We start from the raw sequence: 144,179 nt of genomic DNA, 5'->3' as shown, positions 1-144,179 counted from the left end.
GAAGTCTGGCATTGTGCAGCAGAGGGGACATGGAGCATTTTGGACTGGTATGTGGCAGATGTCTGAATGTGCCCGTGCAGCTGCGAGCGTGGAGCCAGTGTGGGCACTGAGATGACATGTTGCTGAAGTTGGAGCAGAATGATTGCCAGCCCAGAAGACCGTATGTAAAATGGGAGGTATGAACCACATCTGAACTGCTAACACCTATAGTGGCCATTCCCCTTGGGAGAGGACAGGGAGTGCCGAGAGTACTGCTGAAGCCGGAACAAGTAGTACAGACCTTCACAACCATCTGCCAAACCAGGGAGACCCACATTTCAGAGGTGCAATGCACATAAGTTGTGAGGGCCAAGCATCGGTCACAAGTTACATTGGTTGTGGTCGCAGCAACGAACAGTCCAGCTCTGTGGGGTTGCCCAGCTTTGAGTATCGTTATGGATCCCTGGAAGAGGGAATCGATGACTGGGAATCCAAAGTGGAAGCTGGGGAACTGAAGGAATAAGAAGTCCTGCAAGTTCCAGTTCACTTAGCGAAGAGACAGAGGCAACTGTCGTTCGGATAAAGTGTGCATGGAATCTGGGGTTCTGCGAGTCCTACGCCACTAGGGTCCCAGACCTATTCCCACCCCACACCTATGCCCGAGCTCAGGCACAGAATGACGCCTACTCCAAACTGATCGCAAAAGTGGAGACCCCTTACACCCCACCTGAGAGAGGAGAAAGGCAGAAACTTCCCAGGTTCTCTAGTTTTTACGACTTGTGCAAAGGAAGGTGGCCATGGAGTACGGATATGATTATCCATATGCTCCCTGGGAGATAATGGAAGAAATAGGGGGGCTTGGTGTGAAGAGACTGTTTGGGACTTCCTATACGTCCCCAAGCTGCATTGGAACCTGTCCAGGCCTCAGCTATGGGACACCTTCCTGTCCATCAATGAAAACTAGAATTTGGGGCAATCAATATACACTGATCGAGGTCAACCGCCCAGATGGAAAAGGCCAAGCCTGGATCATTATTATCCTGAGACCTGAAGGCAAAATCGTCCACAAACCTCATCCTGATCACTACTATTGAGCCATGCTGAGTTCTTGGTTCAACAGAAAGAGTTTGAGTTACAAAGGGGCTAGTGAGCCAGAAGAGTTCTAATGTTCCAATGTTGCTGTTAAGGCTAGGAGCCCAGTTTCCAAATCCCCTTTACCTTTTATTCTTGCAAAAGAGGATTAGGATCATCAAAACTGCTATAGTTTCATCACCTGGAGGAAAGAACTTCAGCCACAGAGGTCTTCTCCTGTTAAAGCCAGGGACTGCTACCGGGAGGGAGTAAACCCCTAGTTCACAGAGACACCTTGCTAAAGGACACTTTGTGAAAATATTTTGGGCCATGGCCATTACTGTTGCCAAAAGAAGTAATGAGAAAGGCCACTTTGGGAAGATACTTTATTTGAAGGACACTTTGCGAAGATTCCTTTGGGCCAGTGGGCCCGAGTAATGTTGGAAGAAACTTTGTGCAAGTTGCTACCTTGTGAGAGAAGGGTAGTGGCTCATTGTCTCTTCAGGGAAAGGGGTGCAAGAGTGAATGATCCCTTTAAAGAGAGTTCTTATGAACACTCACAAGTATGTAAGTTTTGCTACGGCACCAGCAATAATAGGCTGCCACCAGGAGAAGATTTATTGCCTCGCTGTTTCAGAGAGAAGGACAATGCGAACACCAGTCGGGTGGACCCCGCACTTCTTCATCCTAACTTGTGGGTCTGACTAGGATAGGAAAGAGTCAGTGCCCTGGTAATTGAGAGGGACTGCGCCTATTGCTAGTCATATGGTTCCCCATTTAAAAAAAAAGTACAGAAAGGTTTAGTTAGTTAGACTGGCAGGTTTTTTTTGTCTATTACAGGAACACAACAAGACGACAAGTCAAACGTGCCCTTAGGGGGCTGATGCATCAGAAGTCTCTACAGGAAAGCTAGTTAGAATTTCTTTAGGTGAGAAGGTCACCTCTGCGGAGAGGACAGCCTTACTGTGAGTCTATAGGATGTAGAGTTACTAAATGCTCACCCCTTTTCCTTTGCAGGCTTGCAGGGGATCATCATGCCTTTGAGAGGTTGCCTATTGTCTATTTTATGTATATACTGTATGTAGAAATGTTATTTGTAGCATTGTTAGTCAGGGTGTTTGACCTTTTCCTGTCAAACTGATTTTTGTTTGGCGGGAGGTGCATTCGTATAATGCACCTGGGGGAAACCCTGTGTAAATTTTGTACAGCAGATGTCTATATTTTTTCATGTAACTTATTGTAGCTACTGGCCACACATGGCTCTGTACATATGTTTTTTTCCCTTTTCCCCCTTTCCAAGTTTGTGGGATACTCCTTGTAAATTTTTGTAGAGGTATTTTGTATTTTGATGCCCAGAGCCAGTGAGGACATGGCTCAATTTGGCGGGGGGTGGATGTAGCACCCTCCTAGGTAGGTGCTAGAAGATATATAAAATATCGTTTTTGGATCTTTTCTGCTTACCAGAGAGATTGCCAGGTAAATTTATATTACTCTCTGCCTACCAGAGAGCAGGATCTGCTAGTGAGGTCTGCTCATGGTGCTCCTGACAAATGAGTGCACAGGCATTTAGTAAATGCCTGGTGCAGGTTGGGATACTGTATAAATGCCAAGGGCACATGTGCTGGGGGTTTTTAACTGGAGAGTGGAGTCCAGGAGGGAGGGGGCGGACTACTGTATTAGTGTCACTGGTCCCCTCAAAAGTGTCAGTTAGATGTGCAATCTGTCTGCCACAGTGTCGCAGTCCTGCTAAAGATCGCTGATCGCCACCATTACTAGTAAAAAAAATAAATAAATAAAAATGGCATAAATATATCCTCTAGTTTTTAGACGTGATCATTTTGCACAAACCAATCAATATACATTTATTGGGATTTTTTTTACCAAAAATATGGCCAGATTACATATTGACCTAAATTGATGAAACATTTTATTTTTTTTTATTAAGAATGTTTTATAGCAGAATGTAATATTTTTTTCAGAATTGATGCTCTTTTTTTGTTTATAGTGCCAAAAATAAAAAAAGCACAGGTGATCAAATACCACCAAAAGAAAGCTCTATTTGTGGGGAAAAAAAGGACATTCATTTTATTTTGGTACAGCGTCGCACAATTGTCAAAGTAACGCAGTACCGTATCGCAAAAAATGGCCTGGTCATTAAGGGGGTAAAACCTTCTGGTCCTTAAGTAGTTAAAGACTGCGAAAGTGAAGATATTTATCCAGTTTCCGCTATCTGCTATTTCTGTGTATGACCCGGACTGTTTATCGACTATGCCTCTGCCAACCATGCTTCTGCCTTCCACGTAAATTGATGGCCTGTTACATGACCATGCTTTTTGCCTGCCTCCTGAACTGATTTTTTTCCCTGCCACTGTATTAGTGGGATTCAATACAGCACAGGGGTCTCACATAGGTGAGGGGCTCCAGAACTGATTTTCCGGGTGGAGAAACCTTTTTTTGGCTTTGGAGTCTTGGAGGCTTCGAAAAGATTTGGGTGGGAAGGAGCCTCTACCCTTCCTCAGGTCTTACCTGAACGAGGCCCTAGGCCTTATAATATGGCCTGCTGCCACCTGAACTGCCTGCTTATGGACCATGTTCTTGCCTACGGCCAGGACCAATATTTTGGCATATCTCTGCCTGCTGCCTGGACAATTCCTTTGGCTGTCTGGACCAATGCTTTGCCTGTGCTGGGACAGTATCCCTGCCTGTTTAAACCACAGGTAATGCTTTTTTTTTTTACCCTTTGTTCAGCAGAATGTATATTGGGGTGTAATTCTTGGTATGTACATGCTATGTTAGAAGCCTGAAGGTACTACTTGAATGTTGGGCCTCTGTATGTGGCCAGGCTTTGAAAAAGTCTCACACATGTGGTATCGCCATACTCAGGAGTAGCAGAATGTATTTTAGGGTGTCATTTTTGGGGTATGTACATGCTATGTGTTAGAAATATTTGAAAAAAATTGACAACTTTGTGTAAAAGAAAAAAGTTTTAATTATTTTCCCCACACTTTCCAAAAACTTGTGAAAAAAAATGACATGTTCAAAAGTCTCATTATGCCTCACAGAATATACATTAGGGTCTTTGCTTTCCAAAATGTGGTCATTTTGTGGTTGTTTACACTGTCCTGGTGCTCCAGAGCCTTCAAAAATGTAATAGATAGTCAGAAAATTAAATGTGTAATTTATGCCTTTAGAACGCCTGACGGTGCTACTTGGATGTTGGGCCTCTGTATGTGGCCAGGCTGTGGAAAAGTTTTACACAGGTGGTATCGCCATACTCAGCAGGAGTAGCAGAATGTATTTTGGTGTAATTGCAAGTATGCCTATGCCATGTGTGAGAAATAACTTGGTAATATGACAATTTTGTGGGGAAAAAAAATTATACATTTTTCCAACAATTGTGGACAAAAAATATCAAATTCATAAAACTCACTATGCCTCCTACTAAATACCTTGGACTAGCATCTTTACAAAAAGGGGTAATTTGGATGGGGGGGGGGGGGTTGTACTGTCCAGACATTTTAGGGCCTCAAGAAATGAGACAGGTAGTTAATACATCAGGATTGATCAATTTTTAGTGATACGTAATATAGCTTGTAGACACTTTAACTTTCGCACAAACCAATTATTAGGATTTTTATTAGGATTTATTTTTACCAAAGACATGTAGCAGAATACATTCTGGCCTAAATTTATGACAAATTTGATTTTATTGGATTATTTTAAAACAATAATTGTCATTCAAAGTGTGGGAGCAATGAAAGCTGAACATTGGTCTGAGTAGGGAGGGGTTAAAAGTGACCAGTATTTAGGTGGTTAAATACACGATGACAACTTTGCCATTTATTCACTTTCAGCAGGATCTGGCTATAATGTCATGTCTATGGAAGACTTCCTACCCCAGCGAATCACTAGAGGGAAGTGGAGTTGTCAAGCACTTTCTATTACTGCTAATCTTCTTCCTCCCACCCTTCAGGGGAGTCTATTTTTTACAAAAGATTCTTCACTTTGGAAATTATGATCTGTGCAAGTATGGCCTATTAAAATGTGCACTGTCTGTGGTCCAGTGGCAAACCTTATTCTACTGGGGTGATGGGGACTAGGGGTCTGATGAAGATGTGAAATCCTCCCAATCAGACATAGACAGCAATAAAACCATCTTTTTTTAGTGGAGTGTGAAAAGGTAACAACCGAGTACATATTCTAGTTTTTTATTTATTTTTTGCTGTTTACACTTAAAATAGCACATGAAAGACAATTGGAAAAGTTTTTCCAATATGTTGGCATGTTTTACTGCCTTTGACAGCCTATGGGCACATCCTGCATGGCTTTAGTTTACATATATTTTAGCCATTTACATATAATATATTGATTGGTTTCTCCAATTAAAAAATTGTATCTTACTAACAGCTGGCTGTCCTGCTACAAACCAGTGCAATGCGACGGAGCCATTTTATTTTCAGTCCTAGGGTGACATCTAGTGGTATCTTTTTGTATATGCCACTTGCACATAATTCCATGAAAGGGTATATCAAAGCACTGTATTTATTTGGCTTGACATGTTGATAAATTCTATATAGCACAATTTATGCAGAGTTTTACATACTGTACATTGACATTTGTCCCTAACCTAGAGCTTATAATCTAAGGTCCCTATCCTACATGCATATATGCATTTACTAGGTCAACTTTAGACAAGACCCTGTTAACCAGTATGTCTTTGGAGAGTGGGAAGCAACTGAAGTACCCAGAGGAAAACCACACAAGCACAGGGCGTTCATGCAAACTAATAGTAAGTATTGATAATGTGCAATACACCAATCTCAATATTGTTATTGTGAATAACAAAAAATGCAAATACCGGTACACCTGAAATACCCATGATGCATCAAATGATAAGTGAAAAACAACAAAAATACTAATAGAATTAGGATGGACGCTACTTGTGACCACTAGATTTTACAAAGCATAAAAGTAAATAGATGTGAATGAATAAATATATACATGTATGAATAAATATAAAATTAGTCCATAAGTGAATAAGACATGTAATAAAGTCCCTAAGATGAAAAATCCAAAATAAGGAAGTAGGTGAAGTGAATGAAGTTATGTAGCCAGTACCTGTTGTCACCACGGTGCTCCCACAAAAGTGACATACATATCTCCTTACCAGATTCTGGTATATACACAGCCTTTATGTATGGTTCCTCACAGCGCCACTCTAAAGAAAATCCTTACTTCAGCAAACCCCCAAGGATGAGGCCAGAGAAGGATAGGACTGTTCCTGATATTGTTCACAGGATGGAACTCCAGTGCACCATACAAAAAAAGAGTGGGCTCGATAGTGTGATAACGGTACACCATTTATTAAAAGATTAAAAATAACATTCACGTGATTAGGATAAAAAATGCTCAAGAATCCAAAGAAGCCGGCCGACTCTGTAAGAATTTTGGAACTTCCTGTTCCGGACTTCCTGTTGCGTTCCACCTCTCTGTCAGGTGGAACGCATGTGACGTATGACGCTGACGTCGCCTGTGACGTCATTCTCAGGCGCCTATTTCAACCAGCGGTTTGCACAAACAAACTATTCGTGCAACCGCTCATACTGGAAGCCTCACCAGAGACACGCCCCATCGATTACCGAGACCCTGCACCGCTGAAGTACCCATCAGACCTGAGCATCTCCTGCAACACTTCTCCTATACCATGCTTGCTGCTGCTGTCTCAGTGACTACTAATACTGATAAGTACCCCACAGGGGACCCCCATGTTTATACCACTATTACTCTGCTTGCTGCTGCTGTCTCAGTGACTACTAATACTGATAAGTACCCCACAGGGGACCCCCATCTCAATACCGCTCTTATTCCACTATTACTCTGCTTTCTACTGCTGCCTCAGAGATTACTACTACTGAAGTACCCCACTGGGGACCCCCATCTCTATACCAGTGCTACTACCATTACTATGCTTTAAACCTGCTCACATATACGTTGCATCAAGAAGGATATATTCTCCTGTATGTCCGCTTGCTAATTTATGTGCCTAGTTCTGTGTATCCAGTCTTTGCCACCTGCTACTCACTCTGCTGCATAATTGTTTAAGCTGTGCTTCTGCTAGCAATTGTGTCTTGTATCAAATATCCAACCACTGTGATGAGTAAAGAGAGTTAGGTCGGGTGACTTAACAGATTCTCTGCAATACTACTGAGTGGTTTTCTGCAGCTGAAGATCCAAACCTAAATTAGAAAAACCAGAGCGTTACAGACTCTCGTGTAGCCCGTTCTCTGGGCAGCGCGGGGACGCCAGCACGCCGTACCCTTACCAGACAGAAAATGATAGAAAATTTGCAATGAGGACAACTTTTTTCTACTCTACTAAAGAACATTATTTATTTTTGTTTGAGAGTTCCCCTCACCTGTCAGGTAAAATGTCAGCAGCACAGGAAGTTAACATAAATATCTCAAATATTTCAGCTTACTCCACAAATTTTCTAAAGGATAAGGGTCTGAAGGCTGGCTAGGCCACTCCTTAATTGCCTCGGCAGTATGTTTTGGGTCTGGTCTTGCTGGAAGACCCATCCACGACCCATCTTCAGTGTTCTGGCTGAGGGAACAAGATTTTACAATACATGGCCCTGTCCATTGACCCCTCAATGTGGCAAAGTCAGCCTGTACCCTTAGCAGAGAAACACTCCCAAAGCATCATGTTTCCACCTCCGTGCTTCACTGTGGGGATAGTGTTCTTAGAGTAATAGTCAGCATTTTTCTTCCCCAAACACGGCGAATTGAGTTAATGGCAAAGAGCTGAATTTTGGTCTCATCTGACCACAGCACTTTATCCCAATCTTTCTCTGAATCATTTAAATGTTCAGTGGCAAACTTCAGACAGGCCTGTACATGTGCCTTCTTGAGGAGGACCTTGTGGCAGCATATTGTGTTACCAATGGTTTGTTTAATTACTGTGGTCTCAACTGCCTCGAGATTCTCCCGTGTAGTTCTGGGCTGATCCCTCACCTTTCTCATGATCATCCTTACCCCATGAGGCAAAACCTTGCATGGAGCTTTAGACCATGGGCAATTGATAGTTATTTTGTATTTTTTCTATTTGTGAATAATCGCTTCAACAGTTGCCTCCTCACAAAGCTTCTTGCTGATGGTCTTGTAGCTCATTGCAGTCTTGTGCAGGTCTACAATCTTGTCCCTGACGTCCTTTGACAGCTCTTTGGTCTTGCCCATGATGTTGAGGTCTGAATGGAAGAAAGATTCTGGGGACAGGTGACTTTTATACACATAACGAGTTTTCATTTGGAGCACCTTCCTAAATTGACAGGAATAATCTGTGTACCACATGAGCACATACTGTTGCCAGTCTGTGGGAGCCAGAATTATTGATTGGTAGGGATTTAAATACTTAAGCCTCGTACACACGCAACGATTATCGGCCGACCGATCGGCCGTCTTTTGTCCAGTGTTGTTGTGTTGGTTGAAATGTGCTCTAGACTGCACACGAATTTTCTTGGCCAACAAAAAACAACTTCAGAAGTGATGTCATGTGCTGTTTTACTTTCCGTGTGTTTTTTCTTCTCTGAGCATGCCCAGTCTTGCTCATCAGATTTTTGTCTGCCGAAATCTGTACTGACTGACGGAAAATTGGCCGTTCTGTTGACGGCCAACAAAAATTTTATAGCCTGCACACCAGATTTTGTTCGGCCGAAAAGTCGGAGTCGGTTATCGAAAGCATCATACTAACAAGCCGAAAATCGGCCGATTGGACATTGGCCGAAAATTCACGGCCAACTTTCGATGCGTGTGTACAAGGCTTTATTTTGCTCACTGAACTGCAACTCAATTTTTAACATTTGTATCATGTTTTTGTTCTGAATTTTTGGTTGATATTCTGTCTCAGTCATTTAAAATACACCTATGATAACAATTATAGACCCTTTATTCATTTGTAAGTGGGCAAACTTTTAAAATCTGCAGGTATCAAATAATTATTTTTGCCACTGTATAGCACTATATATGCTATCCAAACTGTTATGAATTCCACTGTTCTATACAGATGTTTGCCAAATTCTCTATTATGCCACTGTACTTTACCATCTTTGAAAAAAAAAAAAACGGATATGGGATTTATCCCCACATGGGAAGCAGGGGACAACACGATTGTACATTTAAAGTTATCTCTCTGGAAAAGCACACATCTGGCTCTTTACTTTTACTGTTAACAGAACCTGAAAAGGCCTTTGACAAGGTGGATTGGATGTTTGAGAGCCATCCTTACACAGATAGGACTTCTCGTTTCTATGTGTCTATGGATACAGGCATTTTATGCCATACCATCGGCCACAGTTCAGGTTACTAAAACTGATTTGTCTCCTTTCCTAATTCGTACAGTGTTGTTCTTTGTCTCCTTTGATTTTTATACTTGCCCTTGAACCATTTTTGCAACACATCCACAAACACCCCAACATTAGTGGCCTCAAAGCCCGTGGTTACCAACACAAAGTTGCTGCTTACGCAGATGACTACCTCTTTTATATATCAAATCCAATTGTTTGACTCCCATTACTTTTATGAGAACTAAGGACATTTGGAAACTTATCAAACTTCAAAGAAAATCAGAGACCTTGGATGTCAACTTGTCAGAGGATACAGTAAGAGCCTTGCGTCCTACCTTTCCCTTCAGGTTGGACCCTTAGGCATAAAAATATCTGGACACCTACATTCCTGCTGACTTGTATAAGACTTTTAGGCTAAATTTTCTTCATATTTTAAAGATGTAGCACCCTCCTAGGTAGGTGCTAGGAAAAAGCATCTTATGCTCCTTCTGCTTATCAGGGGAGCCTGATCTGTTAGGTTGCCTGTTGCATGTTTCCAGGTGGGATTCACTGGGTCTGAGGGAGTGTCCCCACTGCATCCAATGGGGGCGCTTGTTGGATAGTGGAGGAAACCCAGCCAGTGACACATTGGCTTTTGTGGGAGTCCCAGTGGGAGGGCATTCTTGCAATTCATCCTGGGATTGCTCATAAAAGCCAGGGGGACTTTTGAAGGGCGTCTTTGGCGGGAAGCAGTGTCCCAGGAGGAGGCTGATGGCTGTCTCTCCTTCTGTTGTGTGAGGAAAGTGGTGATAGGCAGTCCGCCTAGTGAACCAGATGTGGGGCTGAGCTGCGGAGGATCCAGTGAAGCTGACGGTGGAGCTGCTGGCAGAATCTTTTGGAAAAACAGTGTCCGTGACTACCAGGGGATTTGCCAAAGGGTCAGCCCAAGAAGGGGGACCTCTCCACTGAGGTCAGAGGATCAAGGGGTCAGCCCACACAGAGTGTTACAGTAAAGGGGGTGCTGTGTTAGAGAACCCTGAATAATAGGGACAAAGGGGGTACCAAGTAGGGCCCTGAAGAGTGATCTGCAATACAGTACAGCTCATCTAAATCTTCTTCACTGCATTGTCGAGGTGAAGCAGCGGTCTTGCCGCATTCAGTTATATTCAGCAGTCCCAGCAATTGTGCATAGTTTTTTCAGATGGAGTGTCCCACTCATCCCTTCTCCTATCCAAGTTCTCAAATGAAACCACAAAAACCAAAACCCCTAGACTATTTTCTGACTGAGCCAAGCACTCTGAAAATGCTATATTGTCAAGTTGTTGCTATGGGTAACCCAGGGGAATCCGTAACCAGCAGCTCCCATGGGAGTAGTGCTACACAAATATCTATAAAGATTTGCTTTCTTGGAAAATGCTACCGTTATCCTGGTTCAGATACTGCAATGTGTTAAAAACGAATGTGATCCCCAGGATCTTGTATTTGTTTCATACCCTGCCTGTTCATATTTGTCAGCTGTATTTCCGTTCACTTAGGACTAATTTTACCCACTTTGTTTGGCAGGGTAAATTACCTCACATTGGTAAAGACATGCTGATAAGATCGAAAGACAGTGGTGGGGTGGGCTTGCCAGACCCTGCCGGGTATTGTACAGCCTTAAATATGACACAAGTTATCGACTGGGATAAACATGGGGCGTTCAAACTATAGGTCAGTCTCACTTGAACAATATGCCGGTTCTCTTGACAGGACTTCTATGGTCTGGTCAGCTCACCACTCTCTCCCTTCACAAACATCTACTTATAGGATGTACATTGCACGAGCTGTCTAGATATTTTACCATAGTAGATAGCAGCGGCATTCCTTCCCCACTGACCCCAGTATTGACTCTCCCAAACGTTTCTCCCTGGACAGACTGATAGGTTTTTCAGACTTGGGTTGCTAACAGCCTCACAAATGCAAGGTATGGAGTGGGGTGATTTCTCTCACTTATCAGCTGCTTGTGAGATCGCGACCACTGGAAATAGCTACAACTGTCACATTTTTTCCACTCCATCCCTGCGCCGCAACAGTCTTCAGGGACTTAACCCCTCTTGAGAAGACTTGCATGACTGGAGGTCCAGTGTGACAGGCGTTATCAATTTCTTACAAAGAGCTTTTGCTTACTTATTCTCAAGGTAGCCCTGGGTTCCTTCGGAAATGGGAGAATGATTTAGGGGTTACTTTTCAAAACAGCAAAAAGAGAGAATATTGGCCTTTGCCCATTTTTAATAAATACCAAGACATTTCTTATAAGATCGTCACCAGGTGGTATAGAAGACTAGCTAAACTGGCAAAACTCTTCCCTCACTATCCTATGCTTAGCTGGGGAAGTGGAACTCAGGTTGGCACATTCTTACATGTCTTTTGAGATTTCCCGGCCCTACAAACTTTCTGGTGATCAGTTTTAGAGATTATACATCACACGACCGGCTTCTCTCTGGCAGATGATCCAGCGGTCATCTTTCCTCATCGAACCCCTGTCACGTAAACGTTACAAGAAATCTTTGCTTCTGCAGCTATTAAATGAGGATAAGGCCTGCATCCCCAATGTTTGGAAAAGTAGCTCTCCTCCGACTGTAGGACAGTGGTTTGCCAGAATAAATGATATCCAGGAAATAGTGGACCTTACGGCAGCCCTTGGGGACAGGACCTCTGAAATAAACCAGATATGGCTTTACTGGAATGATGTTAGGTACTCTCCCAGATACATTCAATGGTTGTGAGTCCTTGATTACAGTTTGCTTGGACAATAGTCCTCTTACATTTGTATCCCTCATGTGTACGAGCTGTGATGGGGAGCCAAATGGAACGGTATCTTGACCTGTAATTTTCTCTAATTATAGGTGATGCTTATAAATGGACCCATTGTTATTGTTATTTCATCACTTAAGCCCCGTACACACGTCCCGAATGTCGGCCGTCTTTTGTATGGTGCTGTCATGTCGGCTGAAAACTGAAAAAGACTGCACATGAATTTTGTCGGCCAACAACAGCCGACTGCAGAAGTGATGTCATGTGATGGTTAACTTTCCGTGTGTTTTTTCTTTTCTGAGCATGCCCAGTCTTGCTAATCGGCTGTTTGTCGGCCGAATTCTGTACTGACTGGCAAACAAGCGGCCGTTCTGGTGTTGGCCAACAAAGATTTTAATGCCTGCACAACAGATTCTGATCAGCCGAAAAGTCGCTGTCGGTTGTCGGAAGCATCATACTAACAGGCCGACAAGCGGCCGATCGTTCGGCGGCCGAATATTTACGGCCGACAATCGCTACGTGTGTACGGGGCTTAACTCTTCCCCACCCTTTTTTTTTTCTCTCCTCCCCTCTTCCTTGTAGAACTGAGCGCCCCAGGCTGTGCTCCGTAGCATCTATTCCTTCTACGCTGGGGTATAATCCCAGCTACGGGTTTTCTTGTTTCTCAAATAAAAACCGAAAAACACCTACACACTGAAAATATATATTTGTCTTATTATGTGTACTTTATAATGTATGTGGAAGCTCAGATTGCATTGAGCTGTGTAAGCCAAAAGATTCCTTCATCGTGCAATTTGGTACTGCATGACTTTAACTAACAATTGCATGTTCATGCAATGCTGTATCCAAACTAAATTTACATCCCTTTTTTTCCCCCATAAAAATAGCTTTCTTTTGGTGGTATTTGTTCGCCTCTGCGGTTTATTTTTGGCGATATAAACATAAAAAGCTAAAGTTTTGAGAAATAATTAAATTTTCTACTTTCTTATAAAAAATATTCAATAAACTCAATTGTCATACATTTAGGCCAAAATGTATTTAGCTACATGCATTTGATTAAAAAAAAAATCTCAATAAGTGTATATTTATTGGTTTGTGCAAAAGTTATAGCGTCTACAAACTATGGTGTAAATACTGGAATTTTACTCAGCTTTTAGTTTTTGACTGCCTATCTGCCTATCTCATTTCTTGAAGTGCTAAAATGGCAGGGCAGTACAACTCCCTAACCCCCAAATTACCCCTTTTTGGAAAGTAGACACCCTAAGGAATTTTCTGAGAGGCATTGAATATCAAATGTTTTTGTCAAAGGGGTTTGAAAAATGACAAAATATAAATACATTTTACACACAGTAGTCATTGAAATTATATATTGTGCACAAGTGCCATGGGTAGATGTGGAATTACACCCCAAAATGCATTCTGCTGCTTCTCCTGAGTACGAGGATACCCCATGTTTGAGACTTTTGGCAGTCTAGCTGCGTACAGGACCCCCAAAACCATTCACTAGCTTCAGGCTTTTTCTTAGAGCATAAATTGTGGATGTCACTCCTCACTACCTATCACAGTTTCAGAGACCATGAAATGCCAAGATAGCACAACCCCCACCCCAAAAAGGGCCCCTTTTCGAAAAGTAGACACCCTAAGCTATTTGCCAAGAGGCATGTTAAGTCCATGGAATATTTTATAATTTTGCACAAGTATTGGGAATATGACAATTTTTTTTTTTTTACCAAAGTTGTCACTAAATGATATATTCCTCAAACATGCCATGGGTATATGTGAAATGACACCCCAAAATACATTTCGCTGCTTCTCCTGAGTTCAGGGATACCACATGTGTGAGACTTCAGGCTAAGGGTGAAAATTGTTGATTTCATTCTTCATTACCTATCACAATTTCGGAGGGCATAAAATGCTAAGATAGCACAAACCCCCCCCCCCCCCCCCTCCAAATGACCCCTTTTCGGAAAGTAGACACCCTAAGCTTTTTGCTGAGAAGCATTTTGAATATTTTGCAGATCTCGCTATTAGTAACAAAAAATTGAAAATTTAAAAAATAAAAATACATTTCCTTTTCTTTCTTGAGAGCTGCAAAATACTCACCATGCCTCTTAGCAAATACCTTGGGTGTTTTGTGCCATCTTGGCATTTCATGGCCTCCGAAACTGTGATAGGTAGTGAGGAGTGGAAATAAACAATTTATGCCCTTAGAAAGCCTGAAAGCGATGATTGGCTTTCAGGAGTCCTGTACATGGCTAGACTGCCAAAAGTCTCACACTTGGGTGTCCCCGTACTCAGGAGAAGCAGCAGGAAGTATTTTGAAGTGTCATTTCACAAATAGCCATGGCATGTTTGAGCAAAATATCATTTAAAGAAACAACTTTGTGTACAAAAAAAAAATAAAACATTTTCGGTATTTTCCGGATACTTGTAGCAAAATATTTCATGGACTCAACATGCCTCTCAGCAAATAGCTTGAAGTGTCTACTTTTCAAAATGGGGTGATCTGTTGGGGGGGGGGGGGGTTATTGTGCTATCTTGACATTTCAGGGCCTCCAAAACTGTGACAGGTAGTGAGGAAGTAAAATAAGCAATTTATGCCCTTAGAAAAGCTGAAGGCCGTGATTGGTTTTCAGGGTTGCCTAAACAGTTAAGCTCCCAGAAAGTCTCACACATGTGGTATTCCTGTACTCAGGAGAAGCAGCAGAATATATTTTGGGGAGTCATTCCACATATACCCATGGCATGTGTGAGCAATATATCATTTAGTGACAACTTTGTGTAAAGGGAAAAAAAAAAAACATTTGCAATTTTCCAAAAACATGTGGCTGAAATATTCCAAGGACTCACCATGCCTCTCAGCAAAGAGCTTGGGGTGTCTACTTTCCAAAAAGGGGTCATTTGGGGGGTGTTTTAACTGTCCTGGCATTTTATGCCCAATATTAGAAGCTTATGCCACACATCACCCACTCTTCTAACCACTTGAAGACCAAGCCTTTTCTGGCACTTTTTGTTTCCATGAACTAATGTTTCTTTTCTTTTTTCTAGAAAATTACTTTGAACCCCCAAACATTATATATGACGTTCTCAAAGGGTATGAGAACAGATGCGACGAAACGCGTCAGGACGTGGACCGCACAACGTGATAACGTGACACCACTCTGCATGGTTATTTTTGATTGTCACGGACACTACCATAGTGGGATTCTTGCGGGATCTGACTAAACCGGTAGCTTGCATACTTTTTATGGGAATAAATTGTTTAAAAAACAATATTATACTATCTGGAGCCTTATCTTTTTCCAAATCTAACATCATGAGCTGCCCTATGGAATGGTAAGGAAGAAAACCACCATCGGCACAGGAGGATCTTAAAGGGGACTTGCCAACAAGTGAGATTGGTCTCAATACTGTAAGGTATATGAGACCCACTATATTCGGTAAGTCACCCATTTTATAAATTGCTGCATGGGAAGAAGGCACCCAGCACCTGCACTTTATCAGTCACTCATTGAATTCTTTGTGAGCACTTGCACAGTTCCTAGGATAAGGAACAATCACTCAACATTGTTTTTATGATCTTTTAGGTTTATGATTTTGCACTTTTTTGAGATGGACCTTTACTGATATATTTAAGATTTTGCACTTTTTTGAGATGGACCGTTACTGATATATTTATGAATTGATTAATTTTGACAATTTGATTGGCACAATATTTTGCACATTTGCACTTATATTGGTGGATGGTATATAGTTTATGCAAAAATATTGCATATAATTTTTTTTATACTATTTTAGCAAGCGCTGTAGATAGTCCTATTAGGACTATTTTTCTTTTCACAATATTTCTCACACTACTGCTGCTGCTGTATTTTATGATTTGTCACTAAATTATAGATATTATTCAATTTTTTTTACACATTTAAATACACAAAATCCTAGGTGCGGGGAGTACGCTTTTTTCTAAGTGGTACTTTTTTTACAACATAGAGATGATTGGAGCCATTCTGGTCTCCAATCAGCTCTATGGTCAGCTGACAGAACCACCGGCTTTAGTCTTGGGTTAACCGGTGGGACAGGAGAGCCAGAGAAAACCGTGGAAGGTGGCGGGAGGGGGAAGGGGGTGCATCTGTAAAAGCAGTCTAGCAGCTATCTATCTGCTAGGATTGCTTTTACATGAAAGCTGACCACTGGCTGTTATATAATGATACCAGAAAGTGTGCGGTATGTCCACCATTAGACCTTCCAGCATCCAACCACTTCTAATGATGGGCATACATGCAATGTTCTTTTCCTTCAGCCCGTGGCAGATAGCACATAGAACATAGCAGATTCCTCTATTCGCATCGATCAACGTGGATGAAATCTCTGCCAAGAAAAGAGTTAAAAAAAAAAAAATGTCAAAGTATAGGGGAGACCTGCCCTCTGTCTACCTCACCCCCTATGCTTCACCATATATGCTCTTTTTAACTGCGGTAGTGAAATCACCTCCTACAGCTTTATAATCATGGATTACGTATATGATGAAAGCAAATGCTGTTGCTGTCAGAATAAACAAATCAGTGCTGCAGCTCTGCAGCTGATGGGCATACCTCCAAAGCAAACAATGGTCAACAATAAAACACAGTATCAATAAAACATTACAGTATAACAGTATATTATATACAAGTACAGTTAAAGTAGAAAGCAGTCAAGTAGAATAAAAACAGAAAATTAACTCAAAACAACATGCTTTTGGCTTTATTTTTTGTAACTGTAAAAAAACTGTTCCAGGCCAGGGTCTCAAAATGTGATAGCCAAAATCTTTTGAGACCCTGTGTGAAAAATGTGCCCTAGACTGTGCCGTGCTTTACCCCAATACCAATACTCTACTAGTGTGTGGGAGCGATGGAAACAGTCCTCGATGCAGAGACCAGGACCGGAGGGACAAAAAATAACAGGTGTCACACGCCAAAATCCGCGTTTCCTACAGATACGACATCTTCTTTGAGGTGTTTTGGGTAGGGGTACTAGGGAGGACATCCAGAAAATGCCTCTCATGCAGCCGGCTCACTGCATCTGGATTGTGAATTTGGGCCACAGCACCTTCTGGATACAGAAGGGCTGTGATGATCTCTTCCTGGAATTTTAGGAAGAATCCACTTCATTCTGACACTTTGTATAGCGCACACGCATTCAGAGCCAATTGAAATAAGTATACAGACACTTTTTTGTACCAGCAGCTGGCCGTAGGGGCAACTAAGTACGGCGCCATCATCTGGTCATTGAAGTCCACCCCTCCCATGTTATGGTTTTATTTGTGGACACAAAGAGGCTTCTACACACCACCAATTTGCAATAGCGACTAGACTGTCGTATCTGCGTGAATGCAGGACAGAACGAAAAAATTCCGTGTGTCCCTCCACTTCAAGCAATTGATTAGACTTCAAGTAGGCTCCCTCCCCCCGTCTAAGTCGGGTTTCTACAATCCGTTGGGGGAAGCCCTGGCAATTAGGTCACACGGTGCTACATGTGCCAATTTCAAAATCAAAAAGGTGTCTAAAAAGTGGCACGCTTGTACAGAAGTTGTCCATGTATAAATGGTACCCATTTCCAAATAAGGGTGACACCAGGTCCTAAACAATCTTGCCACTGCTCCCCATGTAGTCTGGGCAGTTGGGGGGGCTCCACATTACTATCTTTTCCCCCGTAAACCCGGACACTACATATATTGCTTGTTGCCCTGTCACAGAGATTATACATCTTGATCCCATATATGGCACACTTGCTGGGGAGAAACTGTTTGAAAGCAAGGTGGCCAGAAAATGTAATCAGGGACTCATCAACACAGACAGCTTGTTCAGGCGTATACAAGGCTGCAAACTTCTGGTTGAAGTGGTTTACGAGGGGCCGAATTTTGTGGAGGCGGTCATATCCAGGGTCACCCCGAGGACAACAGAGTTAATGGTCACTGAAGTGCAGGAACCACAAGATATGCTCGTATCTAGTCCTGGCCACATGGTGAATTGGGTCAGTGGACCAATATGACCGCAACTCACTCTTTTAGTAATGCCCATGAAGAGGGATAGGCCCAGAAAAGTTTTTAAAATTCGGAAACCGTGACACATTTCCATGGAAATTCTTTGGCAAGGGACAAATTTGGATTTGTTGCGATAACTTGATCAGCATATAAATTGCTTTGGTACACAATAGATCTGTAAAGATGTTCCGTGAAAAACAGCTCATAAAAAAAATCAAGGCAAGTAAAATTGCCTGTTTCCACATGAATTCCGAGTTGGCCAGTGAATGGGGGAAATACGAGCGCTGCAGAAGTGGTGGGCTCCCAATCAGGAAGGACACTATGGGTCGGTCTTCGAATTCTTGGTGGCTGCGGGCCACTACTTCTGCTAGCCACTGCACCAGCTTGAACTGCACTTATGGGACTTGCCACGTCACCAACTGTTACTGCAGTGCTGGTTTGACTATGACCAGGATGTACTAGGCCGCTGCTGCTTGCCAGTTCACCAGAAGGTTGAGCGGCACTAGCACTGACACTCTGCTGCATAAGAGAACCCTGCAGTTGTTGCACCTCAGCAACAGAAGAACGGGGTCAGGTGCACCTGACCTTAGCAGGGACCACTACTCCATCGTCAGAGCTATCTGTCAGGGTGCCGCTGCTGTCTACAGGTTAGAATACCAAGCCTGATTCTGACAGTGAGGCTTCCCCATCGCTCTCATCTGTCATGCTCAGCATTGTGTAGGCCTCTTTACTAGTGTACCTCTGTTTGGACATTTTGACCAATAAATTTATAGGTGCCTAGTGGGACTTACAGGTTCAAAAAAAAAAAAAAAAAAAGCACCTGGTTGTCAAGGACTGTTTGAACAGCTACCAAAAAATGTAACAGCTAATGCCACAGTTTAGTGTGCGGTTTATTGGAAGGGACAGTAATCTGCTGATTCTGCACTTCTGGGGGGGGGCGCGAGTGGCTAAACGCAGGTGCTGGCAGGTGTCGAGTATGATCCTGCTCACACTGTTTTGGGAACAATTAACTATTGGGGATGCTAGTATAGTTCTGATCAGATCAAAGATATTGATCTGTTCAGACACTATACTAGTAATGGAGGTGTTTAGTGTGTGCGTCAATCACTGGCAATCAAAGGATTAAAATGTATTACTGAATATGTGGCGGGCAATCTGACGCTGTCCTGAATTGAGGGTAACTGATGTCACCTGACACAGGGCAATTAAGGGGTTAACTGGGGGTGATCAGGGGGTTTAATCTCTATTAGGGGATATATGGCGGGGACCCTAAACCTATCTGGGACTGCCTCTTAACTGCCGCTAACTGCCTCTCAAACTAACTGAAGCCACAAGTGACACTAATACAGTTATCAGTAAATTGAATGTATACTGTAATTAGTGTACACTGTGAAAGGGTTAATGGGGGGGGGGGTATATATTTTGGGGGATATATGGCGGGGACCCTAAACCTATTTGAGACTACCACTAACTGCCTCTCACATTAATACAGTGATCAGTAAATTTTATCTGTATACTGTAGTGTGCACTGACAGGGAGTGAAAGGATTATTAGGGGGTTTAAAGTGTGCCTATGTGTACTGGCGTCAGTGTGCTGATTGTGTACTCATGGCAGAGGTTATCTCCTCTCATGCTGGAACCGAAAAGAACTCCAGGAGAGGAGATTCATCACACACTGTGCCTGTGTTTACATTACACGGACACAGGATGTTTTGCCATTAGTCAGTACCGATCAACCGGTCCAGGCAAAAAATCATTGACCTGATGACTGATTGGTTCTGAACCTGAACCGAATCAGAACATTGTGGGGATAGCGGGGGGGGGGGGGGGGGCGCGCGACTGATGTACCCATATGGCAATTCGCTCAGCCGAGCCACCCTGCCTCGGTATATCTGAGGCGGGCTGTCGGCAACTGGTTAAATAAAAAATGTCAAAAAAAAAAAAAGCATCTCCAAGCACATCAACTCAACATGTAATGAAAGAAACAGAATCTAACATTTTAAAAATGGAAAAACAAACAATAGTGGATGAAAGGCAAATTTATTGAAATTGGCACAATTTTTTTTAGTCATCCTTAATTAAAAAATAAAAACACAACTTTTCAAAAAAAAAAAAAAATGAAAATAATCAGCACAGTTTATCAGCTGCCGTATTCCTGGAGTGCAGTGCAGATATACAATTGATAATAGAAGCAATAGTGTAAATCCCAAAAGCCCACCTGTACTCTATCTCTGACATTGTTTTAAAGCAGCCATTGCTAGTAAAAGGCAGTTGGTAGAGATGCTTGTGTGTACATTCCATACAATCAGAGATTAAAATCTGATAGATTAACGTATACTCCCCCAGGTGATTGGAATTTTCTAATTATTTTGAATATGTGAGCAGCAAAAGTATTAAGCATACCTGAATTCTAGCAATCAAGACTGACGAACTGCATGAAAGCAGGCACTCTGGTATTTAGGAGACTTGCAAAAGCGCAACTACCCTAGAAAGGATTAGACTTCACCTAAAACAATTGTTTTCTATAGGTCCTTTTCCCACCATAACACTGCATTGAGGAGAACATAATACATTGAATAAAAATGCAAAATTTTCATGCAGTGCAATTCGCCTCACAGCATTTCACCACCACAAGCTGTGGTGGTGCAAAAAATTGAATGAAGTGTCATTTTTTTTTTTTTTTACACTTCAAAAAAGTAAAAAATATGTAAACAGTGTGATGTGTGCATCACACTGCCCCTACACAATGAACACCTGCCTGCATGGTCAATGTGCAGGCCGGTGTGAACATGTCCCAAGACTTTATACACAGAACTATACAGTATGTCGGCACACTTTCCACACCAAAATAACATAACACTCTGAATGTGCCCTCATTCTTTATTGCCCAAAAAAGAACCTGTTCAGCAGGGACCGACCGAGATGATGGAAGGAAAGAAAATTGCATAATCTATGGACTGCTTAAAGTGTTTGTTTCCCAAAAAATAAATGGATACTGTTCCTTTAAAGCATGTTATACAGCACAGTGCTTGTGCTGTCATTTGGCCCCCCCCCCATATCACCTGCAATACCTGGCTGATCCTGCCTCCCCCCTGTAAACTGACCACAGTTTATTATGGCTGCTGAGCCCTGACACTGTGGTCAGATTACATGTCTCCCATCATCTGCTAATATCTGCAGCTCTCCTCTGTCTCCCTCTGTCCTCCTCCCTGCCTGTCAGCTCTCACTAGTGGCGCCGCACTACTCTCCTCCCTCCCTCTCCCCCCCCCCCCCCCCGTTTTACTTTTTTTTTGCAAAATGTGGAGTTGGCCTTTAAGGTGAACGGTTTATTTAAAGTGGACCAAAACCTAAGTTTTGTAAAAGTGTGAGAAGGCAGCCTTTTTTGCAGAAGAGACAGGATATGTCTCTTCTGTAAAGATACATCTCTCTACCGAATGTACACTTAGCTGTACAGGCATGCACAGCTAAATGTACATTCCTGGCATACTTAGCCTGTCCTGGAATAACCCCTACTGACCAATCAAGACAGACTCTGCAGAAGATGACCGCAGCCCACAAAGGATGTAACTGCCATATGGCAGGATGATGGAGGCAAGAATACTGGGGGGGTTGTCCTGCTGCCCGTTATCTTCACTCTGTTCAAGAGCCATGGGCACTTGAATAATCTCCATATTCAAAACTTTAGGAGTGTTAGATGCCTGTGTCCCCTGCCACAAGCAGTTTCCTTCTGCTGTCCCCTACGTTAAAGTGTCTGGTAGTGACATAGGGGCAGGAGGGAGGAGCCACAGCACAAAGCAGGGGACCGGGCAGATGTGAGAAGGCCATTGCGCTGCAAGAGAGGATCAGAGGAATAATGAGTTAGACAGGCAAGCATGAAACTTTTTTTTTAGCTTTGCAACAACGTCCCTTTAAATCAATGCCAAGTGTTACTGACTACCATGGACCACTACCTGGAAACAGCTGCCTTTTGCGTTTGGGCCCAACTGGCATAACACTTCATTCCCATAATCTAATATAGCCAATCACAAAATAAGGTTCTGTTCACATACTGGCGTATCAGATCGCTGGCAGAATCGCCGCAAATTATTGCAAATCTTGGGACACTCGTGCGATCCCGCGACTTGCAATGGCACCCCAAATGCGGCACGATTTTGCCGCGATTCGTCAGGCAACAAAATCTCGCAAAGAGAATCCCATGATGCCTGTCGCCCAAAATAAGTTCTTGTACTTTTTTTTAGGGGACAAGCTCCCACAATTCTGTTTACGTGATTTGTCGGGCGATAATCGTGGCAAAAATCGTGCCACGTTTGGGGTGCCATTGCAAGCCACGGGAATCGCATGGGCGACCCGAAATTTGCAGTGACTCGGGATTGCAGGCAGAATCGCTGCATTTCTACCCGAAATCCGATACGCCAGTATGTGAACAAAGCCTAAAGAAAAGAATTACAATGACAGTTATGGAAAAACATGCACCTGTCTACAGAAAAAAACATAGGGAGAATGGAAAAACTTCAGTTGGTTAAAAGGAGGCTCCTTATGTTTGCCTGAAATAGGCATATTCAATCATGAAAAGATCAATGATATGATCTCAATGTACATAAATAAAAGCTGGTGACTTGTTCTCTCTTTTTTTTTTTCGCTTTACAACATGGTTCTTTCTGGTATTCTCTACAAGTTTAAAGGATTCAAATATGGGAGCTGCTGTTTCTGTATTTTTAGGACTCATTCACACGAGTACTATGGTCCATTCAGCATAAAAGAGCCCCTTTGTTTATGAAGTCAGTGCTGCCTGCAACTGAATGCAGGCCAGCTTATATTTCTCTATAGGGATGCAGCGATTGTACGGACACAGCCACCTATCCTACTGTGACTGGCATTCGGGGGCAGGTGAGCAGTCCTTAACACAAACTGCATGCATTCAGGGCTGCTCACCCACCCCTGTATGCATGCCGCATTAACAAGGTGCTTGTCCATGCTGTGAAGGCTACCGTGCCAACGTGAATTAACCCCTAAGTGGCAGGTTTCAGACTGTCATCCTTATCCTTTGGTTAACAAGCCACACACTTGCAAACTAGTAGGCAGACCAGGTGTCCTAGGCACTTTAGCAACTGCACTGGGCATGATAGTTCAGACTGCCAGTGATCAGTTAGGACAGTCTGTGTTTGGGGCCATGCACCCACATAGATTTCAAAGTGGGGAGCAGCAACTATGTTCCTATTGACATATAGGGACTGCCTGCATGGGGGATGCATGAAACACCTATGCATCCCGTGCAGGTAAACATTGCCCTCACGGGTGTATGCTGTAGTAGACTCAAGTAAGCAGGTCCTTAAAAGGGAGGGAGGCTAGGGGGGTATGCAGAATCCAGTAGGTGCATTTGACAAACCTTAAAAGACATTTGCTGGTTTGGGCTACAAAATACATTGTAGCTTCACTTAAACAGAACATACAGTACTGTAATGTTAGGATCCCATTACGATTTCCCAATACTGTACACCAGCATTGAGCGGAAGTTAAACACCACCTTTTGTTACTGCTTCCCAGTCATTGGCATTCGAATCTCAATGCTCCTTAGGGTCCTTTCACACAACTGCTCCAATCAGATCTGCCTGTCAGTTTTTTAGGCAGATCTGATCAAATGCCCCATGCATGCCTATGGGGCAGTGGATGTCAGCAGTGACATGTCCGATGACACCCGCTGCCATCCGCATCCGATCCGTGAAATCCGGACGGATGGAAACCTTATATTCCATCCGTCCAGCGGATCAGATGGGATCGGATGAGAGCAGACAGGCGGTCCGCTCTCATCCGACTCCCCCATAGAGATGCATGGGGCTCTGGCATCTCCCTCTCCGCACACAGAGCGGAGAGGGAGATGTCACCTTCCTGCTCAGCGGGGATCTGTGTTTACGATCCCCTGCTGAGCAGCACGGATCCACCTACGGAGGCGGACCGTGTGAAAGGACCCTAAAGGTCTACATTCTGGACTGCCAACATAGTGCTCATATATATGAAAAAAAAAAAAAAAAACCCTTTTAGCAGATAACATGCCCCATATCTCTATTCCTAGAAATTTGTAGCATTCCTTTTATCATTTTACCTACATTCTAGGCAGACACGGCTCCAAACAGCACTAAAGCTCACGTGTCCCACCATGATTCTGGAAGTTATTTAAAATAAAGCTGGAGGTACTGAACCTGGACATTAACATTGCCCAAGTTATGTTTACAGACATTTTTATTATTAATCAGCAAACAGAATTTGCAATTTTAGATCACAAAAAATTCAGTCTCATAAATAAATTTGTACTTACATACTTGTCAAAATGCCAAATACATTACATTTGTCCAATTTTTACATTCAGAAAAAGCAGCTGAATAGTGGGGAAGGTGCGCCTCATGTAATGAAGGCTTGGACCCACGACGGTCTATGAATGAGTCAAGCACTACTGTATTAAAATGCATAGAAATAAAATACATTCCCGATGTTTAATTATGCAAAGCACCACAGGACTGTTTCTCAGATAAATAGGTAATTTCCTACACTAGGTAAGAAGGCAATCTCACAAAAGCATAAACCACAGTAATACATTCTCTGCCTGCAAGGCAGCTTTGTGAAATTAAATTAAGCATCAAATATTAAAAAAAAAAAAAAAAAGCGAAAATACAACACAAAACAGCAAAGCTGTTAAAATTAAGGGTTCTCCACTCTAAATATAAAGCGAACCACTGCTTCCAACCCCTCTGGAGCAATAAGGAGGGTCTATTATCCTACATCTCCCCCTGTTTGAAATTGTAGATCCTAGACCAGGTAAGAGTTACTCAAGCAGCACCACTGCAGGCAGAATCTAGTCTCTGTAGTGGTTGTGCTGCATTACCAATGTTCTAGCAGGTATAAAGGCTAAAGGGGTTGTTGGGAGTAGGCAATACGGTCACCCACCTTTTAAACATTGTCCTCCCACTTCTCTTCTAGTCACATCTTTCTTTGTTTCAAACTATTTTCAGGTGGTCACGTGGCTCCAGTGGGTGTGCCTGACCGTACATATGGTGGACGTCAACTCTTTCAGGACTGGCAATGCCTTAGAGCTGCAATAGCAGTAACATGACCTCACAGCTCTAAGAATCCAGTACTGTTGTCACCCCTTCACAGGCAGAACACTCACCAGAGCTTTGCGCTCTCAAGACCACTTAAAGCCTAAGTAGCTAATATTAACAGAAAAATCAGCACAAGGGAGATAACTTACAGTCCAGTAGGATGTGTCCCTTTTGTCAACTCTGTTTCTTTTCATTGAAATCTTCCTCCGACTATCCCCTGACAACTAAGGGGCTGTTATCAAGACAGCCTGACTATGCCCACCCTTTCCGGTCAACTAATTCATTCATTGAATATGTACTACAGCTTCTATTAATGAAACAGGCTCTCTGAATGGAGGGGGAAGCGCTATCATCCATACATCCTCCATTCAAAGATCCGGTTTAATTTAAAAAGCAGTAGAATAGTGGTGCTATGCGGGCATAGTCAGGCTCTCTTGATGACAGCTCCTTAATTGTATTACCCCACCGCACCGGAAGAGCATGGCGGCAAAGATGTCAACTAAAAGAAGAAGAATGAGCACAAGTGACACATCCTACTGACTGACGTCCCCTTGTGCTGATTTTAGCTACACTGAGGCGAGTGACTGTATTGCCCCTCCTTCTACAAGGGGGACCATAATTACAGAAGAGAATAGGTGAATGCAGGTGCAAAATATAGATTATATATTTTTTTACTTTGTTAAAAATAAAACTAAGTTTTCTGAAGGATTGATGCACAGAATGAACAGGGTATATGTAACCAGATCCTAGGAGTTAGTGCAACACATTGTTTTCAATTACTACAATGGTCTTACTAAAGCCTCCTAGTTTCATTTGTTTAAATTATGGTACAGAGTTTAATGGCTGTTAATAAGGATAACAAGTCCCGTAATGTAGTTAGATGAAGCAAAAACGATGGCTTCTTTTTTAAAATAAGCTATTCTTATTTTTCAGCATATCAGCTCTGCTGATCTCCTGAAGACTTTGTGGAAACTTCCAGTTTTAAGCAGGCACTCCAGTGATGGCTACATAGAATTTCTCAAGGTGGGTTTCCTGACAGTGGAAACTAGGAAGGTGTGTGACATCGCAGGAGAGCAATTGGAAGTTAATGGCCGAGCACACACTTAAAAAAAAAAAAAGGGCCTACGTAAGGACCTTCAGATCAGGACCATCAAATATTTAATGGAATTATTGATATTTAGGTGTTACGATGATCCAAAAACCACAGTGCACGGTGGTGCCATGTACTTTGAGTGGCACCCTAATGCACTTTTACAGTAGCAGGCAATGCTTTACTGCAGCACACCACAATGAACATGCCATGTGCTGCGTTAATAGAAGAAAAAAATAGTCCAGTGGGTGTGCCTGACCGTAAAAATAGTCACATTCAATTTTTTGAGTGTCAATATGCTCTGCCAGCCTATTTAAAAATGATGCAACACATTGTGAATGGGGCGTTAAAAATATGTAAAATTTCTTTTAAATAATATTAACAAGTTGAAGATTATTTGAGAATGTACTGATGGTACTTTAACCCACTTCTGGACAGGAAGGTTTTACCCCCTTAATGACTAGGACATTTTTTGTGGTTCGGCACTGTTATTTTAACTGACAATTGCGCGGTCATGCAACCTTGTACCCAAATGAAATTGATGTCCTTTTTTTCCCCACAAATAGAGCAAAATGTTATCACGTCTACAAACTAGGGGAAAGATTGTCATTTTTATTATTTTTTTTTTTACTAGTAAAATCAGCGATTTTTAGCGGAACTGCGACATTGCGGCGGACAGATCGGACACCTGACATTTTTGACACTTTTGGGGGGACCGGTGACATTACTACAGTAATCAGTGCTAAAAATATGCACTGTTACTGTACTAATGACACTGGCAGGGAAGGGGTTAACACCAGCGGCGATCAAAGGGTTAAATGTGTCCCTAGGGTGTACTTTTTAACTGAGGGGGATGGGCTTGCTGGATGAACACAGAGACCTGTGTTCCTAAATAAGAGGAAAACAGGATCTCTGTGTTCACTGACAGAACAGCGGTCTGCTGTGTCTACGACAGTAGACCACTGTTCTGTCTCCATGGGGAGCGATCGCATGACATTGTGGCCGCTGGACCTGCAGATTGGCTCCCCCTGTGGCCAATCGGTGCGTGCCGCACTAGCGGTCCAGCGAAACGACATACAGGTAACGTAGTTTCGCAGGACAGAGCCAACCTGCCGCAGTACAAGTACAGCAGCTGTTCGGCAAGAGGTTAAAGTGTATGTAAAACAAATTATTAGGGTTATCCATCAGGTAGAGGGTTATTGTAGAACGTTTTCTGGCTGTCAGACCCCTTAATACAGACCAAGAAAGGAACATACACACCATGGGTCCATAACATAGACCAAATGTTTATTGAAGCAATCACAAGTGCAACATTGAGGGCACATGGGACCCCGTGCCTGATGAAGTTATTGTGAAGGGATCTCTTCAATAAATGTTTGAAATATTTGTTATGGACCTATAGCGTGCTGGCAACATATGTTCTATTCTGTGCTACCAATTAACCAGCTGGCTGTTCATAAAGTGCCCTCCTACCCACTTCTGGGTTTTCCCAGGATGGAGTATGAAGGAAATATAAAAAGTGCTTTAAGCTAAACCAAATCACGGTACACCCTTTAAAAAGTATGCACTGCTTGTGAAGATCACTTTGTTTAATCCACAAGAGAATAGTCCTGACAAGCCTTACAAGGGGAGCCCCATCCATGTCACTATGTATTGCCCTGAAGCATTAGTCTACTCTACATTTAGAATGAAAAACCCTTAAATAAAAAAAAAAAAAAAAAAGTTTAAAATCCAAAATGTTTGCAGAATTAGCAGTAAATTACTCTGCCAACACTCTGAATCTAAACCAAAATGGAGGGATCAAAGTATAAAAATAAAAATATTGTGCTATATTGATTTTACAATTCATCTTCAGGTTTTCATTCAAACAAGATATCTTTAAAAATAACATGTAGCCTGATGCTGATGGAATGATGGCAGATGACTTAAATTGAGCTTTTATTTCACCATGTACAAACGGTAGTCGTGAATATGTAGCTCAACAAGGGCATCCCCTCATAAGCAAAAGAACCTTAGAACATGGTAGCAGTGTTATAAAGGTTACGAGGAGAAAGGTTTCTGGGGTGTTTAATTCTGTACGTCGGCCATCTGCTCCTTCTCCGCCTTCTCTTTGGCTTTCTCCTTCTCCATCAGCTTCTCCTCCTTCTGTAGGAGCTCCATGATCTCTGCTACCTGTTTGGTGGAAATGTTGATATCTTCCTTGTCAATAAGTTCCACAACCTGAGGGAGCAAAAGAGAAAAACTTAGGCAAATTTTTAAAAAAGAACTAGAGACATAAATAAAAGACAAGTTAATGTCTTAGTCATTAATACATCATTATAGGTTTAAAGGGGAAATTTAGACAGAAAATGAAGTCCTGCTAGATCACTTCAGGCTGGCCCTTGCAGGTATAGCTATGTAAAACATTAAATAGAAGTGCCTATACTATTTAAAATCTAGTAATACATTGTCTCATCCAGCTCTGCACCCTCAGTTTTTCTATAGTCTGGGCCGAAAATCAGAGCCACTAGAGGCCGATCTGCTGACAGTCTTTCACTGCTACTCTGCGGGCTCTGGACTTCAGCAAAATGGCAGAAGTTGGCAAGAAGAAACAGGAGCAATGCTGGAGGCAATTTACATTACACACTAATTTTGGTACTATAATTACTAACCAATTCAATACTGGGCACTTTAACCCCTTTCCCGCTCAGGCCAATTCTGCGGTCATGCAACACTGTATGCATTTGAAAGCTATCTTTTTTTGAGACAGTGTTTTCTTTTGGTGGCATTTAATCACAACTGGGTTTTTATAGGTTTATTTTGTGCTAAAAAAAAAAAAAAAAAAATGTAAAACAAAAAAAAAAAAAAACAAACACTCTTCTTTTTTTCGGTTATACACCGTTTTGCAAATGATTTTTCTTCTGCACTGGTGGACACTGATGATCAGTGTCCTGATTATCAGTGTAAATGTCCCCTGTAACTGGAAAGCCAGTTATCAGCTTTCCTTTCCTTAGACAGCGTTGAGGAAAGAAAATGCAGATAACCAGCATTTGTTTACATGTGATCAGCTATGATTGGACACAGCGGATCACATAGTAAAGAGCCTACATCATCAGCTCTTTACCCTGATCGGTGACACACTGTGTCACAGCCCCCCCAGCACCCCTAATACTTGTGTGTGTCCCCTCTGTCCAGCGATGTCCACGAGTCCCTCGGGCATCTTGGGACTCTCCCTCCTCATTGGCTGAGATACAGCCACGGCACCATTGGCACCCGCGGCTGTTAATCAAAGTCAGTTGGCCAATCGAGGGAGAGAGACGGCGGAGCCGAACGGCAGCTCGTGTCTGCATGGACACACAGCTGCAGGTCGGCTCGGGTGCCCCCATAGCCAGCTACTTGCTGTGTGGGCACTCAATAGGAGGCCAGGAGCAGGAACATGCGACCCGAGGAGGAGGATATGGGCTGCTCTGTGCAAAACCATGTGCACAGGAGGTATGTATAACATGATGTTTTAAAAAACAAAACAATGAGACTTTACATTCACCTTAAAGCATTAAAAAATGGGGGGGGGGGGGGGTAATCGGGTTGCGGCTGTGTCTGAATGAACACAGGGAGCTGTGACTCGGCTCAGGTAGAAAAACCGGAAAAAATATTCCCATTTCAAAGCTATAGAAGTGAGGTTTAAGTCTTTCCTGCTTATTCTCCGAGAGAGAAGGAAGCCATCTTGTCTGACTTGTTACTAATGCCAAGGTGTGTGCTGTATAGGGAATGCCTATGTACATATCACAAATATTTGATACAGCCTTTCCAAGTTCAATTCTGTGGTGTAAACTAGACTAAAGCTGGGTACACACGGGCCGAATGTCGGGAGACATTAGCCAGTTGACATTTGCCTCTGTCAGAAAACTATAGCTCAGCAGGGGAGATTGCAATACTAACTTCATAGTTAGTATAGCGGCTCAGACCGGAGATGAGTTTTTTTTTTTTAATTCATCCCAAAGCCAATAGTGTGTACCAGGCTTTTGAGAATTAAATGCCCATTGCTTATTTTTTTACTATATAGTACAGATCAACTCTTATTTTCCTAGAAATACCTTTGCCACATCATCCAGATCGATCTTTCCATCCTTGTTCTCATCCAGGGCGGCGGCAATCCTCAGGAGCTTCTGTTCAGGGATCTTTTGAATGTGCCTCATAAGGTTGACAAGTTCGGTAATGCTGACAAGATTTTCCCTAAAGGCGAAATATAATCTGTATACAGCAAACAGTTACCATCATTAAAATGAGAAAGAGCAAGCAGAAAAGGGTGAGGGGGTGCGTAGAGGCAATTACGCCAGGGATCTCTGATGATTGCTGGTCACATTAGATCTGAAAATGATTACAAAGACACAACCAAACACATACACACCAAAAAGCCAGACAACATTCCGCACAATGGACATGATGAGCTAAGGATGAAATGTTAGTTATACACACACCAAGAAGCGAGCAGGGCAAACTTCAGGGGCCAGTGTGTGATAAAGGTTGCTGTCCCCCACGTTGTTTAGTGAGGATAGGGGAATTGATTAATTTCTCCTCTTTAGCACTGCAGGCTGCCTAAACCCTGGCAAGTTGGTTTGAGGTGTGTAGGGCTTTATCTCCTCCCTCTAGGAAGTGAATGGAGTGTCAGGGGAGCAAAGAAAGGTATGCTAGGGAGGGTGGGAAGGTAAAGTGGAAGTTCACCCCAATACTAAAATCTCTAAATCTCCTGGCATCAACAATTTAAGACAAAGCAATCTAACCTTGTAAAGAAGAAATCGCTATACATACCTTTTCTGAAGCTGCCCTGGTCTGGTCTCCAGTGGCGGAAGCTCTGCAGAATAGACCGCCCACAACGGCTGTGAAATGCATGGGAAGTGATGCCATCCATAGACTTACTTACTATGGGGCTTCTGTTGTCGGCTGCCTATCCTTCACACGCCTACACAAACAAGCCGCCGCTGACAGCTCACAAACACTTATTAAAAAGGATTAAAAATGACTTAAAAGTAAAGCACTTCAACCACGTGCAAGCATACTGGCATCGGTGTACAAGCAAACAAACCATAAAGAAGCCTGCGGGTGACATCATACGTTACTACTCCCACGGTATGCGCTACGTCTGTAGGCGGCAGTTGGTTTAAGTGCTTTACTTGTAAGTCGTTTTTAATCCTTTTCAATAAAAGAGTTTATACGGAGAGCACTATATTCTTTCATTCTCCTTTATCTATATATGCCCTGTGGAGAGTGCCTACCTGCACTGTGTTCCGATCTTTGGCGGATTATAACCCATGGTGTGGGAAAGTACTTGAAGACCTTTTTTTTGGGTTGAATGAAGGAGATGAAAGACTTGTGCTATCTGTGGTGGATGGGCTGTACTCACCTTTAACACTTTTTTGTCCATCATCAAGCACCTTTCCCACAGTGGCTGAGATCTTCACAACTTATGGACATTTTATATTGCTGTTATTACTGATTGGCTTGTTTGCACTGCACTGATTTGTTATTTAGAAATGGTATGCATGCATAGCGATTTCTTCTCTACAGGGCTAGATAGATTAGTTTTTGATTGAGAATGCCAGTAGATTTAGAGATTTTAGTATTAGGATGAACTTCTACTTTAAGTGACTGCCTTACTTTAACCTGTATAGGAAATTTAAAGCAGCAAAAAAGGAGAGGATTCCTCGCATATTTTACATTTCCTACGATAATCTTCAACATAGAGCCCATGCGTAAGCAGGTCTGACACTTGCCACTGCCCCCAGCCAAGTCAGAGTTAAAAATGTATTTTTGTAAAATCTTACCGTAAAATCCTTTTCTCTTAGCTCATTGACAGACGTAGTCCTCGGTGATTCAACACCCTCGGGTTATGCTGCCCTCTACAGGAGTAGGACTAGACAGGAAAGAAAACGTTCTGGCCACACCCTAGGGGCAGTCCCAGAGGGTATATCCTCTCACTTCCTGCTCTAGCAAATCAGTTATGTCACAAAGCAGTGTTTAGAGAATTTAACCCAACCCAACTCAAAAACAGAGGGGCGGGTACTACGTCTGTCAATGAGCTAAGAGAAAAGGATTTTACGGTAAGATTTTACAAAAATCCATTTTCTCTATCGCTCATTGACAGACGTAGTCCTCGGTGATTCAACACCCTCGGGACGTCCCAAAGCAGTACCACAAATGAGGGGTGGGAAAATGGAAATCAAATCCAATCTAGAAGGCCCAACCGGTGCCAACTAGAAGTTTACAATGCTCATCCTCAATGATGAGACTCAACAGAAATTTTTCAACAGAAAAAAACCCCCGAGGTAGACCACCGGTCTCCTCAAATTGCGGCCTGCAAAACCTTGCGGCCAAATGAGGCATCCGCCGATGCCATCACATCAATCTTATAAAATTTTGTAAAGGTATGTACCGACGACCAGGTGGCCGCCTTACATACCTGGACCACTGACGCCTGATGGCGATAGGCCCAGGAAGTACTGAGCGCTCGAGTGAAGTGCGCCCTAACAGGGAACGGAGGATTCCGACCCTTAATAGAATAAGCCTGTACCACCGTCTGACTGATCCATGTAGATATGGTCGCGGCAGACACAGGCAACCCCCTTCAAGGGCTATCCGTGATCACAAAAAGTGATTCGTCTTACGAAAACAAGTTCGTAGTAGTCAAGTGTATCCTTCTGAACCCCATCCAAGGAGTGTAATGCAAACTCCCAAGGATGGCTAGTCTTAGGACACGGGGAAGGTAACACAATACTTTTATTCAGATGAAAAACTCTGAAAACCACTTTAGGAAGGAAGGATGGATTCGGAAGAAGAACCACCTTATCCCTATGAACCACCAGATATGGGGAACGACAAGATAATGCGGCCAGTTCTGACACCCTGCGTGCAGAAGTAATGGCCACCAAGAAGGCCACCTTCTGGGATAATGTAAGCAAGGGAATCTCCCTAATATCTTCAAAGAGAAGTTTCTGAAGAACCGACCACACTAAATTAAGATCCCAGGCGGTAAGGGTGCGCGCACTGGCGGAGACAGATGTCGCACCCCCTGGATGAAATTCCGCACCAAGGAATGATTAGCCAAAGGTTTCAAAGAAGATTGCTAACGCCGAAAACCTGACCCTTGATCGTGCTCAAGGATAGTTTCTGCTCAACCCCTTGTTGCAGACAGACCAAAATTCGGGTCACCGAATAGGTATGTGGGGGAAATCCAATAGATTCACACCATGCAATATAAGACTTGCATGTGCTGGAAGTCGCTTTCCTTGCTTTAACTGGAGGTAGGAATAACTGAAGCTGACACTCCCTTGTCCTTCAGTACCTGGGTCTCAATGGCCAGGCCATTAAGCCAGCGACTGTAAAGCAAGATGGAAGACCGGTCCCTGAGACCGCAAATCCTCCCTGAGAGGAAGTCTCCAAGGAGCGTCCGCGACTAGCCTCACCAAGTCGGCGTACCAGGCTCGACGAGGTCAGTCCGGAATTTCCAGAATAACTGGAATTCCCTTCACCTCTATCCTGCAAAGAAGTTCCCGCAGCAACTTGAGAGGATGGAAGGCATGCCGTAGCTGATACTGCCCCCACGGGGCGATCAGCGTTTCTGCTGCGTCCGCTAGAGGATCGCGGCGCGAGCTACAAACCTCTGCACCTTCCTGTTAAGCCAAGGTGCCAACAGATCCACATCCGGGATGTCCCAATGAAGGGACAGCTAGTGAAAAACCTCTGGATGAAGAGGCCATATGCGATTGGATCCGAATCGGGCTGCTCTAGAGCTGCTCGATCCAGTAAATCAGACAAAATCTGATCGCTCTCAGTTCCGATACCCTTATTGGTAATCTGGATACTATCGGAAGAAAGGACTTCCCCTGGTTGAGCATCGGAAGACTTCCTGGTCCGCTCGCTCAACCGGATCCGATTGTCCAGGGAATCGGAATTCTGATTCCATTAAAAAAGAATCTCCTTCAGGAGAATTCGGGTATGAGACTGGGTATACGGTACTGCCTCTAAGAAGGCCACCATCAGTCCCAGCCAATTGACGGACAGCAAAATCCGAATCGTTGACTGAACCTTCTGGAGTTTCTCCGCAAGGAGAAACTCTCTTGCCCAGGATGTATCCAACCTTAGGCCCAGATAGTTCAGTCTCCTGGTGGGAACCAGGGATGATCTTTGGGAAAGCGAAAAAACGCTGATTTCCTGCGATGATGGGGATATAAAGATAGGCCTCCTAAATGTCTATGGACGCCAGGAAATCCCCCTGATGCAGGGAGGCCACCACTGTACGGATGGACTCTATTTCTTCCCAAGTCCAGATTTGGACGCACCTTGCCCTCTTTCCTGGGCATTGTGAATAGGTTCGAATAGAACCCCTGAAACCGTTCAATGTTAGAAGGGAAGAATCGCACCGGTGGAAGTGATCGAAACTCGATCCTGTGTCCTCCAGAAACCGGTGAAGACATCCCCCCCACCCCAGAGATAGGTAGGGGCGCATCAGGCTGTATCTTCAGGCTTGGCTGAGCCGGACTTTTTGTTTAGCCGACCAGCGCCCTTTGAAACCCCTCTAAAGCGGCTTTGGAGGGTTTCGCCTTATCGCCCGCCCTCGCGGAACGAACAACTCTTTATGAGCAGAAAAGGAAGGTCCTCGTTAGTTACAAGGTCCTTTTATCCTAACAGTCTGTGGCAAGACAGCAGGTGGTACCGTCTATCCTATAAAGAGGAATTCCTTAAACGGATAGCACCTAGCCATGCGTTTGGAAATAACAGGGGTTCGTTTCAAAACGACCCCATTTGGGTAAAGGAAAATCCTTCGCCCTTTTGGTAGGCTAACAAGTACCAAAAAGGAATCTCAGTCTCAGCTACCTCTGCCGGTGTAACCTCAAGACTAAAGGTTTCCCGGACGGACACAACTAGTGCATCCGCCACTCTTGTGCTATGGCGGAGGCAGAAACGTGCTCCTCACTGCTGAGGAGATATTACCTGAGACAACAGCCCCTGAAGTATCTGATAAACAATAGGGGTAGGCGGGGGTCGCTTCTTGACCCCCGTCCCTGACAGGCCACCTCCACCCGGGATACCAAAGACTCCAAAACTGCCGATAATGCATTAAAAACAAGTGGGGTACTGGAGGGTCCTGCGGCCACCTTGAGGGGATCAGGTGGGGATACCTATGCGGCAGAGTCAATGATTATACAAGACACTTGCCAGCGAAAAAAAATTACAAAGTAAAAAACTTTTTTTTTTTTTTTTGTGTCCCCCAGTCGCAACAGCACCCCTCAGTGTTACCTGCCTTTTTGGACCCGAGAGAGAGAGAGAGAGAGAGAGAGAGAGAGAGAGACCCCAAGGCTCAACCCTGATGCACAGAAGTTTTCATCAGCTTGCTCAGTGCTTGTCTTGTTACAGACAGGAAGTCTTTGGCCCTATTTCCTGGGTAAAGGAGGCGGCTCCGCCCCTTAACACGCCTGCCAGCGCCTACCCCTGGCTCCATGAGGTGTTTGAGTCACCTCAAACATGGCCGCCCCCATGCTGGAGACATGAGGCTACACCAAAATGGCGGCCTCGTGCGATCTACCAGACAATGGCGGCGGCCTGCACAGATAGCGGCATGTCTGCAGAAGGATCTCGGCCTCACAACCCTTCACCCTCATGGTGGTCAGCGTGGTCGGCGGTACCGGACCCTGTCGGGCCGTATGCGGTCCGCGGGAGGCATCTGCTTAGCTGGAGGAATGATCTGGAATGCAGTATACATGTATAGACATCGCCCTGTGGCTTTTGACAGGTAGGATACCTTATACTATCACAGTAAAGTTCTAGTACTGCCACTGACTACAATCATTTTCACATTTTTACAATTAGATTGTCAGCTCCCAAACCAAGCCTCCTGGCTTCTTGTACACAAAAATCACACTCAATTAGGGGGATCTGTGACATGTTTTAGGATAGAGGGGAACCCATCCTTACCATTACAGAGAGGGGCCCGCGTTCACCACAAGAACCGTCAGGGGGAACATACTACTCACCATACCAGAACCAGGCGGGTGCCAACTCCTGACAGTACCCCTCTCCACCGAGGTAGGAGGGCTGTCGACCAATACGGACGCCGTGACTCATGGTCTTTGGCGTTTCAGCGAGACGTTTAACTCGCAGGGTCAGTCCCCGTCCAGTGGGACTATGTCACGGCCGACCCAGCGCGGAGCTATGGCCTGCACGCGCTCGTAGGCTGAACTGGGGTGACCACTGGATCTCAACATCCAGCCCGTCGCCCAGTTCAGCTTTCTTGCTTGAAGATCTCACTGTCAGCTGTCTAAAAAATCTTTTCTAAGAAAAAAAATACTGCCAGGACCGAAGATCCCAGCAAGGTATCTAGGTCCTTACTCCTAACTAGACAGAAAAAAATGGATTTTTGTAAAATCTTACCGTAAAATCCTTTTCTCTTAGCTCATTGACAGACGTAGTCCTCGGTGATACACCACCTTCGGGTTATGTTGCCTCCACAGGAGCAGGACTAGACAGGAAATTAAAAAGCTCTGGCCACACCCTAGGGGCAGTCCCAGAGGGTATATCCTCTCTCTCTCTGCCTCAGCAAATCAGTTATGTGAAAAAGCAGTCTTTAGAGATTTTAACCCAACTCAAAAAAACAGAGGGGCGGGGACTACGTCTGTCAATGAGCTAAGAGAAAAGGATTTTACGGTAAGATTTTACAAAAATCCATTTTTCTCTAGCGCTCATTGACAGACGTAGTCCTCGGTGATACACCACCTTCGGGACGTCCCAGAGCAGTATCACAACTGAGGGGTGGGAAAATGAAATCAAATCCCAATCTAGAAGGCCCAACCGGTGCCAACTAGAAGTTTACAATGCTCATCCTTAATGATGAGACTCAACAAAAAAGAGAAAAATTTTTTTTTTTTTTTTCAAACAGAAAAAAACCCTCGAGGTAGACCACCGGTCTCCTCAAATTGCGGCCTGCAAAACCTTGCGGCCAAATGAGGCATCCGCCGATGCCGTCACATCAATTTTATAGAATTTTGTAAAGGTATGTACCGACGACCAGGTGGCCGCCTTACATACCTGGACCACTGACGCCTGATGGCGAAAGGCCCAGGAAGTACTGAGCGCTCGAGTGGAGTGCGCCCTAACAGGGAACGGAGGACTCTGACCCTTAATAGAATAAGCCTGGACCACCGTTTGTCTAATCCATTTGGCAATGGTCGCGGCAGATGCAGGCAAACCCTTTCTGGGGCCATCCGTGATCACATAAAGTGAATCCGTCTTACGGAAAGATTCCGTAGCTTTCAGGTATACTCTGATTGCCCGAACCACATCCAAGGAATGCAACGCATGTTCCCGATGATGCTTGGGCTGAGGACACAAGGAAGGTAGTACAATATCTTCATTCAGATGAAAATCTGAAACCACTTTAGGAAGAAAAGATGGCTTAGGATGAAGTACTACCTTATCCCTATGAATCACTAGGTAAGGGGACTGGCATGATAATGCAGCCAGTTCTGACACCCTGCGAGCAGAAGTAATAGCCACCAAGAAGGCCACCTTCTTTGATAAAGTAAGCAAGGGAATCTCCCTGATGTTTTCAAAGGGAGGTTTCTGTAGAACCGACAAAACCAAATTAAGATCCCAGGGCGGTAAGGGCTCGCGGACTGGAGGAGCCAGGTGCCGCACCCCCTGGATGAAATTCCGCACCAAGGATTTGGTAGCTAAAGGCTTCTGAAAGAAGATTGCTAATGCTGAAACTTGACCCTTGATGGTGCTCAAGGCTAGCTTCTGCTCAACCCCTTGTTGCAAAAAGGCCAATATTCGAGTCACCGAATAGGTACGTGGAGGAAATCCTAAAGATTCGCACCACGCAATATAAGTCTTCCATGTGTGATAATAGACTTTGCTGGAAGTCGCTTTCCTTGCTTTAATAAGGGTAGGAATGACTGAAGTAGACAAATCTCTGTCCTTCAGTACTTGGGTCTCAATGGCCAGGCCATTAAACCCAGCGACTGTAAAGCATGATGGTAAATTGGTCCTTGAGACCACAGACACTCCCTGAGACGAAGTTCCCACGGAACGTCTACGACTAACATGTCCAAGTCGGCCAGGCCGGCTTGAGGAGGCCAGCCTAGAATTTCTAGGACCACTGGCGCTGATAGAATCTGAACCAGGCGTCCCTAGAGGTATCTGGCCCCGACCATCCGAGAAAGTCTGGTCGTTTTCTGTTCCCACACATTTATCAGATACCTGATAGTAATCAGGAAAGGTGATCTTTTCTGGTTGAACCTCAGGGACCGAAGTCACCCGACTAGAGGCTACTTGGCCTATCTGGTCAACCAGATCCGATTCCTGTGAGGTATCGGGACTAATCTTAGGAAAAGGTAAAGGAAAAGATCTATTCAGGGAACGGTAACTACCGCTTCCTGTAGTACTTAAATGTTGGAAGGGAAGAATCGCACCGGTAGTAGTGGTTGATGCTCGATCTAATGTCCTGAATACCGGTGAAAACGTCCCCCCACCCTGAAACCGGGTGGGGGCGCACCTTCAGGCTGTGTACTCCTTTGCTTCGGGTTTGGCTGGGTTGGTCCTTTGCTTGTCCGACCAGCCCTTCTTGAACCCTCCTGGAGGAGTCTTGCCTCTCCCGCTAGTACCAGCCGGGCGCCCTTTATGGGCGGTAAAAAAAGGTCCTCGCTTGTTGCGAGGTCCCTTAGCTTTAGCAGCCTGTGGCAAAAAAGTGCTCTTGCCCCCAGTGGCATCCTTAATGATTTCATCTAGGTTGGCCCCAAATAGACGATTCCCCTGAAAGGGGAGATTTGTCAAGGTCTTTTTGGAACCTAGGTCAGCTGACCAGCATTTTAACCACAGCACACGTCTGAGGATCACCGCTGACATAGATGCATGCCCTAATAAGGGAGTAGTGTCCAAGGCTGCGTCACAGATAAACTGTAGCCCTTGTATAATCTGTTCCATCAAATCAGATGTCTCCTGGGGAATATCTTTTCCCCTAAGATCTTGGCGTACCATTTTCGCCCATTCCGTAAGTGTCTGGGAAACTAGACCAATAACAATTACTGGTCTAAATGCTGACCCTATCAGAGAGAAGATGGTGCGGGACTCTGCTTCCATCTTTCGATCCACCGGATCCTTAAAGGACGAAGTGTCCTCCACTGGAATAACCGTGGCTTTATTCAGCCTGGAAATAGGTGGATCCACCACTGGTGGTACCGTCCATTTCTTAATGATGGATTCCTCAAACGGATAGCGTCTAGCAATACGCTTGGAAATAGTAAAGGTACGTTTAGAATGCTCCCATTCTCCTTTAATCTGATTACCGAAACATTTGGGTACAGGAAAAACCTTCACCGTTTTGATGGGCTTATTAGTCCCAAAAGGAACCTCTGTTTCAGTTGCCTCTGCCGGTAAAGCCTCAAGTTTTAAGGTTTCCTGCACTGCCACAACTAGTGCGTCCACCAATGCTTCTTCCTGAATAATAGCAGGAGAAGAAGCGTCCTCCTCACTGTCTGAGGGGGCTTTACCTGGGATAACAGCCCTTGCAGAGGAACCTGCAACTGCAGTGACCATCTCTGAATCAGAGTCAGAGGTGTCAGATAGTATAGGGGTAGGCGGGGGTCGCTTCCTTGACCCCCGTCCCTGACAGGCCGCCTCCACCCGAGCCACCATAGACTCCAAAATTGCTGTAAATGACTCTATACTCTGTGCACCGGCGGGTCCCGTGGCCCCCTCGAGGGAAACAGGTGGGGGAATATGTGTGGCAGGGTCCATGATAATTCCAGTCACTTCCTGGATAATAGAATTCAAAAATAAAAAACTTTTTTTTTTTTTTTTTTCAGACCCCCAGCGCCACAAAAGCCCCTTAGTGTTACCTGCTAGGGATCCCTATCGATCGAGAGAGGGAGAGAGATAGACCCCCAGGCTCACCACTTGATGCTCAGAGTTTAACTGCAACAGGTTACAGCGCTGTCTTAACAAACAGGAAGTCTTTTGGCTGGCTGCCCAGGAAGAAAGGAGGCGGCTCCGCCCCTCTGTACGCCTTCCGGCGCCTCCCCCAAGCTCCACGAGGTGTTTGGATCACCTCAAACATGGCCGCCCCCATGCTGGAGACACGAGGCTACGCCAAAATGGCGGCTTGTGCGATCCAGCAAAAAAAATGGCGGCGGCCCGTACTGAATAGCGGTGTGCTGCAGGGCACACAACACTCTCACTGCATGGGGATATGGCGTGGTTGGCGGTACCGGCCCTGGCGGACCGCATGGCCATTCGGGAGGCCTGCTAATAGCTGGAGATCTGATTAGGAAGGCAGTCTACATGTCCGTGGCTTCTGACTGGTAGGTAGCTTATTCTTAACCCATAAGATTCCAAACCAAGCCTCCTGGCTTTTTGCACACATAAAATCACACTCAAAGTAGGAGGATCTGTGTCATGTTGTAGGATAGAAAGGGACTCTATCTTACCATACAGAGAGGGGCCCGCGTTCACCACAAAACCCGTCAGGGGGAAAGGGGGAACATACTACTCACCATACCGGAACCAGGCGGGCACCAACTCCTGACAGTACCCCTCTCCACCGGGGCGGGAGGGCTGTCGACCGATACGGACGCCGTGACTCATGGTCTTTGGCGTTTCAGCGAGACGTTTAACTCGCGTGGACAGTCCTTTAATGGGACTTTGTCGCGGCCGACCCAGCGCGGAGCTATGGCCTGCACGCGCTCGTAGGCTGAACTGGGGTGACCACCGGATCTCAACATCCAGCCCGTTGCCCAGTTCAGCTTTCTTGCTTGAAGATCTCACAGGAACACTGGAGAAAAAAAGCGGTCTAAAAAATCCTTTAAGAAAAAATTCTTGCCAGGACCTAAGATCCCAGCAAGGTATCTAGGTCCTTACTCCTAACTAGACAGAAAATAACTGATTTGCTGAGGCAGAGAGAGAGAGGATATACCCTCTGGGACTGCCCCTAGGGTGTGGCCAGAGCTTTTTAATTTCCTGTCTAGTCCTGCTCCTGTGGAGGCAACATAACCCGAAGGTGGTGTATCACCGAGGACTACGTCTGTCAATGAGCGCTAGAGAAAAACTGATTTGCTAGAGCAGGAAGTGAGAGGATATACCCTCTGGGACTGCCCCTAGGGTGTGGCCAGAACGTTTTCTTTCCTGTCTAGTCCTACTCCTGTAGAGGGCAGCATAACCCGAGGGTGTTGAATCACCGAGGACTACGTCTGTCAATGAGCGATAGAGAAAATAGAATTCCAGGATGAAGCTAGCTAATCTTAAAAATGTTCCCATTTCCTCTTGACATCTATGCTGACTAACCTGTGTAAGAAAGATCTGTATACTAACCTAATTTCAGGCTGCTCCAGCTGGTCATATGATCTGGCTCCAGTATCAGCAAGTAGCGGATGCAGGGGAGAAAAGGGAACGCTGACAAAGAATAGACCATAGTAGGGCATAGGGGTGATGTCACAGCGCCCAAAGATTACCAGCCATTGTTAGGTGCTTCCTCCTCTCCCCTTTAGCCAGCACTGGCTGACACAAGGGAGATCAAGTGAGTGGATCGCAGCAGCCTGAAAAGAGGTAAGCATACACATCTTTCTTACACAGAACAGACATTAGGAAGGGGGAGGGAACATTTTGAAGATTTGAGTTTATCCTGGAATTCTACCTAAAGCGGTGCATTAAGCAATGCTCACACTCCCTGCTAACTGGAGAGCTCTAGATCTGACTTACGGAGGGTGTTTCACAAAGATACAGAGAGACTGCTGTTTTCACACAGACCGCAGCAGTTCCTCTGAGGCAGCTACTTGGGGAAAGGAATCTGGACCAGTACTGAGGCTGTTATAAAGACTGTATTAAAACCTTTAAAAGTCATTGTTTTTATGCAGCATCAATTGGAATAGATGAGTTTTGCTAAAAATTCAATTGGCCATTAAACCCTATTCTTTAATATAGCACTTATTTAATAGTAAACTAATAATTGGCAGCAGCGAAACCAAAGCATGACGGATATAATTTTCCTAAAGTATATGTAAACTTATATATGGTAATTTTTGATTAAAGTAGAACTACAGGCAAAACTTTTCTTTTTTTCAATTTGTATAGAGCAAGGGAGAGTTATAATCCGTCAGATTTTTTTTCACCATCTGTGTCCCATTGGGGAGATTTCCCTTCACTTCCTGTCCCATAGCCAAACTGGAAGTGAGAGGAAATACCTGGGTTAGTAGAGAAGGGTCAACCCTTTGTCAAGACTTGTGTGGCCTCGTCCATATTTGTCCTGGTGACCCTTTGCCTTTGACACACAAGTGATTTTTGTAAGATCTTACCGTAAAATCTTTTTTCTGAAGTCCATTGACAGACACAGCCTCCATCTTCATTAACTGAATGGTTATGCTCCTCCATGCAGGAGTCGTCTAGACAGGAAAAATGTAAATGTACATGCCCACGGGGCCATCCCCACATGCATAACCCACACACCCTCTGCTCAGCAAGCCAGTTTAGTTGTAAGCAGTGAAGGAAAAAAACATCTGGCAGCAATGAACTTCAGAGAAAAAGATTTTACGGTTAAGATCTTACAAAAATCCTACTTGCTCCATTGTCCCATGACAGACGCAGCTTCCATCTTCATTAGCTGAATGGGATGTCCCAAAGCAGTACAGGCATGAGGGGTGGAAAGAACTCAACCAGAAAGTAATGTAAACTCCAAGGCTAAAATAAGCCCACTGGGTAACGAAGCACAACCAAACAGGAGCTCACCCAGGTTAAAAGAACCCTAAGAGAAACAAAACATTTGATAACGAAACAGCAGCCTGCAAAACCTTGCGGCCAAAAGAGGCATCCGAAGAAGCCAATAAATTCACCTTGTAGAATTTTGTAAAGGTGTGCACAGACGACCAAGTCGCTGCCTTACAAACTTGTACAACAAAGGCCTGATGACGAAAAGCCCAAGAGGCTCTAGTAGAATGCGCCCCTTCACAGGGAAAGGAGGAACCTGACCCTTGAGTGAATAAGTCTGAACAACCATCTGCCTGATCCACTTCGAAATGGTCACAGCAGACGCAGCCAAACCTTTGCAAGCACCGTACGCAAGGACAAAGTCTTAATCTCTACAGGACTCCGTAACCGTCAGATAAACTCTTATCGCCCGAACCACATTCAAAGAGTGCAAGGCAAATTCCTTGGGATGCTTAGGCCATAAGGAAGGCAACACAATGTCCTCATTAAGATGAAAAACCGACACCACCTTAGGGAGAAAAGACTGATTAGGTCACAGAACCACTTTATCCCTGTGGACCACCAATAAGGTGAACGACAGGACAGCGTCACCAATTCAGATACTCTGCGAGCAAAAGTAATAGCCACCAGGAAGGCAACTTTCTGCGACAAGGAAAGCCGAGAAATCTCCGCAATATTCTCAAAAGGAGGCTTTTGAAGAACAGACAAAACCAGATTGAGATCCCACGTAGGTAACGGAGACCTCCTCAGAGGAGCCAGATGACGCACCCCCTGAATAAAAGTGCGAATCAAGCTATTAGTAGCCAATGGACATTGGAAGGAAATAGCCAAGGCTTTACACCTGGCCCTTGATAGTGCCCAACGCTAAGTGCTGCTCATAACTTTTTGTAAAAAAGCCAAAACCCTAGCAATAGAAAACAAGCAAGGGTGCAGTTGCAGCGATTCACACCATGAAATGTACGATTTCCACGTACGACGATCGATCTTTCTAGACGTCGACTTCCTGGCCTTCAAAAGGGTAGGAATCATCGAGTCAGAAAGGCCTCTATCCCTCAACACCTTGTTTTCAACATCCAAGCCGTTAATGCCAGCGACCGTAAAGCAGGATGAGAGATTGTCCATGAGACAGCAGATCTTCCCGTAGAGGAAGTCTCCATGGAGGATCTACGACCATTTTTACCAGGTCTGCGTACCAAAACCAACGAGGCCAGTCTGGTGCCACCAGAATGACCAGAATGCCTTCCACCGTCACCCGATGAAGAAACCTCGGCAGAAGTACAAGCCGGGGGGGAAAGGCATAATTCAGCCGATACTGTCTCCAAGGAGCTACCAGAGCGTCTGTGGCGCCGGCTAGAGGATCCCGAGACCTGGCCACAAACCTCTGGACTTTTCGGTTAAGGCGAGACACAAACAGATCCACCTCCGGAGTTCCCCACCGGGCACAAAGGAGATGAAACACCTCCAGATGAAGGGACCATTCCTCTTGATCCAACACCTGACTCAGGTAATCCGAATGCCAACTCTCCAAACCCGGGATGTGGACAGCGGAAAGAGCTGGAACATTGGCTTCCGCCCAAACCAGAATCTCGGCCACCTCCGTGGCCGCCAGGGCACTCTTGGTGCCCCCTTATTGATTGATGGAAGCCACAGCCGTGTCATTGTCAGACTGTATCCGGACCGGAGAACCGCGTAACAGGCTCGTCCAGTGGAACAGGCAGAACTTGATCGCTCTGAGCTCCAGAATATTGAGCGGCAAGGACGACTGACACCCAAGTCCCCTGGGCACAAGAGCTTCACCAGCCCTCCACCGCAGACGGACAGGCTGGCATCCGTGGTGACCACTGTCCAGAACAGGGGCAGGGAGGACTTGCCCTGACAGAGCAGGAGACTGGATCCACCAGGATAGGGTCGACTTCGTGAGATGACTCAAATCTTCTGGTCCAATGACGGAGGGTCCCTGTTCCATTTTGCCAGAATCTTTCTGCAGAGACCTGGAATGAGACTGAACAAACGGGACCGCTTCGAAGGTCAACACCATCAGACAGGCCCCTCATGTAAGGCTGCAAGGAGGACTGATCAGTTTCCATCAGCAACTTCATCGCCCTTTGCAACTTCTGAAGCTTTTCCAAGGGGAAAAAGACCCTAGCTAGAGCGGAGTCGAGAGTTAGCCCCAGATAAATGACCCGTACGGATAGCGGCAGAGCAGATTTCTTGAAATTGATTGTTCACCCAAATTCCTGAAGGGTCTGAACTGTAATAGAAATGTTGTCCAACAGATCCGAAGGAGAGTCTGCTCGCAACAGGAGACTGTCCAGATATCCCAAAATTGATATTCCTTTCTGATGTAACAAGGCCAGCACAGGGGCCAGGACCTTGGTAAAAAAAAAAAAAAAAAAAAAAAAAAAACTCTGGGAGCAGAGGCAATACCAAAGCGTAACACCACAAATTGAAAGTGCTCCTCTGCCACCACAAAGCAAAAGAATCGCTGATGTCCCTCGAATATGGGGACGTGGAGATACGCATCCTTAATATCGATGGAGGCCAAAAAATCCCCCTGATTCAAGGACGCCACCACAAACCGAATGGACTCCATACGAACGATCTTTTATACACTCTGGAGACAGGTGAAGATTTGACTGAAAAAAACCTGTCCTCCGGCCGGGACCAAAATTCGATTTTGAACCCGGAACAAATCAGTTTACAAACCCATTTGTCTTGAGCGAAGGAAGTCCAGGGTTCCTGAAAGAAGGGCAGACGTCCCCCCCCCCCCACCACAGACACGTGTGAGGGCACCCCTTAATAGTGAAGAGGACTTGTCTGCAGCACCAGACTGACTGGTCTTAGGCTTGCCCCAGTGCTTCTTAACCCCTCCAGAAGCTCTGAACAGCTTACCTTTTTCTTGCGCTGTGGGGACACGAAAAAAACGTCTATGTGCAGTAAAGGAAGGACCCCGCTTAGCAAGGAATGTTTCACCTTTGGGGGATTGAGGAAGAAGAGTACTCTTCCCGCCAGTCGGACCCTTGATCAACTCATCCAGTGAGTCACCAAACAAACGCTCTCCCAGAAAAGGGAGATCTGTCAGGGCTATCTTGGAAGCTTTGTTAGCCGACCAGCTCTTCAGCCAAACCATGCGCTTTAGAGCAATCCCCAGGGCCTAAACTCTGGCCACCAGAGGAGCCGCATCCAGGGACGCATCACACAGGAACACCAGGGCTTAGGCCATCTGGTCCAAAAGTGCCATCAGTTCTGGGGAAACTAAGTCAGGTTCCAAGCTCCCTTTCAGAACCCTATTCCATTTTGTAACTGTCTGTGATACCAACACAGTTACAAAGACCAGTTTCAAGATGGAACCCGACAACACGTGAAGATGGCGGGAAAGTGATTCCACCCTCGAATATGGGGACGTGGAGCTACACATCCTTAACATCCTTAATATTGATGGAGGCCACAAAATCCACCTGCCTGTACACTGGATCTGTAAAAACCAGGCAATCTTCAACAGGCACAATGGTAGATTAGGTGGCACCGTTCAGCGGTTGGAGACTGTATCAGCCTAAGGATACCAGTGTATAAAGTGTTTTGTCACAACTAGCACGTGCTTAACGTGCCACCATTGGTCATTCACAATATCAAGAAAAGTCTCGGGACAGGGAAAAACCTTGCCAGACTTTCGGGTCTTGCGGGAGCCAAAAGGCCACCCGTGTCCCTGCAGGCGTGGGCACATCAGCCAACTTTAAGGTTTCCCTCACTGAAACAATCAGGGTTTCCACCAAAGCGCGTTCCTGCGCTGCAGCTGAAGACAGGCCCTCTTCACCATCTGACTGCGAGGACAGTGACCCTTTAGGTAGAGGGGCGTCCGTGGTGACCACATCAGCCTCTGAATCAGAGGACTCCACCAAAGATGGAGTAGGCAGCGGCCGTTTTTGACCATTAACCTTTTTCATGACAAAATCAACTTTTGTCGCCAGGCTTTCCAGAGCTGCTGAAATCGCGGCCAGCGACTGCTATCCGGACTATCCAGGAGTCGCACAGAGTTGGTCTGAGGGAGAAAATACAGACTCGGACTCCATTTTCAAAGTTGCAGAAAAACGGAGTACTGTCACTTTAAGAAGCGCCAATCATGGTTCCCACCGCCGATCACAGCGGTCTGCAGATTCCCCCATTAATATAGACCAACAGCAGAGTGTGCAGGGATATGCCCGCAGAGGCCCCTAGTACTGTACCACCTCCAGAGAGAACCCTCCTGAACGGCCTGCAGCAGGAATTAGAATCGCAGGAAGTGACCTCAGCCTGGATGAAAAAGGTCACGCTGCTAGTGCAGTACAACAGAACTACACAAAAATGGGTGCCAATGCATTTTAATAGGAAGCTCAGGGAAAATGGCTGCTCCATACAAGTAACTCGGCAAAATATACACATTGCCCACACTTAAGATGGTGGCATGCCATGTGGCCAGGGACCCCCACAAAGGCGGCCTCAAGGATCTACAAAACCCAGCAAGAACAAGGTACTATTGCCACCGCCTTCAGGATGCCAGGCGCCCCAGTTACATAGCTCCCGTTTGGGACGGGAGGGAGACAGGGCACAGAGGCCGGGTACCTGGAAGGTCAGGGGGATTTTTTAGGAGGTACAAATCCTATTATCCCCAGGAGAGGGCCCACATCACCCCAAGGCCACCAGGGGCAATGGGGGCACATTTACCCACCATACCATGGACCGGGTGGGCTCCGCTCTGGGCAGACCTCCTTCCACCCGAAGTGGGGGTGCTGCCACTCACGGCATTCCAGGTCGATGCGTCCCGGCGAGGAAACCGCTCGCAGGCTCATCCCCATACCGAAAAGCAAAGCCCCAGCCAGCATTGCTTGCAGATCACCAGGAGGATCCCCCTGAACACTAGCTAGCAAAGTGAGTAAAGAGAAATAAAACAAAATATTCTGAAAAGAATAACATACCAAAGTCCCAGCAGGAAACCTAGGTCCTACTCCTTCTCTAGGCAGAAACAACTGGTTTCCTGAGCAGAGGGTGTGTGGGTAATGCATGTTGGGACGGCCCCGTGGGCGTGCACATTTATATTTTTCCTGCCTAGACTACTCCTGCAGGAAGGAGCATAACCATTCAGCTAATGAAGATGGAGGCTGCATCTGTGAATGGACGATAGAGAAATACCTGGGTTAGTAGAGGGGGGTTAAACCCTTTGTCAAGAATTAAGTGTGGTCTTGTCCATATTTGTCCTGGTGACCATTGCCTTTGACACACAAGTGAGGGGAATTCCAAATATTTAGAGTTGTCATCAGATCAAGAGGCGTGGTAAAATCCTTCAATAGAGACAGCTGTTCATGTGACAACTCTCCAAGATGGGAATTCCATTCCTATATCCACTTACATCCTGCTGCATCTCCAACACAGGAAAGTGAAGGGAAAACTCACCACTGGAACAAAGGCAGCAAAAAACAAAGCCATACTGAGGTTTTAGCCCTTCCCTACCTTACCTAAAACTAGAATGAAAAAAAAAAAAAAAAGGTTGGCCTACACTTTAAGCCAAATGAACTTTGCTAAAAAGACGGTAGTAGCTGCATTCCAATCGGTAGAAGTCATTTAAAGTGGTGGTAAAGGTAGAATTTATTTGTTCTGAGTCTTCTGCCCCCCCCCCCCCCACCCAGCCTCCCCTAAATACTTACCCGAGCCGGATCTTGATCCAACCCTGTGCCAGAGAGCAGTGGCACTCTCCTCACTGGACATTAAGGTAGCAGTGGGAGCTATTAGATCCTTCTGCTGTCAATCCCAGTCTGTAAGGAGAGACTGAGGGGCGGGGCTGAGCAGCACTGTATGTCAATAGACACACAGACCAGGCTCAAGATCCAGCCAGCACGAGTGCCCCGAGAGCAAGTGGCTTGGTATGGGGGTATTAGGCAGGGGGGGGGGGGGGACCCAAGAAGTAGAGGATCAGGGCTGCTCTGTGCAAAAGTACTGCACAGGGGAGGAAAATATGACAGTTGATATTTTTTTTAAATGTACGTTTACAATCAATTTAAGATGGAACTTTCAAACATAGGCTTGGAAGAACATGGAAATGGAGGACAGTGCAATTACACTATCATCTCATTGAGATCCCTGCTCGATAGTAATGCCATTTAGTTTATGTATGTAAGAAATGAACAGCAAATCTAAAGACATGGCAATCTACACTTAAATTTATATAGAGAGTGCGCTGGTAAATGCAAACACCTAAGCGGATGAGTAAGAAGGATGGGATGCTTAAACAACTTCTATTCAAATGTATTCCATTCTGTTCTGCACTAAACCATTACACGGTCCATTGATCTGTTCCTGGGACAAAGAAGCATACTTATTGCAGCCGCTGAGCAACAAAACTTTTCCAGTGTGATCTATTGATTGAATTCTGTCAAACAGGGAGGGCCAAAAACAGAACAAAAAATTTGGACAGTGTCTGCTGAACTTCGATCATTATATGCCCAGCTTTAGACAACGCTGCATTCCAAAAAAGTACGGCACAGTATAGCAGCCCTAGACAAAAATGCTGTATTTGAATATGAGCACAGTATAGCAGCCCATATATTCTTCATTTTCTTTGTGCAATCAGCGCTTTGAACGAAAAAAAAAAAAAAAAAAAAAAAAACCGACCCAATTCCCCCATCTACACATTCGAGGTGGATAGGTGGAATCACTCACAATGAACAGCAGGGAGACTTCCCCGCCAACAGAATACACTTATCAGTGCTGGCAGCTATAACCGGGGGCGCTAATCGAGTGGCATTTTCGCCAACAGGTTGGTTGTATGAAAGTTTATCTGTAGATCGGCTTCTGCACAACCACTGTCCTCATGCATAAATCGAAATTTAGCCAGTCCCTGCTGAGCTGGCCAAATTTTAATCCATGTTTAGTCGGCTTTCGACAATGCTGCATTCCATAAATGAGGAGCACAGTATATAGTGGTCTCAGACAATGGTGCAGTCCGATGACAAAGCCAACCACAAGAGCTGCTCTCATATCATATTTTATAAATTTAAAAAGGTTATCAGGTTATTGAACATCCCTGGTTAACTACTATTACTCAGAGTACAGAAAAGGCCTCATCTACTCAAGTGATTACATTACCATGCACTCAGAATAATAAGGGGTGATTGTGTATAGTGATTTTAAACAAAGTACAGATTATCATATACAGTGCTTAGAACTGATTAAAGTTTTAAAGTGAACCTGAAGCATAAATTAAGTACCTATTACAGAGCTGTTAGCACAAATTAGGCACCTACCAATATGCTTTTATGTCAGGCCCATTTTCCAGTTCATCTCCTGCTGGTTTCAGGGGTCTTGCTCTGCCCATTTCACAGCCTAACTACTCAATAGGATTGGGAGACAGGACCAGGCTTATTTGGACCTGACATAGAAGTAGCTGGGTGTGTGAGGAGCATGGAAGGATAAGCTACTTCTTTGGCACTTTTGGTTTGCTTTAACATTCTTTAAAAAGAAGCACCAATGTTTTAAGTGCCCTATTACAACACTACTAAATCCCAACCCGAAGGCCCTTAGATGAGAGCAAATGTAAACTCGAGTCCTATCTGTTTTTTTAAAACTTCTGTGAATCACAGTCTACACACAAAGGCTCCTTTCCCTGGACCATAGCTCTGGATCTGCAAGTGGTCCTGCATTTCACAGATTTTCTCTCTCAATTTTCTGGGGCAAAGCGACAAGTGAAAGACAGCCCACAGAAACTAGAGCTTGTTAGCTTAACATATTTTCTTTTACTAGAACAATTGAGTTGAGGCTTTAGATAGGACAGCCTAAAAGTTTAACACCTCTGCTCTGACAGGGAACAAACACAAGCAAAGCTGTGTATACACATTCAGTTTTTTTCCGTTCAATCAGCAGGTTGAAAAAAAAAAAAAAACAGATCCCGGCAAAACAATGTGTAATGCAGGGATCTCTCTTGCTGTTCTATTGCCCCCCCCCCCATGGCTTATGTTAGACAGTTGGCCGGTTTCTGCTTAACCAGCTGACTTTTGATACTTTTGTACTGGGCTTAAATCAAAATCAAGTAATCCCCAAGTAGTAAAGCTCAGCTACTTAAAGGATAAATTCACCTTCTGTAACATGTTATACTCATATGCAGGGTGTAAAATGTTACAAATCACCTGGCCCCTGAACCCCCCATGTGACAGGCGATTTTCCTCCCTGGCACTCGGTCATCCTCTTCAAAGAACGTGGACGTGGGGTGCTTGGCTTGCCCGGCCACGTCACTTATTCACAGAGTTCTGTGAATAGAAAAGTACAAGGTCCAGCATCCTTTGCGGCTGTCGGCTTGTAGTTCTCAATGTTCAGCACTGATGCTTCCTGTTAGTATGTTAACTGTTTGGCTGTACGATGTACGGCCAAACAACTTACAGTTTGCAAGAGCCTTGCATTGCACCCAAGATCTGCTGATCGTGGGTGCAATGCTTTCCAGGCTTCCAATAAAAAATAAAAAAAATAAAAAATAGTTTTTTTTACCTGCAAAAAGATGTACATTTTTTATTTTTTTCAAAGGTGAACCTAGCCTTTAAAGTACTCATGCCTACAGATCCAAATTACTGCACAATCCACCAGGAGACTTGTTCTCTAAGAATTACTCCAGCATAAATCAGACTTTTTAAGCTGAAGTTTAGCCAAAAAAATATCAAGTTTACAGTTTTAGTGACCTAACTTACCTGTAGTGTATGTATAATGTTGTGCAGGCTACTGGATTCTGTAGAAATCTTCTGTGCAATAGAATTTCTCTCGCTGAACTTCTGGTGCTGCGGGCGTTAAAATCTTCGGGTTTTCTGTAAACAAGCTCCTGATGGGGACCGGCCCCCTCCAAGTTGTTTCATAGTGTACACTGCATGCAACACAATCTGTGAATGGGAGAGAGAATCCTCTCATTCATCAGACTCTCCCCTATTCAGGGAATGTGTTACATTCAGCGTAACAATGAAATGTTTAGGATGAATTCACACTATGTGGTGCCACACGTTTTACAGCACAATCAAATGTCTGTCACCATAGAAACACGCAGGAAATACATTTTTCCTTTGTGTCAGATTTACGATACAATGCAGCGAGTTGCGATAAAATGAAGACATTAATAATGTGCCAAATCGCACAGCGATATACAGTTAACGCAGTGCATAGCAGTGCTGTACATTGCTGTGAATGAAGTGTACTTTTGTTAGATAAAGTTAGAAAAAAAATAGGGGAGCTGAATTGCGCACCACACTGCCCCCTACTGCAGCCGGTAATGAAGAGCTGTTGCAGCGATGAATCCCTGTGGCAGCTCACAGTTGCTGTGTGAATACAGGCTTATCATTAGAGAAGGAGAAAGACTCTTGTTGGGAGTCTATTCCTTGTTTCACAGAAAACCCAACACTTAACTTTCACAACACTGAAAGTCTAAGAGTAGGAAGAGGACCAGGCATCTTTGTATAGACGATTTTTACAGAATCCAGCTGCCTATACAACATGGGACACAGGGACACTTCATTACCGGTAAATTAGGTCACTAAAGCTGAAGAGAATGTTTATTTTTTTAAGCTAAACTTCAGATTTAAACATTTATGTAATATATAGTAGCTAGCACTTTTAACAATAAAAACTGCATGACAGTAAGTGAACATGGAAGACATGACAGGTGGAATTCACTACTCAGGTGATTATTAGTCCTAACTCCCTGTCTCAAAACTGGCTCACCAGCAGTAACACATGAAGCAAATAGCGTGCCACTAATTACACTAACATTGTATATTTCCAATGGAAATCACCAATCATTCCCCACTTACCCAACAGGTGGGGCAACACCACTTGGTGCCTGCTCATCCAGTACCCGGTCCTCATTCTCCAATTCAACGATGACCCTTTCAATCTGATTAATCATATGATTAACTTTCTTGGTTAATCTCTTACTGGCTTTTGATTCTTCAACCACCAAGTCATGCCCAGTTTTTGAAAGCTCCTTCTTCATTTCTTCCAAATCCTTTAAAATCAAGGTGAGAAATGAAAAAAACACTTTTACTGAATGTTTACATGGAATCTATTCTTTTATTGCCCCCCCTCCTCATTGCACCAGTAAGCACTAACATGTTCAGTTACTTTCTCCACCACACTGTGTACCTCAATACGAACATGAAATTGGTCACCCCACCACAATCCTGCATGGTAATCCTGACCAATAACAAGCGTCTATTGCACCTTTGAACACTAACATGGGCCTATTCTGTTACTGGCCCCACCATACTGCACCCCCTGAACACAAAGATGAAATATGCACAATTATACTTTCAGCCCTATTCATTTCAACCTCAAACCATTGCAGTGGAGTTATCCTTACCTCACTGTACTCCTGAACATCATCCTTCAGCTCCAGGAGCTCTTCCTTCTCCTTTGTCAGTAACTTCTTCTGCTCCTTTAGCTTAGTGCAGGCATCACTCAGAATGTCAATTTCCTCCTTAGTTAACTCTTCACCCTGAAAGACACAGATGGTATTACAGTTATAAAAAAAAGAACAAAAAGACTGCATGATTTATCAGTGCTTGCACTAGTTGCACATAGCAACCAGATTTTCCAATACTGTGCTGGAAGGGCACAAGAGAATATATGATCGAATGAAGGGTAACAAGCACTTTTATTCAGATAATTTTTTGAAAAAGGGTTTGTTTCTTTTTTTGGTTGTTTAAACAATACAAGAATAAAAAATTAAACAACCCCCACCAGGGGGCCTTCCCTTCTCATGAAAAGCAGTAGACAAACTCCATTGAGAAAGATGACATTTGCTGACCGCGCTATAGCCGAATGACTGCTACAGCGCGTCCGGGCATTTCTGAGAGGGCGTCATACGATGTCCTCTCGTGATTCCATGGGCAGGGCTCCGTGATCGATATGTCCTCGGGTAAAGAGCCAATCAGCGGCACTTTACACCATGATCAGCTGTATCCAAACACAGCTGATCACAATGTAAACAGGCAGGTTATTGGCATGCCTTTTCTTACGCTGACAGCATGAGGAGAGCTAATAACCAGCTTGTGTGAAAGGGACCTCCACACTGAGATAATTAGGGTCCCGATTGTCAGTGCAGTCCCAACAGTGCCACTTAATTAGTGCCTGCCATTGCCGCCTCATCAGCGCACATCAGCGAAGGAGAAAAATAACTTGTTTGAAAAAATGTTATAAAAAAAGCATTGAAAAACATTTGTTTTTTCATTATTTTTGTTTATTTAGCAAAAAATAAAAAACCCAGAGGTGATTAACCACTTAAGGACCAAGCCTATTTCTGACATGTTTACAAGTTAAAATCAGTATTTTTTGATAGAAAATTTATTAGAACCCCAAACATATACCATATAATTTTTTAGCAAAGACTCCGGAGAATAAAATGGTGGTCGTTGCAATATTTTTTGTTACGCGGTATTTGCGCAGCAGTCTAACGCAATTTTCTGGGAAAAAAATACACTTCACTGAATTTAAAAAAAAACTAAACAGTAGAGTTAGCCAAATTTTTTTGTATATTGTGAAAGATGATGTCACACCGAGTGAATAAATATCCAACGTGTTACGGTTTAAAATTGCGCACACTCATGGAATGGTGACAAACTACAGTACTTAAAAATCTCCAGAGGCGAAGGTTTAAAATGCTTTAGCGGTCATCAGTTTAAGTTACAGAGGAGGTCTTTTGCTAGAATTATTGCTCTCGCTCCGACAATCGCAGCGATACCTCACATGGGTGATTTGAACACCGTTTACATTTTAGGACGCGACTTGCATATGGGTTTTCTTTGGTGCGAGAGGTCAGGGGGTGCTTAAAAATAAAATAAAAACTAGGAAAAAAAATAAAAAAATTTTAACACTTCAAAAAAAAAAAAAAAAAACCTGATAACCTATTACTGTCACAAGGAAAGTAAACATCCCTTGCAACAGTAATAGACAGTGACAGGTACTCTTTATGGAGGGATCTGGGGTTTAAAAGGCCTCAAACCCCTCCACTGCACTTCCAAATATTCAAAACGCCAAAATCTGCATTTTTGAATACTTTTTTGGAAAAATGTATACCACGCAAAATACTTAAAAACAGCAGCCAGCAAAAACAAATGACAATTTGTGAAAAGAAATGAATAAATCATTGCAGTGCTGATAAAACAATATAAAGTGTGAATCAATGCTTAAGCATTGATTCGCACTTTATATTTTATCAGCGCTGCATTTTTGAAAACTGACAGTTTTTTTTAGGTCGGCGCTATTTGCCACCGAGTAAACCGAAGTGAGGAGACGGGAGCGGGAGACCCGGGCAGAGCAGCAGGAGGGGGGGGGGGGGGGGGGACGTTCGTAGTTATCACCAGAAAGCCAACTGCTGGCTCTAAAATACAGTACCGGGGTGATGCTTGTAGCTGCAGAAATCCCCCCCGGTACAACCACTTCTTGAAGCCGACGTACAGGTACGTCAGTTTGTGAGAAGTGGTTAAAAACCACCAAAAAAAGCTCTATTTGTGTAACAAAAAAAAAAAAAAAGATACAAATTTCATATGGGTACAGCATGACCGTGCAATTGTCATTCAAAGAGCATCAGCGCTGAAAACTGAAATTGGCCTGGGCAGGAAGGCGGTAAAGGAACATTGTAAAACAATAGATAGATTTCCATATATAGGAATCTAGGTCCCAAGATTGTAACAAACTTGGGAGGGGAAAAGATTTTTTTAAAACGTGGTCCACCACACCAAAATAAAATGTGTATGTATGAGTGTACATTAGCAGCCATGTGCAACAACATTTAACAAAATGTAATCCCATATACAGATGTAATACAACACAATAATCTGGGGAAAATCATTTAGTGCTATAGCACCAAAATTTGGTACAAATCTTTACATATACAAATGATGTAGAGCAGTGGTCCTCAACCCTGGCCTACAGGGCCCACTAACAGGCCAGGTTTGCAAGATAACTGAAATACATGATCCCAGGTGATATAATTTGCTGCTCAGTGATTGCAGTACTCTAGTCTGCATCTCCCCAAGGTAATACTTAAAATCTGGCCTGTTAGTGGGCCCTGAGGACCGGAGTTGAGGACCACTGATGTAGAGGACCTGAACAGCTATGTACTTAAAAAGGACAAATTCACCTGAAGCTGTCCATTAGATGATCCCACCATTGGAGTGCAGCCCTATTCATTTCTATGGGTGAGCCATACTCATGTTGGCCATTCAGGAGTACAGCTTAGCCCTTAGGAATGAATGGGGCTGTGGCAAGTATGCAGAGTAGGAAAAAAGAGCCAGAGGATGTTTTCTTTGTAAAGACTGTTGAACTAGGGAGGGATGCACAGTAAAGGTTACTAGAACACAGGAGAAAGGTTAAGTATTTTACCAGGGGGGGGGGTTAATTAACCACTTGCCTACCGGGCACTTTCACCTCCTTCCTGCCCAGGCTAATATTTAGCTTTTAGTGCTGTTGCACGTTGAATGACAATTGTGCGGTCATGCAACACTACCCATATGACATTTTTATAATTTTTTACAAATAGAGCCTTCTTTTGCTGGTATTTATTCACCGCTGGGTTTTTATATTTTGCTAAAACGAAAAAAGTTTTTTTTTTTTAATTTTGGTTAGTTTTGGTTAATACATTTTGCAAACAGGTAATTTTTTACCTTTACTGATGTGCGCTGATAGACAGCACTAGCGGGCACAGATATGTGGCACTAATGGGGCGCTGGCCCTTTAAAATGGCGATAGCGGCGGTTCCCACCGCAATGTACCACAATGAGTGACTAGCCTGTGCTACTAAGCACTGAAGGATATAACTGCCAGCAGAGATATAAACCCCAAAAAATAGAGAAGCCCCCCAGAAGTGTATTTATACAATACCACACTGCCAGCTCGATCTGAGTGCTTGGAGAAAGGAAATGTCACGCCACTAGAGGCCGAACATAAGTCTGAGCCACAAGAAAATGGTTGCCAATGTTAGTCTATGGGGAGGTTCCGAGAAAATGGCCGCCGAGCACATGGGAAAAACACATTGCCCACACTAAAGATGGCACCCGAAAGGGCGCCAAGCACTACAGAGAAAATGGCTGCTGCCCTTACATGAGGCCAAAACAGCCTGCCCACACCCCAAATGGCGGCCCTGCGATTTTACACCGCTGCGGCCCCCACAAACATGTCTGTACCCCCAAAACATTGCACAAGCACCACCAGGGACACAGGAACCCCCGCAAACCCCCCACACCGCGGCAGGACCGCTATAGCGCCCCCCGCAGGGCCGTGAGGGACACACGGGAACCATACAGACAGACATGAGGGGGATATCACAGACTCCAAATAGACTGCCATCCCCATAACAGAGGCCCCACATACACCCCCCCGACAGCAAATGTCACAGACAGAGGGGTAGCATGGTACTCAGCGATCCAGCGAAAACGTGGGTGCCACTCTGTGACGGAAAGCCTCCCACTCTGGGTGGGGGTGCCGTCAGCCGAACAGGACGCTAGCAACAAGCGGCGTACCGCAGTTTAGACATCCTAACGAAGTAGCCCCTCCGCAGGCTTTGTCCCTAAGGACAGGGACAGGTCATTTGCGAGCCTGGGCGTACGCATAGCCTGCTAACGCTCGATGGCAGGCTGAGATTCCTTAAGGCTCTAGTACAACCAGTGCGATTCCCAGCTCCACAAATGCTGTAGTCTTCCAAAGTCTGACTAACTAAGCGCAGGAACAAAAAAAAAAAAAAAAAAAAGCTATCAGTGTAATCACTTAGCAGAAATAAAAATCAAGAAGCAGAAGAAAAGGCTGAGACTACAGCCACAGCCAAGGTAAGCCTGCCTACTCCTAACTAGGCAAAAGACAAACTGAATTGGGGAATGCTGCTAGCAGGGGGGTATTGGACCATAGGAACAGCCCCCTATAGGTGAGTCTATGCAAAGTCTTTTGTGAATGTTTCTAACAATCTTCTGCCTAGCTTACTCCTGTGGATAAGAGAAATACCCAGTAGTGAAGACTGTATGAGTGAGCGGCGACTGTCAGAGGACGCAAGAGAAACATTTAAGTTCTGTGCTGTTTAGAAGAGTTTGACTCATAATCAGGTAAATAGGATTGCCTGATCGCTGCATCCTTCCACTGTTGGTAGTCCTCTTCCCCCACACTACACGGTCAGAGCTTTCACGGGGATAAGAACCGATTAACCCCAATGTGAAAGTACACTCAGCATTGCTTGTGTATAAGAAAAAATGGATTTTTGTAAAATCTTACCGTAAAATCCTTTTCTCTTAAGCTCATTGACAGACGTAGTCCTCGTTGATTACTAACAACTCGGGTTATACTGCCCTCTACAGGAGTAGGACTAGACAGGAAAGAAAACGTTCTGGCCACACCCTAGGGGCAGTCCCAGAGGGTATATCCTCTCACTTCCTGCGACAGCAAATCAGTTATGTCACAAAGCAGTGTTTAGAGAATTTAACCCAACCCAACTCAAAAACAGAGGGGCGGGTACTACGTCTGTCAATGAGCTTAAGAGAAAAGGATTTTACGGTAAGATTTTACAAAAATCCATTTTTCTGTCGCTCATTGACAGACGTAGTCCTCGGTGATTACTAACAACTCGGGACGTCCCAAAGCAGTACCACAAATGAGGGGTGGGCTAACAGAATCAAAATCCAGAAGGCCCAACCAGGGCCAACCAGAAGCATCAAGGACTCATCGAGCAAAAAGAGACCTAAGTGAAAAACCCAACAAACCCTTGAGATAGACCAACAGTCTCCTCAGATTGCGGCCTGCAGAACCTTGCGGCCAAAAGAGGCATCTGACGATGCCATCACATCAACTTTATAAAATGATGTAAAGGTATGAACCGACGATCAAGTCATCGCCTTGAAAAACCTGGATCGCTGACGCCTGATGGCGGAAGACCCAGGAGACACTAGGCGCCCGAGTAGAGTGCGCCTTAACAGGGAACGGAGGATTCCGACCCTTAATAGAATAAGCCTGTACCACCGTCTGACTGGTCCATCTAGATATGGTCGCGGCAGACACAGGCAACCCCCTTCTAGGGCTATCCGTGATCACAAAAAGTGAGTTCGTCTTACGAAACAAGTTCGTAGTAGTCAAGTGTACCCTGATTGTCTGAACCCCATCCCAGGAGTGTAATCCCAAGGATGGCTAGTCTTAGGACACGGGGAAGGTAACACAATACTTTTATTCAGATGAAAAACTCTGAAAACCACTTTAGGAAGGAAGGATGGATTCGGAAGAAGAACCACCTTATCCCTATGAACCACCAGATATGGGGAACGACAAGATAATGCGGCCAGTTCTGACACCCTGCGTGCAGAAGTAATGGCCACCAAGAAGGCCACCTTCTGGGATAATGTAAGCAAGGGAATCTCCCTAATATCTTCAAAGAGAAGTTTCTGAAGAACCGACCACACTAAATTAAGATCCCAGGCGGTAAGGGTGCACGCACTGGCGGAGCCAGATGTCGCACCCCCTGGATGAAATTCCGCACCAAGGAATGATTAGCCAAAAGTTTCTGAAAGAAGATTGCCAACGCTGAAACCTGACCCTTGATGTGCTCAAGGACAGTTTCTGCTCAACCCCTTGTTGCAGACAGACCAAGATTCGGGTCACCGAATAGGTATGTGGGGGAAATCCAAGAGATTCACACCACGCAATATAAGACTTGCATGTGCTGGAAGTCGCTTTTCTTGCTTTAACTAGAGGTAGGAATAACTGAAGCTGACACTCCCTTGTCCTTCAGTACCTGGGTCTCAATGGCCAGGCCATTAAGCCAGCGATAGTAAAACAAGATGGAAGATCGGTCCCTAAGACCGCAAATCCTCCCTGAGAGGAAGCCTCCAAGGAGCGTCCGCGACTAGCCTCACCAAGTCGGCGTACCAGGCTCGACGAAGTCAGTCCGGAATTTCCAGAATAACTGGAATTCCCTCCACCTCTATCCTGCGAAGAAGTTCCCGCAGTAACTTGAGAGGCTGGAAGGCATGCCGTAGCTGATACTGCCCCCACGGGGCGATCAGCGTTTCTGCTGCGTCCGCTAGAGGATCGCGGGTGCGAACTACAAACCTCTGCACTTTCCTGTTGAGCCAAGGTGCCAACAGATCCACATCCGGGGTGCCCCAATGAAGGGACAGCTAGTGAAAAACCTCTGGATGAAGAGGCCATACCCCTTGATCCAGAATCTGATGGCTGGAATAATCTGCCTGCCGATTTCCCACCCCCGGAGTGAACACTGCGGGGAGATCCGGAACAAACCGTTCCGTCCAATGAAAGATGCTAGTCGTTTCGATGGCCACCAGGACACTCTAAGTGCCCCTTTCTTGACATAAGTCACGACCGTGGCATGGTGCGATTGGATCCGAATCGGGCTGCTCTAGAGCTGCTCGGTCCAGTAAATCAGACAAAATCTGATCGCTCTCAGTTCCGATACCCTATTGGTAACCTGGATGCTATCGGAAGGAATGACTTCCCCTGGTTGAGCATCGGAGACTTCCTGGTCCGCTCGCTCAACCGGATCCGATTGTCCAGGAAATCGGAATTCTGATTCCATTAGAAAAAAATCTCCTTCAGGAGAATTCGGGTATGAGACTGGGTATACGGTACTGCCTCCAAGAAGGCCACCATCAGTCCCAGCCAATTGACGGACAGCAACATCCGAATCGTTGACTGAACCTTCTGGAGTTTCTCCGCAAGGAGAAACTTTCTTGCCCAGGATGTAACCAACATTAGGCCCAGATAGTTCAGTCTCCTGGTGGGAACCAGGGATGATCTTTGGGAAAGCAAAGAAAACGCTGATGTCCTGCGATGATGGGGATATAAGGATAGGCATCCTAAATGTCTATGGACGCCAGGAAATCCCCCTGATGCAGGGAGGCCACCACTTTTCGGATGGACTCCATCTTTCCCCAAGTCCAGAAATTGGACGCACCTTGCCCTCTTTCCTGGGCATTGTGAACAGGTTCGAATAGAACCCCTGAAACCGCTCAATGTTAGAAGGGAAGAATCGCACCGGTGGAAGTGATCGAAACTCGATCCTGTATCCTGACCGTATGACCTTCCTTTAAAGAGGGATTTCTCAAACGGATAGCGCCTAGCCATGCGTTTGGAAATAACAGGGGTTCGTTTCAAAACGACCCCATTTGGGTAAAGGAAAATCCTTCGCCCTTTTGGTAGGCTAACAAGTACCAAAAAGGAATCTCAGTCTCAGCTACCTCTGCCGGTGTAACCTCAAGACTAAAGGTTTCCCGGACGGACACAACTAGTGCATCCACCACTCTTGTGCTATGGCGGAGGCAGAAACGTGCTCCTCACTGCTGAGGAGACATTACCTGAGACAACAGCCCCATAAGAGGGACCTCCGGAACCAGGCGGGTGCCACTCCTGACAGAACCCCTCTCCACCGGGGTGGGGGGGCTGTCGACCAGTACGGACGCCGTGACTCTTGGTCATTGGCGTTCAAGCGAGACGTTTAACTCGCAGGGTCAGTCCCCGTCCAGTGGGACTATGTCGCGGCCGACCCAGCGCGGAGCTCTGGCCTGCACGCGCTCGTAGGCTGAACTGGGGTGACCACTGGATCTCAACATCCAGCCCGTCGCCCAGTTACAGCTTTCTTGCTTGAAGATCTCACAGGAACACTGGAGAAAAAAGCAGTCTAAAAAAAATCTTTCTAAGAAAAAATCCTGCCAGGACCGAAGGCATCTAGGTCCTTACTCCTAACTAGACAGAAAAAAACTGATTTGCTGTAGCAGGAAGTGAGAGGATATACCCTCTGGGACTGCCCCTAGGGTGTGGCCAGAACGTTTTCTTTCCTGTCTAGTCCTACTCCTGTAGAGGGCAGTATAACCCGAGTTGTTAGTAATCAATGAGGACTGCGTCTGTCAATGAGCGACAGAGAAAGAAGGATGTCACATGCTCCCAATACAAAGTTCGTTCAGAGAGCCCAGGTGGGTAAACGTAGTGGTGGTGAAGGGAAGTAAATACCATGAATATAGGGGATTGGATATAAAGAGAAGTACAGGCTCCCTTTAAAATGAAACTTTTACTGAGAGAAATATGGAGGCGGCCAATGTTGACCTAATTTTGAAAATGCTAGCTGTCTGACCATGATGAACGTCAATACTTGCTGAGCTGCTGACCCAGAACAAGTAAGGAATAATTAAAGCACTATCTCCTGCTCTACATGCTTGGCTTAGTTGCTAAAAGAAAAAAAAAAAAAAAAAAAAAAAAAAAAGGATTTGGTCAGCATGAGTACCAGGCAACTAGCATTTTTTTTTTTTTTTTTTTTTAAAGAGGTCAGCAATGACAGCCTACATGTTTACAATTTTTAATAAAGGAACATGCAAGAACACAGGAATATTATAATATTAACTTCTTATCCATGGTGTTTTCAAAGACTGGGACCCCTCAACTGGGACTGTCAGGCTCTTATTCAAGTAGGAAAGAGTCAACTGCCGCTGTCCACTTTCTTGAGTAATTCCTTTTATGGGGGGAACTGGCGAGTAAATGGCTTTGGTGGGGAAGCACCTGAAATACATCCCTTCTTGTGAGGGTACAATGGAAAGGGATTTTATGGCAGCTGCCAGGACCCAAACCTAGTGACTTTGGACTAAGAGGATTCTGGCAGCTGTGACTTAAACTGGAGTTCCAGCCTGTAAAAAAAAAAAGTCAGCAGCTACAAATACTGTAGCTGCTAAATTTTAATATAAAAGGACACTTACCTGTTCAGGTATCCCGCAATGTCGGCACCCCTAGCCGATTCGTCTCTGGGTGCAGGCACCATCATCTTCACTAAGGGAAGCAGGAAGTGAAGCCTCGTGGCATCACAGGCCTTTTCCTACTGTGCATGCGTGAGTCGCGCTGCACTTTCTAAATGGTCCGTGTTCTGGGACCTGTCTCTCTCCCAGAAGGCAGCAATGGGGGAGCGAAGAGAGGCCGAAAATTGCGTAGATCACCACAATCATTGTGCGGCTATCCTACCCAAAGTGGAAGCGGCCACCTGGTTTTGACGAGTATCCGCTCCCCCCTCCTCCGCGAATTGTATCAAATGTGGCAGGGGTGGGGGAGGAGGAAGCAAACAAGCAAAGCTTACCCTTTCGGGTGGAGCTCCGCTTTAAGATTAGAACACGCCACATACTCCAGGAAGCCCACAATGGTTTTGTGGGTCTTAGACAGTCCCAGACAGATACAAAATAGGAGTAAACAAAGCCAACCCAGGAGAGGAAATGTGTTATTCTCAGGATCAAAAGCAAGAAAATAAGGGAAAAAATAAATGCAGCCATCTCATAAAAGGCACAGGTATTCTGCAGTTCAATACATTTTTTTTAAACTCGGTTTAGGTACTCTTTAAGTATATATTTTTTGACCATTATGAGCAAGTTTTCTTCCTTGGACTAACTTTAGCAGTAATCTGTCTCTTGCAGCATTGTTCTAGAACTTGAACCGGCTTTAGGTGCTATCAGTTGAATCATGATTTACTCTCAAGCACTATTTAGGAACATTTAAGAATGGTTAGATGCCAAAAGTAACAAACTGCCTGATCAATCAAATAACCTTTCCTCCCTTGATCTATTACATAATTCAAGGGAGGAAAGACCTTTAATTACAGGGTATGCAAAGGTGCAGGAATCATGCGTACCTTAATGCCCTTCAACACAGGAGCAGTGTCCCTCAACTCTTCAGCTTGGTCAGCTGCACTTGGTGCCACTTCTTGCCCGGATGCTGTAGCCATCTTTGAAAGTTCCAGTTCAGCAGCTGCTTGTGCCTCCGCCTGAAACAAATCCATCATCATTACAACTAGCTCATCAATCTGTACAAAATAATCAAAATATTATGTTTGTGCCAAATCAAACCAGGAAGGATTCGTTCACACTAGTACAGATTTAAACAGTTCAGAGGGGGAAAAAAATGTAAACTTTGGTGCCATGAACCAATGTCATAGCACAAAATCCCTGCCAGGCTCCACCCTCAGATCTACTCTTTCTCTATGAAATGCATGAAAAGACTATTCTGCTGCATGTATGAGAGATCAGATGAGTTCTCAGTGTTACATAAACAAAACTTGTATTTTATGTCCCTGCTGTGCATATTTTACTTTTAAAACCATTATCTGATTTAAAGTGGTAGTCAACTCCCCCATTGCAAAATCTGATGACAGGCAAATTTTGAGCCTAGAGGTCTCGGTCATAAATGCTCCACCTGCCTGTGAGTGGTAATGTGTTCTGAGGATGCACAGCTCAGACTGCATTTATGGCACGCTCCGCATGCTGTGGCAAAGTGACTCCCGTGCGCATGCGCGGGATTGACGTCACCGCAGCCCAACCAATCAAGTAGTGAAGAAGATTCGGAACCCGGAAAAAAGACCGGACTAATATGGAAGCCGCCAGGGAGCCGTGACAGCCCAGCACTGGAGAGCTTCGTTTGTAGGCAAGTCTCCCAATATACTAGTATACAGTGCATACCAGTATATGATGATTTAAACCTGCAGTGGGGCACTTTTTTTGTACTCTCAAGGAGTCTTTACTAACTATACTAAATTCATACATTTAGTTTCTTAACTTCCTCCCATCCGCGCTACAGCCTATGTACGGCTGCAGCGCAGACTCACATTTTCGGGAGGCCGTCTTTATACGGCCTCCCAGAAACAGTCTCCCCGCGCGCTCCCGTGAGCGCGCATCGGGGAAAATCTGTGTCGGCCGTGTCCCTTGGACACAGCCGATCACAGATCGTGGTGAATGGCCAATCACAGCGGCCATTCACCAAGCGATCGGACCGTCCAATGAGAGATGATCTCATATGTAAACATATGAGATCATCTCTCATCGCCAGCGCTCCTTCCTCACACGGAGACTGCAGTGCGAAGGAGGAGGGAGAGCTGCCCAGTGCCAGGGACACAGAAGAATGTAATCAGGGCACCGATCACCAGTGCCGATTACACAAGGTAAAAAAACATACACTCAGTGACCATCAGTGCCATCCGCCAGTGCCCAGCAGTGCCACTTCAGTGCCGCCTATCAGTGCTCAGTGCCCATAAGTGCCACCTCATCAGTGCCCATCAGTGCCGCCTCTCAGTGCCGCCCATCAGTGCCGCCCATCAGTGCCGCCCATCAGTGCCGCCCATCAGTGCCGCCCATCAGTGCCGCCCATCAGTGCCGCCCATCAGTGCCGCCCATCAGTGCCGCCCATCAGTGCCGCCCATCAGTGCCGCCCATCAGTGCCGCCTCATCAGCGCACATCAGTGAAGGAGAAAAAATGTATTTATTTTCAAAATTTTCTGTCTTTTTTCTTTTTTTTTTTGTAAAAAATAAAAAACCCAGAGATGATTAAATACCACCAAAAGAAAGCTCTATTTGTGTGAAAAAAATGATAAAAATTTCATATGGGTACAGTGTAGCATGACCGCGCAATTGTCAGTCAAAGTGTGAGAGCGCTGAAAGCTGAAAATTGGCCTGGATGGGAAGGGGGTTTAAGTGCACAGTAGGCAAGTGGTTAAAGCACTTTTCACCTTTTTTTAACCTTTGTTGTATTTCAGTGCTACTGATCTCTTGCAGCCACTTCTGGTCTACATGCAGTTCAGTTAAAGCTACATGGCAATACTCACAATAGATTTCCTGATGGTGACAAGTGGGCCATAGCTTTGTAATGCATGTTAAAAGGCCACTTGTAGTGTGAAACATTTAACAGGACGACAATGTAGAAGCACAAAACAAAGACAGGGACAGAGTGTTGTCACCCTTCAACAGGAAATGCCTAAACAAAAACCTTAATAGCAGAGTCACTAAGTATTTTAGAAAAAACTGCAGATTTAAAAAAAAAAAAAAAGAAAAAAAAAATCAAACGACATTAAGGTCCGGTTCACACTTATGCGATGCGGGAAGGCTGCGAACACGCAGCCTGTTCCCGCATCGCACACGCACCCCCGGCAGTTCACACTGCCATATGCGATACGCTGGGGTTGTCAATGTAATCTTAACGACACCCCCAGTTTGATCGCATATCGCAGTGCGATCTTGCAGTTCGCACAGGATCAGATCGCACAAGTGTGAACCGCTGTGCGATCCGATCATGATGCGGCTGCCAAAAAGGGTCCCTGTGCGTGTTTGCTGCGGGTGCGGTGCGAATTTAGGTATACAAAGTGTATGGCTAAACTCGCACCGCACAGCCGATCGCATGTAATGAAGGAGCAGTGCGCTCCGACATTACATGCATGCGAACCCCGCACTCGCATAAGTGTGAACCGGGGCTAAAAAGGTTAAAGACTGCGAGTGTTGCAGTAGTGTTTAGATTATATATATATATATATATATATATATATATATATATATATATATATATATATATATATATATATATATATATATATATATATATATATATATATATATATATATATATATATATATATATATATATATAGAGGAGCCCCAACTTGAACATATGCAATGCTAGATCTTAAAACCTACTGATAGATCAAACCTGTATAGGCATCTAGTGTGCAGTAAATGTACACTGAGGTTCTACAATGACCCATCTACTATTTTAAGTGTCCAAGTCGCTCATAAACACAGATTTTCACAATCCAATAAGCAAAGTAAGCTTTTACCTTGGCTGCAGTCTGTAAGCTTTCCTTGGCAACCTCAGCCAACCTGTCCATCTCCTTCTCCTTTCTAATCGCCTCCTCCTCCTGCAGAGTGGCTTCCAGTTTGGTCTTGTTATTCACCTTTTCGCCCTCTACTTCTGCCACCTTCACCTGGGCCTCTTTAGCCTGAGAGATATAGAACATTAAAGGACAGACAACACAGTCTAACAAGTCATACCATATGCTACTCAAGAGTACGACCAAATCAGAAGCATCAACATGGAAAAGCTTTCCATTCACTACAAGTTTTGGAAATTGGTTAACTCTTGCAGTGTAACCCCAGTACAGTTTTGTGCCAAACAAGGCCCTTCTTTGGCATCATACTGCAATATACAATAAATTCATTTTTAATTCTGTAGTACACATAATATTGTAACAGCCAAGCATTGATATTACATCTTTTCAATGTAGCTATCATTAAATAGTTAAGTTATACTTCTACAGAATACAGTAGGACCACACTTTACAATATTGTCTTAACAGTTTATTAATGCTGGTTAACAAGTTAGGAAATCTTTGTACTGATTTTGTTAGTTAATGTGTAACCTAGTAGTTATTATTTTAATATATTTATACATTATATATTAAATATTTTAATAATTATTATTATTATTATGTATAGTTATTGATAACATTTAGAGGAGGGGGAAGACCTGAATCAGACAGGCTATAAAAACGGAATTTTTGTAAAATCTTACCTGTAAAATTCCTTTCTCTGAGTCCTCCGACAGTCGCCGCCTCTTCATATTCGTCACATATGGGGTATTAGACTTTGCTCCGAAGGAGTAGCTAGGCAACAGAATATGTTAACAAAAAAGCTTTTAACATATCCCACCCTCAAGGGGTGGTCCCCTCAGTCAATACCCTCCTACTTCCTGCAACCATATCTCAGTTTTAGTGGAATAGCAGTAGAGTATACAACCAAACCCCAAAAGAGGGGCGGGGGCGGCGACTGTCGGAGGACTCAGAGAAAGGAATTTTACAGGTAAGATTTTACAAAAATTCCGTTTTCTCTTACGTCCTCCGACAGTCGCCGCCTCTTCATATTCGTCACATATGGGGACGTCCCAAAGCAGTGCAAACATGAGGGGTGGGAAACGCATCCGCGCCGAAAAGGCAACGCAGTCTCCGCATCAAAGAAAGGAACCTTACTAAAGGAAGGAAACCAGCTGGGCAACAGCAAAAAACAAGTGCTCAACAGGAGCAACAACCCAGGAAAAGACAAAAAACCAGGGGATACAAAACTTATCCCAACAGCCAGGAGTCCCCAACAAGGGACCCTAGGGAACAGCCGCACTAAGAACCTTGCGGCCAAAGGAAGCATCCGCCGATGCCTGAACATCTACTTTGTAGAATTTTGTGAAAGTGTGCACGGTCGACCAAGTCGCCGCCTTACACACCTGGGCTACAGAAGCCCCATGACGACAGGCCCAAGACGTACTCAGATCTAGTAGAGTGCGCCTTCACAGGCACAGGGGGAACCTTCCCCTGCAAAGCATAGGCCTGTTCAATGGTCTGCCTGATCCATTTGGCGATGGTAGAGGCCGAAGCCGCCATGCCCTTCCGAGGACCCTCTGGAAGAACAAACAAGGAGTCCGTCTTTCGAAAAGACTCAGTCGATTTAAGGTAAACCCTTATCGCCCGAACAACATCCAGAGAATGCAATCTCACCTCCTTTGGATGTTTAGGCTTCGCGCACAACGAAGGCAAGACAATATCCTCATTAAGATGAAATGCCGAAACTCGTTTCGGAAGAAACAAAGGATTAGGTCGCAAGACCACCTTATCCAAATGAATAACCAGGTACGGAGACTTGCAGGACAAAGCCGCCAGCTCCGACACTCTGCGAGCCGAAGTGATCGCCACCAAAAAGGCGACCTTTTTGGACAACATAGACAACGAGATCTCCCTGATCTGTTCAAAAGGAGCACGTTGTAACACAGATAGAACGAGATTCAAGTCCCAAGGGGGCAGAGGATCCCGCCTAGGGGGGACCAGATGCCGCACACCCTGAACAAAGGTGCCAACCAAGGAGTTGAAAGCCACGGGACGTTGAAACAGAACGGCCAGTGCAGACACCTGACCCTTTATCGTAGCCAGCGCCAAACGCTGATCAACACCCGTTTGAAGGAAAGACAGCACACGGGAAACCGAGTACGTGCGGGGTGAAAACCCCCTGGACTCACACCAGGCAAAATAGGCCTTCCAAGTACGGTAATAAACCTTCCCTGAGGAAGACTTCCTCGCATTGATTAAAGTATGAACGACCTCTGGAGAGAGACCCCTCTCCTTCAGGACCTCGGTCTCAACAGCCAGGCCGTCAAAGCCAGCGACTGTAAAGCAGGATGGTATATCGGTCCTTGAGACAGTAGATCGTCTCGAAGAGGCAGACGCCACGGGGCGTCGACCGCCAGATTCACGAGGTCTGCGTACCAGGACCGGCGAGGCCAGTCCGGTGCCACAAGAATCACCGTGCTGCGTTCCGAGTGTAACCTGCGAAGGAACCTGGACAGCAACTGAATCGGTGGAAACGCGTACATCAGCCTGTACTGATGCCACGGGGCCACTAACGCGTCCGACGCGTCTGCCCGAGGGTCGCGCGTCCTTGCCACGAACCTCTTCACCTTGTTGTTGAGACGAGACGCGAACAGGTCCACATCTGGAAGACCCCACTTCGCGCACAACATCTGGAAGACAGCCGGGTGGAGAGACCATTCCCCCTGATCCAGGGTCTGGCGACTCAGATAGTCCGCCTGCCAGTTCTCCACCCCCGGAATGTGAACCGCCGTTATCGCCGGGACATGAGTCTCGGCCCAAGACAGAATGTCGGCCACTTCTCGAGCCGCTCGGGCACTCCTGGTGCCCCCTTGGTGGTTGATGTAGGCCACCGCCGTGGCATTGTCCGTCTGCACCCGAACCGGGCAGCCCTGCAGCCGGTCCGTCCAGCGATGAAGACAGAGACTTATCGCACGCAATTCCAGAATGTTGATCGGAAGGGAAGACTCCCCCTCCGACCAAGTCCCCTGGGCGGACAGAACGCCCAGAACTCCACCCCAGCCCGACAGGCTGGCATCCGTGGTGATTACCGTCCACGAGATCGGACGAAACGACTTGCCCCCGGACACCAACGGGGACCGGAGCCACCACAGAAGGTTTCCTCTGGTGCGATGACTCAACGAGATTTGAAGATCCAGAGATTGAGGTCGCCCGTCCCACCTGGACAGGATCTCCGCTTGGAGACCCCGCGTGTGAAACTGGGCGAATGGAATCGCCTCGAAGGCCGAGACCATCAATCCCAGACATCTCATACACGTCCGCAGAGACGAGTGCGGAACGTCCCTGAGGGACCTGACTTCCTCCTGGAGAGTCCGGAGTTTGTCTTCCGGCAGGAAGACCTTCGCCTGCACCGAGTCCAGAATCATTCCCAGATAGGGAAGACGAACAGACGGACTCAGTGTCGACTTTGGAAAATTTATCGTCCAACCAAACTCCTGCAGAGTTTGCATCGTGACAGACAGGTCCTTCTCCAGACCCTGGCTGGTCGCAGACCGAACCAGAATGTCGTCCAGATAGCCCAGGACAGAAACGCCCTGGGCCCTCAATAATGCCAGAACCGGTGCAAGCACCTTGGTGAAGACCCGCGGAGCCGAGGCGAGACCAAAGGGCAACGCCACGAACTGGTAGTGATCCTCCGCAATGGCAAATCGAAGGTATCTCTGGTGACCCTCGAAAATGGGGATGTGAAGATACGCATCCTTCAAATCGATGGAGGCCATGAATTCCCCCGGAACCAGGGCAGCCACCACCGACCGCAGGGATTCCATGCGGAACTTGCGAACCCGCACAGAGCGGTTCAGAGCCTTCAAGTCCAGAATTGGACGAACCTTGCCCTCCTTTCTGGGCACGGTGAACAGATTGGAATAAAACCCCCGAAACCTGTCCCGATGAGGCACCGGAACCACCACTCCCTGAGCCCTCAGGTCCCGCACCGCCAGGTGCAGGTCCCGCAAGCGCTCTGGAGACAGCTGAAGATTTGAGGGAAAAAATCTGCTCTCCGGCCGAGAGAGAAACTCGATCTTGTAACCAGATCGAACGATTTCCTGAACCCATCTGTCCCGCACACGGGCCAACCAGGGCTGAAGAAAACCGAGCAAGCGTCCCCCCACCCCAAAACTGGGTGAGGGCGCCCCTTCAGGCCGAACTGTTATGGGCTGCAGATCCGGATTGGCCGGACTTCTGTTTACCAGACCAGGGCTTCTTCTGAGAGCCTTGACCTTTGAACGGTTTGCCCTTGTAGTGCGGCCGAAAGGCACGAAAGGACCCCTGAGGGGGCCGAAAATTAGCATGCTTCTTCCCAGAAGCCCCCTTAGCCTTGGGGAAATGGGGCAAGAGAGTGCTCTTACCCCCGGTGATCCCCTTAATCAACACATCCAGGGACTCCCCAAAAAGGCGAGACGCATCATAAGGTAGATTGGCTAAGGTCTTACGTGAAGATTGGTCCACCGACCAACATTTTAACCAAACCAGGCGGCGAGACAACACCGCCACGCTGTGCACACGTGCAGCCAACGGAACCAGGTCCAGGGCCGCATCACACAGATACATGACACCCTGGTGGATTTGATCCACCATATCCAGGGTCGCCGGCGAGGCCGAGTCGGCCACTAGGACGCGCCTAAGCATCTGCGTCCAACTTGCGATCGCCTGGGCCGCCATGAGAGAAGCAAACAGAGCCTTAAGCATAGAACCCGTAACAGAATAAGTATGACGGGCAAGAGACTCCAGTCTCCTATCCGTGGCATCACGGAACACAGGGGAATCCTCTGCAGGAATCGCAGTGGCTTTGTTCAAAACCGCAATTGCGTGATCCACTGGGGGAGGCACACACCACCTTTCATCAGTGGAAGGCGAAAAAGGATAACGCAGCTTGAATCTACTTGGTACCGCAAAAGGTTTGCGCAGATTGCGCCATTGATCCTTAACAGCGCGCTGAAAATCATCATTGCAGGGAAAAACCTGCGGCGTCCTGCGTTTTCTCTGCGTCCCATAAGCCGCCAAGGCAGCGGGGGGACACACTTCGTCCTGCAAACGCAGCGTTTGCTTAATGGAAGCAATCAACTCATCCATGATTGCAAGCTCTTCAGGCGAGCCAGGGGGAGAATTATCAACCCCCTCAACTTCAGCCTCCACCTCAGACCCCACTAGATCAAGAGAGGAGCGGGACCCCGATAAGGAGGCCCCCGCCATAACAGCCCCATCACCTTCACCCTCAGAATCAGAGGAAAGAGCAACTCTGGGCCTTTTAGTAGATTGAGCAGCCACCAGCATCTGCACCTGAGCAGCAAGGCCAGCCACAATAGTGGCTAAATCCCCCCCTGGGGGGGAAACAGCGGTCCCCTGGCTTTCCACCAAAGCTGTAGGAAATTTGCCCTCCTGAGAATCCATTGCCCCTGTAATGCCAGACAACAAAGGGTTAACTGCCCCTTTTAAGCAAGCGCGGCAAGCGCAGCCCACCGCACCACACTCAAGCACAATAAGACCCCCACAGGGAATATGCAAACTGAACACAGGCAATGGATAGCAAGAAACAGAAGGATAAAACCTGAGGAGACCCTCGCCGCTGCTGCTGCCGCCTCGATCGGTGTTCCTGGAAAGAGGAAGTGATGCTGCCAGGGCGCTCTATGTAAGCCTATGGAGGCTACAAGAAAATGGCCGCCATGCATGTAAAACATGCGGCCGGAGCGAGTGTAGGCAAAATGGCGTCGTTTGGCGCCGAAACCGCCGCTCCACAGTGCATTAAAACACACATTACATTCCAAAATCAGAATACATGTCAGATCGCCGCAGCGAACGCTGTATATGCCCAAACATGCCAAAAAAACATGCCCCACAGCACACAGCTTCTCACACTGACCAGTCTGACACACACAGTGTCATACAGCTCCCCCCCCCCCCCTTGCAGCCCACAGCATGCAGCCGAGAGATAGGGAGACAAGCAGTGTGAATAGAGGCAGGTTACACAGTCCCAGACTGAAACCCCCCCAGACAGACAGGTCCCCACATAAATACACTTACCTCACATGGCGTGGGGGACCCGCACAGGCGAACAAACCGCTGCACATGAGGCAGGGAGAGTCGCATTCAAGACGCACACAATGGGGGTTAAGAAACCGCACAGCGTCCAGTGAGGTAGCCACCTCACCAATCATCCCTGCACCGAACAGGGATGGGTCGTTCACTGTGCCAGGAGCGTTACCTGGCTGAACGCTCGATGGCAGACTGGGAAGCCACTGACCCACGACCTGCGACCAGGGGGATCAGCCCGAGACCCAGTCCGCATGATCCTCTTCATCCGAAGAACTAACGCTGACAAAATAACAGCTAAGTAAAGGTAGAGAGAAAACTCAAACAAAATTTTAAAAAGAAGAAAGAGTCTGGGACAGAAAGTCCCAGCACAGAGAGAGCCAGCCACTCCTGACAAGCTAGACATTAAAACTGAGATATGGTTGCAGGAAGTAGGAGGGTATTGACTGAGGGGACCACCCCTTGAGGGTGGGATATGTTAAAAGCTTTATTGTTAACATATTCTGTTGCCTAGCTACTCCTTCGGAGCAAAGTCTAATACCCCATATGTGACGAATATGAAGAGGCGGCGACTGTCGGAGGACGTAAGAGAAAATCTGTTTAGTTAACTGTTGTTCAATTACATATTTACTTGCCCCTTTCCCCACTCTCCATCCTGCAGCGTAGTGATTAGGGTGTGCCCAGGCACACCCCCTGCGCACGCCTATGGCCTTGCATGAGTATTGCTAGTATTATGCCACCCATCGGACCCTACTGACATTTACTAATTAAAGCGGTTGTAAACTGCTGGTGGTAAAAAAGAAAAAAAAATCCTGCAAGGCAATGTCATAATGTGCTACGTTGCATCGCATTGTAGCACATAATGAGAAACTTACCTTAGAACAAAGCCCTCTAGCACCATAATGTCAGCGCTGTATGGCTTGACATCTTCACCTGGTCTTCCTTCACGGGTTCGAGATCTCCGGCTACATGCGTGTGGGAGCCGCCATGGGCTCTGAAGTCCAGCACTGTAAGATGGACCTTCAGAGCACATGCGCGGATGAGGTCATCGGCTGCATGCACTCTGAATATCTCCTAAACTGTGCAAGTTTAGGAGATATTCACAGCACCTACAGGAAAACCTTATTATAGGCTTGCCTGTGTGTACAAGTGGTTTAACAGATTTTACAACTAGGGTGACCACGTGTCCCGGATCGCCCGGGACAGTCCCGCATTTGGAGAGTCGGTCCCGGTCACCCTCATTCCGGGACAATGCAGTGTCCCGGAATGATCTGAGCCCGTGAGCCGCCGACCGCTGCTGTGCTGTGACAGATAGTCACTTCCTTATACTATGCGATCGCCGAATCAGATCGGCATCGCATAGTACTGTCCAGTGTGTGTGGCTCCTCACCTGCCTTGCTGCACGCAGTGCGCGGCCGAGTCACGTGACGACGGTGACATCAGCCGGAGCCAGGATCTCTACTGTGCGGCGCCTCAGCCTGCTGTAACTGACTGTCTGTATCCAACGGTCGTTATTATCAGCATTTAAGAGGACAAAATGTAAGTTTAACTTTTTAATGGATGTCTGCCTATTCTTTCCTTTGTGTTCAGGGCAGCAAATATTTATTGCTTAGAAACTTAGAAAGTTGGACTTGTAAAACGTGTAGTAAGTTAGTTACTACATGGAATTAGAGGCAGGAAATGGAAATGTAAGATAAAAAAAAAAGAAATGGAGAGAGGCTCAGGCAACATATAAGCAATGTATATATATATATATTGTAGAGTAATATATTGGTTATTTATACATTAATAAATATGTGGAATTGTTTTGCAGTCTGTTATTTATGGTTGGTAAAGTATTCATATTTTGTAAAAGTTGCTGCTCATTAAGAAAAAAAAAAAAATTAAAAAAACTGTTCTTTAATGCAACTTGTTTTGTTTTCTATTTCCTCAGAGATATCTAAGTAGCCAGTTAAAGTGTGCAGAAATACTGAAAAATGCACAGACAGATATGTTTTTGCCAGTCTCACGTATATGTTTGACGAAATGCACTTGGGAAAGTAAGTGTCCCTGAATGGCAGTTAGGAAATGTGGTCACCCTATTTACAACCACTTTAAGTAAAAAAAAACTCTCAGGGTTCAGGTTTACCTGACTTTGGGTGGGTACACGTAATATAAATCTGGACTTGGGTCTACATCAAAAGCCTGGCAGTCTAGACTCTAGACCAAAGCCGTCCATAAATTTCACTAATGCTAGCCAATAGGCTACATGGGGCTTGGTAATGTGCATGTCTGTTTAAAGGGAACCGGTCATGACGATATCCTTGGAGAGGTCATTGCAAGTTATAAAAACAGAAAGCTTCAGCACTGCTATCCTCATACATGCTTCAGTATTTAGTAAAGTGACTGAATAGGTTTGAATTTTTTTTTTTTTTTTTTTAAATATTACTCACCTGCTCTGTGCAAAGGTTTTGCACAAAGCAGCCCAAATTCTCTCCTCAGTTCTCCCGCTGGCGCTCCTGGCTCCTCTGCTTCGCTCAGCCCCCATGGCAAGCAGCTTCTGATGGAGGGAATTCCTGCGTGCTCACTCCTGAGCCCAACACTTCATGAGACACTCAACCCTACCACCCACTGGCTCCCGCTGCGGTGTCTGAGCCAATAAGGGAGCCCCTGCTCCTGTGTACATCTCTGGATTGAGATTGGGCTCAGATAACTATAAGGGGGGCTGGAGGGGTAGCTGCATGCAGAACTTTACCTTATTATATTGTCTGCATTAGAGAAGTAAAGGAAATGCTCGTCTGGCTGAACTTCTCCTGTTGATCACAGGAGTGCAGTTTGTTCTGCACTCCCGCGACCCGTTTTCAGCAGACAGTGGGCTGAAGTCTGCTGACATCACAGAGCCATTCCAGGCCCGAAGTGGGGATCCGCCCACATGCCTGGACCGCCACCTGGCTCAGCCTCTCTGAGCCTGAGCAGGCCGCTCTCTGCTCTGCCCATGCCCGCCCCCGCCCCCCCCAGCGCTTACTGGAGAACTGGGCTGTGGAGGGGAAGCGGGCATGGGCAGAGCAGAGAGCCAGTGACTGACTGCTCCTCCAGTGAGCACTGTCAGAGCCAAGCGATCTGCGGTGTACTCTGGTCTTAGAGCTGGCAGGGGACATCGATCCAATGCTGCATCCACCTAGGTAGGTATGATTATTAAATAAAATGAACACCCATACTTCATTTTTAAAAGTAAAAAAAAAGAAAAAATACGCTCAGCCTTTAGATCCACTTAAAAAGAGAAGTATATAATTTTTTTTTACAATCATACTTACCTAGGTGGATGCAGCATCGGTCCGATTGGCTCGAACATGGAGAAAAGATCAAACACCACCGATCGCTCGGTTCTCAGGGCTCCCTAAACAGAGAACTGGTAACTGTCAGTCACCAGCTCTCTGCTCTGCCCCTCTGCGCTCACTGGAATGCTGGGCTGTGGCAGGGCAGGAGCGGTTGACTCAGGCTCTCAGAGGCTCGCTAAGAGGCTGAGCTGGGAGCCGGTCAAGGTATGTGGGCGAATCCAGACTTAATTGTTGCGTTCTTGCCGGGCCTGGACCGGCTCTGTGACGTCAGCCGACAGCGGGATTCAGCCTGTCTGCTTAAAAACAGGTCACAGGAAAAATATACAGCTAAACAAGCTTTGGCTGTACTTGTCCTTTAAAGTCACTAAATCAAAACAAGCCCGGAGACAGTGAAGTCCGAACCCTAACCAGCATATTTGTTCCAGATTACTGGCTCCCAAAACAGTACATTAAAGTAATTCCACCCTAAAACTGGTTTTGAAAATGCCCCCTCCTTGCTCAACACCTACCCTGATTAACCTGTGTAAAAAGGATGTATAGACTTGGTTTCCGCTGACCCAGGTGCGGTCACATGATCTAGCTCCCTTGCGTCAGTCAGCAGTCGCTGCAGGGAAGAGGAGGGAGTGTCGATAATGCCTGGGAAACGAACGCCTATGGGATATGGGAGAAATCTCTGCTTCAGGCTTTACCAGATATTCTCAAGCGCCCTCTTCTCTTTCCAGCAGCTCACTGACACAGGGGACCACGTGACCGGACTGAAAAAGGTTAGGATATATATATATATATATAATATCTTTTTTACACAGATTAGTCAGCAAAGGTGTTGGGTGGGGGATATTTTTATGGCTAGTTAAATTTAAAGCGGAGTTCCGGCCCCAAAAGAAAATTTCGATAAAAATACCCCCGGGACAGTCAGGGCTAGTGCATTTCAGCAATGATAGCCTCTGAAATGTCCCTGGGTTCACTTACCTTTTAGAAGAAATACCTTGAAAATGTCTTGTCCAGCGCTGTCATCTCAGGTGTGGGCAGCTGAAGCCGGAGCGTCCTCTTCGGTGACGTCAGAGTCCCAGAAGTGACAAGCAGGGCCAGTGCAGGCGCATTGACTCTTGGGAGCGATGACGTTCAGCTCCCAGGAGTCAATGCAAGCAGGAAGGGACTGCGCAGGCCACGGCCGAAGAGGGAGGAAGAGTAAGGAAGGTAAGTATATTTTTTTTAATAACAAGGTAAGTAAATAAAAAAAATTAAAAATTGAAATTATCCAATTCTTTTTCAGCGACAGTACAGCAAGCGGATCGTGTAAAGTCGATTTTGAGGCCGGAACTCCCCTTTAAGCTTGAATTCTACTTTAAGCATGTAACAGATGCAAAACTGGAAGAAGAAAAAAAAAACAACAACAACAACAACAACCACAACCACAACCACAACAACCACAACCACAACCACAACAACCACAACCACAACCACCACAACAACATGCAACAATATATTTCCATCCTGACATTCAATTTAATGACCTTGTTACGTAGAACAAGGTATCCCGAAGCTCCATTAACAGCAACATGCTGCATCTCTGCAATTTATTGCAGGAAATTATGGGAGTAACAAAAACAAAGTTAGGAGACATCTCTGTTCAAGTGGGCAGACTTAGAGCCCCTGGGTCATAAGCAATCCTTTTACATATAAAGTCCTGAGGCAAAGTACAAAAATAATGTAGTATATTTCAAGGCATGATTGCCTTTATAGGCTTCACTGTAGTAAGCAGGATTGAAATACAAATGTCATCATTTCCTTTTTAATGAAAATCTGGAGGCCGAGTAAAATTACTGAGCTCAATTTAAATCAAAGTAAATTCTAATAAAGTCAATTTTTACCAAACGAAAACTACATAGAAAGTATCACCAAAGTGCTGATATTTGGGTTCATATTAGAAACTTCCCTGTAATTGTCATGTGACTGAACTGACAGTAGCACTCCATGCATCTACATGCACACTGCTGACATGAAAGGCTGATGATGTACGTACCATGCTTTCGGGTAAAGTCTGCAGAGTTGTTTTGAGCTGATCAGCTGGGGAGAGTGTTTCAGGGAGATACAAAGCTCTGGACAATAGAAGTAATGATGTGGGGATTTGCTGATTCAAATGTAGTTCCAACCACTGTAATGACAGATAAAATAATAAGTCCTCTTCCTAGAACAAAGCAAGTCTCATCAAGCACAGAAAACAGCCTGACAAATGTAGAAGAATTCTCCTGATGTCAAGCATTGCTTGAGATAATCAGCGTTTCTTATTCTTTATCACAGAGATTTTTTTATCTTGCTGTGAAACCCGTCTAGCAAGGGTGAAGCTCCAATTCTTCTGTACAGAATAATGAAGGTTTAAAGCTGGCCATAGGTAGTTCAAAACCCTGCTGGTTCAGCAGGGACTGGCTGAGATTCAATCCATCTATGAGTAGGCTGATTGTATCCAAGTTGAGCCATTGTTCAAGGTGGGTACAGACAGCATGTCGGATTTCTAGCATGGAAATATTATCAGCGGCAATATTGTGTTCTCCCGGCAAGGATGGAATCCCCGCCCTCCTCCAACCCGTGGTTGCAGAAAAGAAAACCGCATCATCCATGGCCTTCATGACAGTAGCATCACTATCACCATCAGGAGAGAATTGTAAGTAAGGTATACATGCACAGGGTATCCCTACATCCACACAAGCGATGTGGATGCAAAGATCTTCCCCGCTGTGCTGCTGTATTTTGCCAGCAGGGACTTCGACCCCCCTGTCAGAATACATTGAGGAGCGCTGGAATCATTGTCTGCAAGCGCTGATCGAATTGCTGATTGAATGCTGGTTTTTCAGCAGGACCGGCTTCTGTTGAACAGAGAGAGGGACCGGACAAATATTGGTGTGTGTACCCAACTTTCCAGTCTACCTGCTTTCTGAAAGAAAAAAACGACATGCTTGAGGTTTTCAAGCAGATATTACAGAGGCAGGATCTAAAGGAGCTAAATCAGAGGCTCTGTACCTTGTGAACCAATCAAAGCCATCACGATTGTAAACACAAGTAGTGTTCACAAACATTCAGCCCATTCACACTTTTCGGTGGGCTGAAAGTTAGTAAACACAGCAGGAAAGGAGGATGAGCAGATCAAAGGTCGAGGTGGGTGGGTTTTACCCACTTGAGCTCCAGGTTTTATCCCTTTCATGACCATAGCATTTTTTTTGCTATTTAGCACTGTGCTATTTTTACTAGCAATTGCATGAAAATTGCATAATTTTTCCCACACAAAAATAGAGCTTTTTTTTTTAGAGCTCGTGTTAAAACAACCAGGTTGTTTATATGGTTATGTGATCGCTGTGGCCAATCATAGCAATCACATCCCAGTTACTGGTAACAGTAAATCACAGTCACAGGAGGAGGTCACTATGCGCTCGGAACCCGGAAGCAGCACAATCATGTATACATACAGGTGACTGAGCAGGCAGCTGCCGCCCTGCCACAGTAAATGTACTGTAGCGGGGCAGCAAGTGGTTAAAGTGCAGCTGACCACCAGTGATTGCAAGATTTATTTTTTTTTTTTTAAAAGCTTAAGAAATAGAAGGAACCACCAAAAAAATGCTCTGTCAAAAAAAAAAAGTAACATTAATTTAGCCACAGTGTTGTGTTAAAAAATTGTTAGTGGGACAATCATCACACTGAAACCTTAAAAATGTCCTGAAAAGGAAGGCGTATATATAGCCTGGCACTTAAGTAGTTAAAGTGGAATCTCAGAAATGTATTTTTAAGCAGGTAAAGTCCCAGAATGACAAGAAGCAAGATGAAGTCGCAGTGACAAAGGGTCACCAAGAGAGGGGACGAAGAGGAAATCTCAGCAAGCAAAACACATGCAACTTCAACTATCCCAGACCTGCTTCAGCTGGTCTCGTAACCGTTCCTCTGTGACGCCGAGCGCTCTCATTCCCCTGGCGCGACATGCCGCTTGTAGCTCTTTTACATTGAGTGTGTCCACACCTTCCTCCGCAATAAGCTGTTGTACATAGAGAAAATAGAAATGTGAGAGTTCAGTTTCTGTTCTCCAAGCATGTAGATCCGGGGTCCTCAATAGGCGGACTCCGGGCCGCCTCCGGACCCACACGGATTAAAATCTGGACCGCCGAAGCGGTCTGCTTCCTTCTGTCTCAGCGGGGGACAGAATGGAGAGGATCGGGAGGATCGGACTGGCTGTGTTTAGCGCTGCATGATTACAAAAAGCCGAGTACAAGTTCTTCTGCGGCGGAGAGGATGTCCTACAAAGTCCCGCCTCCTGGGCCGGCTGTTACCTATGATAGACAGAACACTGGTGACGTCTATCATAGGAGCCAGTGTCCAGGAGGCGGGACTTTGTAGGACATCCTCTCCGTCGGGTAAGAAGAACTTGTACTCGGCTTTTTGTAATCATGCAGCGCTAAACACAGCCACTCCGATCCTCTCAATTCTAACCCCCCCCCCGCTGATGACAGAAGGAAGCAGACCTCGGCGGTCCAGATTAATGGGGGCACGCACACTGGTCACTGCATTATTGGGGGCACAAACACTTTTCACTCTGCATTATTGGGGGCACGCACACTGGTCACTGCATTATTGGGGGCACAAACACTGGTCACTGCATTATTGGGGGCACAAACACTGGTCACTCTGCATTATTGGGGGCACGCACACTGGTCACTGCATTATTGGGGGCACAACACTGGTCACTCTGCATTATTGGGGGCAAGCACACTGGTCACTCTGCATTATTGGGGGCACAAACACTGGTCACTCTGCATTATTGGGGGCACAAACACTGGTCACTCTGCATTATTGGGGGCACAAACACTGGTCACTCTGCATTATTGGGGGCACAAACACTGGTCACTCTGCATTATTGGGGGCACACACACTGGTCACTCTGCATTATTGGGGGCACGCACACTGGTCACTGCATTATTGGGGGCACAACACTGGTCACTCTGCATTATTGGGGGCAAGCACACTGGTCACTCTGCATTATTGGGGGCACAAACACTGGTCACTCTGCATTATTGGGGGCACAAACACTGGTCACTCTGCATTATTGGGGGCACGCACACTGGTCACTGCATTATTGGGGGCACAACACTGGTCACTCTGCATTATTGGGGGCAAGCACACTGGTCACTCTGCATTATTGGGGGCACAAACACTGGTCACTCTGCATTATTGGGGGCACAAACACTGGTCACTCTGCATTATTGGGGGCACGCACACTGGTCACTGCATTATTGGGGGCACAACACTGGTCACTCTGCATTATTGGGGGCAAGCACACTGGTCACTCTGCATTATTGGGGGCACAAACACTGGTCACTCTGCATTATTGGGGGCACAAACACTGGTCACTCTGCATTATTGGGGGCACAAACACTGGTCACTCTGCATTATTGGGGGCACGCACACTGGTCACTGCATTATTGGGGGCACAACACTGGTCACTCTGCATTATTGGGGGCAAGCACACTGGTCACTCTGCATTATTGGGGGCACAAACACTGGTCACTCTGCATTATTGGGGGCACAAACACTGGTCACTCTGCATTATTGGGGGCACACACACTGGTCACTCTGCATTATTGGGGGCACGCACACTTTTCACTCTGCATTATTGGGGGCACACACACTGGTCACTGCATTATTGGGGGCACACACACTGGTCACTGCATTATTGGGGGCACACACACTGGTCACTGCATTATTGGGGGCACACACACTGGTCACTCTGCATTAATGGGGGCACACACACGGTTGCTCTGCATTAATGGGGGCACGCACATGGTCACTCTGCATTAATGGGGGCACGCACATGGTCGCTCTGCATTAATGGGGACACGCTCTGCATTAATAGGGGCACACACATGGTCGCTCTGCATTAATGGGGGCACACACATGGTCGCTCTGCATTAATGGGGACACCCTCTGCATTAATGGGGGCACACACATGGTCGCTCTGCATTAATGGGGGCACGCACATGGTCGCTCTGCATTAATGGGGACACGCTCTGCATTAATGGGGGCACACACATGGTCGCTCTGCATTAATGGGGGCACACACGGTCACTCTGCATTAATGGGGGCACGCACATGGTCGCTCTGCATTAATGGGGGCACGCACATGGTCGCTCTGCATTAATGGGGGCACGCACATGGTCGCTCTGCATTAATGGGGGCATGCACACTGGTTGCTTTTCATTAATGGGGGCACGCACAATGGTCGCTCTGCATTGGATGGGGGCAAGTTTTGGGGAATGCCTTTTTTTGTTGTTGGCGTTCTGTATTTGGAATTTGACGGTCACTTTTCCGGACCTCGGACTGAATGGAAAATTTGTAAGTGGACCTTTCAAGTTTACATTTGAGTACCCCTGATGTAGATGTTGATTTCCAATCACAGAGAATAATGCAGTGCTGTATTCTGAGATAAGTGACTTACCTTGTCATCGGCTTTAATGGATCGCAGCTTCATGGTGAGCTGGAAACGCAAAAAGTTGTTTGTCCCAATAGACTGGAGTTCTAGAAGTTTACACAAAGCTACAAGCTGTGGCCTAGTTAGGTTATCGAGAGTCAGTTCATCCTCAAACAGCTTGGAGAACCGCATAATCTCTTCATTGCTTGGCCTTTCTCCAGAGCTACGGATCTTCAGGAAAAGAAAAAGATATCAAGGTATGTCAGGATAAGGATGTTACAGATAATGTCTGAATGTAGATACAGTTTGCGTTTGTAACATGGCAAGGAGGGAAGAACCTGAGGTCTAGAATGCGGTCATATACAATTTAAGGTCAGCGCCACTCAAAATAGAGATTGTTGTCTTTCATAAAGTTAATCAGCAATCAGGTAGTTAAGTAAATGAAGTGTCCAACCCCATATCATCTGCAATAAGACTTGCATTGAGTATCAAATTTCCATCACCTTCCATAAATTCCTATATAAAGTCTACCTGGGGTTTTCTGCATCTGCGTATCAACAATCCACCCTCCCAAATCTCTTTTAGGTTACAGTAAGAGTAAAACTAAACTTATAACTGGGTTTAGGAGTTCATAATCTGATTTTTTAACTAGGAGTGCTTCCATGACCTATAGCTTTCAGATTATGCAGGTCTAACAAAACAGTAACTTAGTTAGCTCACCTGCATTTGAGCACTGGATCCTTGGTTCAAATACAAACCAGGACTCTACCTGCATGGAGTATGCATGTTCTCCCTGTGCTTCTGTGGGTTTCCCCTTGGAACTCAGCCAAGACAAGCTGGTAGGGTCAATTGGCTCCTGTCTAACTTGGCCATAGTATGTATATGTATGCATGTGAGATAGTGGTCTTAGGAGTGCCATCTCCTTGAGGGCAGGGATTGAGGTGAATGTACAATATGTGAAGCACTGCATAAATTGTCAGCGTGATAAAAATCTCTAATTTATAAAAATAAAAAAAAAGCCTTGCACTGCTTTTCAACTTGAGGGCCTCCATGGCCATGAAAAATACTCATGGGCCCAAAGGAGATAGAGTTGTTGCCGAAGGTGACTTTCCTGTTGCTGTGCACTGTGAAAGCCGGGTACCATTTCTGAGCAGAGCACACAGTGTGGCAGAATGCCTCTCTAACAAGCAAGTCAGCATGGGGGAGCATTCACTGATTGCTACGCCTGGCCACTGTCAAACATTGCCGGAAATAATAACTGTACCACTGATTACATTGCGCTTGGAGTCAGGAAAGCTGAACCCTATATCTCTACTATAGTGTGTGGACTAAAGAGAACTGTGCATAAATCAGCTGAGGGAGGAGGAATGTACGTCAGTTCATAGTGGCACTGTTTTTGACATAACTTTTTTTGGAGTACATTCTAAAATTTTAGGAAAAGTTGACCAGGTCTTCTGCAGATATCAGGAAGAGTACAGTAAGTCAACATGCAATATGACAACTAGAGAATGAAAGCTTCAATCCGATTGTATTCTTCTACAGAAATTAGCCTGTCAGACATTTTTCCTTCATACAGTTCGTGAAGTAAAGGATAAAGATGGCTGCCAAGCAGCCAACTTCGCAATGGCAACTCAGCAATGGCAACTCCCATATTACTGTCCTAACATTTAAAAAAGGATAACCTAAATTTTTAATAAAATACAAAAACATAACCTTTTTCCTGGTAGTTTTTGTTTACAAGCTTAACCACTTCTGGACCGCCCACAGCAGACAGCTGCGATAACCCCAGGATTTTTTTATTCTGCAGGCGGCCCTATTTCACATAAGGGTGGTCCCAGCTGCGGATTCGCCACGGGATCACCCTTACGGTGCAGCGGGAGGTGTCCCCCCCCCCCCCTCCCGGTCGTTTTCTCAGCTTACCGGACCCACCAGGCCCAGTGAAAATGATTTGGTCTGCATGCCCCACAGGCAGGAAGTCGAGTGAGGGCAAGATGGCCCCCACCCGACTCTATGGTCTTGGAAGAGCGGAGCAAATTCAAACGTCATCTCCTAGCAACGCATTTAAAGAGCCAATTCTTTTTCATCATGAAAAAAAAATGACTTTTTTTTTTTTTAGTGTAGATGTGAGGTCTGAGGTCTTTTTGACCCCAGATCTCACAATAGAGGTCCTGTCATGCTTATTTCTATTACAAGGGATGTTTACATTCCTTGTAATAGAAATAAAAATAATCAAAACATTTTTTTTTTAAACTGTAAAAATAAAAAATAGATCAAATAAGAAAAAAAAAAAAAATGTAAGCACCCTGTCCCCGTTAACTCGTGTGCAGAAGCGAACGCATACGCAAGTCCCGTCCACATAGGTTAATGGTGTTCAAACCACACATGTGAGGTATTGGCGCGATCGTTCGAGCAAGAGAAATAATTTAAGCTCTAAATCTCCTCTAACTCTAAGCTGGTAACCTGTAGAAATGTTTAAATTGTCGCATATAGGGATTATTAAGTACCAATGTTTGTCGCCATTCCATGAGCGTGTGCAATTTTGAAGCATGACATGTTGGGTATTTATTTACTCAGCGTAGTATCTTTCACATTATAGAAAAAAATTGGGCTAACTTTACTGTTTTCCTATTTAAGTAAAAAAAGTGAATTTATTCCAAAAAAAATTGCGTTTGGAAGACCGCTGCGCAAATACGGTGTGATAAATATTGCAACAATCTCCATTTTATTCTCTAGGGTCTCTGCTAAAAAAAATATTTATAATGTTTGGGGGTTCCAAGTAATTTTCTAGCAAAAAAAAAAAAACTGATTTGAACTTACCTATAGGTACAACTTCCCGAGGAGGGTTTACTTCCTCTTTAAGTGGTTAAATCAGTGTTTTTTGCAAGAAAATTACTTGGAACCCCCAAACATTATACACTTTTTTTTTTTTAGCAGAGACCCTAGGGAACAAAATGGCAATCTTTGTTTTTTTTTTTTTTGTCACAAAGTATACGCGAAGCGGTTTTTTAAACGCAATGTTTTTGAAAAAAATATGAATTAAAAAAAGAAAAAAAAAAGTCACAATATATACACGCACCAATTTTTTTTTTGTAAAATTTGAAAGATTTTACGCCCAGTAAATAGATATTCTAAAGGTCATGCTTTAAAATTGCAAACGCTCACGGAATGGCCACAAACTACGGTACTTAATCTCCATAGGCAACGTTTTAAAGGTTTAGAGGTTACCTTTTTAGAGTTACAGAGGAGGCGTTCAGGGGCGCGTCTCCTCCCGCTGTTTCGGCAAGTGTTCCAGCGGCTCATGAGCCAGTCAGGTTTCTTTAATGAGAAAACCAGCCGCAAAAAAATAACACAGGGGTTATGGCTATGTTCAGCCATAATCCTGATAAAGCACCTGCAAACCGCAACGTGTACACACTGCTCAATCATATTATTAGAACACTTTAAAAACACATCAGATCTCAATAGGGAAAAAATATGGTGGATATCTACACAGATATGGACTGGGTAATGTGTTGGGAATGAAAGGATGCCACGTCGTTTTATGGAAATAAAAAAATGATCAACAGAGGGCTGAATTCAAAGACACCCTGAAAATCAAAGTGAAAAAATGATGCAGCAGGCTAGTCCATTTTGCTACAATTTAGTTGCAGCAACTCAAAAAAAAATGGTACTCAGTTAGTCGCTTGTATGGCCCCCCATGTGCTTGTATGCATGCCTGACAACATCTGGGCATGCTCCTAATGAGACGATGGATGGTGTCCTGGGGTATTACCTCCCAGATCTGGACCAGGGCACCACTGCGCTCCTGAACAGACTGAGGTGCAACCTGGCAGCATCAGATGGAATGAAACAATGCCCCAGAGAAGTTCTATTGGATTTAGGTCAGGAGAGCGTGGGGGCCGTTCAAAGGTATCAATTCCTTCATCTTCCGGGAACTGGCTGCATACTCTCATCACATGAGGCCAGGCATTGTCATGAACCAGGAGGCACCCAGGACCCACTTCACCATTGTAGGGTCTGACAATGGGTCCAAGGATTTCATCTCAATACCAGTCAGGGTGCCATTGTTTAGCCAGTAGAGGTCTTCGTATCCCTCCATGGATATGCCTCATGCTGAACGATGTTACAGGCAGCATAACTTTCTCCACGGCTTATCCAGACACTTTCACGTCTGTCACATGTGTTCAGGGTGAACATGTTCTCATCTGTGAAAAGCACAGGAGCCAGTGGTGGACCTGACAATTCTGGTGTTCAATGTCAAATGCCAATCAAGTTCAACAGTGCTGGGCATTGAGCACAGGGCCCACTAGGGGACGTCAGAGTCTCAGGCCACCCTCATGATGTCTGTTTCTGATTGTTTGGTTAGAGATATTTACACCAGTGCCCTGCTGGAGGTCATTATGTAGGGCTCTGGCAGTGCTTATCTTGTTCCTCCTTGCACAAAGGAACAGATACTGGTCCTGCTGATGGGTTAAGGATCTTCTACAGCCCTGTCCAGCTATCCTAGAGTAACTGCCTGTCTCCTCCATGCTTTTGAGACTGTGCTGGGAGACACCGCAAACCTTCTGGCAATGGCATGTATTTATGTGCCACCTGGGAGGAGTTGGACTGCCTGTGCAACCTCTATAGGGCCCAGGTATCACCTCATGCTACCAGTAGTGACACTGACCCTGGCCAAACGCAAAACTAGTAAAAAACAGTCAGAAAAGGAGGGAGAAAAAATGTCAGTGGCCTCCACCTGTAAAACCATCCCTGTTTTTGGGGTCGCCTCATTGTTGCCCATCTAGTGCAACTGTTAATTTGATTAACACAAAATCAGCTGAAACCGATTAACAACCCCCTCTGCTACTTAACTGACCAGATCAATATCCCAGGAGTTTAACTGACTTGATGCTATACTCTGATTAAAAAGAGTTACTTTAATTTTTTTGAGCAGTGCATATATACATACACACAGTATCTCACAAAAATTATTACACTCCTCGCATTTTTGTAACTATTTTATACCTTTTAATGTGAAAACACTGAGGAAATGACACTTTGCTACAATGTAAAGTAGTGAGTGTACAGCTTGTATAACAGTGTAAATTTGCTGTCCCCTCAAAATTAATCAACACAGTCAATGTTGAAACCGCTGGCAGCAAAAGTGAGTACACCCCTAAGTGAAAATGTCCCACTTGGGCCCAATTAGCCATTTTTCCTCCCTGGTGTCATGTGACTCGTTAGTGTTACAAGGTCTCAGATGTGAATGGGAAGCAGATGTATTAAATTTGGTGTTCTCGCTCGCACTCTCTCATACTGGTCACTGGAAGTTCAACATGGCACTTCATGGCAAAGAATTCTCGGAGGATGTGAAAAAAAGAATGGTTGCTCTATATAAAGATGGCCTAGGCTATAAGAAGATTGCCAAGACCCTGAAACTGAGCTGCAGCACGGTGGCCAGAAACTGAGCTGCAGCACAGTGGCCAAGACCATACAGCCGTTTAACAGGACAAGTTTCACTTAGAACAGGCCTCGCCATGGTCAACCAAAGATGTTGAGTGCACGTGTTCACATCATATCCAGAGGCTGTCTTTGGTAAATAGACGTATGAGTGTTGCCAGCATTGCTGCAGAGATTGAAAGGGTGAGGGGTCAGCCTGTCAGTGCTCAGACCATACGCCGCAGCACACTGCATCAAATTGGTCTGCATGGCTGTCTTTCAAGAGGGAAGTCTCTTCTAAATGTGATGCATAAGAAAGCCCGCAAACGGTTTGCTTTAGACAAGCAGACAAAGGACATGGATTACTGGAGCCATATCCTGTGGTCTGATGAGACCAAGATATACCTATTTGGTTTAGATGGTGTCAAGCATCTGTGGCGGCATCCAGGTGAGTACAAAGACAAGTGTGTCTTGCCTAGTCAAGCATGGTGGTGGGAGTGTCATGGTCTCAGGCTGCATGAGTGCTGCCAGCACTGGAGAGCTACAGTTCACTGAGGGAACCATAAATGCCAACATGTACTGTGACATACTGAAGCAGAGCATGACCCCCCGCCCCCCCCTCCCTTCAGAGACTGGGCTGCAGGGCAGTATTCCAACATAACGACCCCAAACTCATCTCCAAGATGACCGCTGTCTTGCTAAAGAAGCTGAGGATAAAGGTGATGGACTAGCCAAGCATGTCTCCAGGCCTAAACCCTATTGAGCATCTGTGGAGCATCTTCAAGTGGAAGGTGGAGGAGTGCAAGGTCTCCAACATCCACCAGCTCCGTGATGCCATCATGGAGGAGAGGAAGAGGACTCCAGTGGCAACCTGTGAAGCTCTATTGAACTCCATACCCAAGAGGGTTAAGGCAGTGCTGGAAAATAATGGTGGGCACACAAAATATTGACACTTTGGGCCTAATTTGGACACTTTCACTTAGGGGTGTACTCATTATTGGCTGCGTGTTGAGTTATTTTGAAGGGACAGTAAATTTACACTGTTATACAAGCTGTACACTCACTACTTTACATTGTAGTAAAGTGTCATCTCTTCAGTGTTGTCACATGAAAAGATATAATAAAATACTTTATTTACAAAAAATGTGAGGGGTGTACTCACTCTAGTGAGATACTGCGTGTATTGCAGTCAGCAAGTGGTTTAAGTGAAAAATAAACTGTTTTTAAATTAACAAACATGTTATACTTACTGTTCTATGCAATGGTTTTGCACAGAGCAGCCTCCATTCTCTTTTCAGGTCCACCACCCCACCCCCCCCCCCCCTGCTGAGTGCCCCCATAGCAGAAAAACCTTTGAACAGAGCAGGTAAGTATGATGTGTTTATTTTAAAGAAAAAAAAAAACAAATCAAGTCTTTAGAACCACTTTAAGATCCCTGCCTGGAGCAACCCCAAGTTTTAGCTTTCTGGTGCTGAAACCAAACAATACCTTGGAACCATAGAGAATGGCAGGCCCACCACTGTCACGTTGTGGCCAAGGAGCAAGTGCCTATCCATTTGCAAATAATGTCTCTGAGAATGCCTTCATCTGTGTAGGGTAGTTTGCAGTAATTGGACATACAAAGTCTGGAAATAAATTAACCCTGCTTACAACTGCTTGCTATTGCTGTCAGCTTAGGCATGTTAAGCCCACAGGTCCATTTTAAACAAAATTAGCTTTCTGTACTTTGTGGCTCCTAAAAATATTTTTTAAGCTGAAAGCAAAGAACTTTCAAAATAGCAAGCACTTTCTTTCACAACAAAACGAACAAACAGAATAACCACTTGCCGACTGCCTAACGCCGATCTACGTCGGCAGTCAGCCCCTCACAGGCAAAGTGACGTAGGGCTACGTCACTAGCTTGTGAGGGTCTAGGGAGCGAGCGTGCGCCCCCGGAGGCGCGCTCCCGCGTGGTCACGGACCCCCCCGCGCGTGTGACCAGCGGACCCGATGTCCGCCGGTCACTGTGTCCTTACAGCTCAAGCCACAGCCAATCACAGTAGAAAGCACGCCCCTAGGGACACACACAGCCCCTCCCTTCCAAATAAAGTTAACCCCTTCACAACCAGTGTATTTTTACAGTAACAGTGCATATGTATAGCACTGATTACTGTAGAAATGTCACTGGTAACCCCAAAAGTGTCACAAATGTCAGTCAAGGGTCCGATCTGTCCGCCCCAATGTCGCAGTACTGCAAAAAAAAAAAAAAACGCAGATCGCCGCCATTACGCGTTAAAAAAAAAAAAAAACAACAAAAATGACAAAAATCTTTCCCTTTGTTAGTAAACGGGATAACTTTTGCGCAAACCAATCAAAATACGCTTTTTGCGATTTTTTTTACCAAACATATGTAGCATAAAACAAATTGGCCGAAAATTTTAAAAAATTTTAAATTTTTACTTTTTTTTTGGGGGGAATTTCATATAAAAAAAAATGTGAAAAATATTGTTATTTTTGCAAAATTGACGCTCTTTTTTTGTTTATAGCGCGTGATCAAAAAATCGCACAGGTGATCAAATACCACCAAAAGAAAGCTCTGTTTGTGGGAAAAAAAGGACGTCAAATTCGTTTAGGTACAGCGTCGCACGACCGCGCAATTGTCCGTTAAAGTCACGCAGTGCCGAATCGCAAAATACCCCCTGGTCAGGAAGGGGGTAAAATCTTCCGGGGCTTAAGTGGATAAACAGAAAGCAAGGAAAAAAATGAATGAATAATGCGGTTAGTTTATGTAAGACTTCTTTGAAGCCCAGCCTTCATTGTTGAGTCTACCTGGAAAGAATTCATAATCTTAAGAGGACACAGTGAGTTAAGTTAAGCAGCTCTTATCGTCGCTCCTCACATAATTCTTACAGTGCTCTGTGACCTCTGCTTTACTGAACTAGCAAAGAAATTGGATCCATTGAGACAAGAGTAGGTGGGAAAGGTTTAAAACCTCTATATACCAAGTTGAATAATATAAAAAGACCTGGTCACTCACTTAACTTTAACTTAAAAATGCACATAAAAATCAAGTCTTTTAAATGATTACTTGCAGTGTTTTTCCATTCCATTAAAACAAAAAAAGGTATTCATCTGCAATGTGCATTTGAGTCAATTCCCCAGCACTGTCCCCTCCCTCCTTGTACATCATAGCCCTCTCCTCCTCTTGTCTAATTACTGTCTGTGCTGACCCAGCCTCTCCGCCCCTTACTATTAACTCCCAACATAACCTTTTAGAAGAGGGAGAGAAGTGAAGAGGAATATTATAAAGTGTCCCTTGGGTGAGAGCTTTAGGCCTCATGCACACAGTACCATTTTTACAGCTGCTCCCAGGGGCGTCTTTTTTTTCCCCTGCCTCTAAACTCCCCTGCATGCTAGCCTGTGTGTCCATGCGCACACAGGCTTTTAGCAGTATTTAGTGGCAGAAGCTTTTAGGAAAAGGAAAAGGGGGGAAAAAAAAAAAAAAAAAAACACACCACTACCAGTGCCTCCAGAAGCAGCAGAGTTTGGGCAGAAAAAACTCGATGTTGGTAAAAGCTGCTAAACACGCCCAAAAGCTTGAGAATTTATTCATTTCAATGGCCAGAATAAATGATTTATTCGGGCCAATTGAATGAATGCACGCCCAAGAGCTTGACGCCTGTAAAAGCGCTAAACACTTATAAGTGTCAGGCATTTTTTTCTGCAAAAATGCTGTGGGCTTCTAGGAGAGTTAAATAAATGTCCTGTGTGCATGAGGCCTAAAAGTGCTAATAAAGCTTCAATTTAAAAAACAAAGAATAATAAGAAGTCATACTTACCTGCTCTGTGGAATGGTTTTGCACAGAGCAGCCCAGATTCACTTCTAGAGTCCCCGCTGGTGCTCTTGGCTACTCCTCTTCAGCCAGTCCCCCATAGAAAGACACTTTCTATGGGGGCAATTGTGTAGGTATATTCCCAAGACAGACTCCTATAGACAGACCGGGCAGGGTGGCTCTGCTACCCAAGCCCCCTCCTCCACCTCCATCACAGGATTTGATTGACAGCAGTGGGAGCTTGGGAGCTAAAGACTCCTATTTCTATCAATCTGTCCAGTGAGGAGAGAGAGAGCTGGTGCTCTCATGCACAGTGCAGGATCGAGATTGGGCTAAGTAGAAGTTTTTGCAATAAGGTAAAAAGCCTTAAGGCTTTCTAACCACTTTAAGCCTCCTTGAGCTGCTGACATCATATCCAAGATGCCGGTGCCCAACAGCAGTCTGTCTTTACAAGGAAGGCTTGTAAAATGTATAAAATATGTTAAACACATTCCTATGTGAAGATATTTTCTGAAATGAATGATCTGGCAACAGGCAACTTAACTTGCATGTGTTATACTGATTTACTCTACTTCTTAGTTTTTAATATTGGGAAATAAATACAATTAAATGGACTGCTAATGGTATCTAGGAGACAGCCAATCACATTAGCAAGAAATTACAGTACTGGAGTAGACCTGTACACAACAGAACACTTGCAGTCTTGCCATGCGGACAGAAAAACTATATTTGCACTCTTTGGGAATAGTTTTAGCAGAAAATCAAATGACTGCAGACTGAAATCAGCTGGGTTTTTTTTTTTATAATTAAATTACCAAATGGTTTATAAAGTCATTAAATATGTAATTTAACAAAGGTTGAATTACCCTTTATTATTCAGTTTTACACTGCATATATCTATAAACCTATTACATTCATATATGCAGTATACCTTCACTTCGTCAAAAAAAAAAAAAAAAAAAAAAAAAAGAAACCTGTACTGGCCTGTAACAGCCTCAACACTAGAAAACATTTTCTACTGCAGTTGTGGGGTTTGAAGTATTTCTACTCCTCTCCCCCCATAAAATATTCTTACCTTCTGGAAAAAAGAGGAAAACTCGTTGGTCACATCTCCTTTGGCAGCTTTGTTCCTCAGTGCCATCTCCTCAATAGTATCCTGCAAGAACTTGGCCACTTCCAGCTTCACTCTCAGCTCTTTCTTCAATCTGTCATCCTGAGGGTAAAAACCATCAGTATTAGTACAAAATCCTTCCAACTAATAATGCCTTCATTAAATTTCATTAACCGGGACAGGAAAGCACATGTTCTGGAAAGAAAAAGTAATCGTTGTAATAAAGGCCTCATTTACATGAGGTGTACAAAAGCGTACACATGTGGAGGGCTGTGTTTACTCACAGGTATCCACAGGTGTTCTGTGCATCCCCATGCAGGCAGTCCCATTGTTGTCAATTGGGACACAGCTGCTGCACGGACAGATGCTGCTCCCAATTTGACATCCATACTAGTGAACAGCCCCAAACGCACCCAGGGAGCGTGGTATAGCTTAAAAACAACAGGCACCTTTATATGCCTTCAGTTAAGCCTAAAAAGGTTGATTCGGAAAACCTTTATTGCATACACAAGACCGTAAAAAAAAACTGCAGGCACGACATTTTTGACCAGGGGTTAGAAAATAATGGAATAAAGTCAAAAACTTTCAGCTTTAGATAGATTAGGGAAGCATTATAACCCATCTAGTTCCCATTACTATTTGAGTATCCCAAAAAAAAGGAAAAAGGAATCCCACCAAAAGTGAGGGGACATCTCCCCCCTTTGGCAGTTAATAGTACAGTTCCCATTTAAAGATTTACAGTCACAGTCTAAAAATTTGGAATTCCTCATCACTTTTCTCATTTGGTGACAACAGTCAGGACAAATAGTGAGGCTGAATCTAGCCAACAGAAAAACCAACAGCAGTAAAAACTGGATTTTTGTAAGAACTTACCGTAAAATCCTTTTCTCTTAAGTCCATCGACAGACGAAGCTCTTATGCTTCTTATACCATAGGGTTATGCTGCCCCCTACAGGAGTAGTACTAGGCAATGAAAAATTTCACAGACATGCTTACAGGGGCTGTCCTTTATGGCATAACCCCCCCCCCCCCCCCACACTCTGCCACAAGCCAGGTTTCGTAGCAAGCAGTGAAAAAAAAAAAAAACACAAACCATCCCCATAACAGAGGGATTTCAGAGAAAAAGGATTTTACGGTAAGTTCTTACAAAAATCCAGTTTTCTCCATTGTCTATTGACAGCCCCAGTTCTTATACCACAGGGACGTCCCAAAGCAGTGTAGACATGAGGGGTGGGAAGAACGCAACCAAAAAACAGGTAACGATTTTTCCAAAGGCTAAACTTAGCCAACTGGGTAACAAAGCTCAACCAGGAACAGGAGCTTACCCATAGAGAAAAAAAGATAAACCCCTGAAAGAGAAAAACAAGTCTCTTTAAAAACAGCAGCCTGAAAACCTTGAGGCCAAAGGATGCATCCGAAGATGCAAACAAAAGAGAATTTTGTAAAAGTATGCACGGACGACCAGGTCGCAGCTTTACACACTCGAGTAACAGTGGCCAGATGATAAAAAGCCCAAGAGGCACTCAGCGCTCTGGTAGGACACGTTGTCACAGGGAAAGGAGGAACCTGACCCTTCAATAAATAAGCCTGTATAACCGTCTGCCTAATCCATCTGGATATAGCCGCAGCAGATGCAGCCAAACCCTTACAAGATCCCTCAGCAAGGACAAAAAGTCTGATTTCCTAAAGGACTCCGTGGCCGACCGGTAAACCCTGATCGCCTGAACCACATCCAGAGAGTGCAAGGCAATTTCCTTGGGATGCTTAGACTTCGGACAGAGTGAAGACAAAACAATGTCTTCATTTAAATGGAAATCAGACACCAGCTTAGGGAGAAAAGACGGATTAGGTCAGAGTACCACTTTATTTCTGTGGACGACCAAATAAGGCGGACAAGAAAGCGCCGCCAACTCAGATACTTTGCTGGCAGAAGTAATAGCCTCCAAAAAGGCAACCTTCTAAGATAAAGGGCAGAGATATGTCCTTCATATTCTCAAAGGGAGGCTTTTGAAGAATTGACAAAACCAAAGTCAATTCCCACTGAGGCAAGGGGGATCTTCTCGGAGGAGCCATATGACGCACTCCTTGAATAAAGGTGCGAATTAAGGTATTAGCAGCTAATGGGCATTGCATTTCTGCAAGAAAGCCAAGATCCTAGCCCAACAAAAAAAGGCAAGGGTGCAATATTTGCGATTCACACCATGAAATATACAACTGCCACATGCGATGATAAATCTTTCTGGAAGTCGCTTTTCTAGCCCTCAGCAGGGTAGATATCACAGACTCAAGGAGATCTCCATCTTTCAGCACCTGCCCTTCAACAGCCATGCCGTTAAAGCCAGCGACCATAAAGCAGGATGGAAGATCGGCCCCTGAGACAGCAGGACTTCTGGCAGAGGCAACCGCCAAGGTGGCTCGATGACCATCTTTACTAGGTCTGCGCACCAAGACCGACGAGGCCAGTCTAGAGCCTCCAGAATCACAGTAACATTTTCTACCGCCAACCTGTGGAGAAACCTTAACAAATGTATCGGAAGAAAGGCATAAATCAGCCGATACTGGCTCCAAGGAGCTACCAATGCGTCTGTTGCATCGGCCATAGGTTCGTGGCCAGAGCTCGAGACCCTTTTTCTTTAGTCGAGCCGCAAACAAGTCCAACGGACACACAGGAGACAAAATACCTCCGATTGGAGTGACCCCTCCTGGGCTGGCCGGGCACCATTTGTGCCCCCTTGATGACTGATGTAGGCCACAGCATTGACCGATTGGATCTGAATCGGGAGACTGCGCAGCCGATTTGTCCAATAGATCAGACAAAGCTTGATTGCTCGGAGTTCCAGAACATTGATTGGTAAAGAAGACTCCTCTGTTGACCAGACTCCCTGGGCACAGAGGTTGTCCGGCACTCCGCCCCAGCCCGACAGGCTGGCATCCGTGGTGACCACTGTCCACAGCAGCGGTAGAAAGGACTGAAGCCACCAATAGAGCGTTGACCTCGTGAGTCGGCTCAAACTTATCTGTCTAAGGACTGTGGATCCTTGTTCCACTTGATAAGGATCTCCTTTTGCAGAGGCCTGGAATGAAACTGAGCGACTGGGGCCGCCTCGAAAGTAGACACCATCAGACCCAGGGCTTTCATGCATGTCTGTAGAAAAAAGAAAATCGCTTTGCAGCAGCAACCGGATCCCTCCCTTCAACTTCAAAAGTTTGTCTCCGGGAAGACAGACCCTTGCCAGTGGGTCAGTGCAGATTTTTTGAAGTTGATAGTCCACCCGAACTCTTGAAGGGTCTGAACCGTGATCGACAGATCGCCCAACAAGGCTGGGTGAGAATTTGCTCTCAACAGGAGATCGTCCAGATATCCTAGGATTGCAATCCCTCTTTGATCTTTGATATCGATGGAGGCTAGAAAATCCCCCCGATTTAAAGACGCTACTACCGACCGAATGGATTCCATCCAAAACTTCTGCACCCGCACAAAGCGGTTGAGAGACTTGCGGTCCAAAATAGGACGCACCTTGCCCTCTTTCCTGGGCACCGTGAACAGGTTTAAATAAAAACTTCAAAATCGTTCCTGGATTTTGGAACCGACACAATCACTCCTTGTGCTAGGAGGCCCCGCACTGCCTCCCTGAGATCCTGCAAGCTATCTGGAGACAGACGAAGATTTGAGGGAAAGAATCTGTCTGCTGGCCGAGACCGAAATTCGATCTTGTACCCTGAACGAATCGGTTTGTGAACCCATTTGTCCTGGATCAAGGACATCCAGGGTTCCTGAAAGAAATCGCAGACGTTCCCCCACCCCAGAAACTGGTGAGGGCGCCGCCTTCATGCAGAAGAGGATTTGTCTGCCAAACCGGATTGACTGGTCTTGGGCTTACTCAACCAAGCCTTTTTTGCTCCCTCCAGAGGCCCTGAACGGTTTACCTTTCTCTTGTGCCCGAGGCATGAAAAAGCCAGCTATGAACCATGAAAGGGGACCCCCGCCAACCACGGGACACCTTGCCTTTGGAGGATTGGGGGAAAAAAAAGTGCTCTTACCCCCAGTTAAGCCTTATATCAACTCATCCAAGGAATCTCCAAACAAATGCTCACCCAGAAAGGGGAGATATGTTATGGCCTTCTTAGAAACCTGGTCAGCCGACCAGCTCTAAAGCCACACCATGAGGTTTATGGCAATCCCTACCGCTGACACTCTGGCAACCAGAGTGATGTGTGGACACATCACACAGAAACACCAGGGCCTGGTCCGTAAGTACAATCAAGGTCAGGGGAACTCAGTGTTCAAGTTACCCCCTAAGAACTTTAACCCATTCCATTACCATCTGTGAAACCAGAAGGGACAAAAAGATCGGTTTTAGTACTGAATCCGCCAAAACATGAAGGTGGTGGGAAAAGGCATTCCACCCGTCTGTCCACCGGGTCCTTGAAGGTCGGGGAATCTTCCACGGGTACCACAGTAGATTTGTTAAACCTGGAAACAGGGTGGTCCACCCTAGGTGGCACCATCCAGCGGTTCGAAACCGAGTCCGCAAAGGGATAACAGCATTTAAAGCGCTTTGGCACCACCAGCACGTGCTTAATGCATGGCCATTGTTCATTCACAATATCGTGACATTCCTCGGAACAAGGAAACACTGGACCCGATCTCTGGGCCTTGTGGGAGCCAAAAACCACCCCCATTCCTGACTGTGTAGGCTAAGTCAAATGTAATTTTCCCTCACTGAACAAATCAGTGCTTCCACCATAGCGTGTTCCCACGCTTCAGCTGAGGACGACAGGTCCTCTTCGCCATCCGAATACAAGGACAGGGATCCCTCAGGGAGGGGGTTGTCCATGGCGACCATAGCAGTCTCTGAGTCAGAAGACAGAGAAGACAGCAGCTGTTTTTGGCTATCAATTTGTTTTATGACAAGATCAACCTTTGATGCCAGACTTTCCAATGCTGCAGAAAGACACTATGGACTGCGAGTCAGACGTACTGGCAATCGCACTGAAGGGATCTGATGGAGAATTTACCGCCTGGGACTCCATTTTGCAATGTTACAAAAAAAAGTGCACAGCCCATTTAAAATTCGCGATCGCAGGCCGCACCGCCCGATCGCGCTGTACACTGAGTTACCCTTTAAACAACGGCAGGTAGAGTGCGCAGGAAATGCCTAGAAACGACCCCCAATACTGTACCACCTCACAGAGGAACCAGCAACATCTGCAGCATGGATAACTGAGCACAGAAAGCGATGTTGCAGGAAGTGACATCAATCCACAAGAGGCCGTACTGCATGTGTAGCTCCAGGCTACAACAAAATGGCGCCAATGCAATGTATAGGAAGCCCAGGGAAAAAATTGATTTTTGTAAAATCTTACCGTAAAATACTTTTCTCTTAAGCTCATTGACAGACGCAGTCCTCTTGATTAATATCAAATCGTGTTATACTGCCCTCTACAGGAGTAGGACACTAGGCAGAAGGAAAACGTTCTGGCCACACCTTAGGGGCAGTCCCAGAGGGTATATCCTCTCTCTCCCTGCTACAGGATGTCAGTTATGTCACAAAGCAGTGTCAGAGAATTTAACCCAACACAAAAGTAGAGGGGCGGGTACTGCGTCTGTCAATGAGCTTAAGAGAAAAGGATTTTACGGTAAGATTTTACAAAAATCCATTTTTCTCTGTCGCTCATTGACAGACACAGTCCTCTTGATTAAAATCAAATCGGGACGTCCCAAAGCAGTGCCACAAATGAGGGGTGGGATAACAGAAATCAAAATTTAAATCCAGAAGGCCCAACCGGTGCCGACTAGAAGTCTTAAAGGCTCATCAAACCAAAGGATGAGACTCAACTGAAAATCCAACAGAAAAAAACCCTCGAGGTAGACCAACGGTCTCTTCAAATTGCGGCCTGCAAAACCTTGCGGCCAAAAGAGGCATCCGCCGATGCCATCAGATCAACTTTATAAAATTTTGTAAAGGTATGAACTGACGACCAGGTAGCCGCCTTGCAAACCTGGACCACTGACGCCTGATGGCGGAAGGCCCAGGAAGCACTAAGCGCCCGAGTGGAGTGCGCCTTAACAGGGAACGGAGGAATCCGACCCTTAATAGAATAAGCCTGTACCACCGTCTGTGCCGCACCCCCTGGATGAAATTCCGCACCAAGGAATGGGTAGCCAAAGGTTTCTGGAAGAAGATTGCTAACGCTGAAACCTGACCCTTGATAGTACTCAAGGCCAGCTTCTGCTCAACTCCTTGTTGCAGAAAAGCCAAGATTCGGGTCACCGAATAGGCCCGTGGAGGAAATCCAAAGGATTCACACCACGCAATATAAGACCTCCATGTGTGATGATAGACTTTTCTAGAAGTCGCTTTCCTTGCTTTAATTAAAGTAGGAATAACTGAAGTTGACAATCCCTTGTCCTTCAGCACCCGAGTCTCAATAGCCAGGCCGTTAAAGCCAGCGATTGTAAAGCAGGATGGAAGATCGGTCCCTGAGACCGCAGATCCTCCCTGAGAGGAAGTCTCTAGGGAGCGTCCGCGACCAGCCTGACGAAGTCGGCGTACTCGGCTTGAAGAGGTCAGTCTGGAAATACCAGGATAACTGGAATTCCTTCCACCTCTATCCTGCGAAGAAGCTTCAGCAGCAACTTGAGAGGAGGGAAGACATACAGTAGCTGATACTGTCCCCACGCGTCTGCTGTGTTCGTTCGCGGATCTCGGGAGCGGGTTACAAAACTCCGCGCCTTCCTGTTGAGCCGAGTTGCCAACAGAACCACCTCCAGGGTGCCCCAATGAAGGCACCGCTGGTGAAATATCTCTGGATGAAAATCCAGAATCTAACGGCTGACCTAATCTGTCAGCCAATTTTCCACCCCCGGAGTGCATACTGCAGGGAGAGCCGGAACAAACCGTTCCGCCCAATGAATAATGCTGGCCACCTCTATGGCCGCCAGGGCACTCTTGGTGCCCCCTTGGTGGTTGACATAAGCCACGGCCGTGGCCTTGTCCAACTGAGTCCAAACCGGGTTGCCCTGAAGCTACTTGGTCCAGCGAATCAGACAAAGTCTGATCGCTCTCAGTTCCAATACATTTATCGGTAACTTGGATTCTGTCGGAAGAAATGACTTCCCCTGGCTGAGCATCGGAGACCGAAGCTACCAGACCAGAGACTCTCTGGTCCGCTCGCTCAATCGGATCCGATTGTCCAGAGAATCGGGATTCCGATTTAATCTGAAAAGAATCTCCTTTTGTGATCTTTCGCAAAAGTGAAGAAAACGTTCTGCTCAAGGAGCGGGAACTGCCGCTCCCTGTTGCATCAAGTCTATTACTGCTCCCCGCAAAGCTTTTAAGCGATCCGGGGAGAGTCGAATATTGGAAGGGAAGAATCACACCGGTAGAAGTGATTGAAACTTGATTTTGTATCCCGACCGCATGACCTCGCAAACCCCTTTGTCCGGGATTCTGGAAAGCCATGGATCCGGAAACCGGTGAAGACGTCCCCCCAACCCAGAGATGGGTGGGGCGCACCTTCCGGCTGTCTTATCTTCAGGTTTGGCTGAGTCGGGCTTTTGTTTTCCCGACCAGCGCCCTCTGAAACCCCCTGAAGGGGCTTTGGAGGACTTCCCCTTATCTCCCGCCCCAGCGGAGCGAACAAACTTTTTATGAGCGGAAAAGGAAGGTCCTCGCCTGTTACGAGGTCCTTTACCTTTAGCTGTCTGTGGTAAAAAAGTATAAGGGGAGAATAGAAGAAGTGATTGGCGCTGCCTAGTGGGGTATTCGGGAAATCAATTTGTGGTTGCGTCACTCCTAAGTTGAATTTTATATGAAATATGTGCAAAATAGAACTGTAATAAAAATTTGTGTAATAAAAGCTACATTAAGACCTATGTGTATCCTTATAAGAACATAACATAAGGACCCCTACGCTAAGTAAAATCAAAAGGTCACGAGTGGTGGTCTATGTGCCAAAACAAGATGATGTACACAAAAAAATATATAATAATAAGGAACTATTGCAATGGAATACAACAAATAAATACAATACGTGCAATTAATAAATATAAAGTGCAGGAGTGCAATAGTGAATATTGGAAGTGGAGTGATGAATGAATAAATAAATATCTCATATAATAGCAACCATAAATTCACAAGCAATAAATATAACAATAATAAATATAAGTGAAAAAAAAAAAATATATATCTGCCAGTAAATAAGTGCAAGGTGGAAAAATTATATTATAACTGTGCAAAACCGGCAGCAAAAAATGGGGTGTCTCTGTAGGAGATCATACAAAGCAATCCCAGAACATGTGCATTCACAGTGGGTTAAAAGATCCGAAAAAGAGATTATATATATATATATATATATATATATATATATATATATATATATATATATATATATATATATATATATATATATAGTCCATATATGGTGGTTCAAGTGCTCTTTTCTCTATGGGGTCCTGCGCTTACCAGATTCCTTTACCCCTACAGGGGTAACCAGCAGGTCGATATTTAGGGATCGCTCCCATACACTGGCAACCTGGACGTCCCTAGTACTCGATCTCACTCCGTTATGGATAATATGATGTCCGCTCAATAGATACAGAAAGATTCCAGTACAGTACCCGGGTATGAAGAAGAGAAGGGAAAGGAGCCTCCGATAGTGTATTATCGTTTAAAATTAGCTTAATTTCAATCAAAAAGACATGTACTCACATAGTCATAGAACCTAAAATGCATCCGTCTGGCATAGGAGCCGCAACCTCCTCTCTCGCGGTGCGCACCTGGAAGTGGCGTGCGTCTCAACCGCCGGATGTGCGTTCCGAGCCTCAGTCTTGATTTAACAACCTCTTCAGGGGGAAAGAGGCAAACTTCCTTCAAGCTGCCTCTGCTGTGTGCTGTGATGCTCTGTGAAGTCTCCCGCTCTCTCTCTCCCACGAAAAAAAGTGCTCTTACCCCCAGTGAGATCCTTTATAATCTCATCCAATGTGGCTCCAAACAGGCGATCCCCCTTAAAGGGAAGATTAGCCAAAGTCTTTTTGGAACCTTGATCAGCCGACCAGCACTTTAACCATAAACACGCGTCTGAGGACCACTGCTGAAACAGATGCACGCCCTAGCAAGGGAGTGGCATCCAGGGCGGTGTCACAGATGTACTGTAGCCCCTGTATAATCTGCTCCAGCAAATCTGATACTGCTGGGGGGGATACTTCTCCCCTTTATGTCACGGCGTAACAATTTGGTCCATTCTGTCAATGTTTGTGAAACTAAACCAATGGCAATCACTGGCCTAAATGTTGACCCTATCAGGGAAAAAAATGGAGCGAGATTCGGCTTCCACTTTTCGATTCACCGGATCCCTAAAGGATGGAGCGTCCTCCAACGGGATAACAGTGGCTTTATTTAGTCTGGAAATTGGTGGGTCCACCACTGGTGGTACCGTCCATTTCTTAAGGAGGGATTCCTCAAACGGATAGCGACTAGCAATGCGTTTGGAAATAGCAGGGGTTCGTTTTGGATGATCCCATTCCTCCTTAATTAGGTTACCAAAACATTTGGGCAAGGGAAAAACCTTCACCATTTTGGTAGGCTTGCTGGTACCAAAGGGAATCTCAGTGTCATCTACCTCTGCCGGTGTAACCTCAAGACTTAAGGTTTCCCGGACAGACATGACTAGTGCGTTCACTAACGCTTCTTCTTGCACTATGGCGGAGGCAGAAACGTCCTCCTCACTATCTGAGGAGACCGTACCCGAGACAGCAGCCCCAGCAGAGGGACCTGCAGCTGCAGTGACCAGCTCAGAATCCGTATCTGAAGTATCAGATGAAATAGGGGTAGGCGGGGGTCGCTTCCTCGACCCCCGTCCCTGACAGGCTACCTCCACCCGGGATACCAAAGACTCCAAAACTGCTGATAATGCATCAATCACTGCTGATAATGCATCAAACACAAGTGGGGCACTGGAGGGTCCTGCGGCCACCTCGAGGGGATCAGGTGGGGATACATGTGTGGCAGGGCCCATAATTATACAAGACACTTGCCAGCAAACAAAAAAAATAATTTCAAAGAAAAAAACTTATTTCTTTTACTCACTAACGCTAGCTAGTGCCAGGGGGATCCTCCTGGTGAACTACAAGCGACAGCCGGCTGACCTTTCTCACTGAATATAGATCCTTACGGCACAGGCATCGGCCTGTATTGCACCTTATGTATCAGGTAAGCCCTCTTACATGGCCATCCTAATAGAAATGCCAGCCACTGACTACAGTCATGATCCCTTACAGTGCAGTGCCCCTCATACAGTAACCGATTGTCAGCTCCCAAACCAAGCCCTTCTGGTTCCTTTTCACTAAATCACCCCCAAGAGGCGGATCTGTGACACCTATTATAGGATAGAGGGGGGGGGGGATCCAGGATTCCGGTCATCCCAGGGAGGGGCCCGCGTCCACCCACAAACCCAGGAGGGGGGAGAGGGGGAACATTTTACTCACCATACCGGAACCTGCGGGCGCCAACTCCTGACAGAACCCCTCTCCACCGAGGTGGGGGGCTGTCGACCAATACGGACGCCGTGACTCAGTTTCCAACTGGTCGTCGGCGTCCAGGGGAGACGTTTAACTCGCAGGGTCAGTCCCCGTCCAGTGGGACTATGTCGCGGCCGACCCAGCGCGGAGCTAGGGCCTGCACGCGCTCGTAGGCTGACTGGGGTGACCACTGGATCCTAACATCCAGCCCGTCGCCCAGTCTCAGCATACTTGCTTGAAGATCTCACAGGAACAATTGGAGAAGAAAGCTGCCTAAAAAAAAATTTCTAAAAAAAAAAAAAAATCTTGCCAGGACCAAAGATCCCAGCAAGGAACTTGGGTCCTTACTCCTAACTAGACAGAAAAAAAAATGACATCCTGTAGCAGGGAGAGAGAGGATATACCCTCTGGGACTGCCCCTAAGGTGTGGCCAGAACGTTTTCCTTCTGCCTAGTGTCCTACTCCTGTAGAGGGCAGTATAACCCGATTTGATATTAATCAAGAGGACTGCGTCTGTCAATGAGCGACAGAGAAATGGCCACATCACCTCACACACAGGGAGCTGATGCCCACACCTAAGATTGCGGCCAAACGCTGCCATGCGGTCAGGACCCAGATACAAGGTCACACCAGGGATCTACCTAAAAAGACCCCAAAGGATGAAAGGTACCACTGTACACCCCCCTCCCCCTCGGGCGGCAGGCGCCGAATATAGCGCCCCCATGCGGGAGCAGGGAGGGCAGGGACGGAATCCTCATAGGCCAGGGGGATCTTTTAGGAAAACGGGTCCTATTATCCCCAGGAGTGGCCCACATTACCCTCCCAGAGGCCATTAGGGACATGGGGGGGCTCAGTTTACTCAACATACCATGGACCAGGTGGGCTCCGCTCTGGACAGACCACCTCCCACCCTTAGTGGGGGTGCTGCCAGCCGAGGGGTACGCTGCGAATCACAAAGGGTTCCAGGTCGATGTGTCCCAGCGAGGCATCCACTCGCAGGCTCGTCCCTGTCCACAGGGGCTCTGTCGTGGCGAGGCCTAGTGCGGGACTATAACCTGCTCACGCTCGGCGGCCAGGCTGAGAGATCGTAAGGATCTATATTATCCAGTGAGAAAGGTCAGCCGGCTGTCGCTTGTAGTTCACCAGGAGGATCCCCCTGGCACTAGCTAGCGTTAGTGAGTAAAAGAAATAAACAGAAAAAATCTTAAATGAACAAAAAAAACTCGAGACTCAAGTCCCAGCAGGAAACCTAGGTCCTACTCCTTCACTAGGCAGCAAGAAACTTGATTGTGGCAGAGTGTGTGGGGTTATGCCGTGAAGAACAGCCCCTGTAGGCGTGTCAGTGAAATCTTTCACTTCCTAGTACTCCTCCTGTAGGGGGTAGCATAACCCAATGGTATAAGAAGCATAAGAGCTGCATCTGTCAATGGACGATAGAAAAAAACCTAAATCCGATTAAATCCGACGGATGGCGAACGGATCGTCTTAAGCGGATCTTGTCGATAACAGGCGGCTGTCAGCGGAAACATCTCCAACAGGAGGGAGGGCCAGGAGCACAGAAGAGGGACCCAAGAAGAGGAGCATCTGGGCTGCTCGGTGCAAAACCATTTCACAGAGCAGATAAGTATGATAGGTTTGTTATTTTTAACATAAAAAAAAAGGGAGAGACTTTACAATCACTTTAATGACTTTATCCAATATTTTTCATATCAAAAGCCTCAAGAAAAGATGCTGCAGAAGACACAGGTCGGGCCGGAATAGATGATAAATGGATAACTATACAGGTTCTATCTCACCTTCTTAGAAGTGGTCTCAAATGTGGAAGGCAGCATCTGTGGAAACAGCTTCAGTGCAACTGGCAGAAGAAACTCCATGAAGGGGACAATGACGAAAACAAGGAAAGGGACCAGTCGGAAGAGGTCAGCGCATATCCTCAGGAACTGTAAGACATGAGCAACATTACAGAGAGCCACAAGTCTGACAATAATAAAAGAAAATGGCTTCACTTTATATTGCATCATTCCTCATTATTATATCACTTGGTGCTTTCAGCTTGCCTGTGGACTTCTAAATTTGTAGAATGGCAAATCAACTGGTTTGCTTTAATAACCCCTCCCCAGCAGCAAACCCATACCTTTCCTTAACTTCCTCTGCCATTCCATGCAGCACCCAGGGGTAGAGATAATTCCAAATATGGAGTACAGTGAATCTGGAAAATATTCACAGCACTTCACTTTTTCCACATTTTGTTGTTACAGCCTTATTTCAAAATGGATGAAATTCATTATTTTCCTCAAAATTCTACAAACAATACTCCATAATGACAATGTGAAAGAAGTTTTTTTGAAATCTTTGCAAATTTATTAAAAATAAAAAAAATCCCATGTACCCAAGTATTCACAGCCTTTGCTCAATACTTTGTTGAAGCACCTTTGGCACCAATAACAGCCTCAAGTCTAAGTATGATGCTACAAGTTCGGCATACCTATTTTTGGGCAGTTTCTCCCATTCATCTTTACAGGACTGCTCCAGCGCCATCAGGTTGGATGAGGAGCGTCAGTGCACGGCCATTTTCAGATCTCCCTAGAGATGTTCTAGCAGGTTCATAACTGGGCACTGCCTGGGCCACTCAAGGACATTCAGAGTTGACCTTTAGCCAATCCTTCACTATCCTGACTGTGTGCTTAGGGTCGTTGTCCTGTTGGAAGATGAATCTTCGCCCCAGTCTGAGGTCCAGAGAGCTCTGGAGCAGGTTATTATCATCAACGATGTCTGTACATTGCTGCATTAAGCTTTCCCTTGATCCTAACTAGTCTCCCAATTCCTGCCGCAAGAAAAACATCCCCACAGCATGATGCTGCCACCATTGTGCTTCACTGTAGGGATGGTATCGGCCAGGTGATGAGCGGTGCCTGGTTTCCTCCAGACATGACGCTTGCCAATCAGGTTAAAGCGTTCAATCTTTGTTTCATTTGACCAGAGAATTTTTTCATTGTCCGAGAGTCCTTCAGGTGCCTTTTGGCAAACTCCAGGCAGGCTGTCATGTGCCTTTTAGGCTCCGTTTCCACTGCTGAGGCTACAGAGTCATGCTACTTCTAGCGTGACTCTGTAGTGTTACTTGTTCGCGGCTTTCAGTGAGACTTGTCCCTCATTATAGAAGGAAGTCGCACTGAAGTCGGCCCAAAAGTAGCGCACAAACTACTTTTCAAGTCGCCGCAACTCAAGTCGCGGCAGTGAGAACGGGCCAAATAGAAATGAATGACTTGACTTGCTGTGCGACTTGACATGTGTCACGTCGCAACAGTGGAAACAGAGCCTTACTGAAAAGAGGCTTCTGTACTGCCACACTACCATACAGGCCTGATTGGTGGAGTGTTGCAGAGATGGTTGTTCTTCTGGAAGGTTCTCCTTTGTCCACAGAGAAACGCTGGAGCTCTGTCAGAGTGACCATCGGGTTCTTAGTCACCTACCTGACTAAGGCCTTTCTCCCGCATCTATTTGACCAGGCGGCACACTCTAGGAAGAGTCCTGGAGGTTCCAAATTTCTACCCTTTATGAATGATGGAGGCCACTGTGCTTATTGGGACCTTTAATGAGGCAGACCTTTTTCTGTACCTTTCCCCAGATCTGTGCACCGATGCAATCCTGTCTCCGAGGTCTACAGACAATTCCTTGGACTTCATGTCTTAGTTTGTGCTCTGACATGCATTTATAACTGTGAGACCTTATATAGACAGACAGTTGTGTGCCTTTCCAAATCATGTCCAATCAACTGAATTTACCGCAAGTGGACTCCAATGAAGTTGTAGAAACATCTCTAGGATGATCAGTGGAAACAGGATGCACCAGAGCTCAATTTTGAGTGTCATGGCAAAGGCTGTGAATACTTCTTGTACCTGGGTTTTTTTCAGTTATTTTTTTAATTTTAAAGCGGAGTTCCAGCCTAACCGCACACTCACCTGTCCCACGGTCCAGCGATGCGCTGTCTTCTCCCTCTCTGCTCCGCCGGCATCACTGATGTGGGCACCCGGCTGTGACAGTTTGCGGCTTTACAGCTGGGTACGCACTGCGCATGCGCGAGTTGCGCTATGCGTCGTGATTGGCCGGCAATTTTCTGGGACCTCTGACATGTCCCAGAAGATTGCAGGGAGAGAGGAGAACTTCCGCTCAGGGCGCCGCGGCGCTCCGAGCGGAAGTGGGAGCGGGTACATGTCAAAACTAGGTACCCGCTCCCCCCCCCCCCCAAAAAAATGACATGCCAAATGTGGCATGTCAGGGGATTAGGACTATTTAAAGCGGAAGTTCCACTTTTGGGTGGAACTCCGCTTTAATAAATTTGCAAAGATATCAAACAAACTTCTTTCACGTTGTCATTATGGGGTATTGTTTGTAGAATTTTGAGGAGAATTTTGAATTTAGTCCATTTTGGAATAAGCATGTAACATAAAATGTAGAAAAAGTGAAGCGCTTTGAAAAGCTTCCAGATGCACTGTATGTGGCTTATTCTATAGGACAATGCTGTGCTTTTTGACTAGCCTAGCTCTGTGGGGTGGGGAGGAAGCATTAGCTCTGTGTAAACTCCCACTGAAATGACTCAGACCTTATACAAAGTTTTCGTTGCACCCCCAAAAATTGATTTTCTATTGGTAACTATCTTTTATGCGTCACCGCTGACCAGAAATCAGGAGTTGCAACATTCCACTGACTTTCCAGCTGCATACTTGTCCTTGTTCAATAACACAAAGTATTGAGGCCAGAGACCTGGTATTTGCATATGGCGTTCCATCAGTGGGAGCCTTAATAATTCTCGCAGTACAGGGTTCCTATCTGACTAAGAATAGGCACAGACAAGAAATAGGTTATTAGCAGGATTACCAGGTGAAAAAAAAATGCTATAAACAAAAAATAAGAAAAAAAACACACAAGAACATGAGGACTGGTAAGCTGCAATGTGCTAAATTCTTGGTTTTGGGTTTAAGCTCTGATTCAGCAGGGAGAGCACCATTTCCACACACAATAGTATTATCGTCAAGCCTAATGCCCCAGGGCCAAGGATTTTTTCCTGACGCTGGAGCTCAAGCCTACAAGCAAGATATTTTTTATTTTCCTGTCCCAATAAATTTACCTACACAATACTCAGTGGAACTAAAACCAAGCTTTATTAAATTGATGAAAAAGAATCTTTTTAAATCAGTGATTCTTTGGGAAGAGACAGGCATCAGACACTCCGTTTTAAAATGTTGAACCTTCTGATATGACACCAGACAGCTGGCATCTTATTACAGTCTGGCAGCCAAAAGTGTATACTGCAGAAAGCAAGCAGGTTGTATTTCATCTCATCTACTGTGTGCAGACATGTCAGATGAGTGGTAGAACATTACTAACGCTGCAACATGTGGTAACAGCAAAACAAAGGCGTATGCATGAAATCCAAGGCTCCAGGATCATCATGCACGTCATATCTATGCCAGTGAGTCACTTTCATATATCTCATTCTGCAGCTCAGAGAAGTAATATCCAATTCAAAAAGCAATTAAAACCTGCAAGCAGCTCACAGCTAGTGCTCTATTCTCAGCTTCTCACTGTCTGGAGTTGGCCACAGCATGACCAAGAGTTCTAAAAAATGTTTTTTTAATGAAGGGACACTATAAAACTGTAAAGCATTTCCTCGTGGAGTATTTTTAGGAGCAGGAAAAAAAGGACTACTAATCATGCAAGCCACCTCCCATGTAATTTTTCGTGTCAACAGTCAATCTATTTTGTTTATTTATTGATTTTTTTTTTTTTTAATAAAATAAGGCTAATTTCAATAAATTACAGAAAAATTACTTGTAGACAACTTTGCAGCGCACTTTCATTAGGGACACAAAAGAATGTGATAAATTACCATTTAGTGAAAGTACTCTATGTGACAAACCTCTATATTAAGCTTCACATCAAAAATGTATTTATATGGACAATCCACATCCTCAAAGTGTCTGAATCTTCCATATTACAATAAAATATGGATAAAATGCATAAAAATTCCAATGACGATAAAGACTAAAGCAAATCCCAAAGTAAAGTAGTTTGCTGCATGTTCAAATATTAAAAGTACTCACACCATCATGCAAGTGTGTCCCGCCACCTTCGCTCTAAAGGGTGAGTGCAGAGTGAAGGTGGTGGGATACACTTGTATGGCAGTGTGGATATTTTTAATATTTGAGCATGCAGCATACTACTTTACTTTAGGATTGGTTTTGTCATTATGGTCATTGGATTTTTTATGGACTTGTATTGCAATATGGAAGATTCAGACTCTTTATGAGGATGTGGATTGTTAATTTATATACATTTTTGATGTGAAGCTTAATATAGATGTTTATGGTCAGAGTATTTTCAATAAACAGTAATTGATCACAATCTTGTTTCACTAAAGAGGGTGTGCCGCATAATTGTTTATAAGTATTACTATCCACATGCGGGAATGTATATGTATGTGCGTGGCATTATTCTCTTATATTAGTCTTCTTACATTTATTATTAAAAGGACATGACAATAAGTTTTAATGTAGCGCTTAAATTATCACACTTAATACACAGTTGAAAAACTGATAACTGGGGACTTGGAGCATAATAATAAGTGAAAGGGGGCACAGAAATGGCTTTTTTAACAAACAATATTAAAAAAGTAAACCCGCACTTCCTTAAATTAAGCACCCATCTCAGAAAAAAGCTGCTGTAGAAGGTATCCCAATACCGCTTAAAGACTTAGTGCCGGTTCACACTTGTGCGGTTTGCGAGATCGCATGTAATTCGGAGCGCACTGCTCCTTCATTACATGCGATCTTATGTGCTGATGCGAGTTCAGCCATACACTTTGTATGGCTGAATTTGAAGCGCATCCGCAGCAAACTCGCACATGAGGCTGTTTTTGAGCCGCATCCAAATCGGATCGCACAGTGCTTTACACTTGCGCGATCCGATTCTGTGCGAACTTGCAGATCGCACTGCGATCGCAACTGGGGGTGTCGTTATCTTTTAATTGACACCCCCTGCGTATCGCATATGGCAGTGTGAACTGCCAGATGCGATGCGGGAACAGCATATTCACAGCGTTCCTGCATCGCACAAGTGTGAACCGAACCTAAAAGGTAAAAGATAATGTGGCGCTATCCTAAATGAAGTGCAACCAAAACATAAGAAACTACTCCTATAATAACCATTGTGAAAAATACAGGAAATTACTCATTGGAGGGGCAGAGGAGGTAGCTGCATACCGAAGGTAAAAAACCTTTTGCCTTTGCAACCACTTAAATAGAACATCCCCCTAATACTAATCTAAGAAAAAGTGACCAGTGCGCAAATAATAAAAATCTTAAGTGATTACACTCCTCACTCAAGATTATTATTCAAGCACTGGTCACTTCATTGAATTAGTAATAAGGGGATGTTATAATAAAGAAGTTCACCTTTTGCAACATGTCACACCCATATTTAGGGTGTAACCTGTTACAGTAAAAGCGCCTGTCCGCACTCCCGAACCCCCCCGTGACAGGGAATCTTCTCCCCACACCTGCTGCCACAATTTAAAAACAGTGCGGCTATGCAAGGCTCTGGCCACAAAGCGGAATAATTCATTCACACAGTTTCCACTCTGTGGTATGCGCCGTAGGATCCAATGACCTTGCCACAAACCTCGGCACCTTTCTGTTTGGCCAGAACGCCAACAGATCCACCTCGGGGGGTTTCCCCACCAGAGACATATCTGATGAAACATGTCAGGATGAAGGGACCACTCCCCTTGGTCCAACACCTGCTGACAGATAGTGCGCCTGCCAATTTTCCACTTCTGGAGAAGGCCGGAACGAAGCGTTCTGCCCACCGGAGAATGCCGGCTACTTCCAGGGCTCCCAATACACTTTGCTCTGTCCCGGTGATTTACATAAGCCACCGCCGATGCATTGTCTGACTGAAACCACCTCGGAAGCCCTCAGAGTTAATCCGTCCAGTGATGTCTGGAATCTTACAGTGTCCAAAGCCCCCTGAGCAGAGCTCAGATGCAGGACACCTCCCCACCCAGAGACTGGCATCCATAGTGACCACTGTCCAACATAAGGGGAAAAAGTATTTGCCCTGCCAAAGAGCCAGAGAGTGAAGCCACCAGACCAGAGACCACTTGGTTTCCCGGCTTAGCCGGATTCAACTGTCCAGAGATTTCAGACACTTGTCCCATATTATCAGGATCTCCCTTTAAAAAAGGGACCTCGTATGGAACTGTGCAAACAGAACCACCTCGAAGGTAGATACCATCAAGCCCAGCACCCGCATGCAAGTCAGAAGGGATGACCATCTGCTGGACAGCAGGAGATGAATCGCAGCATGCAACTTCTGGAGTTTGTCCAGAGGAAGGAACACTATGGCCAGAGTTAAATCCAGAGTCAGACCCAGATAATCCAATTTTCTAGATGGAATCAGAGCAGACTTCTGGTAATAAGAAGCCAACCGAACTCCCTCAGGGTCTATATAGTGATCTCCATGTTGTCCATCAAGTCAGAGAATTCAGCTTGCAAGAGACGGTCATCCAAATAGCCCATTACCGCAATCCCCCGCTGGCTTAGCAACGCCAGAACCGGGACAAAACACTTTTAAGAAGACCAGAGGAGCTGAGGCAAGACCAATGGGTAATGCCACGAACTGATAATGCTCTTCTCCTACCACAAACCAGAGGAAGCGCTGATGTCGGGCACATATTGGAATTTGCAAGTAAGCATCCTTGCTGTCGATAGAGGCAAGAAAATCCCCCTGATGTAAGGATGCCACCACCGTGCGAATGGACTCCATTCAGAACTTCTGTACCCACACAAACCAGTTCAGGGCCTTGAGCTTCAGAATTGGATGTACCTTGCCCTCTTTCTTTGGGATCGTGAACAGGATTGAATAAAATTCCCTGAAACCGTTCCGAGGCTGGAACTGGGACGATCACACCCTGAAGCAGCAGGTCTTGCCCTGCCCCAAAGAGAGCTTGCAATCGGTCCAGGGACAGACGCACTTTGGGAGGGAAGAACTTTTCCCGAGGGCAAGAATGAAACTCGATCTTGTAGCCGGACAGTATCACTTCTCGGACCAATTTGTCATTTACCAAAGAGGTCCATGGGCCCGAAAACTAGCGAAAATACCCCCCCACAGGTGAAGGCGCACCTTCATGCTGAAGGAGCCTTGTCCGCGGGTCTAGAGAATTCCGCACTCGGCTTGCCAGACCAGGGCCTCTTGTGACCTCCCGAGGAGGACTTGAAAAGTTTTGAACCCTTGACAGTCGAGTCTGGGAGGGACGAAAAAAAAAAAAAAAAAACCTCTTGTGAGCGGAGAAAGACAGGCCACTTCCGCGAGGAGGTCCCTTACCCTTTCCAGCCTGTGGAAGAAAGGTACTCTTCCCCCCTCTGACTCTTGACTTTTGATGATATTCAGGGTAGCTCCAAACAGGCGATCGCCCTGAAAAGGTAAAATCAGTAAGAGCTTTTTAGGGGTCTGGTCCACGGACCAACGCTTAAGCCACAAAACGTGCCCAAGTACCACTGCCAAAACAGACAGCCTAGAGATGGGGAGCCACATCCAAAGAGGCACCACAGATGAACTGCAGCCCCTTGACCAACTGGTCCACCTGTACACTAAAAAGGCAGGAGGAAGCTGCTCACCCTCTAGGGCATGGCGTAAAAAGTTTAGCCCACTCGGTCAGAGTTTGCAACACCAAAGCGATGGTGAAGATCGGCCTAAGCCCTGAACCAGCAACAGTGAACATATTGCAGCCCACCGCCTCCACTAATCCCATCAACCGGATCGGTCATTTGGAATCATGGTTGCATTATTCAACCTGGAAACCCGTGGGATGCACCACCGGCGGAACAGTCCGCTTTTTAAGGAGGGACTCCTCAAAGGGATACCTCACCGCAAAGTGTTCAGGAACCACAAACACGTTTTTTGCGACAAAATAGGAAGGATAAGGAAACACTTATGCCGCCCAAGACAGCTTGTGAGTGCCAAAGGGGAAAGCCACCTCCGCTGCAGCTTCATCCTCCATTTTTAAAGTTTCACGTACAGATACAATCAGTACGTCCACCTGTGCCGTATCGTGCGCAGCTACAGGTGTGGAGAAACCATCCTCACTATCCGAAGAATTCGTGGGAGCGTGGCCGCAGACCCCGCAGGGTGGGCGCCGTCTATGGCAGCGGAGTCAGATTCAGGATCAAAGTAAACCGATGAGGCAGAGGAAGGCAGGGGGCGCTTTGTTAGCCCGCCACCCAAAAGCCACCTTCACCCGGGATACAAACTACTCCAGGACTGCCATCCATGCATAAATGGATGGTTGGGACCCAGGAGGGACCTGCAGCCTCTGAGGGGGGGTCAGGTGGGGAAACATACTCCATAGACTCCATTATTAAAAAGGGGGACCCCCACAAAAGAAAGTGTCTAGTGCTGCAAAAGGACACCCCCGCCGCGCTGATAGCACCATCAGGTCACCAGCAAACAGAGGACCCCACAACCTGCAGAAGAGAGAGGGAGAGACTCCACCAGACTCACCAAACCGCCAGAGTAGCAATGACTGCACCAGGATGCACTTGCTCCACAAGCAGCATCCAAGGGAAAGAGAAAGACCCAGGAGTCAGCACCAGGGAAATAGGAAGAGCATCACACAACTGAGATCACTGCCCAGAGGCTCCTTTGTAATGGCAGCTGCTCTTTAGCACGCTGGACCAGCTAAAAACAGCCACCGGACTAGACAAACATGGCTGCCGGACAATGAAATACGCCAGGTTACAACAAAATGCCCACTGCACATGGAGCCTAGGCTGCAAGCACAAGGTAAGTGGGGGAACCGGGCACAGGGCCCCCATAGCAGATAGTGTCCAGGACCAGAGATTGTGGCAGGGAACTAGGTCCTTACTCCTGACTAGGCAGGAAAAAAACAAAAAAAAAAAAAAAAAAAAAACTGAAGACCTATAGCTGAGAGGACTGCCCATAGGTGAAGCCAGGTTCTATTTTTCTGCCTAGTGTCCCACTCCTGTAGGGGGCAATATACCCCAACAGTTCAGAGTACTGGAGAGCTGTGTTCGCCAGTAAACGAAAGAGAAATAGTTTTTTTTTTTTGTTTAAAAAGGTGAACTTTAACATTTAGGTTCATATGAGTAGCAGCAGGCTTCCTGCAGTGTTTGATCAACAGGATTTACACTTTTAGTTTAAAGCAAAAATTAAGTGGATTTAAAACATGGTTACAGCTTTATTTTTTGACAGAAGAGACTCAACATCTCTTGTGCAACAGACGCTACTCCCAATGTCAGCAGAGCTTTTTTTTCTTCTTTTTCTTTTTAAGGAGTAGTTAGCTGTGTTGTTACAGTCTCTCTTACCACAATGCATGGCAACACACATTACGTACATTGGTGAAGTGCCATGCCATCCAGTGGGGTGGCACTTCGATGCACTCTGTCAAAGACTCAACATATTAGCCCAGGTGAAGACGGAAGCGTTGGGGGCAACAAACCCAAGGGTCTTTGCACCACTGGAGATATTAAGCATGTTTGCAAATGATAGCTCATTGGTTATACTTTAAAACTTAATACAGGTTCCCTTTAATATGTAACAGGTAAGTATTCTGTGAAAGGTTTCGTTTAATATGAAGTTTGAACTTTCATAAAAAGGGTACACTTTAATCACCATTCCTAGGCTAATTAATTTTAACCTCACCTGTCTCCTTTCCCTTCGAGACAGGATAGCTCCATTCAGAATCTGCAACATCGTTCTTGCAGCAATTTTGGTGTCGATCCACAGAAGGCGGAAGCCATGATAGTAGTGCTTTAACTCATCTACGACCTTCTGTCCCAAAGACTTCTTTACAGTCTCCACCTCTGTAGCTGCACTATAGACTGGACCACCTTCTTCCAGCTTTTTCTTTTTGTCCTTCAAAGATTTCAAGGATTTCTCAACCACAGAGTCATCAAAAAGTGGTCTTGAAGAGTGAATACTTCTGACAGACAGGTACTGGGGGGCCAGAGAGCCACTTCCGGCCAAGCCACTCCATGCAGGCGAAGGATTGGGGACTTTGTAATATGTTCTTTCAGATCTACTAGTCCATGAACAGGCATTACTCCGGTCTCTTAATGAAATGTAAACTGGGTGTGCAGCAGTGAAATTTCGAATATGAGAACTCCTTTATAATAAAAAAAAAAAAAAAAAGTTAGACGAACATAAAGCCATCAGGTTACCAATACATGTTAAAGCCGGAACACTAACCACAATCAAGAGCAATGTACAAAGTAAATGTCTACACTAAGTAATCAGAATTCTGAAACTTGATTTGATTGGCATCTATAGGAGGATTATCTTTGCACCATTTCTCCTACTGTCTTAAACGTGAACCTGTGTCCAGACTATACACAAAGTATTTACATATTCTGAATACTTTAACACAAGCCCTCGCTTACAGTACCTCTGTAGCTAGTCATTGCAGAGAAATTCACCATTTCTATTTCTGGTGACCATCCTCTCCAGCAGGTCTGATTTGCACCAAGTGGTCACCTAATCATCCCAATAGTGAACAATATTGTCATTACCTTGGAGTTGTACACCCACCATGCAGCACCTATGAGAAATCTTTAACTGTGACCACCTGAAGAACTCAAAGCACTTCCCCAACATGGTGGCAGACCAATGCCTGCTGGAAAAGATTCTTGCTGGGGGCAAGCAATGTCATCAAGATGAAATGTGGTGTAACCAGCCCTACCCTCCCATGGAATGGCATTATGCAAAAAGGAGAGGCAGGGCAAAGCATCAGATGATGTCCAAATCAAGAAAAAAAAAAAAAAAAAAAGGCACTTCAGGCCATTATGAAAAACCAACTTATGTACTGCATTGTAGAAAGCTTTGTCTTGCCTAAAGTTGCACTTAAAGCTAGATTACTAAAGGAAATGGCTGACAGTGTCTGTACCCTCAAAACAGCAGCCATAAGAAGAACCTTTATTCCAAAAGAAGGTAGTACAAGTTCCAGCTGGGCTACAAGGTCTTTTCAATGTCAGAAAGACCAGGTCATGGCATATATTAACCACTTGCCGACCGCTCACTGGAGCTCTACTGCGACAAAGTGGTTAGTTCCCGTCCAGCGACGTAGACCTACGTTGCTGGACTCCTCCCCTTGTGGGCGGCGCCAGGGGAGGAGCGGTGGCGATCACCGCCGCTCTTCCCCGATCGTCGGGGGAATCGAGTCTGGAGATCCGCCCGCTTGTGTAAACAAAGCGGACGGATCTCCTAAGTGACAGACAGTGACAGATTGCAGGGTTCAGCATAGCTGAACATCCGATCTGTCCCTGTGTCACTCAGTCACCTCCCCCCACACACGTTAGTAAGCACCATTTATACATTAACCCCTCCCTCTCCAATAAAATTAAACCCTTCCCTGCCAGTGTCATTTTTACAGTAACAGTGCATATTTATAGCACTGATTACTGTAGTAATGTCACTGGTACCCCCAAAATTGTCAAAAATGTCAGTCAAGGGTCCGATCTGTCCGCCACAATGTCGCAGTCCCGCAAAAAAAAAAAAAAAATAATAATTCGCAGATCGCAGCCATTACTCGTAAAAAAAAAAAAAAAAAAAAAAAAAAAAAGTCAGAAATCTTTCCCATAGTAAACACAATAACTTTTGCGCAAACCAATCAAAATACACTTATTGTGATTTTTCTTTACCAAACATAGGTAGCAGAAAACAAATTGGCGAAACATTTTTAAAAATTTTGATTTTTACATTTTTTTGGGGGGGGAATTTCATATAAAAAAAAGTGAAAAATATTGTTATTTTTTCAAAATTTACGCTCTTTTTTTGTTTATAGCGCATAAAGTAAAAAAAAAAATTGCACAGGTGATCAAATACCACCAAAAGAAAGCTATTTGTGGGGAAAAAAAGGACGTAAATTTCGTTTGGGTACGGCATCGCACGACCACGCAATTGTCAGTTAAAGTCCCAGAGTGCCGAATCGCAAAAAGTGGCCTGGACGCAAGACAGCAAAATCCTTGGGTAGTAAAGTGGTTAATGTATTTGTTGAAGGGTCCAGTCCTTTTCAACGTCCGATCAAAGCCCAATTCTGCCTGCTATTTAGCTGCTGTTGGAGGTTTAAAAGAAATTTAAAAAAAAATTCCACATTTTGTCATGTTACAACCAAAAACGTAAATGTATTTTGTTGCGATGTTATGTGATGATCAGCACACAGCGGCACATAATTGTGAAGCGGAAGAAGGATAAATTGATTTACATTTTTTTTACAAATATCTGAAAAGTGTGGTGTGCATTTGGTAAATTCAGCCCCCGAGTCAATACTTTGTATTACCACCTTTCGCTGCAATTACAGCTGCAAGTCTGCTGACAGCTGCATGTCTCTACCAGTTTTTCCTATCTGGAATGAAATTTTTGCAAAATACTTTGCAAAATAGCTCAAGCTCTGTCAGATTGGATGGAGAGCGTCTGAACAGTAATTTTCAAGTATTGCCACAGATTCTCAACTGGATTTAGGTCTGGAGGACTTTGACTGGGCCATTCTAACATGAATATGCTTCAATCCAAACCATTCTATTGTAGCTCTGGCTGTATAATTAGGGACGTTGTCCTACTGAAAGGTGAACCTCTGCCCTGTATTTGGCTCCAACCACCTTCCCATCACCACTGACCAGCTTACCTGTCCCTGCTGAAGAAAAGCTTTCCACAACATGATGCTGCCACCACCATTTTTTAGGGTGGGGGATGGTGTGTTCAGGGCGATGTGCAGTGTTCGTTTTCCAAGCATAGCGTTTTGCTTTTAGGCCAAAAAGTTAAATTGCGATTTCATCTGATAAGAGCACCTTCTTCCACATGGCTTTTCGTAAATTGCACTTCTATGGCTCTATTTCAACAATGGCTTTCTTGTTGCCACTCTTACAAAAAGGCCAGATTTTTGGAGTGCATGACTAATAGTTGTCCTGTGGACAGATTCTCCCACCTGAGCTGTGGATCTCTGCTGCTCCTCCAAAGTTACCTCTTGGCTGCTTCTCTGATTAATGCTCCCCTTGCCCGGCCTGTCAGTTTAGGTGGACGGCCATGTCTTTGTAGGTTTGCAGTTGTGCCATACTCTTTGCATTTTCGGATGATGGATTGAACAGTGCTCCATGAGATTTTCAAAGCTTAGGATTTTTTATTTTTTTTTTAGTTAGGGGGTATCAGAGCAAAGGGGGCTTAATACAAATGCACGCCACACTTTCCAGATATTTGTAAAAATTTTTGAAAACCATTTATCATTTTCCTTCCACTTTACAGTTATGTGCCACTTTGTGTGGGTCTATCATACACAATCCCAATAAAAATGGATTTTTGTAAAATCTTACCGTAAAATCCTTTTCTCTTAGCTCATTGACAGACGTAGTCCTCGGTGATACACCACCTTCGGGTTATGTTGCCTCCACAGGAGCAGGACTAGACAGGAAATTAAAAAGCTCTGGCCACACCCTAGGGGCAGTCCCAGAGGGTATATCCTCTCTCTCTCTGCCTCAGCAAATCAGTTATGTGAAAAAGCAGTCTTTAGAGATTTTAACCCAACCCAACTCAAAAAAACAGAGGGGCGGGGACTACGTCTGTCAATGAGCTAAGAGAAAAGGATTTTACGGTAAGATTTTACAAAAATCCATTTTTCTCTAGCGCTCATTGACAGACGTAGTCCTCGGTGATACACCACCTTCGGGACGTCCCAGAGCAGTATCACAACTGAGGGGTGGGAAAATGAAATCAAATCCCAATCTAGAAGGCCCAACCGGTGCCAACTAGAAGTTTACAATGCTCATCCTTAATGATGAGACTCAACAAAAGAGAGAAAAAATTTCTCTTTTTTTTTTTTTTTTTTTCAAACAGAAAAAAACCCTCGAGGTAGACCACCGGTCTCCTCAAATTGCGGCCTGCAAAACCTTGCGGCCAAATGAGGCATCCGCCGATGCCGTCACATCAATTTTATAGAATTTTGTAAAGGTATGTACCGACGACCAAGTGGCCGCCTTACATACCTGGACCACTGACGCCTGATGGCGAAAGGCCCAGGAAGTACTGAGCGCTCGAGTGGAGTGCGCCCTAACAGGGAACGGAGGACTCTGACCCTTAATAGAATAAGCCTGTACCACCGTTTGTCTAATCCATTTGGCAATGGTCGCGGCAGATGCAGGCAAACCCTTTCTGGGGCCATCCGTGATCACAAAAAGTGAATCCGTCTTACGGAATGATTCCGTAGCTTTCAGGTATACCCTGATTGCCCGAACCACATCTAAGGAATGCAACGCATGTTCCCGATGATGCTTGGGCTGAGGACACAAGGAAGGTAGTACAATATCTTCATTCAGATGAAAATCTGAAACCACCTTAGGAAGAAAAGATGGCTTAGGATGAAGTACTATCTTATCCCTATGAATCACTAGGTATGGGGACTGGCATGATAATGCAGCCAGTTCTGACACCCTGCGAGCAGAAGTAATAGCCACCAAGAAGACCACCTTCTGGGATAAAGTAAGCAAGGGAATCTCCCTGATGTTTTCAAAGGGAGGTTTCTGTAGAACCGACAAAACCAAATTAAGATCCCAGGGCGGTAAGGGCGCGCGGACTGGAGGAGCCAGGTGCCGCACCCCCTGGATGAAATTCCGCACCAAGGATTTGGTAGCTAAAGGTTTCTGAAAGAAGATTGCTAATGCTGAAACTTGACCCTTGATGGTGCTCAAGGCTAGCTTCTGCTCAACCCCTTGTTGCAAAAAGGCCAATATTCGAGACACCGAATAGGTACGTGGAGGAAATCCTAAAGATTCGCACCACGCAATACAAGTCTTCCATGTGTGATAATAGACTTTGCTGGAAGTCGCTTTCCTTGCTTTAATAAGGGTAGGAATGACTGAAGTAGACAAACCTCTGTCCTTCAGTACTTGGGTCTCAATGGCCAGGCCATTAAAACCAGCGACTGTAAAGCACGAAGGTAAATTGGTCCTTGAGACCACAGACACTCCCTGAGACGAAGTTCCCACGGAACGTCTGCGACTAACATGTCCAAGTCGGCCAGGCCGGCTTGAGGAGGCCAGCCTAGAATTTCTAGGACCACTGGCGCTGATTGGATCTGAACCAGGCGTCCCTAGAGCTATCTGGCCCCGACCATCCGAGAAAGTCTGGTCGTTTTCTGTTTCCACACATTTATCAGATACCTGATAGTTATCAGGAAAGGTGATCTTTTCTGGTTGAACCTCAGGGACCGAAGTCACCCGACTAGAGGCTACTTGGCCTATCTGGTCAATCAGATCCGATTCCTGTGAGGTATCGGGACTAATCTTAGGAAAAGGTAAAGGAAAAGATCTATTCAGGGAACGGTAACTACCGCTTCCTGTGGTACTTAAATGTTGGAAGGGAAGAATCGCACCGGTAGTAGTGGTTGATGCTCGATCTAATGTCCTGAATACCGGTGAAAACGTCCCCCCACCCTGAACCGGGTGGGGGCGCACCTTCAGGCTGTGTACTCCTTTACTTCGGGTTTGGCTGGGTTGGTCCTCTGCTTGTCCGACCAGCCCTTCTTGAACCCTCCTGGAGGAGTCTTGCCTTTCCCGGGAGTACCAGCCGGGCGCCCTTTATGGGCGGTAAAGAAAGGTCCTCGCTTGTTGCGAGGTCCCTTAGCTTTTGCAGCCTGTGGCAAAAAAGTGCTCTTGCCCCCAGTGGCATCCTTAATGATTTCATCTAGGTTGGCCCCAAATAGACGATTCCCCTGAAAAGGGAGATTGGTCAAGGTCTTTTTGGAACCTAGGTCAGCTGACCAGCATTTTAACCACAGCACACGTCTGAGGATCACTGCTAACTTAGATGCATGCCCTAACAAGGGAGTAGTGTCCAAGGCTGCGTCACAGATAAACCGTAGCCCTTGTATGATCTGTTCCATCAAATCAGATGTCTCCTGGGGAATATCTTTTCCCCTAAGATCTTGGCGTACCATTTTCGCCCATTCCGTAAGTGTCTGGGAAACTAGACCAATAACAATTACTGGTCTAAATGCTGACCCTATCAGAGAAAAGATAGTGCGGGACTTCTATCTTTCGATCCACCGGATCCTTAAAGGACGAAGTGTCCTCCACTGGAATAACCGTGGCTTTATTCAGCCTGGAAATAGGCGGATCCACGACTGGTGGTACCGTCCATTTCTTAATGATGGATTCCTCAAACGGATAGCGTCTAGCAATACGCTTGGAAATAGTAAAGGTACGTTTAGAATGCTCCCATTCTCCTTTAATCTGATTACCAAAACATTTAGGTACAGGAAAAGCCTTCGCCGTCTTGATGGGCTTATTAGTACCAAAAGGCATCTCTGTTTCAGTTGCCTCTGCCGGTAAAGCCTCAAGTTTTAAGGTTTCTTGCACTGCCACAACTAGTGCGTCCACCAATGCTTCCTGAATTATAGCAAGAGAAGAAGCGTCCTCCTCACTGTCTGAGGGGGCTTTACCTGGGATAACAGCCCTTGCAGAGGAACCTGCAACTGCCGTGACCATCTCTGAATCTGAGTCAGAGGTGTCAGATAGTATAGGGGTAGGCGGGGGTCGCTTCCTTGACCCCCGTCCCTGACAGGCCGCCTCCACCCGAGCCACCATAGACTCCAAAATTGCTGTAAATGACTCTATACTCTGTGCACCGGCGGGTCCCGAGGCCCCCTCGAGGGAAACAGGTGGGGGAATATGTGTGGCAGGGTCCATAATAACTCCAGTTACTTCCTGGATAATATAATTCAAAAGTAAAGAAAAAAACTTTTTTTTTTTTTTTTTTCTTCTGACCCCCAGCGCCACAAAAGCCCCTTAGTGTTACCTGCTAGGGATCCCTATCGATCGAGAGAGAGAGAGATAGACCCCCAGGCTCACCACTTGATGCTCAGAGTTAAACTGCAACAGCTTACAGCGCTGTCTTGACAAACAGGAAGTCTTTTGGCTGGCTGCCCAGGAAGAAAGGAGGCGGCTCCGCCCCTCTGCACGCCTTCCGGCGCCTCCCCCAAGCTCCACGAGGTGTAGGATCACCTCAAACATGGCCGCCCCCATGCTGGAGACACGAGGCTACGCCAAAATGGCGGCTCGTGCGATCCAGCAAAAAAAATGGCGGCGGCCTATACTGAATAGCGGTGTGCTGCAGGGCACACAACACTCTCTCTGCATGGGGATATGGCGTGGTTGGCGGTACCGGCCCTGGCGGACCGCATGGCCGTTCGGGAGGCCTGCTAATAGCTGGAGATCTGATTTGGAAGGCAGTCTACATGTCCGTGGCTTCTGACTGGTAGGTAGCTTATACTTAACCCATAAGATTCCCAGAATGCCACAGATTACATCTTTTAAACATGTATACAATAGATTGTTAGCTCCCAAACCAAGCCTCCTGGCTTTTGCACACATAAAATCACACTCAAAGTAGGAGGATTTGTGACATGTTATAGGATAGAAAGGACTCTTTCTTACCATACAGAGAGGGGCCCGCGTTCACCACAAAACCCGTCAGGGAAAAAGGGGGAACATACTACTCACCGTACCGGAACCAGGCGGGCACCAACTCCTGACAGTACCCCTCTCCACCGGGGCGGGAGGGCTGTCGACCGATACGGACGCCGTGACTCATGGTCTTTGGCGTTTCAGCGAGACGTTTAACTCGCGGGTTCAGTCCTTTTAATGGGACTTTGTCGCGGCCGACCCAGCGCGGAGCTATGGCCTGCACGCGCTCGTAGGCTGAACTGGGGTGACCACCGGATCTCAACATCCAGCCCGTCGCCCAGTTCAGCTTTCTTGCTTGAAGATCTCACAGGAACACTGGAGAAAAAAAGCTGTCTAAAAATCCTTTAAGAAAAAATTCTTGCCAGGACCTAAGATCCCAGCAAGGTATCTAGGTCCTTACTCCTAACTAGACAGAAAATAACTGATTTGCTGAGGCAGAGAGAGAGAGAGGATATACCCTCTGGGACTGCCCCTAGGGTGTGGCCAGAGCTTTTTAATTTCCTGTCTAGTCCTGCTCCTGTGGAGGCAACATAACCCGAAGGTGGTGTATCACCGAGGACTACGTCTGTCAATGAGCGCTAGAGAAAATACATTTACGTTCTTGGTTGTAACATGACAAAATGGGGAAAAAAAAATCAAATGTACACACCCTGATTTAAGTGGCCAGGCATTTTTCCTCTTTGAGACTCCTCTCCTTCACTTATTAACTTCTTCAGGCCAAAGTTACGGTCTAGCTAGCCAAACATCTGCCATTCTATTGCTCCATCAGAGCCATTTCAACTACCAGGGGCTTCTGTGTATGGGAAGCATGTGTTCTCTCTTCCGCTGATGCAAGGCTCGAGCCTGAGCAGGTGAGGACAATGACATCATCAGTTTGACATGGAGCTTACACATGTTTTGAACCCAGAGAAACTGATAGACAGAAAATTGCATAAATAAGTAATGGCCTAGCATCAAACTGTTACTTTGCCCAGAATGGCCCCTTTTTAAATGGTCTAGTCCAGGGGTCATCAAAATGTTCTAAACAAAAGTCCCAATTTACTGTCCTTCAGACCTTAGGAGGAGAACCAGGCCATGGCCAATGGGAGTAGAAAATGCCCCATTGTTTGGTGCCATTGGGAGGAACTGTGCCCCATCCTTGGGTGTCAGTGGATAAAAGCAAGAAAAGGGCCACCGTTTGGACACCACTGGTCTAATCCTAACAAAATAGTGTACAAGAGCTAATACCCTTAAACATAAAAATATAACACTTGTTTCATACCTGTGATTCACCAACCGTAAAGAAGTGCAACCAAGACATACGCGTTCAGTAAAGAGGCCTAAAAAAGAAAAAAGAATAGGAATAATCAGTAAATTAAATCTCTACATGTTTTTCACAATTTTGTTTATAGAACAAGCAGTAAGGAGAAATAATGTGCTGGTAACGATTTCCCGTACTTTAAAAACCAGTTTGCAATCCTGCCAACAATTCAATCATCCAATGACTTGTGTAAGAGCCAGACTGCTAATAATCCTGGCCATAATTAGCTTGAGAGCTCCGCTGTCATTTATAACAAAGCCAGAAAATTTTCGTATGCGAATAGAACTCCTCCCAATGAGAATTTTTTAGAATCAAATCATGTTTTTTGGCAAATCTTGTTTTCTCATGTTTGCAAATTTCTGAACAGATGTTTTATATAATAAATGTGCAGTATTTTTCCAACATCTTTTTCTTACAAATACACAGTGAATACAGGATGCGCCTATTTTACTCGTTCAGTAGTACATACTAAACTTACTAAAATGGAAAGCCCAGCACTAGCAGCTCATTTTGTAATGTTTTAGCTTAATAGCCAGACACACTGTATTTGGGGAACAATGAAAGCAAGTGCCCTGTCCATAAACCAGGTTATTCACATTCAGAAGATAATGCCATCCTGGCAAAAGGTAAAATTGTTCACATGCAGTTTTTTTTATTCACTTTAAGTGAAAATATTTAAAAATAATCTCTTTTTTTTTTTTCTTTATCAATATACCAAGGTACAGGGGGTATACATAAAAAAGAGGCGACACAAAAAAACATATACATACTCCTTGGTAGGAGTCCATAAACTAAAGAAAGAAAAGAGAAAGGAGAAAAAAATAAAATAAAATAAAAAAAACACCATATCTCCTATATAGAGACCAAACAAAAAAAAAAAAAAAAAAAAAAAAACAACAGGTACCTACAGGTAAATAAACTTGCAGTACCCTTCCATACCTTCCTGTCACCGTTGAATTTCTGGCAATTCTAACAGGTAAAGCTTTAGCACTTCCTCATACGGACATGGATTGCCCACCAAAACATTCCTACTGTCCATTAGGCAGTAAATTATACTGAAAGGCAAATAAGAACGTGTGAGGGCAGAACGTTACAACAATACCCAATGGTATTGGAACTTTACCTACCAAACGCACCTCAAAAGGCCTATGCAAATGATACAATGGACAGCGCACAGGGCTCTCCACACCATCAAAACATGAAGCATTAGCGTTGTGTCGCTTCAAAAACTGAAGCCTCACGACGAGTCAGGAGGTGTTTGAAGCCTTTCAATGCCTTCAATTTAAATCTATGGTAACGCTTCACAAACGCTCCGGCAGGCACTAAGATTAGTTTATTTCCTGTAATGGAATAGGCATTTGTGGAGCAGTTTTAAACACGCCTTAATGCTCAAACGCTTCAAATCCGATCCCCGCTGAGCCAGCGGATGACAGCTCCGTCTCCGCTTGCAGTGCGGAGAGGAGAGGGAGGTGTCACAGCCCCGCTGCTCTCTATAGGGAATCGGATGAGAGCGGACCGCCTGTCCACTCTCATCCGATCCCATCCCCAGGACGGATGGAAAATAGGGTTTCCATCCGTCCGGATTTCACGGACAGGATCGGATGCGGATGGCAGCGGACATGTCACCGCTGACATCCGCTGCTCCATAGGGCTTAATGGGGCATCCGATCAGATCCGCCTAAAAAACTGACAGGCGGATCTGATCGGACCGCCCGTGTGAAAGAGCTCTTCTGCTGTAAAATAAATAATGTATGCACGCAGGGGTGGAAATAAAGTGTAGAGGAAGCAATGTGTTGTCAGCTCTGACAGAAGTTAGGAGTGCCCTCAATTTCTGCCACATCAGATATTTTTCTGTTCTCTTTTATTAAAGAGATAAAAACAGAGAAATGTGCACATATTGCAGATATGATTTCGTTTTTGTTTTTTTTGACCATGGCATATACAGTAAACTATCAAATGAGGCAAAAGATCTGCCAACTGTGCCACCTGCTATAACTCGGAGCCCCTGAATAAAAACAAACATAACTGAATACTAAGGAGAGATAAGCTGGCACTGAAGGCATACTGATGTCAACCAACACTTGTCCCAGAGCTTTTCCTATTCAAGCACAGTGTGAGAATCCATTCATTGAGCCATCACAAGATAGAATGCTGCATTTGATTCCAGGAATCACTTTGGTAGTAGAGAATGTGATGATATGTTGTTTGCCACTCAAGGGAACATCTAGAATAAAAATGAAATCTGGGGAAAAAATATTTGCTATGTAAAAATGTATCTCCAACGATAAGGTGTTCCACTGGTGGATACTGCTAGTAGTAAAAGTTTAACTCATTAGCAAAAACATACAAACACAATGAAAGAGGCTTCAATAACAGAAATGCATAGGTTGAACCACTGACTGCTATGTGACTTCGCTATACAGCAACGTTTTGTGACTATATTGTTACCATCAATAACACAAAAGCTTTTGCCATTTCAAAGGCTATAGTCTAGCACAATCTTTTGAAACATCAAAAACACAAACAGAACCTCCTGAGGTGCTTCACAAATGTAAAATGCAAAACACTACAACACTTCAAAGTATCCCAGAATTAGATGTGCATCTTTAGGACAGACTCCAAGTCCAAAAGAAATGGACTTACTAGTCTAGAATACTAACTAGTCTATGGGGAAGATTTATTAAAACTGGAGCACTCAGTATCTAGTTCAACTTGTTCAAAAAAGAAATAGTTTCAAAAAAAATAAATAAAAAAAAAATAAAAAATTAGGCCTTGCACACTACAGCTTGAAACAAACTCAGTACACTGTACAGCATTTTTTTTAACTGAGCAAAAATGTAGCCCATTATTTACATTATGCCTGTTCACACAGGTACATTAACAAGCTCTGAGTATTCCTCAGTTGAAAAAAAAAAAAAAATAGGAAAATCTGCGTTCCCAGTCATTTTGCAACGGTGCGTGCAAATGAGCATAAAGTTGAATAGATTCTACCTAGGAAGGTATTGTGTGCATGCAAATACATGCTAATTTGTGCAACACAGACACCTAAAATAGCAAACAAAAAAGCAGAAGCTCAAACATCAGTACCGTGTGAGAGATAGAGATGATAGAGATAGAGATGATAGAGGTGATAGAGATAGGTGATAGAGATAGAGATATATACACACACACACACACACACATATACATACATACATACATACATACACACACATACATATACATATATACACATACACCATATATATATATCCATAAATAGAGCCCCACACATACATTTAAGGGGTTCCCTCTGGTGGTGACACTCATGCAAGTGAGGGGGCTCTGATGGAGACACTGATGAAAGGGGGGACTCTACATCTACATTGATATCATATCCCTTCGCAAGTCTCTTCTCCAGAGAGAATAAGTTCAATGCTTGTAGTCTTCCCTCATAGTTGAAGTCCTCTAACGCAGCTCTGTATTAGAGCTGCGTTGCTTACTAGCACATTATAAAATTACAACTGCCTGGGGTACAATATTTATTTTTTTTGCCGTGGTTTACTACCACTTTAAGTTGCTGTAATTTCCCTTTACATTTTCTGCTTCATTTTGAAAAATGACTTTGAAAAAACACCCCCCTAGCTTTTCTAGTCATGGCCATCTTGACTAAGGGCTGCTTCACACCACAATTTCTGCGTTACAGATGTGTTTTTGCATACGCGTTAATGCATGGGTTTTTTTAATGCTTTCTTTTTTTTTTTATTCACTCCAGAGCATTTTCCCCCCCTTTATCATTTTTTGACACTTAAAAAATCCAGGACAAAGGTGCATTCTGGTGCGTTTACATGCATTGTATACAGAAAAAATTGCAGCAAATTCTACTTCTGTTGACTGCACTAATGTGAACTAGGCCCATTGAAATATATGGAAAACAACGTGCATGCATTTTTTGATGCAGAGTAAAAATGCACTGGACTGCATCTGGTGTGAACCAGCCTTAAGGGTAGATGATTTATGCAGCATTCACTTCTAGGAATCTATCTGCCCTTAACTTAGGCATGCAAGCAGGAAGGTGTGCTAAGCTGAGAGACTCCTGGGATATATGACATTCATTTTGGCCTAGGCCAGAAATGAGGAAGAAAAATAAAGAAATGTGAGAAAAAAAGGGTTAAAAACAAGTAAATATAATATACCTTCCTGTTTATGTACTGTTAGTAGCATAAAGATTAAAAATGGTTAAATATTGATCGAGCGAGTTTAGCTCCACTTTAATTATTTCTGAGACAAGTTTGCAAGAAGTGAGAAAAAAAAAAAATCTTGATGTTCATACTCATTCCACATCAGTGACTTACAGTTATTGTAAAACAACCCGTTTAGCTTAAAATAGAAATGAAAGCCAAAACTTGTATAGATATAAAAACCCCATTATAAATACCTTTTTTGCCTCTTTTTAAATAAGTGGTCACATTCGCTCTGTTCTCAGCCGTTATAGAGCTAGGTGGGGGGGGGGGGGGGGGGTTGGGGGAAAAAAACAGCATTACATTGAGCTTCTCAGTGAACAGCTGTACAGTAGGGGCGTGTCAGGACAAGTCTGGGCATACTGAGCTACCAGCATCGCTAGAGAACTGACCATGCTATGCTTTCCTGCTTAGTTTGGTCAGTTTTTAAGAGGAAAGCAAGGGGACCAGCAGGAACACCAAGGATTTTTACATAAAGGAAACGATACAAAGAACAGGATACTTTCTCATACAAGTACATGGTACAGCAGGCTCATATCAGGAATATGAATAGTTAGGGTAACAAACTCTTTAAAGTGGTCCTAAAAGCTGAAGTTTTTTTTTGCCTAAATGCATTCAATGAATAAACTTAAAAAAAATCTTGTGTTCAGCGCCACCCCCCACCCAATCCAGCAATGTTCACGATGGCCTCGGCAGTCCCGGGACTCTCCGTCCTCATTGGCAGAGGCAGCAGCGGGAGCCCATTGGCTACCACTGCTGGCAATCGCAGCCAATGGACGCATGGATTTCTCTAGGGACACTGCTCGAAGGTGAGGGTGGGGGAGCCAGGGGTGCTTGCAAGGGACCCAAAAAGTATCGGATCGGAGCTGCTTTGTGCAAAACCATTGCACAGAGAAAGTATAACATGCTTATTTTAAAAAAAAAAAAAAAAAAAAAAAAAAAGGGAGGAGGTTTATCTTAATCTATTCTATGCATTAAAAAAAAAAACCTTCTGTGTGCGCAGCAGCCCACCCTCATGCTTACTTGAGCCCCATCTCGATCCAGCGATGTTCCTGACTGTCTCTGCCATCTAGGACTTCCCTACTCATTGGCTCCCGCTGCTGTCAATCAAAGTCAGCTAGCCAATCAGGAGGGGGGGCCCTAATCGCAGCTGTGTCAGAATGGATACAGGGAGCTGTGATTCGGCTCGGGTGGCCCCATAACAAGCTGTTTGCTGTGGGGGCATTCAACAGGAGAGAAGGGCCAGGAGAGCCGAAGAGGGACCCCAGAAGAGGAGGATTCAGGCTGTCCTGTACAAAACGAACTGCGCAGAGCAGTAAGTAGAATATATGTTTTTTTTTTTTTTTTTTTTTTCGTAAATTAAAATAAACAACTTTACAATCACTTAAATACCACTGAAGTGATATCTCCAAGGGCAGGGCACTAATATTTTCAGGAGATCAGCATGGCATCTCCCAACATTCTCATTTTCTTTTAACAGCTTTCATTCTCAATGAGAAGAACCTTTGGGAACTTTCAGACTAAAGCTCTGGCAGTATATACACAAGATTTTATAATGTAAAATATCACACTTTGCACACTGGATTGTAAGTCATTAAACCAAGGTCATCAGAGAACGCACTCGTGTAAACCTGTATGAGCAGGCTCCTGACAAAACAAAGCCAGATTTCTTTGTTGCTCCAACTGGTTTCTTGTAGCAATAGAATTTAACAAACACCAAGTCCCCATTCACACTATCGCGACTTGTCAGGCGAAAGTCGCCTGACAAGTCGCGGTGGGTCGCCTGCCATTGATTAGCACAGGACCCGTTCTAATAGGAGCGACACAAGTCGCTCCGACTTAGAAAAAGGGTCCTGTACTACTTTGGGGCGACCTGGAGGCGACTTGCATTGACTTCAATGATATGAAGTCCGCAAGTCGTGTCGCCCCTGTGTGAATAGGCTCTAAATGTAGCGTCACAAAACAAATGTAAATACCACTGGGTATAGGGGAGGAAGATTAGAACTGGCAGCCTCATACTACTGTGTTCTTGCTGGGAAGATCTCGGTCACATTCTCTCCTGGAAACCCCTGTGTCTGGTACAGGAAGGGAAAGAATCTTCCCAATCATATAATCAGACAGCAGACAGGAAAACTCCCCAATTCGAAAGCTAGCCAATGCCATACATGCTTCAGTTAGCTGGAGAATTCTTCTCTGTCAGCTACTGTATATGGACAGCCGGAACACCTGGGACAGATTGAACACCCAAATAAGTCACTGAATCTGACAGCATGCAGCCTGTGTTCAACTGACCATTTCTTATGTGGCTCCTTCGATGTGGAAACAGACATCGGACGAGTCAGGTGGTGCCGATTCAAACGGGCAAATGTCCAAATTAATGGCCAATATTGAGCCATGTATGGCCAGCTTAATGGAACTTTCATGGGGCAAACTTCGCAAATAAAAAAATAAATCATATAGCGTATACAATTGTGACAAGTCATATTGTAATAAAATGACCTTTCCTTTTCAATCTGCAGAGCTGTAATTTTCTGTAAAATGCAATGCCATATGGAGGCAGTCAGTACACCGATGGTACAAGACTGCTATATACTGCTGCTGGTGAGAAAAGGTATTTAGCAGTTTAGATTTACTACAATATTGTCGTTTCCATGTTCCGTTTACTGTGGGAGACAAAATTAGGGCTGCAACTAACGATTATTTTCATAATCAGTTGGCTGAATACGGTTTCGATTAATTAAAAAAAAAAAAAAAAATATGGTGTATAATTCAGTTAACCACTTCCATACCGGGTCTATTTTTCTCCTTTCCTATAAGTAAAAATACTTTTTTGCTAGAAATATACTCAGAACCCCCAAACATGTTATATGCTTTTTCAGCAGAGACCCTAGGGAATAAAGTGGCGGTCATTGTAACTTTTTGTGTCACACAGTATTTGCGCAGCAATTTTTCAAAATATTAAAAAAAAAAAAAAAAAAAACACACTAACAATTTTTTGGGTAGAATGTGAAAGATGATGTTACGCTGAGTAAATTAGATACCCAACAGGTCATGCTTTAAAATTGTGCACATTAATGGAATGGTGCCAAACTTTGGAACTTACCATAGGCGACGCTTTAAAATTTTTTACAGGTTACCCATTTAGAGTTACAAAGGTCGCGAGTTAGAATTGTTGCTCTTGGTCTAACGTTTGCAGCGATGCCTCCAATGTGTGGTTTGAACGCCATTACATATGTGGGCGTGATGTACGTATTCACTTCTGTGCAGGGACATGGGAGCTTTTCATTTTTTTTTTTCTTTACTCTTTTTTTTTTTTTTTTTTTTTTAAACCACAAGCAATGGAAACATCCCTTGTAATAGGAATAGGTACTAGGTAATAGGACAGGTACTCTTTATAGAGAGATGTGGGGTCCTTTAGACCCCACATCTCTCCTCTAGGCAGGAAAGAAAAAAAAAAAAACAAATAAATATACATATATACACATATATATATATATATATACACATATATATATATATATATACACATATATATATATATATATACACATATATATATATATATATACATATATATATATATATATATATATATATATATATATATATATATATATATATATATATATATATATATATATATATATATATATATATATATATATATATATATATATATATATATATATATATATATATATATATATATATATATATATATATATATATATAGTCCGTTCCAGCCAAGTACACAGCAGTGTTAACTGCCGGGTTGGACGTGAACGTAGGTCATAGAGACTGCCGGGTCCTTGCTGCTGGTTCTTGGTATTCTCTTTGGTGAACTTCCACCGCCAGCGGATTCCTCCTCCAGCTCAGACGTTCCCTCCCACCACCTGTAAGAATGATCAAGTGGCAGCACTGCCGCTATGGTTGTTCCTTGTTCCTACGGTGCAGGGAATCGCCGGTTTGCAATACGCACTGACTGACCTGCATTCCCAACGGTTTTCTTAATTGCCAGGTAATAAACTACAGATCTTTAACAGTGTCTCTGTAACGAAAACTGGGAAGTGGTCAAGCAGCACCATTGCCCAACCCCATCAGTGGGATGAGGCTTTCCAGGTTCTGCTGACCACTGCTACATCAGTCGGGCTTAGGATAGGCCCAACTGGTCCATGCACCTCTCATTACCCTTCCTTCTGTGATGTCAACAGTTCCAGGCGGGTCTGCAACTGGAATATCCGGCAAGGAGAAGTCAGTGTTGTGGGAGAGAGCCACACTAAGCCTGATGAAACCTTACCAGCAGGCAGTTTTTGTGTTACCTTTTTAAGTGTCACTTACACCCAACTGGTGGCCATTTTTGATTTGTCTGGAACTGAACTGTCTGAAATCGTCCTTCCATTAAGTAAAGAATGAATGTTTTTATTATCTGGTTCTCTTTTTCCCCCCCAGTTATTGCTAAAGGTCTACGGGCCAACAATGCTTTGTGTGAAACTACACAGTACTACTTGAACTGCTAGGATGTGGCCATATACAGTCAGGTCCATAAATATTGGGACATCAACAATTCTAATCTTTTTGGCTCTATACACCACCACAATGGATTTGAAATGAAACAAACAATATGTGCTTTAAACTGCAGACTTTCAGCTATAATTTGAGGGTATTTACATCCAAATCAGGTGAACGGTGTAGGAATTACAACAGTTTGTTTATGTGCCTCCCACTTTTTAGGGGCCAAAAGTAATGGGACAAATTAACAATCATAAATCAAACTTTTACTTTTTAATACTTGGTTGCAAATCCTTTGCAGTCAATTACAGCCTGAAGCATAGACATCACCAGACGCTGGGTTTCATGCCTGGTGATGCTCTGCCAGGCTTCTACTGCAACTGTCTTCAGTTCCTGATTGTTCTTGGGGCATTTTCCCTTCAGTTTTGTCTTCAGCAAGTGAAATGCATGCTCAATCGGATTCAGGTCAGGTAATTGACTTGTCCATTGCATAACATTCCACTTCTTTCCCTTACAAAACTCTTTGGTTGCTTTCACAGTATGCTTCGGGTCATTGTCCATCTGCACTGTGAAGCGCCGTCCAATGAGTTCTGAAGCATTTGGCTGAATATGAGCAGATAATATTACCCGAAACACTTCAGAATTCATCCTGCTGCTTTTGTCAGCAGTCACATCATCAATAAATACAAGAGAACCAGTTCCATTGGCAGCCATACATGCCCATGCCATGACACTACCACCACCATGCTTCACTGATAAGGTGGTACGCTTTGGATCATGAGCAGTTCCTTTCCTTCTCCATACTCTTCTCTTCCCATCACTCTTCTCTTCCCATCACTCTGGTACAAGTTGATATTGGTCTCATCTGTCCATAGGATGTTGTTCCAGATCTGTGAAGGCTTTTTTAGATGTTTGGCAAACTCTAATCTGGCCTTCCTGTTTTTGAGGCTCACCAATGGTTTATATCTTGTGGTGAACCCTCTGTATTCACTCTGGTGAAGTCTTCTCCTGATTGTTGACTTTGACACACATACACCTACCTCCTGGAGAGTGTTCTTGATCTGGCCAACTGTTGTGAAGGGTGTTTTCTTCACCAGGGAAAGTCATCCAGCCACCAGTTGTTTTCCGTGGTTTTCCAGGTCTTTTGGTGTTGCTGAGCTCACCGGTGCGTTCTTTCTTTTTAAGGATGTGCCAAACAGTTGATTTGGCCACACCTAATGTTTTTGCTATCTCTCTGATGGGTTTGTTTTGTTTTTTCAGCCTAATAATGGCTTGCTTCACTGATAGTGACAGCTCTTTGGATCTCATATTGACAGCAACAGATTCCAAATGCAAATAGCACACTTGAAATGAACTCTGGACCTTTTATCTGCTCCTTGTAAATGGGATAATGAGGGAACACCACACACCTGGCCATGGAACAGCTGAGCAGCCAATTGTCCCATTACTTTTGGTCCCTTAAAAAGTGGGAGGCACATATACAAACTGTTGTAATTCCTACACCTTTCACCTGATTTGGATGTAAATATCCTCAAATTAAAGCTGCTGAAAGTCTGCAGTTAAAGCACATCTTGTTTCATTTCAAATCCATTGTGGTGGTGTATAGAGCCAAAAAGATTAGAATTGTGTCGTTGTCCCAATATTTATGGACCTGACTGTACCTGTATTTGGCTTTTGTTTGAAGATTCTCCCTATTAGGAGTTCCTTTCATGGACTCTTGAGTGGACCAATTTTTTTCCAGCGGAGGTACAGGGAAGAAAACTTCTGATTCCCAGAATGAATCAAAAAGGTAGCAGGGTTTTACTTTGGCATGGTTTTCTGGTATGGTATTTACTGTAACGCTCACTGTATAGGAAAAACGATTGGCAAAAGTTGTTGTAGTAACACAAACTAAACATTCAGGTTGGGACAGGTACAGTTCACCTTTTTGGCTTTTGGAGAAAGGTTTCTTGAATTAACGGCACTGATAAGGGGAGTTGCCGGAAATGAGAGCGTTTTTGGCACAAAGGTTAGTAAAATGTCATGATTTTTTTCACTTGGCTCTCAATGTTTAGATTGTCAGTCCCTACAGAGAACATTCATTTCCTGTATGGAAGCAGCACCTTAAAATAGCTCCCTTTTATCTCTATGGGTAACTGTACAGAATACTTGCTATATGTCTAGAGCAGTGATCTCCAAAGTGTGTCCCTTTTCTTACATTTATCTGGCCCTTGGGGCACTGTTCTTTACACTGAATTGAGACACTAATCCTTCCACTATCACCAATGACAAGGCACCATTCCTCCTACTGACAACAGCTTTGGGGCACTATTCCTTCCCCTGACACCAAGAATAAGGCATAATTCCTCCCACGAATAATGTCTCGACGTCAGTACACGGAAGTGACGTGGTATCAGCAATGACGTGTTGGGGGCCGCTCTTCCTCCTCGACGGCAGCGCACGGCCATGGAAGGTGTCTGTTCAAACGCCAATTATGGGGCAGAGGGGAGCCATAAAAAGTCTGGAAATGGGTGCCAGACTACTTAGGACAACCACATGGCAATGCATCGTGACAGAATGTATGCGAGACATCATCTGGATATAGACTAACCATAGAATGGCGGCTCTATAGTTGTACAATCATATAACTGGCTTTACCCATCTCTATATTATAGCCCATGGGACTCCTTCATATTGATGTTTGGAGCAGCCGATTTATCTTAAAAGCGAAAGAGTGGGGTTATCTATCCACCCCCCTCTACCATCTGGAGTAACAACTCTTTTAGAGAGGAATGGCCCTCTATGAGGTGAGTTATTTCTGTTTGATGCCGGTCCAATATATAATATCTTTAATATACAATTTAATTTTCTTAGAAAGCCTCCTGTGTGTCGATATTCTGTCTTACACCGTGTCATTTGTGGGTTTGGACACACAGAATAAGATATCTAAGGATTAACGCCAGTAAGTGTATATAGAATATGGCCCTATAGATCATTGGGTATTTTGAATAGTATAATAACCATTTTATTAACGTTTATAGGATGGTTGTCCTATAGAATGATTCCGGCGCCCGCCCAGGGATTATTTTCCCTCACATGTGCACTATTGGAAGTTCATCCTTGGCTATATTCCAGCACTCATAGTACTGGAATATGAATATGTACAATATACAGTATGTATTAAGATCTGTTAGTAAATTATGTTTTTATCTATAGATAAGTACTGTAGGGTCTTTGCTGCCCTGAGGAAGCGATTGGTGAAACGTCGGCACTGAAGGCCTTTAACTACACAGTGCTTAGCAAACCGGTTACCATATATGCTTTTCCCTCTAGGGATCGCTTTTATACAGTTAGTATTTTCTGTGTGTATTTTTTGTTTTTATATATGATACAATAAAAAAAAAAATATGGATTTTTACTAAATCTTGAATATCCCCCCTGTTTGGCCTGCACAGTCCGATTTCCTCTTTTTTCGTTTTATATTATACTAATGGGGCACTATTCCTCCTACTGGCCACAGGTGCTATGTAATTTTTACTTCCTCAGAAGCAACCCTGCGATTGCTCATCGCTGAGAGAAAACACCGTTCAGCTCTTGTAAGCCGTTAGAAAACCCTCCCCTAGGCTCACAATTAACCCTTTGAGCGCCACTATGTTAACCCCTTCCCTGCCATTGTCATTATTACATTAACAGTGCATATTTTAGCACTGATTACTGTAGTAATGTCACTGGTCCCCCCCAAAAAAAGTGTCAAAAATGTCAGTTGGGGTCTGATCTGTCCGCCGCAATCCCACTAAAAATTGCAGATCGCCGCCATTACTAATAAAAAAAAAAAAATGTAAAAATTACAAATCTTTCCCCTAGTTTGTAGCCACGATAACTTTTGCGCAAACCAATCAAAATACGCTTATTGCGATTTTTTTTTCTACCAAAAATATGTAGCAGAATACAAATTTACCTAAGAGGATGAAAAAATAGAATTTTTTTTTGTGAATGTTATATAGCAGAAAGTGAAAAATATATATATATTTTTTTTTTCCAGAATGGTAGCTTTTTTTATTGTTTATAGCGCAAAAAATAAAGGTCGCACAAGTGACAAATACCACGAAATGAAAGCTCTATTTTTTTTTTTTTTTGGGGTACAGCGTCGCACAGCCGCCCAATTTTCCGTTAAAGTAACGCAGTGCCAAAACGCAAAAAATGGCCTGGTCATTAAGTGGGCAAATCCTTCCGATCCAGAAGTGCTTAATCACCACTGGGTTTTTATTTTTTGCTAAACAAAAAAAAAAAACACGAAAATTTTTTAAACAAAAAACACCCTTTTCTTCGTGTCCTTTACTTATTTGCAGAATTTTATAATTTTTCATCCTCATTGATGGGCACTGATAAAATCGGTGTAAATGTGTGCTGTCACAGGATAGCAGTTATCGGCTTTCCTTTCCTCACACATGGACAGCACTGAGAATAGAAAATGCCAATAACCGGCATTTGTTTTCATGGGATCAACCGATTGGACACGGCTGATCACATGGTAAAGGACCACTGTGATTGGCCCTTTACCTGTGTCATAATCCCTGCGCGCAGGGTTCTGGGAGGACGTCAATAGACACCCTCTCAGAACCGGACGACTGTGCTATAGCCGTCTTTCGGGTATAGCGCAGTCGACAAGTGGCTAAGAGAAAGATTTTTACCCATGTATGCGTTTTACGCAAAAAATGAATCCTTCATGGACAGGATGCAGAAGTAGATGAGATTGCCATCTTCCCTTGGTAGCCCCGGGTGGGAACTGCAAGCTGGTGTCAGATAGTGAGCGTTACATATTTATTTCAGATCATGAGGATCTCATTACGAGACATTTACACAAGGTGAGAAATGCAACAAACACCCTTCTTATTAGTGAGAAAAATCAATGTACTTGGATGGGTACAAATGAAACTTGGTGGAATAAAATATCTGGTTCATTTCTTAGGCCAACAGTTTCTCTTAGGCCTCTTTCACACGGAGCGGACCGTATTGCGATCCGCTCCAGCACTTTTTTTTTTTTTACGGACACAGATGACACTTGTGTCATCCAGTCCATATGTCCGCATATCATCCCATCCGTTTGCGGATGATATACGGACATAATGTATGTCTATGGGATTGCGGATGTCAGCAGATGACACCACTGACATCCAATTTAGCTTCCTTTCCGTTTTTTAAATGGAAGAAAAAATAGGGTTCTGTTCCGTTCCAAAAAACGGATCAGAACTGAAAGGACGCAAATCGGATGGTCATCCGCTGACATCCGCAATCCCATTGACAAGCATTATGTCCGTATATCACCCACAAACGGATGGGGTGATATACGGACACACAGAACGCCCGTGTGAAAGGGGCCTTACAGTTTTAGAAATCATTTTATGCATTACTTCTGCTGGAGGGGTTTAAACAAATTTACTTCTGTCAAATAAATATCTGAGTAACCCATAAAAGCCGCATTAGAGAATATACTGCAAAGTTGGCTGATATTAGTACCCAGAGTGAGAAATGTTGGAGGAATTCTGAATGTGACCTCAGTCAGCCTGCAGGTCTGGTGGTTACAGTCTTGTTCCCATTAATCTGGTGCAGACACTGATGTACCTTGACCTTTGGGTTCAGTGTGTCTCTCTGGAAGTTTTTCTTTGACTCCTCATAAACAAATTGCAATTTCATGCACAAGTTAGAAAGGTGCTTTAGGGTGTCATCATCACCATGCACCTGCAAAAGTGATGCATGTTTTTTTTCATACCACCAAAAGCAAGCTCTATTTTTGCAAAAAACAAAAGATTTAAATTTTATCCGGGCACAGTGTTGCATGACCACGCAATTACCAGTTAAAGTAGTACAGTGCTTAAAAGCAAAAACTGGCCTGGTCAAAAAGCGGGGTAAAACCATCAAGAAGTCTATGCAAGGGCGGCTGTAAACCAGTTTGGGTCTGTTTATATCCGAAAACCTCTGATCTATCATTTTTAGGCCAGAAAAAAAAAAAAAAGTACGCAAATTTTTTTCCCCGAACCTGGTCGAAATGGAAGGTAATCAGATGTACACAGGCGCATGTACTATTCACATTAAGGCTCCTTTCACACACTCCGTCCGTTGGACGGAGTCCGTTTTTCTCAGCGGGGGATTGAGCTGCCGATCCCCCGCTGAGCAGCAGGAGGACAGCTGTGTCTCCGCGCTGTGTGCGGAGACACAGCTGACAGTTCCCCATGCATCTCTATGGGGGAAATCGGATGTCAACGGACCGTCAGTCCGTTCTCACCCGATCCCATCCGTTCCGATCCGCTGGACGGATGGAAAATAGGGTTTCCATCCGTCCAGATTTGACGGATCGGATCGGGTGTCAGCGGACATGTCTCCGCTGACATCCGATGCCCCATAGGAATGCATGGGGGGACCGTTCAGATCCGCCAAAAAAATCGGACAGGCGGATCTGAACGGTCTGCCTGTGTGAAAGGGGCCTAAGACACCAATAGACCTGACATGGAGCTTCCAATCAAGTCCACCTGAAAAATTGACAGATGGACGCCTGCATGGGCCTTAATTGCAATTATCACTGATCTAACTATTTATGTTTTCTAGGGGTACTAAACAAATTTGTGTGTGTCATTTCAGAACACAGTTCATCCAGCAGCACCACGGGGAAATGTCTGGGCGGACAGCCACAGTTAGCCAAGGCCGCTGCTGAACCTTCCCCTGAAGTATACAGGGCATGGCAGTCTCAGCTCCCTGCTCACAGGTTGCAAAAACAGTGTAAAAAAAAAAAAATCAGCAGATTACTACTGCTGTTAGTCGCCCATCTGAGTGCAGCCCCTGTCAAGTCGCCCATCTGAGTGCAGCCCCTGTCAAGTCGCCCATCTGAGTGCAGCCCCTGTCAAGTCGCCCATCTGAGTGCAGCCCCTGTCAAGTCGCCCATCTGAGTGCAGCCCCTGTCAAGTCGCCCATCTGAGTGCAGCCCCTGTCAAGTCGCCCATCTGAGTGCAGCCCCTGTCAAGTCGCCCATCTGAGTGCAGCCCCTGTCAAGTCGCCCATGTGAGTGCAGCCTTACTCTATGACAGACCACAGGCATGCAGATATATGTAAGACAATGACTTTCAATTTCATTACTCTCCAGAACCAATGAAACATTGTTTCAGTGAACTGTATGACCCCTTTCAAACAGGTTGTGTTCGGTCCAAACAGCATGGAATCCATGAACAGATCCCCAGCTCAATCACAGAATGGAAATCTATTTTGTGACATCCGTGTCTGTTCAGTTTTTGCTGCCAGATGTTTCTGGACCCATATTAGGTCTATGGGATCACCTCCGACCTGTCACAATAGAGCTGGAAAAACAGAGGACAACAGAAACTTTTTCCAAGTTTTCCCAGGACCTGGATGGGCTCTGAGGTCATCGGATGTAAACAGACGCATGCCTATAAATTTACATGGAGCATCCAATCAGATCCTCCCGAAAGACTAACAGGCAGACCTGACTGGAGCACCCGCATGAAAGGAAATATCACTATGGTCCATTTCTATAGAATATTTCTAGGGGAAACAATCCAGAGTATTGAGAATACACATGAAGAATGAGAAAAAAAGTTTTCCTGCTGTACTCTATGACATACCAAAGGCAGGCAAGTATACACAAAGCAACTGCCTTTACTTTTATTACTTTCCAGGAGGATGAAGCATTGTTGTTGCTGGGATAGACCTGTGTACACTGCCGTGAGCGCTCTGGTATAGACCTGTGTACAGTGCAGAGTTCTCTCTGGTATAGACCTGTGTACATACATGGCTGTGTCCTCCTGTGTACATGGTTGTGCTCTCTCTGGTATAAACCTGTGTAGGTAGGTATAGGCCTGTATACATGGCTCTCCTGTGTAGGTAGGTATAGGCCTGTATACATGGCTCTCCTGTGTAGGTAGGTATAGGCCTGTATACATGGCTCTCCTGTGTAGGTAGGTATAGGCCTGTGTACATGGCTCTCCTGTGTAGGTAGGTATAGGCCTGTGTACATGGCTCTCCTGTGTAGGTAGGTATAGGCCTGTGTAAATAGGTATAGGCCTGTGTACATGGCTCTCCTGTGTAGGTAGGTATAGCCCTGTAGACACACACAGAGAAGGTGACTCACCCCTCACTCCGTCTCCTCGCAGTACAGGCCCGCGGCTCAGGCCTCCTCTCAGTAGCAGGGCCGCCATAGTAATAGATGATTAGCTGTGCCGTGTCCTCTCTCTATGTTGCCCCATTTCCCTCTGTCAAGCCACTCTCACTCCACCTCCATCTCCTCACTGGTAGCCAAGTGCCGGGTTATGGGGCGGGGCCACTACGTGACGTACATTCGGGTGACCAACTACGACGTCCATGTTGGCTATTGGCAAAGGATTCTGAGTCAACAATGAATAGAACGTGGGCGGCCATGTTGATTAATGGCAGTGACGTTAGAGGACGCAGGATTGGCGACGGCCATCTTGGTAGTGGGAAGGGGCGAGAGCTGTGACATTGCAGATAATTGTTCCATGCAAAGAGTGGTAACTCCTCTGTGACTCATATCACCCAGGAGAGGCAAGGGCCTGCTGCCATTCCACCCTCTAATTACAGCTACGAAGGCCACTGAGTGCTGCCAAACAGGGCCTGTGTATAAATGATTTCAAACTGAAAAACCATTCAATGATTTTATAAAGGAAGGTATTTGTATATTAAATCATCCTACTAAATACTGAATGATACAATAGGGGGGTGACCAGAAGTCTCCGGTTTCCGGGAACAGTCCCCGGACTGAGGACAGTTTCCCCAGACCAATTCTATCCCCAGTTTTGTCCCCGGATTGGATTTGAACAGGGCAATTTTAACCACTTCAGCCCCGGAAGGGTTTACACCATTAACCACTTAAGCCCCGGAAGATTTTACCCCCTTCCTGACCAGGGTCTATTTTGCGATTCGGCACTGCGTGAATTTAACGGACAATTGCGTGGTCGTGTGACGCTGTACCTAAACTAATTTGACGTCCTTTTTTTCCCACAAACAGAGCTTTCTTTTGGTGGTATTTGATCACCTGTGCGATTTTTTGATCACGCGCTATAAACAAAAAAAGAGCGACAATTTTGCAAAAATAACAATATTTTTCAAATTTTTTTTATATGAAATTCCCCAAAAAAAATGTAAAAATCAAAATGTTTTAACTTTTTCGGCCAATTTGTTTTATACTACATATGTTTGGTAAAAAAAATCACAAAAAGCGTATTTCGATTGGTTTGCGCAAAAGTTATTGCGTTTACTAACAAAAGGGAAAGATTTCTGTCATTTTTGTTGTTGTTTTTTTTAACGAGTAATGGCGGCGATCTGCAATTTTTTTTTTGCGGTAGTGCGACATTGCGGCGGACAGATCGGACCATTGACTGACATTTTTGACACTTTTGGGGTTACCAGTGACATTTCTACAGTAATCAGTGCTATACATATGCACTGTTACTGTAAAATTACACTGGCAGTGAAGGGGTTAACTTTTTTTAGAGGGAGGGGCTATGTGTGTCCCTAGGGGCGTGATTCTAACTGTGATTGGCTGTGGCTTGAGGTGTAGGAACAGTGATCAACTGTCCTACATAGTAAAACCGTATGATCACTATTCCTACACAGGGGAGAATGACAGGCGGCTTGTTTACATCAGCCGTCTGCCTTTCTCCGTCTGCACCGACGATCGGCGAGTGACCGGCGGGTCCGCCCGCCGGTCACATGCGCGGGGGGGTCCGGGGGCGCACGGGAGCTCCCTAGACCCTCACAGGCTAGCGTCGTAGTACCACGTCGCTTTGCCTGTGAGGGGCTGACCGCCGCAGTAAATAGTCGTGCGGCGGTCGGCAAGCGGTTAATGACAAGGCCATTTTTTGGGATACAGCGCTTCGTTACTTTAACTGACAATTGCGCAGTTGTGCGATGCTGTACCCATATAAAATATATATGTCAATTTTTCCCCACAAATAACACTTTTGGTGGTATTTAATCACCTCTGCAGTTTTTTAATTTTTGCACTATAAACAAAAAAAGACTTGACAATTTTGAAAAAAATATATATATTTTTTACTTTCTGTTAAAAAACATATCCAATAAAAAAATGTTGCTACAAAAAAAAATCCCAAAAAGGGTATATTGATTGGTTTGCACAAAAGTTATAGCGTCTACAAACTATGGGATAGATTTATGGACTTTTTTTTTTTTTATTAGTAATGGCAACCATCAGCGATTTTTAGCGGGACTGTGACATTGCAGGGGACAAATCTGACACTAAAGCCCCATACACATGTACCGATTGTCGGCCGTAAATATTCGGCTGATGACCGATCGGCCGATTGTAGGCTTGTTAGTATGATGCTTCCGACAGCCGACAGCGCATTTTCGGCAGAACAGAATCTGTCGTGCAGGCATTAAAATTTTTGTTGGCCAACACCAGAACGGCCGATTGTGCGTCAGTCAGTACAGATTTCGGCCGACAGACAGCAGATTAGCAAGACTGGGCATGCTCAGAAAAGAAAAAACACACGGAAAGTTAACCATCACATGACATCACTTCTGCAGTCGGCTGTTGTTGGCCGACAAAATTCGTGTGCAGTCTTTTTAGCCGACAGGACAGCCCTGGACAAAAGACGGCCGATCGTTCGGCCAACGATCGATACGTGTGTACGGGGCTTAAGTGACACTTTTTGGGGACCAGTGACACTAATACAGTGATCAATCACAGCGGGAGTGGGGCCAGGGGAGGAGCGGCGGTGATCACCGCCACTCTTCCCCGATCGTTGGGGAATCGAGTGTGGAGATCTGCCCGCTTGTGTAAACAGAGCGGGCGGATCTCCTAAGTGACAGACAGGGTCAGATTGCAGGGTTCAGCGTAGCTGAACATGCGATCTGTCCCTGTGTCACTCAGTCACCTCCCCCCACACACATTAGTAAGCACCAGGCATACATTAACCCCTCCCTCTCCAATAAAATTAACCCCTTCCCTGCCAGTGTCATTTTTACAGTAACAGTGCATATTTATAGCACTGATTACTGCAGTAATGTCACTGGTCCCCCCAAAAGTGTAAAAAATGTCAGTCAGGGGTCTGATCTGTCCGCCGCAATGTTGCAGTCCCGCAAAAAAAATCGCAGATCGCCGCCATTACTCGTTAAAAAAAAAAAAACAAAACTGACAGAAATCTT

General features: G+C 45.0%; 1 protein-coding gene across 2 annotated transcripts; it reads right to left on the bottom strand.

Annotated features, from left to right (window-relative positions):
• Positions 1 to 27,856: 27,856 nt before the first annotated feature.
• On the bottom strand, positions 27,857 to 141,305 carry LETM1 (leucine zipper and EF-hand containing transmembrane protein 1). 2 transcript variants are annotated; one of them, XM_082243756.1, is made up of 14 exons: positions 141,124 to 141,305; positions 124,240 to 124,297; positions 115,174 to 115,636; positions 105,252 to 105,395; positions 92,898 to 93,035; positions 82,617 to 82,820; positions 80,043 to 80,162; positions 78,165 to 78,296; positions 66,705 to 66,866; positions 63,741 to 63,872; positions 53,451 to 53,585; positions 52,903 to 53,096; positions 30,439 to 30,595; positions 27,857 to 28,585 (listed from the first exon to the last, which is right to left on the bottom strand). In XM_082243756.1, the coding sequence occupies exons 1-14, from the start codon at positions 141,188 to 141,190 to the stop codon at positions 28,433 to 28,435; spliced, it is 2,259 nt and encodes a 752-aa protein (XP_082099882.1). In that variant the 5' UTR covers positions 141,191 to 141,305; the 3' UTR covers positions 27,857 to 28,432. The 2 variants fall into 2 exon arrangements, with proteins under 2 accessions (XP_082099882.1, XP_082099883.1); XM_082243757.1 differs by having other exon boundaries at positions 30,439 to 30,577.
• Positions 141,306 to 144,179: the final 2,874 nt, after the last annotated feature.

This window comes from Pelophylax lessonae (assembly GCF_965119305.1).
Source record: "Pelophylax lessonae genome assembly, chromosome: 1".
In the NCBI taxonomy this organism is placed as follows: Eukaryota; Metazoa; Chordata; class Amphibia; order Anura; family Ranidae; genus Pelophylax; species Pelophylax lessonae.
Note: the sequence above shows the minus strand (reverse complement) of the source record. Positions and strands in the feature narration are given on the sequence as shown.

Coding starts and splice junctions, on each gene's coding strand:
- LETM1 (XM_082243756.1), bottom strand. CDS start 141,190: ATGGCGGCCCTGCTACTGAGAGGAGGCCTGAGCCGCGGGCCTGTACTG. Junction 115,637..124,239: donor TTACGGTTGGTGAATCACAG/GTATGAAACAAG, acceptor TTTATTATAAAG/GAGTTCTCATATTCGAAATT. Junction 66,867..78,164: donor AGACTTTACCCGAAAGCATG/GTACGTACATCA, acceptor TATATCTCTCAG/GCTAAAGAGGCCCAGGTGAA.